Source organism: Podarcis liolepis (assembly GCF_965112155.1).
Source record: "Podarcis liolepis genome assembly, chromosome: 7".
Classification (NCBI taxonomy): Eukaryota; Metazoa; Chordata; class Lepidosauria; order Squamata; family Lacertidae; genus Podarcis; species Podarcis liolepis.
The window spans coordinates 85,373,313-85,479,986 of NC_139561.1; the positions used below are offsets into that span (position 1 = coordinate 85,373,313).

The following is a 106,674-nucleotide window of genomic DNA, read 5'->3' on the forward strand; positions in this document are numbered from 1 at the left end:
GAAACCCCTGGTGCAAAGCCCATCCAGCTAGATTTCTCTCCCCTTAAACGGCGAGCTGCACGCCTCTTGTGCAAGCCAGGCATTAAAAACCGCCCCCTGTCATTTGTCCCTGGCGTCTACTACTATGAGAGATAGACTGCCCTTGAACGTGGAGGTTCTCCTTAGGTAACGAGCGAGCTTCCATTCATCTATCCGGCCCGTTTTTTAAAAAGTCGCCTGAGTTCATGGCCATTGCTATACCCCTGTTGCTATGAATTCCTCAAGTTAATTATGTTTACGTCCCTCACCGCTGAGTAACCGCTGAGCCCATTAAAGCACTTTGAGGAGAGAAAGGGGTGGGAGAGAGACTCCCAGAAGATGCAATTTGGAGAGAGCTTCAGTGCTGGCCTATTTTCTGACAGCAAGAGCTATTCGGCAGAGTAGTGGACCCCCTCGGGAATTTGGGGACTCTCCTTCGTTGGTTTGACTATTGCTTCCGTAAGGTGCTTGGCTCACATAATCACTCTCACCAAATTATATTTCCTGGAATTTTGGGGGGAAGCCATTATAGTTATACTGCAGTAAAACCAATGCAGCCTTGGAAGTACAGTGGTACCTCGGGTTACATACGCTTCAGGTTACATACGCTTCAGGTTACAGACTTCGCTAACCCAGAAATAGTGCTTCAGGTTAAGAACTTTGCTTCAGGATAAGAACAGAAATTGGGCTCCGGCAGCGTGGCAGCAGCGGGAGGCCCCATTAGCTAAAGTGATGCTTCAGGTTAAGAACAGTTTCAGGTTAAGAATGAACCTCCGGAACGAATTAAGTACTTAACCCGAGGTACCACTGTATAGACTCAAGGCCCGGGTCATCATAACCACCTTAAACGACGAAAGGTAAACATTAAAAATTTCCAGATCACCTGCGGACGAAAAATCTACCAGCTTAAATATACCCAATCTCTTTTTTTAACCTGTTTGTTTTAAAGTCTTGTATCACCTCTGGGAAAAATCCCATGCTTTCCTCCTGCCAGAGAGGAACAAACATATCCCTATCATTTAACACCTAAGATTTGCTACGAGACCATTTTTAGCCATGTGTAATCGGGGATCTAATTACCCAGAAATCCCACAAAAAGGATTCTTCTCCTGGTGTTTCCCTGTGCAGCTGTGAGGCATGTAGATCCCCTGGTACTTACCAGCACTCTCAGCGCTGGATTTCACTCCCGATACCTATCCAAGCAGATGACTCAAATTTCCACATTTCCTGGGAATTTACCTGTGTATTCTGTTGACATATCCCTGGACCATCAATCTTCGCGTGGTGAATGCTCAATTGTTAAAATTAATAAAACCCACATTCCTCCCCAGGGCAACTGGAAAGCTGTGCTAAGAAAAGCACATTCCGGTATTTGAATTAAGCGTATTTATTTACCTATCTCCCCATGTAAAATTCGCCAGTTCCTGTCGCCACCTTCTTGCCCTGTGTCTTTAAAGGTCAGACTGCTGGTGAGCGATACTCATGCCAACAAAAGTGTGGTGTATGTGTGAGATTCCTGCACACCACACTGTTGTTAAAACAGACCGAGGGCCGAATTCCCTCCTGAACAACTTTCTGAGGGCCGCATGCCACTGGTGGGAGGGGCCAGAGGAAAAAGTGGGCGGAGCAGCCGCTGCAAATTCTGTACACTCCTGTGCCCCTCTCTATCCTCAAACCCAGAGGCATGGTCAGAGTTTGAGGGCAAATCCCAGCCAGGCAAAAACCCTCAAGACTGCAAAGAAGGGCTAGTGAGGGATGGTGTCTGGCGTGCGGCTGACAGGAGTGAGCCAGCAGTAAATCACACTGAACAAGTGGGGGCTAACTCTTTCTTAGCCAAAAATGGATCTGCACGGGAGTGTCAGGCTTACTGAGCAGAGCAAGTCATCTCTGCAGGGCTTGCCCCCATGTAGCAGTTGCCGAGACTGAAGGTTCCTGCTTCCCACAACTGTCTAAGTGCACTTCTCTCCAGGGTTTTCCCCAAGCAATCAGAGACTGCGCCTGCATGCAGCTGATCTCTCCTCTGCCCTTTTCATGCCTCCTCTGGTTCTGGCAGACCAGACGGGAGGGGAGCTTGTCGCAGCAAGAGAGGGAGACACCCCTGACTCTTCTCTGCCTCTTGGCCTCCCTCCTCTCCTGATTCAGCTTCTGCCGCTGATTCTGGACTGCTCTCTGCCACAGACTCTCCCAGCTCACTAAGCCCTGTTACTGCTCCAGCTTCCGACACCTCCTCTTCCCAGTCTTCTCCATCTTCTCCCTCTAACCCAGTGCTTTCTAAACTGTGTGTGGCGACACATTAGAGTGTCAGCTGAAGTGTAGGTGCGTCGTGCGAACGCTCCCCGCACAACTCCAGGGGGTTGGAGTTAGGGGTTAGTTTAATCTCCGGTTTGCTAGTAAAACTGAATTAACTGTGTCGTGAAATGATGGATGTAAGCATGATGCCAACATGAAAAGTTTGGAAAGCTCTGCTCTGACCGCTCATTGTCAACACACCACCAATCCCCGGGCTCTGAGCCTTCATTTTTTGGGGGTCCCTCAGCTTCATCCTTTGGGAGTCCTCCCACCATCCCTCTGTGTTCAACCGGCCCAAGACTGTGGCTTGGGGAAAATTCAGAGGGTCAGCCAGACAGGTACCTCCACAAAGGGCTACCTTAAGAAATATGGCAGCAGGTGGCGCTGTGGTCTAAAAACCACAGAGCCTAGGGCTTGCCGATCAGAAGGTCAGTGGTTCGAATCCCCGCGATGGGCTGAGCTCCCGTTGCTCGGTCCCAGTTCCTGCCCACCCAGCAGTTCAAAAGCCCGTCAAAGTGCAAGTAGATAAATAGGTACCGCTCCGGCAGGAAGGTAAACGGCAACAGCTAGACTGGTGACTGGGAGCAGCCGCTAACACCATATAACACTGGTCTTGAAAGACCTACAATGGCTCCCAGTATGTTTCTGACCACAATTCAAGGTATTGGTGCTGACCTTTAAAGCCCTAAACGGCCTCAAAGGCGCAGTATACCTGAAGGAGCGTCTCCACCTCCATCGTTCTGCCCGGACACTGAGGTCCAGCACCAAGGGCCTTCTGGCAGTTCCCTCACTGTGAGAAGCCAAGTTACAGGGAACCAGGCAGAGGGCCTTCTTGGTGGTGGCACCCGCCCTGTGGAACGCCCTCCCACCAGATGTCAAAGAGAAAAATAACTACCAAACTTTTAGAAGACATCTGAAGGCAGCCCTGTTTAGGGAAGCTTTTAATGTTTGATAGGTTATTGTATTTTAGTGTTCTGTTGGAAGCAGCCCAGAATGGCTGGGGAAACACAGCCAGATGGGTGGGGTATAAATAATAAATTTATTATTATTATTATTATTGTTGTTATTATTATTATTATTTCCATGCGCTGCTCTGGTTCACCACATGACCGGCCACATGACCCAGAAGCTGTACGCCAGCTCCCTTGGCCAGTAAAGTGAGATGAGATCCGCAACCCCAGAGTCGTCTGTGACTGGACCTAACAGTCAGGGGTCCCTTTACCTATCAAGGAAGGCTGGCCATAGGTCTGCCCCAGACAGAGGTAGATTGATCCCCTAAGCCTACCTTTGCTTATTACTAAATGCTCTGGGCGTTGGTAAGCTCTGCTACAACTTCCTGCTCTTCTTTCTTGCTAAGTTTACACGGAGGGCAAGAAACCTTTTTCTTTCATTCTTTTGCAACAGAGGGTTTTCTCCCGCCTGGACGCGGAATTTGCACTTGTCTAAGTTTACACCCACGGCACGGAATAATATGTTTGCGGCTCTTTCAGGTTATTATTTTGTTTTCTGCAGTGAGTCATCCCGGCGTTGCTACAAGGACCCACGCGAGCCTGTACCTAAGAGCCAGACACATCCAGACTTTGAAACTTATAATCCGATGCACATTTATTTTTATTCTTCAGAGGGGAGAAAGGGGGGAAGCCTAGCAAATCCGAAGAGCGGTCTTCTCCTGCGCATATTGCTCAACATCTGGATCCGATCGCAGCGCAGGCTTTGGCGGTTAAACGGGCCGCGCGGGGGAACAGTCACCCCAGACAGTGACCCCCATCTATGATTAGGTCCCAGGACTCTTCTGGGCAGAAGGCGAGAGAGATCTTATTTCTTGGCATTAAACTGGGGCATAGTTTTGAATTAGTTTGCTGGGGGTGTTAGTCACTTTCCACCCTTCGTGCACATCAAAGGAGGCCCTCCAAAGGAGCCGGTTTTGGCCAGAGGAGTGGGGGGAATTTAGGGAGAGTTGTTACACAGCAGGTGACTCAGTTTTTTATTCCCCCAGCAGAGCAGCCTGGCTGGTCCGTGGCCAAGGCTACGCAGCCAAATTGCTTTTTTAGGTTGCGAACATTGCAATGTTAAGTCTGGGTCAAATCGTAGCTACGTTTTAATCGGGTCCAATTGTTGGTCAAAAGGGACGCGGGTGGCACTGTGGGTTAAACCACAGAGCCTAGGACTTGCCGATCAGAAGGTCGGCGGTTCGAATCCCCGCAACAGGGTGAGCTCCCGTTGCTCGGTCCCTGCTCCTGCCAACTTAGCAGTTCAAAAGCACGTCAAAGTGCAAGTAGATAAATAGTAGTAGATCCAGCGGGGAGGTAAACGGCGTTTCCGTGCGCTGCTCTGGTTCGCCAGAAGCGGCTTAGTCATGCTGGCCACATGACTCAGAAGCTGTACGCCGGCTCCCTCGGCCAATAAACCGAGATGAGCGCCGCAACCCCAGAGTCGGCCATGACTGGACCTAATGGTCAGGGGTCCCTTTACCTTTACCTTTACCTTTACCCCTGATCTAGTCCAACCCCCTGAAAAACAGGAATCTCCACAAAAAGCCTTGAAGTTAGTGGCCAACACAACCCCTTGTGCATTGACAGACCCCCCCAAGTGCCCCTATTTTCCAAGGACAGCCCCAGATTTACAGACGGCGTCCTGGTTTCCAAATTGATCCTGGAATATCCTGCTTTTCCTTAGGACGTCCCCGTTTCCATGGTTGGAGGGTATGGAGTTATGCGACCCCCGAGTCAAGGAGATAAGTGACCATACAACCTTTAGAAGACACCTGAAGGCACGCCTGCATAGCAAAGTTTTTAAAAAATATTTTTATACCATATTTTTCGCTCTATAAGACGCACCAGACCACAAGACGCACCTAGTTTTTGGAGGAGGAAAACAAGAAAAAAAATATTCTGAATCTCAAAAGCCAGAACATCAAGAGGGATCGCTGCGCAGCAAAAGCAGCAATCCCTCTTGCTTTCTGGCTTCTGGGATAGCTGCGCAGCCTGCATTCGCTCCATAAGACGCACACACATTTCCCCTTACTTTTTAGGAAGGAAAAAGTGAGTCTTATAGAGCAAAAAATACGGTATATGTCGGAAGCTGCCCAGAGTGGCTGGGGTAACTCAGACAGATGGGCAGGGTATAAATATTATTATTATTATTATTATTATTATTATTATTATTATTATTGAATAGGATGTCCCTATTTTCATCAGAGAAATGTTGGAGGGAATGCATTCAATTCCATCATTTAGCTACGCACTCTGGGGCGAAAGTGCTTCCTTTTGACCACCTCAGAAGATAAAAGAGCCCCGCCAGGTCATTTATTTCATTGGAGGGCTGTAGTTGGATATTATTTTTATTCAATTATTAGGTGTATATACTTCCCTTCCTCATAGGCTCTCAGGGCGGTTCATAGAATAAAACACAGGATAAAAACAAAGTAAATAAGTAAAACAAAAGAGAAATACCACCACCCTCTTCCTACAGACACCTTTAAAAGGCTGCAGAATGATAGGACTCAGCTGCAGATATAATGTTTCAAGTGCATTCTACAAATGCAACACTAGATGGGGATGGTGAGCTAATGGCAAATTCAATGTATATTTTGAAAATTGATTTTATGTGTCTAGATACTACCTTAATCAGCTTAATGCCCGGTTGAAGAGGAAAATTTTTGCTGGCTCCTAAAGATATGTAATGAAGGCGCCCGGCAAGCCTTCCTGGGGAGAGCATTCCTCAAATGGGGAGCCACTGCAGAGAAGGCCATGGTTGTGTTGCCACCCTCCAGACCTCTCGCAAAGGAGGCACACAAAGAATCGCCTCGGAGGATGAACGCAGAGTCTGGGACAGTTCATACGGGCAGAGGCGGTCCTTGAGGAATTGCGGTCCTGAGCTGTTCAAGGCTCCAAACCAGCCCTTTGAATGGGGCCCGGAAACGAATTGGCAGCCAGTACAGTTGGACCAGGACTGGAGCAATATGCATTACAGTAGCAGGAGATAAATCTCTCCCCCTGAATCACATAATTCCCACCTCATCTTTTTTCCCCTAAACCAAATAGCCCCAAATGTTTAAACCATGGGTAGGCAAACTAAGGCCCGGGGGCCGGATCTGGCCCAATCGCCTTTTAAATCTGGCCCGCGGACGGCCCAGGAATCAGCGTGTTTTTACATGAGTAGAATGTGTGCTTTTATTTAAAATGCATCTCTGGGTTATTTGTGGGGCATAGGAATTCGTTCACCCCCCCCCCAAATATAGTCCGGCCCCCCACAAGGTCTGAGGGACAATAGACTGGCCCCCTGCTGAAAAAGTTTGCTGACCCCTGGTTTAAACCGTTCCTTGTAGGGGAGTTTATTCCCCCGCCCACTGCCTTGATCATTTTGGCTGCCTCTGAATCTTGAACGCATAAAAAGCCACTTTATGGGATGTGTATCCCATGGGTGTTTGCCGCACGATGAGTCTGTGATGCTTCAAGGCAGCAGGAAGAGAGCGGCCACCCTGTGGGAGATGTGGTCGAAAGCAATCGAGCGGGGTGGCGATGGGGCTCGCTGACCCATGGTTTATGGGGGCTGTTGCGAAAGACAGTGACACACAGTTTGGAAGACAGGGGAGAAGGCCTCTGTGTGGACGGGATCACTTGTGGGAGGGAAACAAAATTCAGAGTGCATGAGTTGAAGACTGGGCAGAGGCTGCAGATATGCTCGCTTGGGAATTGGTTGTTCACAGCCGCAGTGGTGCTGATTTGGGGCAGACGTCCAGGGCAAAGTGGACAGGAGAACACCTCCCCGAAGGCAGCTGGCCTCTCTTGCCCCATGTTGAGAGTCAGCGAGGTGATACCCACGGGCCTCAAAATGGAGCCAGGAGCAGGCAGTCCGAGGGGATCGTGTCCTTTCCTCAAGGCCAGATTCTGACAGCTGCTTGGGACTGGTATCATATCCTGCAACGTGAACCGCAGTCAGACCATACATTTGAAGCCCAGCGACCCCACTTTAAACTGCCATGGCTCCTCCTGAATAATTCTGGGAGCTGTAGTTTGTGGAGTTGTTGTTGTTGTTTAGTCGTTTAGTCGTGTCCGCCTCTTTGTGACCCCCTGGACCAGAGCACACCAGGCACTCCTGTCCTCCACTGCCTCTCGCAATTTGCTCAAACTCATGCTGGTAGCTTCGAGAACACTGTCCAACCATCTCGTCCTCTGTCGTCTCCTTCTCCTTGTGCCCTCCATCTTTCCCAGCATCAGGGTCTTTTCCAGGGAGTCTTCTCTTCTCATGAGGTGGCCAAAGTACTGGAGCCTCAGCTTCAGGATCTGTCCTTCCAGTGAGCACTCAAGGCTGATTTCCTTCAGAATGGATCGGTTTGATCTTCTTGCAGTCTATGGGACTCTCAAGAGTCTCCTCCAGCACCATAATTCAAAAGCATCAATTCTTCGGCGATCAGCCTTCTTTGTGGTCCAGCTCTCACTTCCATACATCACTACTGGGAAAGCCATAGCTTTAACTATATGGGCCTTTGTTGGCAAGGTGATCTTGTTACAAAGGCCCTATTCCCCTCACAGAGCAACGTCTTCCCTGTGAGGAGGGATTGGTTGTTAAACCACTCTGAGAATTGTAGCTCTGTGAGGGGAACAGGACAGGGGTTCTCCTAACAAATCTCAGCATCCTTAACAAACTACAGCCCCCATAATTCTTTGGGGGAAAGACATGACTGCTTAAAGCAGTATCCCAGTTGTCAGGAGCGAGCCGGCCTTAAATCACACCATCCCCAATAGGTCTGACCCCATGGATCAGTTGCCGAGACTGAAAGTCCCCACCTCCCCATAGCCGTCCCCTCCTCTGCAGAGTTTCCACCCCCAAAAGCAATCAGAGACTGTGCCTGCATGAAGCCAACCTCTCCTACGCCCTTTTCGTGCCTCTTCTGGTTCTGGGAGACAAGGGGAAAGGGGAGGGGGAGACACCTCTGCCTCTTCACCAGCCTGACTCATCTCTGCCTCTTGACATCCCTCCTCTCCTGTTTCAGCTTCTGCCTCCGTTTCTGGATTTCTCTCTCTGCCATGGTCTCTCCCAGCTCACTAAACCCTGCTTCTGTTTGTTCTGCAATGCTTCTCCAATGCCGCCTCATTGTTGCTGACCCCTCCGGCACAGCGCCATGAAAGCAGGACACAAATGTGGCACGTATTAAAAAGTTATTTCAGTGAGAGGTTATGGGATAGGCACTATTTGGACACGAAACAGTATGGAAAGGGGGGTCACATATAGCACCTTGAGCACAAATCATTACAAATGCAGAATGATGATGGTGATACAAATGCAGAATGACCTCAATGCACAGGGTGTTGTGTACTGAGTTGAATAGGATCCAAAAGTCTGATTGGTCCTAGAACACTAGGGTCCAGAATGCAGCAGTCTGATTGGTCCTAGAACAGTAGGGTCCAGAATGCAGCAGTCTGATTGGTCCTAGAACAGTAGGGTCCAGAATGCAGCAGTCTGATTGGTCCTAGAACAATAGGATTCAGAATGCAGCTGTCTGATTGGTCCTAGAACACTAGGGTCCAGAATGCAGCAGTCTGATTGGTCCTAGAACACTAGGGTCCAGAATGCAGCAGTCTGATTGGTCCTAGAACAATAGGATTCAGAATGCAGCAGTCTGATTGGTCCTAGAACAATAGGATTCAGAATGCAGCAGTCTGATTGGTCCTGGAACAATAGGATTCAGAATGCAGCAGTCTGATTGGTCCTAGAACAATAGGATTCAGAATGCAGCAGTCTGATTGGTCCTAGAACAATAGGATTCAGAATGCAGCAGTCTGGTTGGTCCTAGAACAATAGGATTCAGAATGCAGCAGTCTGATTGGTCCGCAGGAGCCACCCAATCCAACTCCAGGTGGAAGTGAATCCGCAACCTGATTAGCCTACAGGAGAATCCCGGAATGAGCCAATCACGTGGGGCCCACTGTGTAAATAATGTATATAAAGCAGACATTCTGGGGGAACTTCCATTCCTCCTCACCACTATGAGCTGAATAAAGAGCATGAAATCCACTCTCGACTCCGAGTATATTTCACAGACTTAGGGGAGGGATCCTGGTCTTTTGCTCAGGGCAGTTTTCAGACGGAGATCGCAATGAGCGGCGAAGGATGGGGTGTCTCAAAACCGCTCTGTCTTATTAAGTAAGGCCAGCTTGCTTCAAAGAGAATAAAGCACAGGGCGAGAGAAAAGTCGATAAAATGAAGAGGAAGGCATGTGGGAGATAACGGAGAGGAAACAAGCAGATGTGTCTAAAAATATGGGGTCAAATGTGGTAGATCAGAAAAGTGGGGAGAGGCGAGGGAGGGAGAGGGAGATGTTTGATAAGCAGATGTAAGATCTGGAGGAAGTGAGAGCTGGACCATAAAGAAGGCTGATCACCAAAGAACTGATGCTTTTGAATTATGGTGCTGGAGGAGACTCTGGAGAGTCCCATGGACTGCAAGAAGATCAAACCTCTCCATTCTGAAGGAAATCAGCCCTGAGTGCTCACTGGAAGGATAGATCCTGAAGCTGAGGCTCCAATACTTTGGCCACCTCATGAGAAGAGAAGACTCCCTGGAAAAGACCCTGATGTTGGGAAAGATGGAGGGCACAAGGAGAAGGGGACGACAGAGGACGAGATGGTTGGACAGTATTCTCAAAGCTACCAGCATGAGTTTGACCAAACTGCTGGAGGCAGTGGAAGACAGGAGTGCCTGGCGTGCTCTGGTCCAGGGGGTCACGAGGAGTCGGACACGACTAAACAACAACAACAAGATCTGGAAAGCAGAATGACCAAGAACGGGTGGGGAAGGGTTGACACAACAGGTCCCTGTGTAGGTCTACTCATACAGTGGTACCTCGGGTTACATACACTTCAGGTTACATATGCTTCAGGTTACAGACTCTGCTAACACAGAAATAGTGCTTCAGGTTAAGAACTTTGCTTCAGGATAAGAACAGAAACCGTGCTCCGGCAGCACGGCAGCAGCATGAGACCCCATTAGCTAAAGTGGTGCTTCAGGTTAAGAACAGTTTCAGGTTAAGTACGGACCTCCGGAACGAATTAAGTACTTAACCCGAGGTACCACTGTATTGAGTTCAGTGGGGCTTGTTCCCAGCCTGGTCCGGGTGCAAAGGGTGGCAGTTTAAGCAGAAAATCTGTGCACCAGGGGGAATTACTTCTGAACTCCCTCCCTTAACAGCAGTTTGATTTTCTGCTGCAGTGAGCTAGCAACTGGTGTTGTTCACTTGAATCCTGTGGCTGAGCCCTGCAGATCCCAGCTTTATTAAAGGCAGGAGAGTTACTCAGGCTGTTGCTGCTATTGTTTTTCTGTCCGCCTGGCCACCTGGGAAGTCCCTGCTCAGGTCATCGGACTGCTGTGATGTAATACACTTCCTAGACATAGCCTTAGGCTGCCTGCTGTAGTTGCACTCGCTCGATGCCGAATTCATTTCCTCAGTTTTCATGTTGTTTTAAAAATCAAGTTTCTAGACCTTATGGTCATGTAGGGGCAATGCCCAGAGCAGTCTCGGAAGACGTAGGTATGGATGAATAAGATGGGGAACTTTCACCACCCCTTGACTAGCAAAGCTTGATGCCACCGTAGTGAGTTATTTGAATTGTACAGAGAATACACACACACACACATTGTGTGGAGCACATATGATCCTTTAGTTAGGAATAAAGGTAAAGGTAATGGGAACCCCTGACCATTAGGTCCAGTCGTGGCCGACTCTGGGATTGCAGCGCTCATCTCGCTTTACTGGCCAAGGGAGCCGGCATACAGCTTCCGGGTCTTGTGGCCAGCATGACTAAGCCACTTCCGGCGAACCAGAGCAGTGCACGGAAATGCCGTTTACCTTCCCGCCGGAGTGGTACCTATTTATCTACTTGCACTTTGACATGCTTTCGAACTGCTAGGTGGGCAGGAGCAGGGACCCAGCAACGGGAGCTCACCCCGTCCTGGGGATTCGAACCGCCGACCTTCTGATTGGCAAGCCCTAGGCTCTGTGGTTTAACCCACAGCGCCACCCGCGTCCCTACAGGCATAGGATTTGAATAAATTCATATTGAAAGTTGAACCTACCTAAACCATGCTTTCTGAAGCAAAATTCGAAAGACAGCCAGCTTTCAGAATTTGCACTTCTCTGAATTTCGCGATGCTGTTCTCTACGTGTGTAGAAAAATGAATATCCTGGGGTAACATGTCCCTTTTAAAAAAAAAAAAAATGCATGTATTAGTGAAAACAACATGCAAAAGGGCCTGTTTTTATGGGGCATTGCTTTGCAGAGATTTGTATACTAGACATAAATTGCACGCAACATGTGTGTATTTGGAGAAATTTGACTGGAAAAATGAGAAACAGAGAAACCAGAATGGACAGATTTGCCGATGACTACCTTTGGCAAGCCAGTATTTTCTCAGCCTCTGTGTAGAATTTAAATAAATAATAATAATAATAATAATAATAATAATAATAATAATAATAATACAGGCCTACCTTCCATGGTGGTTGTAAAGATAGCTGAGGTAATAACTCACTTGGTAGAAGAGGAGACTCTTAATCTCAGGGTTGTGGGTTCGAGTCCTGCAAAAGATTCCTGTACTTCAGGGGGTTGGACTAGATGACCCTTGTGGTCCCTTTCAGTTCTACAGTTCTATGTTTCTGTGTGACAGAATGCACCTCAATTGCTCTGAACACAGTGAAGTGCTATATAAATGCTAAGGAGTCTTTCTGGTTGCCCAACACCTCCTCCCTGCCCCCATTGTATGTGGGAGCTTCCTCTCCCCCATATCTCTGTTCCCCATTGACAGCCATCCTTCTAGCAAACCGAGAGCTGTATTTGTGGCAAGGCTGGACTGGGCTTTTCTACCAACCGGCTCAGCCCCAATAGTTTGGAAGTTGGCTGATGGAGACGGCCACTTTTTTAAAAATAAGTAAAAAGCAAGAACAACTCCCTGCAATAGGAAAGCCAGGGCATCAAGTACTAATCCTGCTGTGCTAGATTTCTACCTGAAGGGAGATTTAAGCCCAGGGCAGCATTTAAAAGGAGTGATTCCCTGCCAACACACCCAAATTCTGCAACCTGGCGTGGTGAAGCATTCTTCTTCCACCACCTTCTGTCGCAGGCCCCAGTTAAACCCACACATGAATTTCAGGTCAGGTGTATCTTCTTGTTGTTGAGTCGTTTAGTCGTGTCTGACTCTTTGTGACCCCATGGACCAGAGCACGCCAGGCCCTCCTGTCTTCCACTGCCTCCCGCAGTTGGGTCAAACTCTTGCTGGTAGCTTCGAGAACACTGTCCAGCCATCTCGTCCTCTGTCATCCCCTTCTCCTTGTGCCCTCCATCTTTCCCAACATCAGGGTGTTTTCCAGGGAGTCTTCTCTTCTCATGAGGTGGCCAAAGTATTGGAGCCTCAGCTTCAGGATCTGTCCTTCCAGTGAGCACTCAGGGCTGATTTCCTTCAGAATGGATTGGTTTGATCTTCTTGCAGTCCATGGGACTCTCAAGAGTCTCCTCCAGCACCATAATTCAAAAGCATCAATTCTTCAGCGATCAGCCTTCTTTATGGTCCAGCTCTCACTTCCAGGTGTATCTTACAATGGTATATAAAGCTAGCAGTGCATACTTTGTGCCCAAAAGCCCAGACTTTGTTGCACCAGGGGGGATCTCAGATTCTGCACTCAGATTAAATTGTGCAAATCCGGACGTTTTGGGGTTATTTTACTCCAAAGCAGGCCTTTTGCCTCCGGCTCTACAGGAGATCAAGGGCCTTGTTTCCAAACCCAGCTCTTGAGATTCCACAGACATTCTCTCCCCCTGCTCACCTGAAATCTCTTCCGGGCCATCAGAAGTCAAATAAATTACGGTGTGATGGAGATGGAATAAGGAAGGGAAATGGGCTCAATCTGCATAATTGACACAAACGCTGTGGTTTTCTTTGGCGCAGCTTTCCGATTACCTTGGCAAATAATACTTTTATTCCCCCCCCTTTTTTTAGAGCAGGGTACATACACCACCCGCCGTAGCTCAGCGGATGAGTGAAGGCTTTGTGTAGAAAGGTCCCGTTTCAGACTTTTGGTGAAAGATCTGAGGCGTCAGAAATGGCCTCCGGCTGAGATCCTGCGCAGCAGCCTTCCCCAGGCTGGATCCTGTTGTGGTTCTCTCCAATGCCCCTCAAGGTGGCAGCCCTGGCTGGGGCTGATGGGAGTTGTAGTTAAATGAACAATGATAATAAAGCTGGTGCCCTCCAGATGTGCCACCAGGGGCTGATGGGAACTGTTGCTTCCAACATCTGGAGGGCACTGGCTGGGCAAAGGCCTTGCTGGACCCCTGAGCTGTGCCCTGCTGCGAGGCTGCTTCTTCTGTCTGTGAGGAGGCAGGCAGAGCTTTTGCCCAGGCGATGGCACTGCCCGGCCCTAGCTTGCTCTCCTCCCAGTGGCTTTTTTCTCTGCTTGGTGCCCGTGCCCACGCCCTGGGCCTGCCCACCTCCCCGTCACTGTTTTGCCACTTGTTATTCTTTCCCTTGACTCAGCTCTTCCTTGCGGCCACCCAGCCTCTCGTCCCGGGGACCCCGCCTTGGCTCCCTCCTCGGTCTCGCAAGAAGCGACAGAAGGAAGTTGCTAAAAATCCCAAGACTGCTGCCAGGGATCTGGGTGGAGATGCTGGAATCGGGTGATGGTTGCCACAGGGTGGGCTTGGGGATGAATTCTCGTCCCCACTAAACAGAGTGGTCTTCTCCTCTTCCTCCTCTTTGAACACCCTCAACTCAAATCCCTCACTGGCTGCGAGTCTTAAAAATGTATATGTGTAGGGGGTGCAGAGTCAAGGATTTGAACCCTGCTCTCTCCCAGGTCCTAGTCCGACTCTCTAACCACTGCACCACATTGCCTCTCTGGATGAAAGTTGCATGTGCATAGATTGTAGGGTTGCCATATTTCAAAAAGTGAAAATCCAGACACAAAAGTTGTGTGAATTCCAGATATGTCCAGGAAATCCCATGTGTATGGCAGACCTAATAATATATTGTTGGCATCTGTCTGTCTTGTGAGACAATGGAGGAGTGCAGCTTGGGGACCGATATGGGAGAGACATGTTTTGTTGCAGCTGAGGCACAGGAAGGCGTCTGGATGTGCTCCTGCAGATGCACCATGGCGTTACTTCTCTCTGAGCTCTTCCTGGCGGTCATTCCTCCTCTGGTCACTAGAGGGGATGCACAACTGAACACCTGTCCCCACACTACGAGGATGATATTGTAACGCAGAGCTGGTCTAACAGTGAGCCTGGTGCCTGAAGGGAGTTCCCCATAGGACACACCCTTGGGGATCCTGGAATGAGTTCCGGAAGTCCATTCAACTTCCAAAATGTTCAGAAACCAAAGCGCGGCTTCTGATTGGCTGCAAGAAGGTCCTGCAGCCAATCAGAAGCCGTGGAAGCCCTGTCGGACGTTCGGCTTCCAAAAATAGTTCGCAAACCAGAACACCCACTTCAGGCTTTGCGGCTTTCAGGAGCCAAAACGTTTGAGAGCTAACCTATTCAAGAACCAAGGCATGACTGTTCAGTGGTTCCCAATTAGCTAAATACTGCTGACCCCCTACTTTTGAAAAATGTTGATAGCTCTGTGGTAGTTTTTGTAATGTGAATGGTGCCACAGACACGCCTGGGTGGGTTACGTGAACCACCCATTGAAAACCACTTATATAGCTGACTATTATAAGTGTGTACAGTGGTACCTCGGGTTAAGAACTTAATTCGTTCTGGAGGTCCGTTCTTAACCGGAAACTGTTCTTAACCTGAAGCACTACTTTAGCTAATGAGGCCTCCTGCTGCTGCCACGCCGCTGGAGCACAATTTCTGTTCTCATCCTGAAGCAAAGTTCTTAACCCGAGGTACTATTTCTGGGTTAGCGGAGTCTGTAACCTGAAGCGTCTGTAACCTGAAACATATGTAACCTGAGGTACCACTGTATTAGGCAAGCAGGCCAGAAAAAGATTTTTCAGGCTAGTAACCTTTGCAGGACGCGGGTGGTGCTGTGGGTTAAACCACAGAGCCTCGGACTTGCCGATCAGAAGGTCGGTAGTTCGAATCCCCGCGACGGGGTGAGCTCCCGTTGTTCGGTCCCTGCTCCTGCCAACCTAGCAGTTCGAAAGCACGTCAAAGTGCAAGTAGATAAATAGGTACCACTCCGGCGGGAAGGTAAACGGCGTTTCCGTGCGCTGCTCTGGTTCGCCAGAAGTGGCTTAGTCATGCTGGCCACATGACCTGGAAGCTGTACGCTGGCTCCCTCGGCCAATAAAGCAAGATGAGCACCGCAACCCCAGAGTCGGTCATGATTGGACCTAATGGTCAGGGGTCCCTTTACCTTTACTTAACCTTTGCAGATTTATTTGCACTTTCATCCAACTGAGATGGTCTCTCTTCTCTCTCTTTCCCCGACACTACGCGAAATGAGAACTAGAAACATGCCCCTTTCTCTTTACCGAAAAGGGAGATTCTCTTGTGGTCAGTGGGTGCGGCTGACGCCCCCGACAAACCAAGGAGGTCCCTTTTTCTGGGGAGAAAGCTATGCCAGTGCAATATGGGAGAGACCTCTGCAAGCTCTACTCCTTGCCTTCTCAGCATGGCAAATGAACCTCTCTGCTCCCTCCAAGATAGGCAACCTGTGTGGAGAGCCAGCCAGGGCCAGCCCCTCTTCCCTCCGGCCCTTCAGGCCAAGCCTCTGGGCGCAGACAGAGATGGGCTTTTGCCTCAGGGCCTGTGACTGGAACAGCAGCAGCAGCAACCCAGCTGTGGCAAAGCCACTGGAAAAAGTCTGTCAGAGGCCGAGACTTAAGTATGGCAGCATGCTTGCTCACACACACAAACACATTTACATGTTAGCGGGCACAGCTTTAACCCATTACGGTTGTCTCTGCAGCAGAGGCAAGAGCCAGAATTTCTGTGGGAATGGAAGAGGAACCAAGATAAATGAGAATCAAAGAGTTGGAAGGGACACCAATCTAGTCCAATCCCCTGCAGTGCAGGAATCTCAGCTAAAGGCGTCCATGATAGATGGCCGTCCACCCTCTGCCTTCTCAGTTTTGGGGAGACGTGCCTCCCAGCTCCCTGCCAAGTCCCTGCTCTAACCAGTAGTCCCAGCTACCCAACGGTTCATTTTTGCTTGAGTTTCCAGCTCAGCCACGAAGCTTGTTAGAGGGCCTTGTGTTCTACCTCGCAGGGTTGTTGTTGTGAGCACAGCTGGCAGGGAAGAGGGATACTGTATTGTGCCCTGCCCTGAATTCCTCGGAGGGCAAATGGAACAAGCTCACGACAAAGCCCATTACATAATGGGGACACCTGGCTTGAGAGCAGTACATGTGAAAAGGATCTAGGAGTCTTGGTTGACCACAAACTTGACATGAGCCAACAGTGTGACGCGGCAGCTAAAAAAGCCAATGCAATTCTGGGCTGCATCAATAGGAGTATAGCATCTAGATCAAGGGAAGTAATAGTGCCACTGTATTCTGCTCTGGTCAGACCTCACCTGGAGTACTGTGTCCAGTTCTGGGCACCACAGTTCAAGAAGGACACTGGCAAACTGGAACGTGTCCAGAGGAGGGCAACCAAAATGGTCAAAGGCCTGGAAACCATGCCTTATGAGGAACGGCTAAGGGAGCTGGGCATGTTTAGCCTGGAGAAGAGGAGGTTAAGGGGTGATATGATAGCCATGTTCAAATATATAAAAGGATGTCACATAGAGGAGGGAGAAAGGTTGTTTTCTGCTGCTCCAGAGAAGCGGACACGGAGCAATGGATCCAAACTACAAGAAAGAAGATTCCACCTAAACATTAGGAAGAACTTCCTGACAGTAAGAGCTGTTCGACAGTGGAATTTGCTGCCAAGGAGTGTGGTGGAGTCTCCTACTTTGGAGGTCTTTAAGCAGAGGCTTGACAACCATATGTCAGGAGTGCTCTGATGGTGTTTCCTGCTTGGCAGGGGGTTGGACTCGATGGCCCTTGTGGTCTCTTCCAACTCTATGATTCTATGATTCTAATGCCCATATTATAACGGCAGATACATGAGGGGCTAGGATGGTTCAGTGACGCAGGGAAAGCGCTCTGCACGTGATCAGAGGAACTGGTCTCGGCAACGGCTTCCTGTCTTCTGGGGCTCAGCCTTTTCTTTTTGAACCCTGCCTCTCTTGCGATAACCACTAGTCAGCACACATCCCCCATTTCCCACAGATACAACCTTATTTGAGCATCCTTGGTTTGGCAAGGCTCTGGGAAGCTGTTCTGCCCGCCAGTCACACCCTCTTCCTTTGCAGCGGCGATGTCTAATGATCCCAGATGCGTGTCCAGCTGCTTGCGATTACTCAAACGGGCGAGAGAAAGTCACTTCATCCATGTTCAAAGACACTTTTCTCCCCTTTAATCTGCTTTGAAGAGCAAAAAATGGCCCGTCCTCGGATGAGTCATCCGTTCAGAGGGTGCCAAGGCTCACAGAGACTGAAGTGGTAACTTTGCTACATCGGGAGGGAGGGAACTGGTCGAAGGTGATCGGGAGGAAGCAAACCCCGAAACAGCAACTCAGGCAGAGACACAACAGGCACCTGCTCTATCTTTGAATGGGGAACAACGGAATGGCAGGACAACTTTCCTCCTCCTGCAGCAGCAGCAGCAGCAGCAGCAGCAGCAGGTTGGGGAGAAAGTCAGGCCAGGAGGAGGAACTCACACAGAGTTGCAACGTGCAGACTCTTCTGTGGACAAATGCTTCAGGCTCGCAGGCACTGCAAATTATTTTGTTTGGTTCTTTGCAACGTTGCAAGAGTAGAACTTCCCACCTCTGTCTTCTGCCGTTGCTTGAACCCAGTTTCACTATCCTGGTGCCCTCTGGGTGTTTCGGGGACTACAACTCCTGGTGGCTGGCGCTGATGGGAGTTGTAGTTCAAAGCACCCACAAGGCACCAGGTTGGCTAAGGCTGCTTTAACTTCAGGCTACAGTGGTACCTCGGGTTACATACGCTTCAGGTTACATACGCTTCAGGTTACAGACTCCGCTAACCCAGAAATAGTGCTTCAGGTTAAGAACTTTGCTTCAGGATAAGAACAGAAATCGTGCTCCGGCGGCGCAGCAGCAGCAGGAGGCCCCATTAGCTAAAGTGGTGCTTCAGGTTAAGAACAGTTTCAGGTTAAGAACGGACCTCCAGAACGAATTAAGTACTTAACCCGAGGTACCACTGTATTTATTTCCAACCCCAAATGGTTTTGAGGCAGAAAGAATCTGTGTGTGTGTGTTGTGTGTGTGAGAGAGGGGGGGGACGGGGGGAGAGAGGAAAGAAGGGAGTTGTAGTCCAATTTTGGGGTGTGTAATTCCCAGAGCCTTCCCCACCCTGGCCCTGGGAGGATTACGTCAGTGTTTGTTTGCAATCTTGCTCAGAGCCCAAGGAAGGATTTATAGCAGGGACAGGAACACAGGCCACAGAGGGAGGAGGGAAGACAGCCGCAAACTTTTGCAACTCGGCTGCAGGCGCCTGGCCGGACCGTGCCGGCCTCTCCCCCAACTACCTCTGGGGAACTTTTTGACGGGGTAGGAAAATGGTTAAGAGTGTTGGACTGGGACCTGGGAGACCAAGGGTTCAAATCCCTGCTTAGCCATGAAGCTCGGGCCAATCTTTCTGACTCTTAACTCTCCACCCTCTGGTCTAAATCTACCTCACACGGTTGTTGTGTGGGGAACTGAGCGAGGAAGAGGGGGGAGCCATGAACACCGAATCTATTTCCTTGGACAAGGAAAAGTGGGATAGAAATGGAGCGAATAAATTGCTGTCATTATTATTGTTATCAGTGCTTCTTTTTTCTAAAGAAAAAAAAAGTTTAGGGGTGCTCGCATTTTCCTGCTCATATTGAAATACTGCCCCTCAATGAGGCCAAACTTAGATCCACAAAATGTGTAGGGGTATGCATACTCCTGCGCCCACCCAGAAAAAAAACATTGATTATTATTAATTAAATTCACATACCGCCCTGTACCTGTATATCTCAGGGTGTTTCATGACAAATCTCGACCACGGTCATTAAGACAATACGGACGAGACAGGGTAACTGTTATGTACTGAGTTGAATAGGATCCAAACTGCAGCAGTCTGATTGGTCCTAGAACAATAGGATCCAAAAGGCAGCAGTCTGATTGGTCCTAGAACAATAGGATTCAGAATGCAGCAGTCTGATTGGTCCTAGAACAATGCAGCACTATGATTGGTTGGCAGGAACCACCCAATCATGCTCCAGATAGAAGTGAATCCACAACCTGATTGGCTTACAGTAGAATTCCGGAATTAGCCAATCATGTGCAGCCCATTGTGTAAATAATGTATATAAAGCAGATACTTTGAGGGGACATTCATTCATTCCTCCTCACCACTATGAGCTGAATAAAGAGCATGAAATCACTTTGCGACTCTGAGTATATTTCAGTAACCCTATGACTCTGGAACGTAGTCGCATGATCCCCTGCGCTTGCCAGAAGCAAAGGATGAGAAAAGGTAACGACACCAACGTAAAAAAGAACAGACTGATAAGACACACCACGCCTACTAGGTGCCAGGTCCTGAGATTTTGGAGCCCAAACATGAGTCCTACAGGACAGCCTCTGGTGATGTCCCAGGGGAAGCCGCTGGTGAAGTCACAGGCCGAGCCCTGGAGACGGAAGTTAATTGGGAGAGGGGAAGGGAGAAGAACAGACCCACCCGCCATGTGTCTATGCTATAATTTGCATCCATCTCCTGCCCGACTGAAGCTTGCAGTCTTCTCAATGATGATGATGATGTGGTGGCACTCTGGCCCACTTGGAGGTTCATCCCCTCCCCTCCTGCCCCCCCGGAGGGGGCCAAGCAAACCAGGAGACTTCAGGACTGTTATGTACTAAGTTGAATAGGATCCAAATTGCAGCAGTCTGATTGGTCCTAGAACAATGGGATCCAGAATGCAGCAGTCTGATTGGTCCGCAGGAGCCACCCAATCCAACTCCAGGTGGAAGTGAATCCGCAACCTGATTGGCCTACAGGAGAATCCCGGAATTAGCCAATCACGTGGGGCCTATTGTGTAAATAATGTATATAAAGCAGACATCTCGGGGGAACTTCCATTCCTCACTAGTATGAGCTGAATAAAAAGCATGAAATCCACACTTGACTCTGAATATATTTCAAGGACAGACCTGGAGGCCTGACAACTCTCTTCTGCACGGACTCCCCTACCCGACTCATGTGCAGAAGTCTCCAAACAGCAAATGGCGAACTGGAAGAATGACCTCATGGGTTCGTCCTAACCAGGAAGTACCCCCAGAGATTATGTGGGGAACGCACACTAGCCACCCCCCAGCACCATCCCTCCCCCAGCACAGTTCACCATGGCACAGAGTGAGAGCAGAAGGGGGCATCTCTAGTCTTGTGGGATTCTCCCCGGACAGGGGGCCCATCCTCTGTGCCCCCCAACCAAGACAGGAGCAAGGCTCCAGATTGCCATCTCCACAGTTTACCGCATTGGACGCGCCTGGAGAACATGCACGGGGAGCGTGCATGGGCAATGCTCCCACGCAGGCGTTCACCGCAGCACCCCACGCGATCCCAGTTGTTTCATCAGTTCCTCCTCTTGCAAGGGAAGAGAGGGCCGCGTGCTCAAGGAAGATCAGAAACCACAACAGGAAGCTCCCGGGGAGAGAAGCTCAGCTCCGACAGTTTTGGTGGCGGCGGGGGGCACGTTTCCTTGAAAAACAGGAAGGTGTGTGTTCGAGTCCTGCCATGAGGGAACATTGTGGTTTGTTAAGGATTGTAGTTTCCAAGTTGTCAGGACACCAGTGCCCCATTCTCCACCGCCCCGCCCCACGGAGCTACAATTTGCAGAGTTCGCTGTGAAGAGACTGTCAAACCACTCTGGAAACAGCAGCTCTCTGGGCGAATTGGGGGGTTCCTAGGTCCGTATAGTAAAAGCTATGGCTTTCCCAGTAGTGATGTATGGAAGTGAGAGCTGGACCATAAAGAAAGCTGATTGCCGAAGAATGGATGCTTTTGAATTATGGTGCTGGAGGAGACTCTTGAGAGTCCCATGGACTGCAAGAAGATCAAACCTATCCATTCTGAAGGAAATCAGCCCTGAATGCTCACTGGAAGGACAGATCCTGAAGCTGAGGCTCCAAGACTTTGGCCACCTCATGAGAAGAGAAGACTCCCTGGAAAAGACCCTGATGTTGGGAAAGATGGAGGGCGCAAGGAGAAGGGGACGACAGAGGAGGAAATGGTTGGACAGTGTTCTCGAAGATACCAACATGAGTTTGACCAAACTGTGGGAGGCAGTGGAAGACAGGAGTGCCTGGCGTGCTCTGGTCCACGGGGTCACGAAGAGTCGGACACGACTAAACGACTAAACAACGACAACAATCTCTTCAGAAAAAAGCACAGCTCCCAGAATTATTTGCAGGGAAGTCATAAGTGTTTTGGGTGGCATCGTAGTTCTGAACGTGTTTGGCGTGAACGTGGCCTAGCAGCAGTTGAAATAAAAAATATATAACATCTCTCCTCATTCCTTTCAGCCGCTCCCTCTTCTAACCCTGCTTCCCTAGACCTCTCTGCCCCCCTTGGCCAGAATTCCCATCTATTTTTTTGCTGGCTGCTTGTCCTGCACTCCATCAGCAGACATTTAACAGGTAATGCACTGGTATCTTCACACGAAGAGAAGCTTTCTCAGGCTATCTGAGGTGCAGGGTCAAGCCGGGCTGACCAATGATGCAGTCCAAGAAAAGCCCTCTGTCCGCCAGCTGCCTTTCGGCTGCCAGGATAGTTAGCAGATGTGCTCTCTCTCTCTCCGCCCCCCCTCCATCACAGCCTTACCTTAGCTGTCTTCAAAATGAGAAGAGAGTAGGGGAAAGGCTCTGCCCCAAACAGCCTGAAATTCAGAAATCGGGAAGCTACAACAAACTGGCAGCGGAGCTCCACAATTTCAGACACTGCAAGCCTTACTAGAGATGTAAGGGACCCTCTGCATGCAAAGGAAACTGTGCTGGTCCCATGGGTTATCCGAGAGGCGAGGTCCAAGTCCGGTCCGTGGTCAAAGGTGCAACGAGGAGGCAGTCTGTAGTAGCTGAAGCTGGGTGCAGGGCAGGGAGTTGGGTGAAGTCAGGAACAGGCTTGCAAGCAGGGAGCCAGGACAGGGCAGGAGCTCTGGCAGAAAAGCAGGACAGGGTTCAGGCAGGAACTAGCAAACCAACAATGTTGCTCCCGCAACCTGGGACTGAGACTGGCTGGCTTTTATCTGCCCAGAGGCACAGGGCGGCCCCGATCCTCTGGTGACTCGCCTCTCCTGGCCTGGAGGCGAGCACTCCTCCTGCGGGAACTTAGTTCCCTCCGCCTCTCTGCCCTGAGCCTCTGCAGCTCAGGAGAGGCTGGAGGGTTACCGGACCCAGAGGCAACCTCAGCTTCCCCTGACGGGGCTGAGAGTGGAGCACCTGCGGGCAATGGGTCCTCCATCACCTCAGGAGCCAGAGCAGACTCAGCTGGTGCCTGCACCTGAGGATCCAGCACAGGTGAGGACCCTTCAGGCTCAAGCCCCAGCCCCGGCTCAGCTGGTTCTGGAGGCGGGGAATCCTGTGCAGGCTGGGATCCCTCAGGGTCAGCATCCGAGTCCGAATCCCAGGCCATCACAGAAACCCTCTCCCTTTGAGTCACAGCCCTTTCTCAGGGCTGGGCTGGCAAATTAAGCAGGTGAAGCTTTCCCCCCTCACTTTAGGTCCTTGTCAGGAAAAGCTTCACCTGCCTGCTTTCCTGTTGTGTTGAGGTTCTCCGATAGGCAAAATAGCAGAGCTAGTTAAGAGAAGCAACGCTAGGGGTTATAAACGGAGTTGCTGTAATTTCTGGCAGGCCTTTTGTGTTTCTAACAGCAGCACCCGAAAACAGAACCCCACCCAAGGCTGGAGTGCAACAGGTACAGCTTTCCTCATTGCCTCATCTCCACGCCAGGGGAATCCACACTCGCTGAATTTCCACTTGCTACCGCAGAACCTTTCATCGGGAACAAAAGTGGCAAGGCTAGCTGCAAAAATGAAGCGACAGCAGTTGCAAAGGAAGTCAGCAAACTTTCTTTTCTTTCCCAACACAAAAAGAAAAAAGGACGTTTCTGCCCTAAGTCTAAGCCCGAGAGCGAGATCTCATTCCCATTTTACAGAGGGGGAAACTGAGACGCCGTGTCTCCCCCACAGGCCTTGGCAACGGAACATGTCGCTGAATGGCCGCACTCATCCCCACGCACTTGTCTGCCTTCTGTCTGCATCCCTGCAGGGTCTGTTTATGTCCCACGGCTGCACCGCATGGAAGTGTGCCGATGTGGTTTATGCAGCGAAGGCCCAGAGCTTTTTTTAGAAGCTGGTTTTTGGCTCCCACCTCCCTGTCCGGACGCTCGGCTTGGATGAGCCCGGAGAAAGGTTTTGAAATATACTCAGAGTCGCAAAGTGATTTCATGCTCTTTATTCAGCTCATAGTGGTGAGGAGGAATGAATCAAAGTCCCCTCAAAGTATCTGCTTTATATACATTATTTACACAATGGGCTGCACATGATTGGTTAATTCTGGAATTCTACTGTAAGCCAATCAGGTTGTGGATTCACTTATATCTGGAGCATGATTGGGTGGTTCCTGCCAACCAATCATACTGCTGCATTGTTCTTGGACCAATCAGACTGCTGCATTCTGAATCCTATTGTTCTAGGACCAATCAGACTGCTGCAATTTGGATCCTATTGTTCTAGGACCAATCAGACTGCTGCAGTTTGGATCCTATTCAACTCAGTACATAACAGGTTTGCACGCCAATGTGGCGAAGAAATGGCAGGGGGATTGGTAATTGGGGTGGGAGGGATGGAAGGCACAACCTACAGTAAGCCGTGGAGGGAGGGATGTTGTGGCAATGGAGGTAAAGACAAGCTGGAACCCAGACAGTTCGCATGGTGTTTTTTGTACCATCGGCTATCCGGGGATAACCAGGCCTTCCGACCACTGATGGAAAACAGGCCTTCTTGGCAGCGCCGGCTCTACCATGAGGCAAAAGGGGGCGGCTGCCTCAGGTTTCTGGTCTTGGGTGTCCTCAGGGGACGGCAAGCAGTTATTCAATTTAGTTTAACATATTTCAGCAGGGAAGGTCCAGGCATTGAAAGGTCTCGGCATTCCTGGATTTCACCAGCGTATGGTACTCTTTAGAGCCTCTGTGCCACACGCGCTCATGCACCATTGTAAATAGTTATGGCTTCCCCCAAAGAATCCTGGGAGCTGTAGTTTGTTATGGGTGCTGGGCGTTGTTAGGAGAACGCTATTCCCCTCAGAGAGCTACCGTACCCAGAGTTCCCTGGGAAGAGGGAATTGCCACTCTGCAAGGGGAATAGGGAATCTCCTGACAACTCTCAGCACCTTTTGCAAACTACAGTTCCCGGGGTTCTTTCGTAATAGTGCTTTAAATGCTCCAGGTGTTGGCCAGGTCAGGCCCAAGGCATTCTGCTTGCCTTGGACAAAATCCACCTCAATTCCAGATAAGACACTGTCCTGACTGAACTGCCGTTGAATCTTACTTTGGCACCTAGGAAAAGGAGGGGACATTTTACCATATGTGGTGGGATTGTAATGAAATCATCAAGTTTTGGGAAATGATATACAATGAACTGAAGAAAGCGTTCCATCTAACATTTGTTAAGAAACCTGAAGCATTTCTGTTAGGGATTGTAGGAAAAGACCTGCCAAGGAAGTTGAAAAATATCTTCATGTATGCGACAACGGCGGCAAGAGTCTTAATAGCTCAAGGATGGAAGAACGAGGAAATCCCGACTAAAGAACTATGGCAAGAGAAACTGATGGACTACGCAGAACTGGCAAAATTGACACATAAACGACGGGACAAGGATAACTGTGACTTTAAAGATGAATGGGAACCCTTTACAAAGTATTTAAAGATGCAACAAGGTGAACTGGACTCCTTAGCAGGCTTTGAATAAACACATATCTTTTATTGATAATAACCAGTCAGATAAATTAAGGATTTATACAATCTTGTAACATGCGGAGAATAGCATTTATAGAGAAACCAGAGATTGGAACTGAGGGAAGTCGGGGGGAGGGGTGGGTTGTTTTATGGGGGGCGGGATTAAGGATGATATGTTTTAAGATAATATGTTTTGTTTAAATTCCTAATAAATTTTTATTTTTTTTAAAAAAAAGAATCTTGAAGGGGACTGGCACGCTTAACAAACCTCTGCTCCCATAATCCTTTGGGGGAAGCCATGACGGTTTACTGTGGCATCATATTGCTTTGAAGGTCTGGTGTGAACCCTAGTCAGAGATGCTGTGGGAAACAGCTGTGACTCCGTGGCAAGGCACACGTACTGAGGTCGCAGGTTCAATTCTCGGCACGTAGGGATGGGAATGGCTTGTCTGTGAGCTGCTACTGGTCAGGTAGACTGCCCTGAGCCAGACGAACCAACGGTATGATTCAGTACACAGCAGCTTCCTGTCTTTATACCTATATTCTTCTGTGTGTGTTTTTTTAAGCTGCTTCGTGTCAGAAGGAAAGAGCAAATGCACTCTGCACGTGGCTTGCGGCACTGCGGCCATAGGCCTATTATAGCAACAACAGTGCAGAAGGTTCACAAAGGAAAGACGCACACTTTTTAGGTTGTTGGCTATTCCCACAGTGTCTACAAGTGGTTGCGAGCATGTGGCGACGGGGGTTAGGAAGGAACTCTGGACATGCACAGAGGCGCTCAGCCGGAAGTTTTCAAAAACAGCAGATTGGCAGTTCCGGGGGCCTAAATTGTTTGTGGCGCAGTGAGGGGCCTGTTTGCAGCTGCCCAAGGCCTGCGAACAGGAATCCCGGGCCTTTGTACTTTGCACAAAAAACCATTTCTGCTGGTGTCACTTCCTGCAGCAGGATGGGGGGGGGGGCGGTTGTTGTTGTTGGGGGGGATATGAAGCTGTGTCATTTCCTCTCCCCATGATACAGCTATTTCTCCTTTTTAGAATTTCTTTCCGGAAATATATATTTATCTGCCATCTGGGGGCCTTCCCCTCTTCACCCCCCCGCCCCCATTTCTGACGGGTTTCCGGTTCCATGCTCTGTTTTTATCACACCAGGGAGCCACAAGCCAAACAGTCGAGGCGGCTTTTTCCTTGTGTCCCCTGCCCTCCAACGCTCCCCCCAAAATAAGAGCTATAAAGGAAAAACTAGACATTATGGTAGCAGAATTTGAGAAGGCCACACTTCGAGGATCAGGGTTTGCACCCTCGCTGTTAACTTTCAAAACCTTTTTTGATGCTGACAGGCCTGTTCAGTTTGAATTTAGCCACTTCAGGGATTGTTTTGTATCACTTTTATGGCATTTCGTGCCTGTATATGTTGTTGCAAGCTTGAGGGGCTTAGTCTTGATGATGCCCCGTGGGCCCTGAAATATACTCGGAGTCGAGAGTGGATTTCATGCTCTTTATTCTGCTCATAGTGGCAAGGAGGAATGGAAGTTCCCCCCACAATATCTGCTTTATATACATTATTTACACAATGGGCTGCACATGATTGGCTAATTCTGGGATTCTCCTGTAAGCCAATCAGGTTGTGGATTCACTTCCACCTGGAGCTGGATTGGGTGGCTACTGCGGACCAATCATACTGCTGCATTGTTCTAGGACCAATCAGACTGCTGCATTCTAGATCCTATTCAACTCAGTACATAACAGGCCCCTTCCGCATTTGTGATCCTGAGAGGCTGTTTCTCAAACGCAGGTCTCCAGCTGTTGTTGGACTACAACTCCCATCATCCCTGGCCACTGGCCCTTCTAGCTAAGGATTATGGGATTTGTAGTCCAACAAGAGCTAGAGACCTACGTTTTGAGAAACACAAAAGGAAACCTGTCAAAACACAGCGACATTTCATCCTAGGATGGAGAACAGTCGCATACTCTTCAACATTTATCCGATGAAAATAGGGACGTCCTATTCCATAATAATAATAAAAAATAATTGTATTATTTATACCTCACCCATCTGACTGGATTGCCCCAGCCACTCTGGGCGGCTTGCAACATATATAAAGCACAATAAAACATTAAACATTAAAAAAAAAACAACTCTTCCCTATCCAGGGCTGCCTTCAGATGTCTTCTAAAGGTTTGTACAGTTCCAATATCATCAGTTATTTGAAAAATTTGAAAAAATCTGACAAACAAAAGGGGTTCTCAACAGAAATTTCCCGATTTGAATCCAATCTTCTAAATTCTAAAAGAAAAACTCTTTCCAAAACTTATCGAGGAGGTAACAGTGGCAATGGTGAGGTGGTCACAAGATTTTGGCCATTTAATAACCATGGCCCAATGGAAAAACTTATGGAAGATCAATTGGAAATTCACAAATTGTTATACAATTAGAGAGAACTTTCAAAAAATGCAACATTTCTCCGGTGAAAATAGGGACACCCAAAGGAACAGCGGGACATTCCATGATCAAATCAGAAACCAGAAACTATGGGAACGGCAGATCCCTTTTAAAGTTTTTTTAAGCTTCGGTATTCATTGCACAACAGCAGCCTATGCAAACATTATTATTTCCCTGCTGTAACAACTTGGATGTTCCTCAATTTATTTTTCAAAAAATGCCTGTATGGTATTAGTGCTCCCTGCTGCAGCGTCACAGCGTGTGCTCATGTTGCCGCTGCAAGTTATTATGACCCTTGCAAGTCGCTTATTTGGAAAAAAAAAAGATTTTCCATCTGTGGATTGGAATGCACGCAGAGTAGTGTGATTCATACATTCTGTGTATGATTTTCCTCTGTCAATGCTCCCATCCACTTACGTCTGGCAGGGTCAAAGATGTGAAGCTCCCGTCTTAGCCTCTTCTTGGCTCCAGAGGAAGAAGGAACAACATGAGGCTATTTTGGGCCCAGAAATAATTGTTGATGTTGTTTATTTTTCTGGAAATATATATATACTGTTGCTTCACAACAGCTTACAATGCGGAGCGCCACTTTCACAATAGGTGAACTGCTGGGCGTCCCGATACACCCTCCCTTCTTCCAGATGTTACTGAGAATATATCCCACTTCTAAGATCTCTGCCTACTGTTACCGGTTCCACTATCTGGCCGGGAAACTCTCCTGGAGGGAGCGAAGGAACTAGACTCTTTTTATTGAATCTGCAATTGTTGTTTTAAAAAGCTATTTAGCCCAGGCCTTCCCCCCCATCCCAGACCACCAGTACAAACTAAAGCCAAACAAGGCATTTTAGAATATTCCTTTAAACAACCTCAAATGCCAGTGACTTCCATTCTTCTCTTTCCATGCCATAAATCCCTGCATATTTTATATAAACTAAACCATTCAGTATTCCCTTATTACACCCATCAAAACTTATTTACACTGCTGAAGTTATCTTAATGCTGCCCACGTTTTCAAATATACACAATTTCCCCCCATTTACTCAATAATCTTCTTTAAACGTATTTTCTTGTTCTCTTATTCTGTATGTTAGGCCTGCAAGCTGCCCATATTCCATCAGTTTAAGTTGCCATTCTTCTTTAGTTGGGACTTCGCTGATTTTCCATTTTGGGGCTGGCAAAACACAGGCCACAGTAGAGGCAAACATAAACAACCTTTTTTGACACCTGGGAATTTCCGTCTCGATTATTCCCAACGAAAAGGACTCTGGGTTTTTTTTTGGGGGGGGGGAGTACTTTATAAACATTTTTTTCAATTCATTATGAATTATTTCCCAATACTCTTTTACCCTTTTGCAGGTCCACCACATATGATAAAACATAAAGTTAAAGGTAAAGGGACCCCTGACCATTAGGTCCAGTCGAGACCGACTCTGGGGTTGCAGCGTTCCTCTCGCTTTACTGGCCAAGGGAGCTGGCGTACAGCTTCCGGGTCATGTAGCCAGCATGACTAAGCCGCTTCTGGCAAACCAGAGCAGCGCACGGAAACACCGTTTACCTTCCCGCCGGAGCGGTACCTATTTATCTACTTGCACTTTGACATGCTTTCGAACTGCTAGGTTGGCAGGAGCTGGGACCGAACAACGGGAGCTCACCCCATCGCAGGGGTTCGAACCTCCGACCTTCTGATCGGCAACTCCTAGTCTCTGTGGTTTAACCCACAGCGCCACCCGCGTCCCATGATAGAACATACCCTTTGTCTAATTGCATCTCCAGCACTTATCTGTTGCACACAAGCATACTTTCTTTTGCTCTGGAGTGTTCCCTGCAAAAACCTGCTCTTTAAAGTAGAATCGGAGCAAAGGACAACCGACCGAAAACCTAATTTGCCATTTGTTGCACTTCAGCTATAAAGAGTAAGTTTTTGTGGGGAAAGCTCCAGGGTGGAGGGGTGGGGGTAGGGAGTGTGGCTCCTGTGCCTGAAAAGAGCAGGGCAAAAGATATGTGTGGATAAGCCCTAAGTCATCCCCCAGCAGTGGGCCAGAGAAGCGAATGAGAATAATAGAATCGTAGAGTTAGAAGGGACCCCTGTGGTTATCTAGTCCAACCCCCTGCAATGCAGAAATCTCAGCCCAAACATCCATGGCAGATGGCCATGCAACTTCTGCTTAACAATTTTCAAGGAAGGAGAGTCCACAACTGCCTGAGAGAGACCATTCCACTGCCAAACAGCTCTTACAGTCAGAAAGTTTTTCCTGATGTTTAGTCGGAATCGCCTTTCTTGTAATTTGAAGCCACTGGTTCGAGTCTTACCCTCCAGAGCGGGACAAAAGAACTTTGCTTCACCTTCCATGTGGCAGCCCTTGAGATATTTGAAGGTGGCTCTCCTATCTCCCCTCGTTCTCCTCTTTTCCAGGCTAAACATGCCCAGCTCCTTCAACATAGCTGTCAACGTTTCCCTTTTTTTAAGGGAAATCCCCTTATTCCGAATAGGATTCCTGGCAAGAAAAGGGAAAAGTTGACAGCTATGTCCTACAACAGTTCCTCATTTGGCTTAGTTTCCAGACCCTTGATCATCTCCAAAATAAAAAAATTCCTTCCAGTAGCACCTTAAAGACCAACTAAGTTAGTTCTTGGTATGAGCTTTCGTGTGCATGCACACTTCTTCAGATACACTGAAGCTCATATGCACTTCTTCAGATGCACACGAAAGCTCATACCAAGAACTAACTTAGTTGGTCTTTAAGGTGCTACTGGAAGGAATTTTTTTATTTTGACTATGGCAGACCAACACGGCTACCTATCTGTAACTTGATCATCTCCGTCGCCCTCCTCTGCCCACCTTCCAGCTTGTCAACACCCTTCTTAAACTATGGCGCCCAGAACTGGACACAGTATTCAGGTGTGGTCATATGATTCTATGAGTCTATGAAAGGTGCCAACCCTAGGAATCTGATTTGAAGCAGGAAGAAGGAGTTGCTGAACAGCAGTTAGGAATGGCCACCTCTCCTTGCAGAATGCAAGCCCAATTTAGCAGCTTAAATAGACTGCGCCTTCTTGGCACCTGCCGCAGATGTGCCTGTCGAGAAGGTCAGCAGGTGGAGGTGGGGCCACGGCCTTGAACCTGCTCCCTCGGGGTCCCAGCCAGATGCCCAGGGCTCCACTGGCAACGTGGTGATGCCACAGGCGGCAGCCTTTCAGAAATAGCCCACGTTCCCGCTCCGCTGCCTCCTTGCCTCTTCGTTTACCACGAACCTCCCCAGAACTGAAAACTAAAAATAAAATAAAATTCAAAAGCTTCTGAATTCACCCGGCTGCTCCTTGCAGCCAAGCTTCTGTTTACAGTTCAGATGCTTGAACCGAAATCCGGCCCTGGCAACGGAAGGAAACTCCCCTCGTGTGTTTACAACGAGGGATATTGGCAAGCGCTGCAGGAGCCTGGGATTTTTCAGCCAGGAGGGGGGCACATTGCGCATGAATGAAGGCGAAAAGGCTCCGAGGCTTGGAGGCTTGCACACTTGAAATGCCGAGTCCAGTTTCTGGCTGCCGCACCTCTGAAAGGATATCGCAGAAGTGAAGAAAGAAGGCTCCGGAAAGGGCCGCCAAAAAGTTCCAGGGGATGGAGCAGCTCCCCTGTCAGTCAAGGCTGCAACATTTCACAGAACCACTTGTGGGGTTGGAAGGGACCACGAGGGTCATCTAGCCCAACCCCGTGCAATGCCCAGTGTAGGACTCGAATCCACGACCCCGAGATGAAGAGTCTTCTGCTCTGCCGACGGAGCTATCCAAATACTATGCTCTCCAATTCTAAAGCTTGGGTCCATGCAGTGACACTGAGGGCTCAGCCACACTGCCACTTGTCCCATGATTTCTAGGCACAGATCTGAGAGGTTTTCCTTTCGTCTTCTAAGAGTCAGATAGTTGTTTATTTCCTTGACATCTGAAGGGAGGGTGTTCCACAGGGTGGGTGCCACCACTGAGAAGGCCCTCTGCCTGGTTCCCTGTAACCTCACTTCTCGCAATGAGGGTACCACCAGAAGGCCCTCAGCGCTGGACCTCATTCTGGGATCAGGTCAAGAACCGGGACGGCTTCTGTAAACCTGGTAAATAGGATGGTGTTCTGAAAGGACTGCCTTTGGGACTGTGCCTTTTCTGGCTTCTGCCTCGGTGTCCCATCCTCGAGGTCATGGAGGCAGCATGGAAGGGGACAGGCTTGCCGGCTACCCCCTCTGACCCACTGACCCTATCGTTCCAGCTGACCTGTTGCAGGCCTGCTGAGCCCAGCTGCCTGACTAAGCCTGGAAGGGAGCAAGATCTGCATCCAGGCGTTTGCTGCTGGCAGCAGAGGGAAGGCAGTGAACTCTCCTTGCTCTGTCTGCTGAGCATCCTGTGCGGGGGCTGGTACCACAGAGCGCTTGGAAATTGCCTCCGTGAAGGCAAACAGCCCTGGCTCCGGAGGCCGAGGAGAAGTCCGGGGAATCTGGCTCCGAACATCTCTGCTGCTCTCGGTGCCCAGCCAAACTCTGGCTGTGTGCACACCCAATATTTAAAGCGCATTTGCCCCCCACATGCACCCAAAAGAAGAATCCTGGGAACTGTAGTGTCTTGGGGGTGCTGGGAACCGTAGCTCGGCGAGGAGTAAACTGCCGTTCTCAGAATTCTTTGCAAGGGGGAGGAGATGTGCTTTGAATTTATAATGGGTGTATACAAGCAAGGAGGGGAGTTTCCTCTGCTGTGGATGACCCATAATTGCCAACTTTCATTCTTTTAAAAAGAAAGTTTCTGGCATTTGTAGAACATGAGATACGAGGCAAAAATGCACAGGCAGTGTTCTTCCCCTATCTAGCCCCTATCCATTTCTTTTCTGTAAAGTCTCCCCTTCCACCGGCACCCCTTTTATTTTAGCAAATGTCCATCCGTCGGTCCTCCCCTTGGTCTTTCTCCTTGACCACTTAGGTTTCCGTCTTTCTCTCTGGCGATCCACCTACCACAGTGGTTTGCAAACCAAGTTAAAAGGTTCCTGGAGTTCTTTGGAAGCTGGTCGGGGTTTTCCTCGAGGAGATGGCGGGCAGGCAGACCTCCCTGAAAGTCTGCTAGCTGCTGGGTGCCTTGCAGGACTTAATTCTCAGCTCACACATAGTTCTGACCAATAGTCAGCCCTGTGTAAGAACCATTTGTACGCCTTCTGCAACTGGTGGAGATTTCTCTGTAGATAAGCTGACATGGAAAGCGTGCGATTTAAGCTAACCTAATCCAATTGTGTAGTGATGTATGGAAATAAGAGCTGGACCATAAATAAGGCTGATCGCCGAAGAATTGATGCTTTTGAATTATGGTGCTGGAGGAGACTCTTGAGAGTCCCATGGACTGCAAGAAGATCAAACCGATCCATTCTTAAGGAAATCAGCTCTGAGTGCTCACTGGAAGGACAGATCCTGAAGCTGAGGCTCCAATACTTTGGCCACCTCATGAGAAGAGAAGACTCCCTGGAAAAGACCCTGATGTTGGAGGGCACAAGGAGAAGGGGACGACAGAGGACGAGATGGTTGGACAGTGTTCTTGAAGATACCAACATGAGTTTGACCAAACTGCGGAGGGCAGTGGAAGACAGGAGTGCCTGGTGTGCTCTGGTCCAGGGGGTCACGAAGAGGCGGACACGACTAAACGACTAAACAACAACAACAATAGGTTGGAAGGGAACCCAATAATCATCTAGCTCAACCCCCGGCAACGCAGGAATAAGCAGGTTGATCGATCCTGCGACCTTGACATTATCAGCACCATGCTCTAACCAAGCAAAGCAGGCTGGATGTTCAAAGGGCTTCACATATATCATTTTGTTAAGGAGACAGTTCAGTCAGTAGAGCATGAGACACTTAATCCCAGGGTCATGGGTTCGAGATGCATGTTGAGCAAAAAGATTCCTGCATCGCAGGGGGTTGCACTAGATGACCCTCACGGTCCCTTCCAACTGTACAATTCTATGGTTCTAAGGTAGATCCGCACTCCCACATTGTCCGATGCTTGTGGAGCTCCAGTGTAGAGGCAGGACACACATTCAGGGTCTTCAGAAGTTGAATGACCAAGTTATAAACATCTGGTGCCGGCGCTTCTCACCAGAGCCAGCTGCATCCCACAAGTGGCCCAGGGTCCCTGTTTTGTGCTGTTGTTGTAGTGTATAGTAACAAACAGGAAGCTTCCACAAGGTCACCACGGAGCAGCTCCGGTCTCCATGGTCTCCGGCCAAGAACGTGACACTCGTAAATATTTACGCTGCGGCATCAGGGGAATGCAACCCCGTCCATTGGGCTTGGAGCCACGGAGCCTGGGAGGCTGTAAGCTGGGAATGGTGGGTGGGATGGCGAGGCAACCGTCCAAGATGCAGAAGGCTCTGGGTCCACCTGAGAAAAGCTTTGGTGGAACCTCTACAAATGCTAAGAACTGCCCTGCTGGATCAGGCAAAAGATCTGTCCCCCAAAACTGCTTTGATCCAGAGCCATCTCCACCTCCATCGTTCTGCCCAGACACTGAGGTCCAGCCTTCTGGTGGTTCCCTCACTGCAAGAAGCCAAGTTACAGGGAACCAGGCAGAGGGCCTTCTTGGTGGTGGCACCCACCCTGTGGAAAGCCCTCCCACCAGATGTCAAGAGAACAACAACTACCAGACTTTTAGAAGACAACTGAAGGCAGCCCTGTTTAATAATAATAATAATAATAATAATAATAATAATAATAATAATAATAATAATAATTTATTATTTATACCCCGCCCATCTGGCTGGGTTTCCCCAGCCACTCTGGGTAGCTTCCAACTGAATATTAAAAACAGTACAGCATCAAACATTAAAAACTTCCCTAAAGAGGGCTGCCTTCAGATGACTTTTAAAAGTAAAATAGTTGTTTATTGCTTAGGGAAACTTTTAATGTTTAATAGACTCTTGTATTTTAATATTCTGTTGGAAGCCGCCCAGAGTGGCTGGGGAAGCCCAGCCAGATGGGCAGGGTATAAATAATAAATTATTATTATTATTATCTATCCGCCCCCGGGAACCTCGCAGGCAGGGCCCGAAAGGCAAAGCCTCCATTTCACTTGTCCCAATACCTGGTAAGAAAAGGGTCTACTGCCTCTGTATTATACAGTTTTGCACAGCTAAATAGCCTTAGAATTTGTCCAGTCCTCTTTGTTCAAAGGTGTCAAAGACAGTGGCTGTGTCCCTCTTGGGGCAACGTTCTGTAAGACTGATAGACCCACAGAATTGTAGAGTTGGAGGGTACCCCTGTGGTCATCTAGTCCAGCCCCCTGCAATGCAGGAATCTTTTGCTCGAACCCACGACCTTGAGATTAAGAGCCTCACACTCTACCAACTGAGCTATACAGTGGTACCTCGCAAGACGAAAAGAATCCGTTCTGTGATTCTCTTCGTCTAGCGGTTTTTTCGTCTTGCGAAGCAAGCCCATTGACGGATTAGCAGATTAGCGCTATTAGCGCTATTAGCGGCTTTTAGCGGCTTTTAGCGGCTTTTAGCGGCTTATCTGCTGATCGGATCAGTTGATAAGCGGCTTTGAAAAAGGGGGGGGGAGAGGGAAAAAAACCAGCAGGAACTCACAAGACATTGTCGTCTTGCGAAGCAAGCCCATAGGAGATTCGTTTTGCGAAGCACCTCCATAACGGAAAACTCTTTTGTCTAGCGAGTTTTCCGTCTTGCGAAGCATTCGTCTTGCGGGGCACCACTGTACTTGTGTGCATGTGAAAGCACCTAGTTTCCCCCGAAGCTGCCGCTGGTCTACTTTATTAGTTTATTAATCCACATTCTGGGATTTGGGGGGGGGGCAATTGATCTCAGTCCCCTCTCTTCCCCCTGACCCTAAAACCCCTTCATAACTTTAAGATACCGGGAGGAACATTCTAGCTGTTTAAAACTGAAAGAAAGGAGAAAGGAACAGCTGGGTTTTCGCTACAGCTGTAGGAAAGCAACGAACATTCCTCGCAGAACAAATCTTTGCAGTCTGGAGATCCAGGTGAGAAAAATCTTATTTAATATAACACTCAGAAATGGCAGTGACATCCAAATTCCCCCCTCTGGCCCTGCAACAGCCCCCTCCCTCCCTCCACCCCCATGGCTGACTTGGCACGGAATGAGTGCATACATACCCCCCCCAAAAAAAACCAAGAAATCCAGAAACCCCCTGAACATCCTCGTTCCTTGTGCAATCCTGAGGTGGTTATCTGGGTAGCAGTTATGTGTGATTCTTGCTTTCGGTGCTGTTTTGTGTCTGCAAATGTTTCAGGGCAGTCGCACTGCGTCGTTTTCCATCTGTGCATGTCCTGTAACTTCCTGCCGAAATCTTGTAACTTTTTAAGACCCCTTTTTCGTCCCGCTTCTGTTGCTCTAGAGACGCCTAGCAGAACAGCAAATAAAAGCGGGAGGGTTTGTGGACGGGCCAGTCTAAATACACTATTATTGTTCCAAAGGCATGTTGCAGAATACAGCGGATCACAAAAAAAAAGAAAGATCTGTCTGGAGGTGCCCGGAGACTGTGTCGCCCATTTCTGTGCCACCCCTCCTTCTTTCAGCTGGTAAGCCAGCAGTTGGCAGAGGAGCAAAGTCACCAGAAGGCAGAGACCAGCAGTTAGAGGGAGAATTCACTTGCTCCCCATCGCTTGGCTATTCCTTGCCTGCTCCCACCTGTTGCAGATGTCTTTGTGCAGAACACACGAGGAAGGAGACAGAGGTCAGAGTCACAGCTGAGCAGGGAAGAGGCCTACCAATCGGCAGCCAGCGGTCAGGTGGAGAGAGGCGGGGTCAACCGATGTGTGGGCGGGGCTCTCTGAGAGTGGGCGGAGTTCCGCTCTGCCATCTTCAGGGGCATCCTTCAGGTGAGCCGGGCGTCGTCCGGCGACCCTGGCATTGTGCACTTTCGTACCGTCTGGAGGGCAGCAGTTCTGACCGACTGAAATCTTAACCCTGGCACCCTGCGCCCTTTGCTGCTTTTGACTCATTTTGCATTCCTCAACCAGAGCTAGACATCCCCACACCCTCTTGCAGAGAGCGTTTCGGATGCCTTGCCACGCCTTTCCTTCTGCCAATGTTGGAAATTCAAGGGCCAGCTCATTTTTTCAAGACATTCTTTATGGCAGGAAAATGAGGCTCTCTTTTTTTTCTTCTTCCTCCCCCCCCCCTCGCAACTCCCATAAAATAGCAAATTATTGATTTGGGTACAGGGCGAGCCGGGTAGGGCAGCGGGGTGAGGAAGAGATAACCTCTTTAAATAATTCTCTCTTAATACACAAAGCAAAATAATTAAAAGGAATTGATAGATTCTCAATGCCTGCTCCCTCCCCCCCCCCCCCCGCAAAAACAAAAACACCCCATAAATTCACAAAATAAAATAACAAAATAATAATAAATCTCACCAAATGAGGGTTTTTATTGTTTTTGTTTTTTGGTTTTAGGAAAAGATTTTGTTAGAGGGGAAGGGGAGTCTGTGTCCCTCTCCAGTCCTGACTCCTTCCCCGCTCAGATTGATTTATTTTTTAATTCCAAGTCGCCCAGAAGAGACATCCCAAGTCCACGAGTCCTTTTCTCTCAGGTGCATTGACAGGATTTGACCACCATGTTGGAAAGCTGCTCCACCTTGGCTTCGCGGCCGACGTAGTACACAATCCCCAATGCCTCAAGATCCTGTGGGGCGCAGCAGGGCGCGGATGAGCCAAGTGGGTTGTGTTGGGTGTACAGAGACAGGATCTATCGAAAGAAAATAAGAAAATACGTCTTTGGAAAGGTAACATGGCGGATTGAGCAGCCTAGGGGGAGCGGGAGGCCAAGTTTTCACGGCCAGGAAAGCAGAGGTCACATTTATAATGGCTGCCAAATTTCACTCATGGCACTGCACGAGTACCGTGTTTTTCGCTCTATAGGACGCACCAGACCACAAGACGCACCTAGTTTTTGGAGGAGGAAAACAAGAAAGAAAAATATTCTGAATCTCAGAAGCCAGAACAGCAAGAGGGATCGCTGTGCAGTGAAAGCAGCCATCCCTCTTGCTGTTCTGGCTCCTGGGATAGCTGCGCAGCCTGCATTCGCTCCATAAGACGCACACACATTTCCCCTTACTTTTTAGGAGGGAAAAAGTGAGTCTTATAGAGCAAAAATTACGGTAATTTTTATTGCAGCAAAGCACATCACAGGACAGTTGGCATTTTCTGCCTATCAAATGCCCTTCCCAACTGCCATCCTCAAAGAATTGGCTACCAGTTGCTTCCAGATGCCTTGTAGAGAGTTATATTCCCCCCCCCCAGGCTTTCTCTGACCCAGAAGAACAGTTCATTGCCGAATTCTGTCTTTGCATCTGTTTCTACGATACCCTTCTGTTGCTTCCCTTTTGTATACCGCTTTTGAGATTCTTTCAAAGCAGTTTTTGGAATGCTTCTGAACAAACCCCAAAGGAGGAGGGTTGTGTGTGAGGAAGTGGGGTGAGATGCAAGAGTCAGAAACCTTTTCGGGGGGCTTTTTACGTCCTCACCTTGCTGTGCTGGGTGTCCACGCTCCAGAGATAGGGGCAGGCACCCATGCAGAAGTTGGCATAGTAGCCCTTGGGTTCAGAGATCCACCGCCACTTTAAGTCCTTGCGGAAGTCAATGTACAAAGGCCTCACGCAACATCTCTTCTCCTCTGGTGACCTGGAGCGAAAGAACCCAATAGGAGTTGAGAGAGCAAAACAACAACAACAACAACAACAACAACAACAACAACAACAACAACAACATATTTATACCCCGCCCATCTGGCTGGGTTTCCCCAGCCACTTTAATATTCCAACAGAATATTAAAAAACACGATAAAACATCAAACATTAAAAACCTCCCTAAACAGGACTGCCTCCAGATGTCTTCTAAAAGTCAGATAGTTGTTTATTTCCTTGACATCTGGTGGGAGGGCGTTCCACAGGTCGGGCGCCACTACTGAGAAGGCCCTCTGCCTGGTTCCCTGTAGCCTCACTTCTCGCAGAGAGGAAACCGCCAGAAGGCCCTCAGAGCTGGACCTCAGTGTCTGGGCTGAACAATGGGGGTGGAGATGTTCCTTCGGGTATACTGGGCCGAGGCCGTTTAGGTTAAGGTTACCAGACGCCCCGTTTCTAGGGGACAGTCCCCGGATTTACAAACCAGTTCCCTATCATTTCCACTATCATTCCGACTGAAGTTGAAAAGTGTCCCTGGATTCATTGAAAAAAATCTGGTAACCTTAGTTTAGGGCTTTAAAGGTCAGCACCAACACTTTGAATTGTGCTCAGAAACGTACTGGGAGCCAGTGCAGGTCTTTAAAGACTGGTGTTATATGGTCTCAGCGGCCACTCCCAGTCACCAATCTAGCTGCCGCAAAACCACAGATCCTGAAACCCAGCCAGGAGTGGAGTGGCAAATTCATCCTGCTCCGTGGCCCTTCTTCGTGTGCCTCCTCCTCCACAAGTGATCCGGAGCGTGGCAACACGAGAATGGGCCTTTTCTGTGGTGGCCCCGTTTGTGGGATGCTCTCTCCAGGTAGTCTCGCCTGGCACCTTACATATATTTAGGTGCCAGGCAAAAACATTCCTCTTCTCCCCGGCTAATTAAAGTACCCATGCCCTTTTAAACTACGGACGCATAGTTGTTTTGGATTGTTATTATGGTATTCATTTTTGTGTTTTTATATTGTTGTAATGGGTATGAGTTACTCGTGCGTAAACTGGTGCCTTTCTGGGCTAATTTGCCTTGTTAAACCTTTCTGACTGCACAGCCCTTGCTCATCGCGGCTGCCTCAATCGCTGGCAGAATCCGTCAGTGGGCGTTTCTTGAACCTCTTCCAACATAAAAGTTGTTTGACACCCAGTCTCCTCCTCCTCTCACTGCGCGGGAGTCTTCTGCGCAGGGAGGGCGTGGGTAGCGGAGGATCTGGGCTCTCCTCACTGATCTCCAGTGAAGAGCCCTGGAGCCCTCCCTCCGATTCCCCCATCTGCCCCCCTTTATCCCTGGTGTTGCGCTGATTTGCTTCCCCCTCTACTGAGCTGTTTCTCCCCCTGCTGCTGGGTCCTTCACCAGCATCATCTGGGAGCCTCCCCTTCGCCTCTCGCTCCGATGTCAGTTCCCTGACAATTGTAAACCACCCTGTAAACTTAGGATGAAGGGCGGTCTCTAAATTTAATAAATATTGCTTTTGTTTGTTATTATGGTATTCATTTTTCTTTTGTTAATATTTTAAACCACCCTGTAAACTTAGGAGGAAGGGTGGCCTATAAATTTAATAAATAATGATGACGAGGAAGATGTGTTTTTAGATTGTAAGCCTTAGGGCGGGGACCGTCTTAACGCTGATTTTTGTAAGAAGTCTTTTTGGCTAAAGAGCTGCATAGAAGTGGATTCATTCATTCATTCACAGAAGCATAGAAGTGTAGAGTTGGAAGGGACCTCAGCGGTCATCTAGTCCAACCCCCTGCCATGCAGGGATCTTTTTGCCTAACGTGGGGCTCGATCCCATGACCATCAGATTAAGAATCTCATGCTTTACTAGCTGAGCTGTCACCCCAATTTATAGCCCAAGAGGCTTTCAGCAGCGAAAGAGTCTCACACACAAAAAAACCAGAAGCCACTCACTGGCTGCAATAGTCTATGGTTGCCGCTCGCTTTTGCCGGCGGTTTTGCAGGTGGTCTGCCCGCTCAGGGGGCATCGCCATCACCAGAAGATAGGGGGGCTGCTGTTTCGCCTGGCTGATTCCTTGCTGATCACCCCTCCTTAATTTGGTGCCTGGAAACAGACAAGAATTCGTTAGCCGTGTCGCACGGGCTTTAGTTTGTTTTAAACCATCTGGATGCTGCCATATGTGAAACACCTTGCGGTGGCACCTTTAGTAAAGGGACCCCTGACCATTAGGTCCAGTCGTGGCCGACTCTGAGGTTGCAGCGCTCATTTCGCTTTATTGGCCGAGGGAGCCGGCGTACAGCTTCTGGCTCATGTGGCCAGTATGACTAAGCCGCTTCTGGCGAACCAGAGCAGCGCACGGAAACGCCGTTTACCTTCCCACCGGAGCGGTACCTATTTATCTACTTGCACTTTGACGTGCTTTTGAACTGCTAGGTGAGCAGGAGCAGGGACCGAGCAACGGGAGCTCACCCCGTAGCGGGGATTCGAACTGCCGACCTTCTGATCGGCAAGTCCAAGGCTCTGTGGTTTAACCCACAGCGCCACCCTTTAGAAGCGCACGAATAAAAAGGGTGAAGGCACTTTATAAATCAGATCGATCAACTGTTTCCCTGAGTACCAGCTTCCGACGGCCTGCACTGGGGAACGGGAACTGGGCAGGAAGGGAAAATACCCTCCAGCGGCACGGACTGGAATGCCATTTACCACACCAGACTCTTCCTAGGCCAAAGCCCTCCCTGACGCTGCTCCCATCCCCTAACCCTCCTTTTGGGAAGCGTTCTTGGTCTCTTGATCATTCCCCTTCCTTGTCTGGATGGGGGCAGAGCTCTCAATGAACCGTTAAGCAAAATAAGCATGTGCTCAGGGCATCACAGAAATTTCCCATGGCCAGATTCCCCCCACCCCCCACATTAATGGCCACAAGCGGCTCAGCCGAGAGCTGGGTTTCTCAACGGAAGTCAATTAGAAACCCCAACAGGACGACTATGCAACAAAGCAAGCTGGCTGCCTTCTCTCTACTAAGTATAGATGCAGACGTGTTGTGTAAGCTTAGCTTTGAGGATCTGACTGTGCCATTAGAAAAAGTCAGAGAGAGGAAAAATTAAAATGTAAAGGAAGTGGAAGTCCACAAAAATAAACATTGTTTTCCATCTAACTGTAGGTTTTGTTTCATCTCGGAAAATGAAATTTTACTTTGTGCTTTATTGTTGTTTATATTTCAAATGAGGTATATCTGGGGGCACTAAAATCAGGAGGGCTGCCCTACGGACTTGGCTTGTTTCTTTCTGCCAGCAACCTTATGTGGTGCCCACTGGGATCAGGAATGTGGGGGGGGGGTGACGGGTGCAATTGTGGAGGAAGAGGGTGTCCGAGACCTTCAGGGGGTCAGATGCGCTGACTTCGCCATTCTTTCCCACTCTGCTGCCCATGCTTGTATAGGTGATGGGAATTACCGTATTTTTCGCCCCATAGGACGCACCGCCCCATAGGACGCACCTAATTTTTTTTGGGGGGGGGGGAATAAAGAAAAAAAAATTTTCCCCTCCCCAGGCACGGGGCAGGCACGGAGGAAACCCGAGCTTCCCCCGACCCCAGCCCCCAGAACAGCCTGCTATCTGCAAGCCTAGGGAGCCGCGCCGGTCTCCCCAGGCTTGCGGAGAGGTGCGCGAAGCCCGGGGGCGCTCTTCAGCGCGCACCAGGCTTCCGAATGCAGGCAGCTCTGCACTACCCTCCGGAGCCCCGCGTGGCTTCGCGCCAGGATCCAGAGGGTGGTGCAGAGCTGCAGGAAGCCCTGGAGCGCAGGCAGCTCCACGCCACCCTCCAGAGCCCCGCGTGGCTTCGCGCCAGGATCTGGAGGGTGGCGCAGAGCTGCAGGAAGCCCGGGAAAGCCTGCATTCGCCCCATAGGACGCACACACATTTCCCCTTCATTTTTGGAGGGGGAAAAGTGCGTCCTATAGGGCGAAAAATACGGTAAATGCTGAGTGCTGAGGAGCAGGAAGTTTGCCTATCCCATTGGCCCACAAGTGGAAAGGCAGTCGTTCCTAAACTACGTTGGAGGCTCTTGTGAGCCAAAAAGCAGCCATTTGCCAAAGAGGCTGCCCACCGCACCCCTGTGTGAGTCATAGAATCGCAGAGTTGGAAAGGGACCCCGGGGGTCTTCTAGCCCAACCCCTTGCAGTGAAGGAGTCTCAGCTAAAGCATCCATGACAGATGGCCGCCCAACCTCTAAGGAGAGTCCACAACCTCCTGAGGGAGTCTGTTCCCCTGCTGAACAGCTCTTACTGTCAGAAAGTTTTTTCCTGATGTTTAGTTGGAATCTCCCTGCTTGTAACATGAAGCCATTGGTCCGACTCCTACCCTCCAGAGCAGGGGTCGGCAAGGCTTACCGGCCATGGGCCAGATCACTCCCACGGAGATCGTCTGTGGGCCAGACCGGCACAGCGTGACGCTGGAAATTGCGTCTGCGCATGTCCGTGGCACCGGAAATTGCTTCTGTGCGTGCCCAGACACCAAAAATTGTGCCTGCACAGATTTCCGGTACCTGTGAATGCGCAGACGCGATTTCCAGTGCCATTCGGCGAGTCCCTGTGCTGCGCTCTGCCAGTTTAGCATGGCGCGGGGGTGGGGGTGGGGACTCGCCGAACGGGCAGCTCGGTTTGGGGGCGGCTTGTGGGACGGTAAAATGGTCTCCGTGGGCTGCATCCGGCCCATGGGCCTCACGTTGCTGACCCCTGCTCCAGAGTCACCGCTGTGCTTGCCTCCCTACAGCCAGATGCGTACCCACAGCCCCAAAAACATGGGCACGGCAGGGATATGAGGCACCCTGAGAGAGGGGGAAAGGCCAACTCTTATGTTTGCTGAAAGTAAAGTGAGTCAGGTGCGCAGGTGTGAAACAACTGTGGGGAAAGGTGCCTTGAGGAAGGGAAGCGTTCTGAAATTCTGGAGCGTGCCAGCCGCCAGAAGCACGACAGAACCACCCTTTCTGCGATCCGACGGTGAAGCTGTTTGCCGTCAGCACGGCAGCCTATTTTTAGCTGACGAAACGCAGCGGGTGTGTGCTAGTTTGTGTGTGCAAGGGGTGTGTGTGTGTGTGTTGCGGGTGCTCGTGCTTCGCGCTGCCCCCTAGAGGAGGTTCCCATCGAGCTGAGTCATGTGACGAAAGTGTCGCCGGAACTGGCACGGCGCCCCCCCCTCCAACAACCCCACCCTGGGCAGAAGGTATGGCAGGTATGTGTGTCAGGAGGATGAGGAAGTTTTCTAGGCCCGATTCCCAGAAGGAGGCAAGTCTCGTCCTGAAGGCGGAATCCGCCGAGCCTGCGCTTACCAGTTGTTGACAGGCAAGTGACGAGGGAGATACCAGACAGGGACCGAAGACAGCCTTTGGCGGGGCCTGAGAGCATGAGAAAAGCCTGAAAGATCTGGCCTTGTTTCCCACCTCGTCCAGCAGCCTCCTGTTTGCACAGTGGCCGGACGCAGGATCCGACCGCAAGAGATCTCTCCCCCTCTGCGATTCACAGCGACTGGTATTCAGAAACACTGCTGCCTCAAACCGTGGAGGCAATTTATAGCCATCAGGGCTAGGAGCCATGGATCGCCTTCAAGGGTGAAGGACGGGCCATGAATTTAAATCAATAAATAAAGCGGCATTAGATGTAAACCCTACAACACAGGGACTTTTCCTATTTCACTGCGTTTCAGGGGGTTTGGCTGGATGACCCTTGGGGTACCTTCCAACTCTGCCATTCCACAATTCTCACTTCTCCCCACAACTGACCCTCCTCGACCCCTCCATTTTTTTTGTCACCCATTTTTCACTGGCAGCGCTGGCAGGGGAAATAGGGACGTTCTGGGATCAAAACAGGGATGGAGAGCCGTCCCTGGAAAACCAGGACACTGACCCCATTCCTTAGCTCTTACCTTCCACTTCCACTTTCAGTTCCTCCACGGCGCTTTCACAGGTACAGTGGGCACTGAGGCGAAATCTTCCCAGAGGCTCTGAAATACAAACAACGTGGATTTTTGGGTGCCGTGCTCATAGCCCCCAGCAGGAGCGGTGGAAGGATTTGAACCCGCAACCCCAGAGGCACACGCAACACGGGTGGAAGGATTTGAACCCGCAACCCCAGAGGCACACGCAACACGGGCCCAAAGGTGAAGACAGGTGTTTGCCACATTAAATCTTAGTACACCTTTCTCCTCCAGAGCTCAGCCCATGTGTGTACGGGAAGCGGAAGTTGGTTGCAGACAATGTCTGTTGGTTGCTCCTCCCCAACCCTCAATCTTTACACAAAGTTTTGGGTGTCTGATTAAGGAGGTTGCCTTTTAAAAAAAAGTGGCAAACACGTAGATAGGAACATTGTCATCTGCGACAGGAATACAATCTGAAATTCAGTTCTCCAGATTTCCAAATCAGTTTTTTAAAAGTCCTAATGAGACTTCATTGGCATTTTAATACAAAATTCTCCCAATAAACACAATTCCATGTGCAATTTTGTCCGACGTGCTTATTTCTGCCGAATGATTTCCACCTAATACGACACACTTCTTCCCCAAGCTGTTTTCAGCAATGTACCCATGCACTACATCACCCGAGCAGATCTATCTATTTCTGCGATTGTTACTTGGCTGGGGAAACTGCGCTGCGAAATCTGGAGGAGTGCAAAATTTAAAATGGCGGTGGCTGTGTTTTGGTCTGCGTGTTGTTTCTGAAAGCACGAGTATTTTATTATTATTTATTTGTATTCTGCCCTTCATCCCAAGAACTCAGGGTGGTAGGTTTGCCTTAAATGCGAACTCAGATGAATTCCTCCCTCATCCTCACCGGACATAAAGGCACTCACATAAAACTTCCATGTGGTACCTTTAAGAAATATAGAGAATGGCGCTTGAAGCATGGCAAGATCTGAGCCCGTCTTTGATCGGTGGGCAGCCCTGCCCAACATGGAAGCTGGGCAGTGAGGGTGGCCCTCTCTTCAATATGACACCCACCTTTCCTCCAATATTTCTCTACCCATTCCTGCAACTGACTGTCGTCACCTCTTCAACTTCTAAGGCAAAAAGGGGTTTGAGATCAGAGAGGGTGAGTTGCAGGTAGACGGCCACCCGGACGCAAGAAATTTAGTGCTTGCAACATCGCAATCCCTGCCTTCCTTTCCTCTCCTTTCAGGAGCAACCTGTGCAAAGAATGCAGCCGAGGAGTGGCGCAGGGCAAGTGTGCCTGACGCATGTGCACTTTTGATCTGGCTCCTTCCAAAACACTGTGGCAGCGTGCCCAGGGCGTGGCGTGCCGACTCAGCGGATTGCGGCATTGTTTTGTTTTTTCCCAGTCCCTTTTCTCCCCCTCTCACCTCCGGCACAAAGGCAAAGCAGGGAGAGGTTGCCCCACGATTCTAGTCCCTGGAGAAATAAGCACCTTGGCACTGCCTTGCAGGAGCAGCTAGGACTTAGAGGCAACTAAGTTTGTTCTGGGTATAAGCTTTCGTGTGCATGCACACTGCACACAAAAGCTTATACCCAGAACAAACTTAGTTGGTCTCTAAGGTGCTACTGGACAATTTTTAAATTTATTTCGACAATGTCAGACCAACACGGCTACCTACCTGAATCTGGAAGAAGATATATCTGTCAATGGACGGGCTTGCACATAACGTTCAACCCACGGTTTCCTTCAACCGTGGTTTGTTCGACAAATCACACATCATCTAACAGGCTAGTTTGTGTGAAAGCTGGCTGCTACTGCCAGACATGTGCTATGCCAGGGATAGCCAATGTGGGGCCTTCCAGATGTCGTTAGACTACAACTCCCATCAGCATTGCCAGTGGTCATGGATGATGGGACTTGTAGTCCTACAATGCTTGGCTTCTTTTTCAGTTGCTCTTGCCTATGCCTTTGGAACCCGGCAAGCGTCTGGGATCGAGGGGCCAAACAAACCACAGTTCAGCAAGGCTGTTGGGTTTGGACGTGCTAAAGGCAGCATGGTTTGCAAGTCAACAACAAACTTGGCAGAGAACTAATTGTGGTTATTCCGGCAAGCTAGGCCCTAGTTTTTAGCCCCTAGTTAACCACTGTCCTCTTTTGTCACACATCCTGTTCTGCCTACAGCGATTCTTCCTCTCCCCCAAGTGAATTACCATCAACTCTGGGACCCTGCCCCGCTCACACCTTTCGCCACTTCCTGGCTTACCTGTGCTTCCAAGCCACTGCCGGAGGACGGAGGTGACGTCAAACGAAAGCCACTCCTTCTCGTTCTTCACCTTCACCATACGCCCGTCCATGTAGTACCAAGTGCTGTTGATCGAGTGGATCTGCTCCTGGATGGAAAGGGTAAGTGTAAAAAAAGGCAGTCTCTCCATCTCCGACATAAGACCCAGAGTGGTTCATTGTTCGACAGAACGATGTGCTGAAGCACTTTGAATTCAAATGCTACGCTTAATTTCTAGTTCAAGGTTCCAGTTTTGGGGGCAGAACTGGAAAACAGGGGCAACATCTGCAGGAGAGCTAGGGGAACAATGAAGTGGGCATTCGGTCCCTCCAAATTCTATGTCAATATTAGAAGGCAAACAATCTTGTTTGGGACTTAATATGAATGAAGGATCCTTAGAAATAATCCACAGAAGCTGTCCTCTAAATCAAGGATCGTCCCTGGGTGTGAATAAGAGAATGCCTCCGAGCATATGCTGAGAGATTTTCAATAATAATAATAACAATAGTAATAATAATAATAATAATAATAATAATAATAATAATAATAATAATAATTTATTTATACCCCGCCCAGCTGGCTGGGTTTCCCCAGCCACTCTGGGTGGCTTCCAACAGAATATTAAAATACAATAACCTATTAAACATTAAAAGCTTCCCTAAACATTCCTAGATTCCAGTTCCCTCGCTACAGACACCTCTTCCCCACCATATTTTGATTTCTGCAGCTGAAATACTCCAGACTAATGCAGGCAAACAAATACATACTTTTTCTTTTCTTTTTTTTTGGCAAATGAACATAATTTGCATAAATGTGCCTTCGTTTTGATTTCAAAATCAGAAATTTCAATTTCTTCCCACCCCCCACAAAATGCAAGCAATATTGTCCTGGCTCTTGTCTGGGGTTTAATACGAATGAACGATCATTAGCAATGATCCAGGGGCCTGTCTTTGAAATCAGCTGTTGTCCCTGGGTTCAAAGGAAAGAATGCCTCTGAGCATGTGCCGAGAAATTTCCTCCTTTTGCCCACAAATAACCATGAGCATCTCCAAAAGGTCTGAAGAGTTTCCAGGCGAGAGGATACAACTTGTGGGCATCTTTGAACGCCAATAGCATTTCCCCATCGTACCTGGTAAAGCTCCAATCGCTGATCCTGAACCGTTCCAGAGATGCGCATTCTCAGTTCCGCACGGTAGAGCAGACTGGAGTCATGAAGGGTTTTCCGGATATGTGATAAGTTGAACCCAAAGAAGACAGAGTAGGGCGTCTTTGGTATGTAGCCTTCTGCATAAAGAGAATAGGAGAGGAGCCTTAAGTTGTTTTGTGTGGGTTTGTGCTGGTTCCATTTCAAACACAACCAAATTATGTATATTTTCCTTTGGAAGGTGTCAAGAGAATATAAGCTTTGCAAGAGCTTCAGGCGACGTCTGAACTCCCAGGCGACCCGATTAACGTCCCAGCAAGAGTTGAGCTGCAAATCGCTGAATGTTAGGAATTTACAAACGAAATGAAAAACAGAACTTACAATTGGAATGGAAAACAAAACTGAGCTTTGGAGGGTCATAGGGTTGCTGGATTTAGTCACCATAAACACACCTGGTCCAGTGAAGACAATAAAACTGGCTCCACAGATGATGATGATGATGATAGATAGATAGATAGATAGATAGATAGATAGATAGATAGATAGATATAGACAGACAGATAGATAGAGATAGATAGATAGATAGATGATAGATAGATAGATGATAGATAGATAGATAGATAGATAGATAGATAGATAGATAGAGATAGATAGATGATAGATAGATAGATAGATAGATAGATAGATAGATAGATAGATAGATAGATATGTGTGCACAAATATGTCCCTTTTGGTTCCTCTCAGTTTCTGTTTTATAATCTTTAGTTTTCCACATTTCCACAGGGGTTTGCAATATATATCTATATAGATATATACCGTATTTTTCCGTGTATAAGACTAGGGTGTTTTTTATCCAAAAATTTAGGTTTAAATTTGGGGCTCGTCTTATACACGGGTAGTGCTGAGGGATGTTTTCTTAATTTGGAGTCCCCCAAAAGAGTCTTATACACGGGGGTGTCTTATAGAAAGAAAAATACGGTACGTCCTCATGAAAATTCGCCAGCCTTTTCCTCCGGATATACATACATTTGTGCGCAGTTTTGCCTAACGCACACATTTTTGCAAAGTGATTTTCACTATTTTTCCCCGTCATTTTCACCAATGTAGGCATTTGATATGCAAACTCCACCTCTGTATATGCATTTTTTGTTCCGAATATTCGGCTGGAGAACTGCATTGCAAAATTCAGAGCACTGTGAATTTCAAAGGACGGCTGAATTTCGATGCAGGTATTGTTTCAGACAGTGTGGGTTAGGTAAGTTCACCTTTAAATGTAGACTGAACAGACTTCCAAATCCTGCTGCACCCCTATTTCTGTGGGAGAAAGTTTCTTTGCTTATATGTTCAACTTATATGTCTGTGCAATGTTTAAGGATACAGGCACACATCTTGCGCTAGGGTTTAAGGACTCTGACGCAAGCCATTTTCTTTTACTTTTAATGCTATATTGAGATTAAAAAGCAAACAAACAGTCATAAAAAGAATACAGTGGTACCTCGGGTTAAGTACTTAATTCGTTCTGGAGGTCCGTTCTTAACCTGAAACTGTTCTCAACCTGAAGCACCATTTTCTCAACCTGTTCTCAACCTGAAGCACCATTTTAGCTGATGGGGCTTCCTGCTGCTGCCGCGCTGCCAGAACGCTGCCAGAGCTGTTCTCATCCTGAAGCAAAGTATTTAACCCGAGGTACTATTTCTGGGTTAGCGGAGTCTGTAACCTGAAGCGTCTGTAACCCGAGGTACCACTGTAATACACCTTGCCAAAAATTACCGTATTTTTCGCCCCATAGGGCGCACCTAGTTCTTTTTTGGGGGGGCGCGACTTTGAGGGTTGCACAGAGGGTTGCTCTCGAGGGTTGCACAGAGCTTCCTGAAGCCTGGAGAGCGAGAGGGGTCGGTGCGCACCAACCCCTCTTGCTCTCCAGGCTTCAGCGAAAGCCTGCATTCGCCCCATAGGACGCATACACATTTCCCCTCCATTTTTGGAGGGGGGAAAGTGTGTCCTATAGGGCGAAAAATACGGTAACTTACTTTCTTCTTACGTAATTTCTATAAAGACGTCTATAGAAGTCTTTCTATAGAGACTATCCACAACATATTTGATATACCGCACTCTTCATTTCCAGTCATAGCATATCACAATTGTCTTATTTCCCTAAGGTTTCCTACTATTCCACAAACCATTTTCAAATGCTCCCACATTCAACAGAAACCTACCTGCCAGTAAAGCAAAGGAAGAGGAAGCTGGGATCCAGAAACATTCTAATCCAGCCCTCTGGAAATTTTCCTTTATGAAGAGGAGCAATTGAAACTAATGGCATTTTAATTAATTTATTTTTGCTGGCTGGCATTGACTTTTGATGCCTCTCATTCGGTGTGCCCTCACCCCTCGGGCTATAGGACCTTCTGCCCTTGCCTGTTCCAATGACATGCAGATATCCTAAATTATCACGTGGTTGCCAACTGACCAGAAAAACCAAGATTAGACTGCTTCTATGCCCTTATAAATCACTTGATGCATGGAAATCAGCAGGGACAAGCTTTTTTGCCTCATGCAGATAAGCACCAGCACCTGCCGACACCTGCGAAGCAAGTGGCAAGTTAAAAAGCATAGGAGCGTGGGCTGGATAAAAAAGTTGGCAACCTCATCCTCCACACCCTACCACTCTTCTTTGTAGCTATGCCAAACTCCAGCCCGGGTTCCCGGGCAAGATTCTGTTGCCTCTGGAGGGTCAAATTTCGGAAGTATGTGAGAGTGGAGTCAATTAATAGCGATGGGCAATCCGAAACGCCAGAGGGGACTGCTTGGGTGGATCCCAGGTTTCTGCTTCCAGATTTCCAGGAAGATGCCACATCCTAATGCGTACATCGATAACAGAAACAAGAGCCAAATAGGAGCTCTGGAAACCTGCTTGTAAATCCCATGCCAGCCTTTGCCAACTTTATAAATTTTGGACTACAGTGGTACCTCGGATTACATACGCTTCAGGTTACATACGCTTCAGGTTACAGACACCGCTAACCCAGAAATAGTGGTTCCAGTTACAGATAGGTAGCCGTGTTGGTCTGCCATAGTCAAAATAAAAAAATTCCTTCCAGTAGCTCATCACAACAGGCTCATCTCAGCTATCTGCCAATCTCCCATTCCCACCACCCTTCTGAGTAATACCCCTCCCCACCTTCTCACTATATAGAAGGATCTGGCAACTTCTGTTTCAGTGTATCTGAAGAAGTGTGCATGCACACGAAAGCTCATACCAAGAACTAACTTAGTTGGTCTTTAAGGTGCTACTGGAAGGAGGTTTTTTTATCCAGAAATAGTGCTTCAGGTTAAGAACTTTGTTTCAGGATGAGAACAGAAATTGTGCTCCAGTGGCGCAGCAGCAGCAGGAGGCCCCATTAGCTAAAGTGGTGCTTCAGGTTAAGAACAGTTTCAGGTTAAGTACAGACCTCTGGAATGAATTAAGTACTTAACCCGAGGTACCACTGTACAATTCTCATTCACTCAAGCCTTAGGAGTTATAGGCAAAAATATCTGCAGTGGCGAAGGCTGCCCTATGACCACTGCCTCTGTATGGGCCTCCCCATGCTTTGCCATGACTCAGGAATGGCTAACTGCATATTTCTGCGTCAAGTGCAACTTCAGAAACAATTTGAGCCTGCTACGTACATTATCCCTCTCCCCATTTCACAGATCCTGGGACTGAGGGCGAGCAAGGTTGCCACACTGCAACAAGACCTTGCTCCTTTATACATAGGAAACTGGTCCTCTGTGCGTTTAAAATGGTTAAGGGACCCCTGACCATTGGGTCCAGTCACGGACGACTCTGGGGTTGCGCGCTCATCTCGCTTTACTGGCCGAGGGAGCCGGCGTACAGCTTCCGGGTCATGTGGCCACCAAGACTAAGCCACTTCTGGCGAACCAGAGCAGCGCACGGAAACACTGTTTACCTCCCCACCAGAGCGGTACCTATTTATCTACTTGCACTTTGACGTGCTTTCGAACTGCTAGGTTGGCAGGAGCAGGGACCGAGCAATGGGAGCTCACCCTGTTGCACGGATTCGAACTGCCAACCTTCTGATCAACAAGCCCTAGGTTCTGTGGTTTAGACCACAGCGCCACCCGCATCCCTCTGTGTGTTTAGTCAGAAGTAAATTCTGCGCTAAATTGACTGGGACTTCCATTCCAGAGTTTAAAAGCAATGGGACGTAAAGTGGTGCTTTTTATTTCCTTAGGGGCTTCCTAACTTTCTTCCCATAACCTGGCCGCGGATTTCCTAGTAAGGTCGGTTAAGAGAGAGTAAAAGGATGCTTTGGCCATCCAGCGAGTTTCCATCCGAGTGGGGATTTGAACCCAGGGCTCTCTGGTTCAGCTCCAGCCCTCTGCAGGCGTTCTCTCCCTCTCTCTGAAAGCAAACTGCCACAGGCCACAGACACACCCCAAAACGAAGCCCCATATTTGCAGCCGTCTGACACTGACACAGCATCTATTTATGGTACAGGAAGAGTCTATTTTTAAGCTTCTCTTCCTCGCAGGATCAAAGAAGCTTTGACTCCAGCTCCTCATCCCATCTCGTCCCACATACATGGTCAAATCAGCTGCCCTGCAAGTTCCCTTCTCCAGGACAAAGACTGTGATGTTCAAGGGGAAAGATCCCTTTCTTCTTCATCATTCCACCCCCTTAAATATATATATATATATAGCATGCAGTGCTTGGCAAAGGAGAACAGGGTATGCTCATTTTGCATTTAAGCGAACGTGGAGTTCAGAACAAGAGTCGGGGCAAGGAGAGAGACATTTGATAGCTGCATGGCAAGCAGAAATTCTTGTTTTGGGAAAACCTTTCCCAGGCGCCCTGTCTCAAGGTTTCTCCTGGTTCTACGGCCCGCATCTCTTTCTTGCACCATTAACAGCAGGCTGGCAAGCAGAAATTTAGTTAATTTAGCAAACAGAAATGTTAAGATTTTCCTGGCCTGGAAATGCAAGTAGGGAGGGAAAGTTTCACTTGCTTAATTCCTGTCTTGCATGTTAGGATGATGCTTTCTTTAATTTTTAAAAATCTGCCGGTATGGCGGCTGTGTACGCAGCATCTTTTTAAAGCACAAAGACCATTCCTCCCCCTGCAAAATAAAAATCATGAGAACTGTAGTTTACCTTCGCACAGAGTTGCAATTCCAAGCACCCTTAGCAAACTATAATTCCCAGGATTATGTGGGGGGGAGGAATATGCTTTGAATGTGCTTTAAAGGTATGGTGTATATGCTGCTACTCATTTGATGTTTCCCATTTGAAAGGATAAGAATTAAATTTTATTATTTAAAATTTATCAGCAACAAAGGCAGAGGAGGAGGGGCCTAAACTGCCCAAGAAGAAATGAAGGTAGTCTTCTCTGTTTCTATCCTGATCAAATGAGCTCTCATAGCAGATCACAAAACATTAAACATACAACGAAGAACTTGCGATTCTCTATCACTAGCCATCATTGCTGGGTTGTCAACTGACTAGGGGGGTGGAAAAGCTTAGTGGCAGACCAGTAGCAATCTGTAGAAATCGACAGCCGAATCTTTTCACTGTTGTGGAGATAAAATAGAACTACCTGATATGGTCTGAAAATCAAGGTGCCCTGGAAAGTCCAAGAGTTTTAGGGTGGCAAAGAGAAAGGAGGCAGCTGATGATGCTATTAAGAATAAAAACCTGGTCCTAGTTCTTTCGAAAGACGTATACACACCCTAAACTTGACTCATCTCCAAGAACCAGGAATCAAACCTGGCTATTGTTGACCATAATTTTTGCATCTCCCTGCCATTTAGCTACGCACCACCTCCTCAAAGTTTTCTCTTTTCTGCCCCTGCCAGCTAAGATTTCATTTCACGCACCTGAGGAAGTGGGCTTGAGTCCACAAAACCTCGTGCCACAGTACATTGTATTATAGCCTTTAAGATGGCCCAAGACTCTTTGAGTCTAACTTGGGGTACCTCAGTGGAAAGTCCTCAGCAAACCCCCCCCCCCCCAAGTCTCAACGCTGCTCCAAAGGCAGTATTCAGAAGAAACCTGACTGTCAGACTTCCACTTCCCTTCTTCAAAGTTTGGTGCAGTCAACGCTTTTCGTTTCCACATGACTCTTGCGGAGGGAGGCTGTGGTCTCTTGTAAATTGAGGATTTATGTTTTACAGCTGCAAAGACAGAGATAAGGCTGTCTCCATTGAACAGCCCCAGCTTATCGGGCTAAGGAAATTCCCAAGCTATTTTGGGACTTTCCAGTGTGACATCTCCAGAGATAAGAGGATGAGATCGGTTTCTATCTACTGTCCTTGTGACCTTGTGAGTGGTTCATGGTGTCTGTCAGCCTCAGTTTCCCTCAGCTGTAAAATGGGGATAAGACTATAAAGCCTTGAATGGCGTTTCTAGGCAGCCTCCTCCCATAAAAACCAGCAAACTCACCAAGATAATCAATAGAGACTGGGTGGCTACCAGAAATAGCATCCTCTGTCGTCTTTTGGATTTATCCTTATTTAATCTCTGCCTGTAGGGTTTATAGCTCTGTGGCTACTGCTGTTGATCTCTTGCAGTGCATTCCTAACCATTTCTACTCCGAACGTGTACTGCTGAACTCAGTTCATTTGCACTGGCTTAGGTATGTTTGTTAAGCCACTTTGGAGGCGAAGTACTAAAAGGCTGCGTATAGGTTTCTCATGTAAGCAGGGAGGCAAGGGTTTCACATTCCATAGATCCAGATACTTCCAGTGCTTCTGTATCTGGAAGAAGGATCTGGCAGTAGGAACATAATAAGAGCTATTCTGGATCAGGCCAAAGACCGTCTGCTCCAGCATCTTGCAATGAGGGCCTACTTATGCTTTCCTGCAACTGAATGAATGAATCTACTTTATTACGTTCACAGACCAGCATAATTCCTGCAGCTGGTCGTCTTCTTCTGTCTAATCTTCTATTTAAGCCAGCCATGTTGATGCCCACTGTAACATCTCATGGGAGCAAATTCCTCGCAGCGTTTTCATTCTCGGGGCACTTTCTTAATAACTTATTTAGAATTTGGGGTTGGTGCAGGATTTCAAGCCTATTTCATCATTGCAAAGTGGCAGAGTGGGTGCAATTTTCTATCCTGCAAGCATTTTCTGCAGCCTGCACTTCCTGACCTCCATGAAGTCTTCCCCTGGGTTTTGACTGGCGCATGGGCACCCAGGAAGGGGGCAGACCATGGGACCAGCAATTTATAGAATGAAAAGACACTCATGAGCCCTTCCGTGCCACCACAGAAGGAAAAGTCCTTGCATCGAGAACCCTGCACTGCACACCTGAGAGTTTCACTGGGAGCCGTCTCTCCCCTCTGATAATTTTAAAGCGCTGTTTCTTTCCTCGTTAACTGATGCAGAATGTTTGGGGGAAATGAAGAGGTGTTTGCATTGAATTTTCAGCACAGTTCTAGCGTCAGGACCAGGAAAGAAGCAGACCACAGAAGGGAGTAAGCTGGACCGCAAGCAGAAGTTGGTTACTTAGGGGGCCATTCTTCCCGTAGGGAAAGGCCCCGGGGGAGCCAGGCTCCGGTCCGCCCACCTGCTTAAACTTTCCACGTGGATCAACTGTTAAGTCACGCTGGGGAAATGTGGGTGGCTTGACTTTTGTCGAAACAGGGAAGTCAAGCAGCGCTGCTACCTTCCCACCCACCCCCAGAGCCTTCTGCCGTTGTTTGTTTTGCCAACTGCCCCGGTCGGAAACTAGCAATTCCCCCTGTTCCAAGGGGCTGTTTGAAGGACGGATACTCTGCAGAAACTTCCAGGCGAGCTATTTTATCATCACACCAGGCTCTTTCGGGGTCGAGGGGGCAGAGGGGAGGATGCAGTTCACCAGAAATGGATCCCTAGCGTAGGAATCAGCAGCTGGCAGCCTCTGTACCAAATGAGGTCCTCTGAGCACACGGCGTGCCAACCAAATGGGCAGAGGAAGGGCACGGAATGGCCCCTGTGTCCACAGGTGGGAGGTGGGTCAGGATGGAATGGCCCCTGTGTCCACAGGTGGGAGGTGGGTCAGGATGGAATGGCCCGTGTCCACAGGTGGGAGGTGGGTCAGGATGGAATGGCCCCTGTGTCCACAGGTGGGAGGTGGGTCAGGATGGAATGGCCCCTGTGTCCACAGGTGGGAGGTGGGTCAGGATCTCAGCACTGCAGAAAAAAAATCCAGGGCATGATGATACTGGGATGGGGAATCTGCAGCATCCGAAGAAGTGTGGATGAACACAATAGCTCACACCAATAACAAACATAGTTGGTCTCTAAGGTGCTACTGGAAGGAATTTTTTTATACTGTGGTCCTCTAGTTGTTGGTGAGCTCCAGTCCCCATCAGTGCCAGCCAGCATATCTGACAGTGAAGAATGATGGGAGCTGCAGGGCAACAGATTCCTGGCCGCTTTTCTAAACCATGTTCATAGTATGATGGGTGACATGCAACAGGAGTTCAGTGGGGGGTCTTTCCCGCTTTCTGTCTACTGAAGGATGGGGTAGAAATAGATTCAAATAAATATGTCAAATAGACAAAACGCATCTGGGATAGCTCCATCAGTGGAGCACGAGACCCTTAATCTCAGGGTTGTGGGTTCAAGCCCTACGTGGGGCAAAAAGATCCCTGCATGGCAGGGGGTTGGACTAGATGACCGCTGAGGTCCCTTCCAACTCTACCATTCTATGCTTCTGTGAATGAATAAATGAATGAATGAATGGACTTCTATGCAGCTCTGTAGCAGACTCTTCCAACTCTATGATTCTCTGGTTTCCAGTGAAAAGAGGGCTGTATCCAAAGTAGTGTTAAGTTTCCTTAGCACAAGGCTTTCTGCTTGTACAGTGGAGACTGTCTCCCCTCTCCTCCCCGTGTCGTCCCCCCCAATAAATCTGCGTGGGATCCCCCCACCTTCTGAAGCTGGTTTTGGGAGGGCGTGCCTGTGTTCAGTTGCACCAGCGTAAATCCTCGTGTTAACGGAACAAGGACACTGTATACCACTCTCAGACTTGAGATGGAAAACCCACAAGTTCTCACAACCAACGCCAGCTATCCTGCGAGTGCCGCAGCCAAAAGCAGGGTCTCCCCCCCCCCCGCAAAAATGCCATATGTCCTTGGTCAGCAGCTACAAAAGAAGTTCAGAATTGGCACACCAGATCAGACCAAAGGTTCATTGAGTCTTGCACCCAGCGGTTGCATCAGCGGACAGACAGCTGTTTCTCGGAAGACTGCGGGACATGCAAGCCACAGTCCTCCCTGGCACCTGGCATTTAGAGATATACTGAATCTGAACTGGAGGTTCTATGGAGCTATCGGGGCTCATAACCACCGAGAGACCTATGTTCCATAAATCTACAGTGGTGCCTCGCAAGACGAACGCCTCGCAAGACGAAAAACTCGCTAGACGAAAGGGTTTTTCGGTTTTGCATTGCTTCGCTAGACGAATTTCCCTATGGGCTTGCTTCGCAAGACGAAAACGTCTTGCGCTTTTTTCTTAAAGCCGCTTGAAGAGGCGCAGTTGCAACGGACCGTGCTTCGCAAGACGAATAATAATAATAATAATAATAATAATAATAATAATAATAATTTATTATTTATACCCCGCCCATCTGGCTGGGTTTCCCCAGCCACTCTGGGCGGCTTCCAAAAGAATATAAAAATACTGTGATACATCAAACATTAAAAGCTTCCCTAAACAGGGCTGCCTTCAGATGTCTTCTAAAAGTCTGGTAGTTGTTGTTCTCTTTGACATCTGGTGGGAGGGTGTTCCACAGGGCGGGCGCCACTACTAAGAAGGAAAAACATCGCAAGACGAAAAGACTCGCGGAACGAATTATTTTCGTCTTGCGAGGCACCACTGTAATTCCCTTTTAAAAGTGTTCGAACCTGCAGCCATCACCACACCTTATGGATTCCATAAACAGAACTGTCCCAGATCTATTGCAAATTCAGTCACTGGGTGAACCTGAGTTCCAACATGCATAATCCCCCAAGCCTCTGTTGCTGGGGCAGGAAACCTGTAGCCCTACAGATCTTGTCAGACTACAACTCCCATCATCCCTGACCGTGACTGGCCAGAGTTTACTATGAGATGGATTCCCAAAACATCTGGAGGGCCACCCCTGGTTTAGAACACTGCAGAAGCTGAACTGAACTGGAGCTTCTACTCTTACTCCAGAAAAGGCTCCTTCACCTTTAAGATTTATGTGAAAGAAACCCCAAATAGGTTCAGCTTCTCCCATCACTGCAGAACAACAAGAAAAGCTTCTACGCAAATCTAAAACATGCAGGAGTCTTCTTACAGCCTCAGATGCTAAGCGGGTAGGCATGAACCTCCATATACTTCTGGTTAAGATACAATGGTACCTCGGGTTAAGTACTTAATTCGTTCTGGAGGTCCATTCTTAACCTGAAACTGTTCTTAACCTGAAGCACCACTTTAGCTAATGGGGCCTCCTGCTGCCGCCGCGCTGCCGGACCATGATTTCTGTTCTCATCCTGAAGCAAAGTTCTTCACCTGAAGCACTATTTCTGGGTTAGCGGAGGCTGTAACCTGAAGCGTATGTAACCTGAAGCGTATGTAACCCGAGGTACCACTGTACAAGGAATAAATAAAAGGGGAAAGGCCATAATTTCCATGCCTCAGAGCTTTTGCTTCCACCCAAATGACAGAAAGCTGGCCTGGATTTATCCAGCAACATAACGCGACCATTTGCATCGGTGGATTTTGGAATGAACTTGTTAAAACCCTTTTTTCCGACTGGCTTGTGCTTTCAACAGCAGCCCCACCTGAGCAGCTGCGCTGGGGAAGAGGCAGCAATCACCCTGGCCTAACGCGTTCCGAGGAAAGGGGATTTGGCGTGAGCAAGGCAAGGAGGACCCAAACGCCTCCTTGGCAAAAACGACTGGCACGTGCTGGCACTATCCCGGGTTGCCATCTTATCTCCCAGAGACTACACAAAACGTACAAGTTCCCGCCTCTGCCTGCAGGCCCGAGTTCCGTTTTGGCAGCGTGCCAGCCACTCCCAGGCACGTAATTACACCCCAAACAAGCTTGAGACGGCTGCTCCCTGGGTGGGTTGCAGAATCCTCTGATCCAAGGGAAAGATCCGATCTTTGCAGATTCGGGCCTCTTCAGACCTGCTGCCAACACCACCACCCCCTCCTGGGCCTGCGCATCTCCCTACATTTTTTTCTTTTCTTTTAAAGCATATATCTTTTGTCTCCTGTCTCCCCCCCAAAAAAGACCCCACCCAGCTCCTGGGTGCGTTTAGGTGGCTCGTTTTTTCCACACAAGGAGCAAACTTCTGTAAAAGGTGGGAAGGAAAGAAACGAAGAGTTCTGTTCTTCCCAGCAAGGGTTGTGGAAATCCCAGTATAGCTAAGAGTTAGGGCTTCCGGGGTGCAAATGCCCAGGTTGCCAACTTTTCCCGGCTGGTCCTGCCTCTGCGCCCTTAACAACAGCTGTTGGATGCTAAGAGCTGTTTGACAGCAAAAAGGACTCGCTCAAAAGGTGGTTTCTCCGTCCTTGGAGAAGGAAGAGTAATACTACCACTCTATTCTGCCTTGGTCAGACCACAGGCTGAGACCCTCCCTGCCCGCGGACTGTCTTGCCAGAGTGGTGCATGCTCTTGTTATCTCCCGCCTGGACTACTGCCATGCGCTCTACGTGGGGCTACCTTTGAAGGTGACCCGGAAACTACAACTAATTCAGAATGCGGCAGCTAGACTGGTGACTGGGGGTGGCTGCCGAGACCACATAACACCGGTCCTGAAAGACCTATATTGGCTCCCAGTACGTTTCGGAGCACAATTCAAGGTGTTGGTGCTGACCTTTAAAGCCCTAAACGGCCTCAGTACAGTATACCTGAAGAAGCGTCTCCACCCCCATCGTTCAGCCTGGACACTGAGATCCAGTGCTGAAGGCCTTCTGGCGGTTCCCTCCCTGCGAGAAGCTAAGCTACAGGGAACCAGGCAGAGGGCCTTCTTGGTAGTGGTGCCTGCCCTGTGGAACGCCCTCCCACCAGATGTTAAGGAAATAAACAACTACCTGACATTTAGAAGACATCTGAAGGCAGCCCTGTTCAGGGAAGTTTTTAATGTGTGACATTTTAATGTATTTTTAATCTTTGTTGGAAGCCGCCCAGAGTGGCTGGGGAAACGCAGCCAGATGGGTGGGGTACAAATAATAAATTACTATTACTATTACACTTGGGAGTACTGTGTCCAATTCTGGGCACCACACTTTAAGAGGGATGTTGACAAGCTGGAAAGTGGGCAGAGGAGGGAAACCAAGATGATCAAAGGTCTGGAAACCAGGCCTGATGAGGAATGGTTGAAGGAGCTGGGTATGTTTAGCCTGGAGAAGAGGAGACTGAGAGGAGATATGATAGCCATCGTCAAATATCTTAAGGGCTGCCACATAGAAGATGGAGCATGCTTGTTTTCTCCTGCTCTGGAGGGTAGGACTCGAACCCATGACTTCAAGCTACAAGAAAGGAGCTTCTGACTTTCTGACAGTAAGAGCTGTTCGGCAGGGGAACAGACTCCCACGAGAGGCAGTGGACTCGCCTTCCTTGGAGATATTTTTAAACAGAGGTTGGGTGGCCATCTATCATGGATGCTTTAGCTGAGATTCCCGCATTGCAGGGGGTCAGACTAGATGACCCCCGGGTCCCTTCGAACTCTTAAGATCCTACGATTCCATGAGCTGACCAGGCGAAACCTTTTCTGGCGTGGAGGCAGTGATGCGAGAAAACTGCTTCCTGCTGTATGTTTGTGTGTGTCTGGAGTCAAGCTTGCTGTGGAAGTCCCAGGAGCGGGGGTGGGGGGGGGGAATGTAGCAGCCAATCCCGAGGTGAAAGCAAAGGACCCCTGCTTGAATTTTCGGAATTTGCAAACTTTGACCTGTCCGCAGCTGTGCGGTAGCATTGCAACACGCTGACCAGCAAGGGGCCTTCAGGGAGAAGTGGCGAAGGCGACTCTGAAACCGGGGGGGGGGGGTTGCTGGGCCGTTTTTGCCGGAAATCGCAAGATCCGATCGACCAAACTCCTTTTTCACTGCCCCCTCCCCGCCAACTCCATCCCCACCTAACCCCCAGGGGGAAAGCTGATTTTTGCACACACGCATACAATTTCCTCCCATCCTCAGAGGACTTCTCACGGGTGCCTGGGTTCACAGAGTGCCTACCGACACAGCTATAACATGACAGCCCGGATCCTCGTGCAAAGAGAAAGGAAGTGGAAACTAGAGGCAATGGCTTTCTCTCTCTCTCTTTCTTTCTCTCTCTCTCTCTCTCTGGAACCAACAACAGCAGCTAAGAGGCAGGAACGATGCAACCTTAATCCGCATTAAGACCATACTGATTCTAATCACGACACTACTCACCTGCCTTAGACCTGCTCCTAAAAAACCCTAATCGGGTCCTTTTTTAAAAAAAAACACCAAGCCTCCCGTCTGGGAGAATGGCTTATTTATAACTTCCGAGTATGTACAGAGTCCACTTCTCGTGTGACCAAATCCCGGCAGCTTTCCCTACCCTCCACCCCAAATTTCTGGAATTAAAAGCATGGATGTAAACCTAGGCTGCTTAAGAATAAGTTTATAGTTTATAGAGTGGGTCTGTCCAACCCCAGTGTTGTCTGGTTGCAGACTGTAGGAGCTGCTCTTCCGGGTCTCGGTTAGAGGTCTGTTCCTGGGGTCTGGGGGGGGGCTGGGCTTCTCTGCCTCTTTCCCACTGAACTGGGCCCCCCTCTTCTGCCAGAATGCACTGCTGTCCCTGATGAAACTGTGCTCTGGCTGGCAGCCAGTACTGGCAGCTCAAAAGGCAGCAAATTCTGGAGCCTGCCTGGTCCCACTACCCCAGACTGACTGACCAAGTTCTGCCCGCCCCGGTTTCCTGAAATAATAAAATATTTTTTTAAAAAATGCCAACCCCGTATCAAGGGCCGGCCCTCATCATGGATACCTTGGCATGTGGTGGTTGCAATGATCAGATCAACTCATGCCAAATTCCAGCTGCTGCTGCTGCCACCTCCCTGGGACCAGGCAGCTGGGTGAACATCTCCTGCCATGTCCAGAACTAGTAACAGCTTCTCTGCTCTTGGTCTTATTTCCTTTTCTCTTGGTTTTATTTCCAATTTTCTTGCACCCTTTGTCACATTAGGTTTGCACCCAGCTCTGTGCCTTTAAGAGCCTCCCTGCAGAACATTTAAGAGGTAAAACTCTTCCCGGTGTTTTTCAGGAAAAGCTTCACCTTTTGAATTTCCGCCTGCCGGGATGCTGCACAGGAGCAGGGCCGGAATAAAAAGATGGCCACCTTAGGGGAAATCCCTTTGCCACAAGGTAACTCTTGAAGAGTTAAATAAGCTTCCAGGTTTTAGGGTCAAGGGTAAAATTATCCCATTAGGGGCGCTGCTTTTCCTTTTCCAGTTTGTATCAACATCTTAGGAACGTGCCAACCTCTTACCCCTCTTCCCAAACCCCTTCTTCATCTCATATTCTCTGGCGATATTTATTGCCATTTTACACACGGAATGCTTTAAAAAAAAAAAGGATCTTGCTTAAACTCTGGGTGCGAATCCTGATCCATTGCATCGCTAAACCTAAGTGCAAAGTAACAAACATTTCCTTCTTTCTCCTCTCTCGTTCTTTAAATTAACCTTTTTATTATAAATCAATATTAGGAGGCCCGAGAAACACCAGTGGGTAGCCTGGGGCAAGCCACTGCCCCAAGGCCATCCATCGGTGCCTCTCAGCCCTTTATAGCAGCTTGCAAGGTGCTCAACAACCCCTCCACCGCTATTTTCGAAGTCTCAGGCAATGAAATACTTGACAGGTGCCCCGAATTTGCCAGTGGGTCACACCTTACCCCGGCCTAACCTTTGAGTCGGTTGCTAGCTTTCTAAACTGGCCCTGCGCCTCTGCCTAACAGCTAAGAAATCAAAGGGGTGAGGACTTTCCCTTTAAATGGGGGGAGATTTCCTCCCCACTTAATTTCTGAATGTCACCCTCTTCCTAAAGGAATAGGAGCAGGGTCGGGGGGGGGGATGACACCAACCTAGCCCTGGTTCCTCGGCCTGCTCTAACCAGTAGACCTCATGGCCTGCCCTCCTAGATACAAACACCCCCTTTCTCTCCCGTGGTCTCACCGTGGTTCGGGGGAAGCATGTTGAACCTGTGAACCTCCTTGGCGTAGTACTCTTCCTGGGGGGTCTCCTTGGGGTCTTCCGCCGTCCTTTCCCGGATCATTTCCACGGTGCTGTTGTACAGAGCCACAATGTCTTCGGGCAGCACCCGCGAGTCGGGGTCTTCCACCTCCGGTGGGCTGGTCAGCTTGAGCTTGCTGAGGATCTGGCCCCGGATGGCCTCGATCCGCTTGCGCTTCATCATATCCATGTCCAGAGTTTTGCAAGTGGAGAAGGCGAGAGCCACGCGGAGGTGCTCCAGCGCCAGCAGCAGGAGGAAGAGCCAGCCGGCGGCCCGCGAACACCCAGAAAGACTCTGCCAGCCGCAGGCTCTCAAAACCAACATCTTCATAATTTCTCCACCCCCTTGTCGCTTCTGCTCTCGGTGCCAAAAAGGAGCGGTGGGGAAAGCAAGACGAGGGGGGGAAGAAGAAGAGCCGCCCTAGTTTCTTGCCGTTTTTTCTCAGTCCTTTCCCTGCATCTGACAAAGTAGGCTGTTTCCTACAGAAGCCCCACTCACCGCCGAGTCCCTCAAGTATAAAGCGACGGTTTCAGATTCGAACCGGTTTCAGACCTGCGAACCGTCTCCAAAGTCTGGGCTGCCGGTTTTCAAAAGCGGAGGAGACTCACCTTATGCTTGGCAGAGCCTCGAAGCAGCCCACGTGCCTGGCGATTCGGAGGGTGCCCACGTTCAGCCTTGGCGCCCAGCCGTGGCAGCCCAAACGCCCATCGCCAGGGAGGTCGAGGCTCTGTCTGCAACCGGTTTTGGGTTCGAGGGGTCGTGTTCTTGGCAGGGCGAGCCGCTCAGAGGTTGCCAAGAAGACCCTGGATGTGCCCGGGATGTGGCTGGCTGCAAAAGACTTGGGCCAAATCCGGTGTCACGACTGGGGCATCCCGAGGCGATGGCACTCCTCCGTCAAGATCGCGGCTGCCGCCGCTCTCCCTGGAGCCAGCTGGCCTTTCTGTCTTCCTTGCCAGGAAAGGCTGTAATTTCACCACTCCTGTTGGGACTTGCTGGCTGCAGGGCTTGGAGGTTTTTAAAGCTGTCTTTTCGCCTCTCCCCAGCGGCAGCTCCACCCAGGAAGTGAAGGAGGGGGTGTGCACTGCTGTATATATAACTCCTTCGCTGGGGAGCAAGGCAGCTGGACAGCTACCGTGGCAAAAGCCGGAGAACTTTTATTTTCTTTTATTCTGCCTGGCTCCTCCGCTTCGCCTTCCTCCTTCCCCTTGCGGCTGAGGCGACTGCCTCTCCCTGGAAAAGAGAAGAGCGGCAAAAACTTTTATTCACACACGCACAGGACTAAAGTAAAGACTAAACACACCACCCACGGTCTCACACTGTCATTTCTTATTTTATTTTTATTTTTCTTATTTTCTTATTTTATTTTTTATATAAAAATTTCCTTTTCTTTTCATTTCTTATTTTATTTCTGTATTTTATATAAATTTTATTAGTTTTTTAACATATCATTTTCAACAGTAATTAAACATACTTTTACATCTTATTCAATTTTTTTTATTTTATAAGGGTATTACAGAAGATTCGGTGCCCGCATTCGTCGCTCCTTACTTCCCTTGTCTGGAAGATATACTTTCAAAGATAGCTCAGTCAGGAGAGCACAAGACTCTTAAATTTAGAGTCGTGGGTTCGAGTCCTGTGTTGGCAAAACGATGCCTGTATTGTGGGGGGTTGGACTAGATGACCCCTGGGACCCGACTCTACAGTTTGGGGAAATGTCCTCCTCTTTATTCCTCCGGCAGGTGAGGACTAGTTGTGGCTACTCCGGTTCTGAGGGGAATGAGTCCTTTTCTTTATTGCTGGAAGCCCCTAAAAAATCCAACTCCAGTCATTTATACATTATCAAGGAGGAGCCTTTGAGGTTCTTATTTTGTTCCTGTTTCTATATCTGGGTTTAATGTTTGTTCCTGTAAGTTACTTTGAGTCATTGCCACAGAAATTTACATAGCCAAAGCTAAGCAGGTCTTGGCCTATGTGGGGCCTGATCAGGAGACTGACACCAATGCCTTACGTTTCCTGAATCAAGAATGAAATGATAATAATTGCAAAAACAAAGATTGGTCCGTGACAGGGGACGAGTCATAGAATCCTAAAATCGTAGGATTGGTACCCCAAGGGTCATCCAGTCCAACCCCCTGCAATGAAGGGATCTTTTTGCCCCACGTAGGGCTTGAACCCACGACCCTGAGATTAAGGGTCTCGTGCTCCACAGACGGAGCTATCCCAGACGTGTTTTGTCTATTTGATATATTTATTTGAATCTATTTCTACCCCATCCTTCAGTAGACAGAAAGCGGGAAAGACCCCCCCCCCCACTGAACTCCTGTTGCATGTCACCCATCACACTATGAACATGGTTTAGAAAAGTGGCCAGGAATCTGTTGCCCGGCAACTCCCATCGTTCTTCACTGTCAGATATGCTGGCTGGCACTGATGGGGACTGGAGCTCACCAACAACTAGAGGACCACAGTATAAAAAAATTCCTTCCAGTAGCACCTTAGAGACCAACTATGTTTGTTATTGGTGTGAGCTACTGTGTTCATCCACACTTCTTCGGATGCTGCAGGTTCCCCATCCCAGTATCATCATGCCCTGGATTTTTTTTCTGCAGTGCTGAGATCCTGAGCCACCTCCCACCTGTGGATACAGGGGCCATTCCATCCTGACCCACCTCCCACCTGTGGACACAGGGGCCATTCCATCCTGGCCCACCTCCTACCTGTGGACCATTCCATCCTGACCCACCTCCCACCTGGGGACACAGGGGCCATTCCATCCTGGCCCACCTCCTACCTGTGGACCATTCCATCCTGACCCACCTCCCACCTGTGGACACAGGGGCCATTCCATCCCGACCCACCTCCCACCTGTGGACACAGGGGCCGTTCTGTGCCCTTCCTCTGCCCATTTGGTTGGCACGTCGTGTGCTCAGAGGACCTCATTTGGTTCAGAGGCTGCCAGCTGCCGATTCCTACGCTAGGGATCCGTTTCTGGTGAATTGCATCCTCCCCTCTTTCCTGGTCGTGCCGCTTCCTGGCCTGCGGCAGCGGCCTAACGCTACAACTGTGCTGAAAATTCAACGCAAACACCCCTTCATTTCCCCCAACCATTCTGCATCAGTTAACGAGGAAAGAAACAGCGCTTTAAAATTATCAGAGGGGAGAGAAGGCTTCCAGTGAAACTCTCAGGTGTGCAGTGCAGGGATCTTGATGCAAGGACTTTTCCTTCTGAGGTGGCACGGAGGGGTTCATGAGTGTCTTTCATTCTATAAATTGCTGGTCCCATGGTCTGCCCCCTTCCTGGGTGCCCATGCGTCAGTCAAAACCCAGGGGAAGACTTCATGGAGGTCAGGAAGTGCAGGCTGCAGAAAATGCTTGCAGAATTGAAAATTGCACCCACTCTGCCACTTTGCAATGATGAAATAGGCTTGAAATCCTGCACCGACCCCAAATTCTAAATAAGCTATAAAGAAAGTGCCCCGAGAATGAAAACGCCGCGAGGAATTTGCTCCCGTGAGATGTTACAGTGGGCATCAACATGGCCTCTTATTCTGTTAATGACTGAGCTGCCCTGCTGTCCTAAGTGCAATAACTTTATCAGGACCAGCCAAATTGTCACAAAATAGCAGCAAAGCTTTTTCCCCATTCCCTCAGACCTCATAATCAGGCAACGTGTTACACAAAGTAGGGGATGGAGAGATGGGGAGTTTAAAAACAGCAATAACACTATCTCCGTACCCTCACCACAAAATATGGTTAACAGGAAGCTGGCTTGACAAGGCTCTTCTTGTGAGGGCTAGTATGTTAAAGTCTGCAGAGCACACCGCACTGCTTCTGATCATTATTAACAACGCTGTTTAGCACAGAACCATAGACTTGTAAACTTGGAAGGGACCCACAGGTCATCTAGTCCAACCCCTGCAATGCAGGGATCTCGAACTCGCAACCCTGAGGTTAAGAATCTCGTGCTCTGCTGACTGAGCTATCCCAGTTCCATGCATTTATACAGTGTATGAGTCCTTCACACGCACATCCTTCAACTAACCCTGTCAGGTGGGCCACTGCCACTATCTCCGTATTACCGAGAGAAAAATGGCTCACGAGTTCCTAGCTGAGGTAAAATTTCAACCTCCTGCACCCTTGGCCCACAATGCTACACCCACAGTGTACTTTTATATCACTGTTATACCATGGCTTTCCCGCAAATTAATCCTGGGAGTTGTAGTTTTGCCAGTCGGGAGTCTGCTATTCCCCTTGCAGAACTACGGTTCCCCAGAGCTCCCTGGGAAGAGGCATTGGTTGTTAAACCGCTCTGGGAATTGTAGCCCTGTGAGGGGGGGTGGCGCCTCTGGGCAACTACAGTTCCCGGGATTTCTTTGAGGGAAGCCATGGCTGCTAAAAGTGATGTCATAGTGCTTTTTCCTTCAGCTCTCTATATTGGACAAACAGGCCAAACCTTACGCCAAAGAATAAACGGACATAAATCTGACATCAAGAATCACAAAACAGAGAAACCAGTAGGAGAACACTTCAATCTCCCAGGACATTCTATACAAGATCTCAAAGTAGCTGTTTTACTACAAAGGAATTTCAGAAATAGACTGGAAAGAGAAGCTGCTGAATTGCAACTCATTACCAAACTTAAAACCATGGAGAGACCTGGTCTGAACAGAGACATTGGATTCTTATCTCATTATACATGACTAAGCCATTTCTCACCTTCTCACCCCTTGCCTTTTCCTGTAAGACCTATTACAGTCGTTAAGAGTCGTCAACAGGCTCATCTCAGCTATCTGCCAATCACCCATTCCCACCACCCTTCTGAGTAATACCCCTCCCCACCTTCTCACTATATAGAAGGATCTGGCAACTTCTGTTTCAGTGTATCTGAAGAAGTGTGCATGCACACGAAAGCTCATACCAAGAACTAACTTAGTTGGTCTTTAAGGTGCTACTGGAAGGAATTTTTTATTTTGACTATGGCAGACCAACACGGCTACCTATCTGTAACTGTTTTTTGTGTGTGCATGATGCAAACATGGCCTCGGGGTTGCAAATTATTATTATTATTATTATTATTATTATTATTATTATTACCCCGCCCTCCCCAGCCAAGACCGGGCTCAGGGCAGCTAACACCAAATATAAAACAAATTGACTGAAATACAACTTAAAAACAAGATTGAAACACAACATTAAAACATTAAAACGCAGCCTCATTTCAGCAGAAATTTAAAAAAATTCCCCGTCGGCCATGAAGCCCACCGACTCGCTGAGTCACAGGGTTGTTGTGAGGGTAAAATGGGGCGGGAGAGCCCTTCCTAAAAAATAAATAAAAATAAATAAACCAGAAGGAATAAGTTCAGGGACGGAGCTGCAGCGATAGCTCTCAGGCCTTGCCCAAGTTCCACCGTATAGCCAGGATTCCTTTTTGCGGCTTCGGCCTGTAACCAGATACCAGAGGGCTGGCTTCTCATCCTAGCCCTCCTGGGGTGGGTGGGTGGGTGTTCAGACACGCCACCCCCCCATATTTCCCAATTCAAGACGCCCCACCGCATGCCAAGCAAGCGGGCAATTCCAGCCGTGAGCTATTTCGGAGCAGCTGCGTCGGGCAGAGGGGAGTTGGCATTGTATTACGCCCAGAACGAACCCAAGCCACGTTACATGTGGCCAGATCCCATTTTGGGCTGCAGATTCACGGCGCTTTTGCGGGGCACCGGCTATAAAAGGACAGCTCCTCTCTCTCTCTCTCGCTCCTCATCCTGGGCCTGCAATCGCCTATTTCTAGCCTGGCTCCATCGCTCCTCATTCTCGTTCAGAAACAGAGGAGTCTCGGCTGCAGAATACCTTGGTTGGATTCGTGCCACGGCCTTTTGCATTTCTTCCTTGTTTGTAAAAATAAAAAATAAAAAATTGAGACGCGGCGAGGGCCTGCGTCCGGTTTGCACATTGCACTACGCTGCGGTAGTGTTGCTATCAGATCGGTCCTTTCGCCTTAAGAGTCGAGGTCCTGTCCCGTTCCTGACCTGCTGCTCCGAGAGACCCGGAGAAAAGCTCCGTAAAGTCCAAAGAGAACCTAGGAATGCATCGTTAAAAAATGAAATAAAAAAGTCCCAAGGGAGAAACAGATTGCAGAGAGGGAAGCTCAAAAAGAAAAGATTGTTTCCGGTTTGCATGTGGGGTGAGAGATGGACATCAGAGCCTGGCCTGAGTCCAGTGGGCCAAGAGGAAGATTTTGAAAGAAGAGTCAACTAAGTCTCCCTTTAAAGCACATTCAAAGCCCATTTCGCCCCTCAAAGAATTCTGGGCTTTGTCATCTGCCCCTCACAGAGCTGCAATTCCCAGTAATCCTGAAACTACAAAGCCCAGAATTCTTTGAGGGGGGGGGAATGTGCTTTGAATGTGCTTTACAGCGCGTACACAGCCTGAGTCATTATTCCTGAGGTTTGGGAGGGCAGTATGGGCTAGTGGTGAGATCACAGGATGGAGATGGAAGCTTAGTTGCTTTATTGTGGAGATGGGGGAACCTCGGGCTAAATGTGGCCCTCTGGAAGGCCATAACTCTCCCCACCACCACACACTGTTGTTCCCCAGGAGTTAGCGTTCGAAGCCATTCTTGCATTGCCAGGGGTTGGACTAAATGACTCTTAAGGGCCCTTTCCAGCCCTACAATTCTATGCCATCTCTGAAGTTAATCTATAGCCGTCACAATTAGTTGCAGCTTACAGCTTTAGTCTCCCCACCATTTTGTCTAATCCCCCTTTTAAAGTAACCCTTTGTGGAATGTAAGAAAGTAAAAAAAAAACTTCTGGGAAATGATATATAATGAGATGAAAAAGAAGTTGAAATATACATTCTTAAAAAAAAACCCAGAAGCATTTTTACTTGGTATTATAAGTGAGGATACTAATACATAGGATGTTAAATTGTTTTTATACGCAACAACAGCGGCAAGAGAATTGTTGGCCCAGAAATGGAAGCAAGAAGAAATACTGACAAAAGAAGAATGGCAGACAAAATTAATGTAATACGCAGAATTGGATAAAATGAGAGGAAGGATTCGAAACCTGCGGGACCAGAGATTTACAGAAGACTGGAAGAAGTATACGAACTATTTGAAGAGCAACTGTAATCAACAAATTACGCTAGTAGGACTACAAGAAGTTTTGTAAGGAGAAATATATGAAATATTGCAAAGAAGAGAGATATTAGTTATGATGCTTAAATTTAATAGTGAAAGCAAGAAATGTAAATTAAATGAAAAGATTGGAAAATTTTCAGATGTGATTGGTGGAAGTAAAAAAAAATTGTATAAGATATAAAAGTATGTTTAATAATTGTTGAAAATGTTATGTTAAAACACACACACACACACACATATATATAATATTTTATATATATATCTAAAGATATATATATATATATATCTAAAGTAACCCTTTGTGGTAGCAAATTCAATAGTTTCCAACAGCTACTTGCTGGGAAAGGAAAAATTCCTGGCTTTCGGACTAAGGCCTCCATTTCCCCTCCTTTTTACTCTGGAGAGGCAAGACTTCAGAAGCAAAATTAAGAAAAGGAAAGTGGCCAGTCAAATTGGGATGCAGTTAAGAGGACTGTCGGAAGAATCGTAGAATCGCAGCTGGAAGGGAGCACGAGGGTCATCTAGCCCAACCCCCTGCCAATGAAGGAATCCTTTGCCCAACATGGAACTCGAACACAGGACCCTGAGATTAAGGGTTTCATGTTCTACAGACAGAGCTAACCCAGAGAACACCGACGCTGGGATGGAAATGAATACGCCGCGGGTCCGAGCAGAAAGGTGCTGATTGCCAGGCTTTCAAGGCAGAAACCGGGACTGGCCTCTACTCCATGGGGAGTGAATTTGATGTCCCAGGGCAAAAGGGTTTGATGGCAGCGCCATGGCGAGAAAATGCCATTCAACAGCCATTAGCTTTTCCAAACCTGTGGCTTTGGTGACCCCTGCTGGGCAGAGCCAGAACGGCAACACTCTTTTAATAAAAATTTGACATTTTTACATTTTGTATATTTTAATATCGGACAGTGTTTAAAGGGGTCCCTGGGGAAAGAAAATTCTGCCTTCAAACTATTCAGGTCTCTTTACTTGCATTGTCGTGTGTGTGTGTGTGTGTGTGTGTGTATACATATACATATACTTACACGGGAAGACACCCGAAGACACCAAAACCTGCATTCCTGTACCCGTGAAAATCTACGAAAGCAAATATACATATACTGTATATATGTGTGTGTGTGTGTGTGTGTGTGTGTGTGTATGTGAATAATTTTTACAAATTGAGATCAGCTTTTTAAAAATAATTCACCGCTATTGCCTCTGTTGAAAGGATAATGTAGTTTAAGAAGTAAAGCTGAATCTATAGCAAAATATGTTAAGGCTTTCACTTCAGAGATTGTAAAACCAAATTAATACCATTGAAGGCTGCTTTTCCATATAAAACAGAGACATGGGGGGGAATATAGCCAACTTCCGAAGTTAAGCTTTGTAAATGATGTAGGGAGGCTTGAAATCCAATATACATTTCCCAGGGAGCACACTCCATTGAAATCAGTAGGGCTTACTTCTGTGCAGACATGCATAGGATCTCGTGACCCATTGTGCATTAATTTTTATTGTAGAGGAGCAACATATCACGGTCTTAAGGAAGGTTACGTTTCGGTTCTCCAAGTTTCTCATTTTCCCCATCTTAAATTCAGTAAGTTTCCCCAACAATCTGCAAAAAGAATTAAAAAATCCCCATGAAAATTCATCAGGATTTTTGTACAAATTTATCCTAATAACCATATTTTTGTATGTAGTTTTGACTAATATGAACATTTCTGCAAGCAATTTCACCCAATAGATACATTTTTGCAAGCAATTTCCCCAAATATAGCACATTTTTGTATGTTATTTTCACTAATAAATGCATTTCCAACTGCACATTTTACCCTGGCATATGTATCTTTGAACACACTACTTGGCCAGAGAACTGCACTGAAAAATTTGGAGAAGAGCAAATTTTGAAGATTGGCTGTTTTGAATTGTATTGTGAATGTGGTAGGGTTCACCAATAAATGCGAACGGAATCAAACATCTTCCCCACCCATAAATTCGTAGGTGATCGGACCCTGGAGAAGTTAGGTCTTTATGTAGATCATCAGAGATCACCCACAGAACCTAGCAGGGAACTTATATCCTCTTGTTTCATGCTTCCAACCAGCTGGGCTCTGCAATAGGCTTAAATTATGAATATGTATGAATCCACTAACCAAACACCATGAATATTTACCTATACTTTCCATCTCATAGACAAACACTGTTTTTACCCGGCGATTTATGGCCTTTGCTTTCGGAAAGCTTTGGACATTTGCAGCCCAGTTCTGTGCATGTTTACTCAGAAGTAATTCTGACTTCAAAATATGTGTGCATAGGATTATAGACCCGGGATCCCTTCCAATATCAGTAGACAGAGAGGCGCACGTAACCCTCAGACCGTAGAGTCAGAATACCCTCCCAAGATAGTGCAAAGGCTAGAGATTTTTTATTACTGCTGTGCACTGTTTGACGATTGGATCTCGCTGGAGTTTGAGTTTCCAAAAATCAGAGCGTTGTAGAACAAGCTTTGGATGACAAGTAGCTGAATGTCAAGGAGGCCGGGGCGTGGGTCTCCAACGAGGTTCTACTCAAGAGTAGGTCTACTGAACTGAATGAACCTCAGTTAGTTGTGTCCCTAAATTTCAACGAATCTACTCTGAGTAAGAACGACATTAGCTACAACCCAATATTATTGCGATAGGGACACGGGTGGCACTGTGCGTTAAACCACAGAGCCTAGGACTTGCCGATCAGAAGGTTGGCGGTTCGAATCCCCGTGACGGGGTGAGCTCCCGTTGCTCGGTCCCTGCTCCTGCCAACCTAGCAGTTCGAAAGCACGTCAAAGTGCAAGTAGATAAATAGGTACCTCTCCGGCGGGAAGGTCAACGGTGTTTCCGTGCGCTGCTCTGGTTCGCCAGAAGCGGCTTAGTCATGCTGGCCACGTTACCCGGAAGCTGTACGCTGGCTCCCTCGGCCAATAAAGCGAGATGAGCGCCGCAACCCCAGAGTCAGCCACGACTGGACGTACAGTGGTGCCTCGCAAGACGAAATTAATTCGTTCCGCGAGTTTTTTCATCTAGCGAATTTTTCGTCTTGCGAAGCACGGTGTCGGAAAAGTTTTGGAAAAGCTTCAAAAATCACCAAAAACCTCAAAAAAGGCTACCACACCGCGTTCTATGAGTTGCTCCTCGAAGTCAAGTCACAACTGTATTAACGGTGTTAAGAAAAAGGAAACAAACTTGCAAAAAACGCAAGACGTTTTCGTCTTGCGAAGGAAGCCCATAGGGAAATTCGTCTTGCGAAGCAGCTCAAAAACCGCAAAACCCTTTCGTCTAGCGAGTTTTTCGTCTTGCGAGGCATTCTTCTTGCGGGGCACCACTGTAATGGTCAGGGGTCCCTTTACCTTTAATATTATTGCCTGGTGAAATGAATTTTTAAAGTTGTGCAGTGTGATCCTATGTGAAAGCAAGTTCTTTGGCTTACCCACCAAAATAGAGTGGAAGAATCCTAGAATCGGAAGCAACACTAAGGAGCATATAGTCCATGGGTAGGCAAACTAAGGCCCGGGGGCTGGATCCAGCCCAATCACCTTCTAAATCCGGCCCGCAGATGGTCCAGGAATCAGCATGTTTTTACAGGAGTAGAAGATGCCCTTTTATTTAAAATGCATCTCTGGGGTATTTGTAGGGCATAGGAATTCCTTCATTCCCCCCACCCCAAATATAGTCCGGCCCCCCACAAGGTCTGAGGGACAGTGGACTGGCCCCCTGCTGAAAAAATTTGCTGATCTAGTCCAACTCCGAGTGATGCAGGAATCTCAACTCAAGCACCCATGACAGATGGCCGTGCAAACTCTGCTTAAAAACCTCCAATATACGTGTTTTGTAGTCTTAGTCCATTAATTAAATCTGCATCTATTTGAATATTTTTTAAAGGGAAGTTTCTCGATTTTGAAATTTGAAAATCTTAATAGCACTTAAGTTTCTCCTCTTTTCACCCCTCAACCCCTCTCCACCCAACCCTAAGGAAACATGGACATAACCGGTTGATACCAACATTTACGAAGAAAAAGGAGTGAAGGTCACCTTGGTTACAAAACAAAAACATCTCCCCACACATCCCCATAAGCTTTTGGTGGTTTACATGCACATTCCTTTTTTGGTGTGTACGTGATGAAGTCTAACCAAGTGTTGGAAAAACCATTGAGTTTATTGTGTTTTCTTCTTTCACATCCTTTGCCGGTTAGTTTTTCCATTAGAATCAAGTCCCAAACATATATAAACCGGAGTTCGAACAAATTCAAGTCCAAAGATCTCCTCGTGAATTCGAATAGGAGAATATAAATGGTTTCTTACTCGCTTTTATTTGCTTTTAAATAATGTGTGTCTGAGTCACAGCATCATCATCTTTAGAGAGTGCACCGTCCTTCCCTGCAGTTGTTACAAGAAAAACAAGGATATGTATTAAAAGTCATTTTAATGTGTAATTAGTTGGGTTGTATCTGACTAAATCATACTCCGAGTAAAATCTCTGATATGATCTCAAGTCTGTTAATTTCAGTGGGTCGACTCAGACTTAAGTTGGCTAAAAAAAAAACGCCCACCAAAATCTTCTGGACAATGAATTGTATTTTTATTGATCAAAATAATTTTTTTAAAATTTTTTTTTGCTTGATCAACACTAAACCTTGCCACGCTTAAGATCACAAGAATTGCCCTTCTAGTTTGGCATCCTTTTTCTCACAGTGGCCAACCAGATCCCTTTGGGAAAGCCACAAACAGGATCCGAGCACAGATCCAGATCCCCTCCTGCGATTCCCGTTGACTGACATTCAAAAGCCCTGCTGCCTCCAGCTCTGGCACAATTTCTGTTTGATTTAATGATCCTGAGTAACATCAGCAAAACTGGGCCACTTCATTGCTTGCCTCTAGAGAATTTATGAACAAATTAAAAAGCACAGGTCCCCATACTGAACCATGGGAGATTCCCACTTTCCCTCTCTCTCCAAGGTGGTCAGGGATCTGTTGGCAAGCATGTGTCTTGAGAGACAATGGAGTGTGCCTTCGGGGGTGAAAACAAACTGCTGTGTCAGCAGCACCAAAGAGACTTCCCTGGGGTGCAAGTCTGGGGAGTGTGTATGGGCTGCCCAGATGACACGATCCCCCCCCCCACCTCGCTGATGTGGTCCAAAAGAAAGCAGAGCAAAACATCTGGCAAGGCAGCAGAGGTTTAGGATCTGTTATGTTCTGAGCCGAATCCTAGAACAATAGGATCCAGAATGCAGCAGTCTGATTGGTCTGCAGGAGCCACCCAATCCAGCTACAGGTGGAAGTGAATCAGCGACCTGATTGGGCTGCAGGAGCAGCCAATCAGGCTCCTGGGTGAAGTGAATCAGTGACCTGATTGGGCTGCAGGAGCAGCCAATCAGGCTCCTGGATGAAGTGAATCAGCAACCTGATTGGCCTGCGGGAGCAGCCCGAAATTAGCCAATCACGCGGGGCCCATTGTGCAAATAACGCATATATAGATAGACGTTTTGGGGGAAAGATTCATTCGTTGCTACTATGAGCTGAATAAAGAGCATGAAATTCACACTCAACTCGCTGAGTATATTTCAGGATCAGAGTTTCCCTTCTCCTAAATGCGCTCCCTTCCCAAGTGAACGAGCCCCATGTGCCCCACACGTCCCTCGACAGCACGTGTGGAAACTGCCTTCTTGACTGTTCGACCCACTTTTGGTCTCGTCTGCTCAATCCACCGGAGCCTGTCTTCACACTCGGGGAAGACCCTAACACATTGAAACCCATCGGCCCCCCTCACCTGGTTTAGCCAGCCAGTCAGACCGTTCCTCGGTTGTGGCTGCTGTCACCTGCTGACAGCTTCTAGGAGCCACAGGTGAGAGCTGAATGCAGGGTGCGGACCAAAGGGGGGCAAACTACCCCAGAAAGAGCATGATGTGTCCCCCACCAGAGATCCTAAAGGGACCCCTGACACCCTCTATACTCTGGCCAGCTATCCGAACCCACAGAAGCAGCTGGTTGCTGCAGAAGGAAAGACAAAATCTGTGAAATATTGGATGGTATACCTTGAACGAACCAAGTGGCCCGCTTCTCCGCTCTGTTGAAATTTTGCCACCTCCCCCCCAAAAAAAGAGAGGTTCATCTGCCTTTAAGAACACAGCAGGCCCAAAATCTATTTGTTGTGTTTCCTTTTTTTAATTTAAATTTTATTAACATATAAAACACATCCATATACATTTACACAATACACATACACAACACACTACCTTATTTTCATAACATAAAACATACCTACATTACTCTATATAATACCTACCTATATTATACATATCAACATACCTACACACCTACCCCACACGGACACCCACCAAGTGACTTGAATTCCAGCCGTTCTTGTTACACTATTTTTCCAACTAGCTTAAACACATTTCATTATTTCTTTAATCCCTTCTTCTATCTTGACTTTACTCTCCTTTCACTCTAATCCTTTTCTGAATTCACTCAGTATCTGCCAGAAATTCTACTTTTCCCACATAAATTTTGATGTATTCCTTGAAGATAGCCCACTCCTTATTCACTTTTTGCACCATATCTCCTCTTATCCTCCCGGTTAGTTCGGCAATATGGAAGTATTCCATCGTTTTAGATAACCAGTCTGTTTTAGTTGGGACACTGCTACTTTTCCGATGTTTGGCAATCAATAACCTGTGGGTTAAACAACAGAGCCTAGGACTTGCCGATCAGAAGGTCGGTGGTTCGAATCCCTGCGACGGGGTGAGCTACCATTGCTCGGTCCCAGCTCCTGCCAACCTAGCAGTTTGAAATCTTGCCAGTGCAAGTAGATAAATAGGTACCGCTCCAGCGGGAAGGTAAATGGTGTTTCCGTGCGCTGCTCTGGTTCGCCAGAAGCGGCTTAGTCATGCTGGCCACATGACCCAGAAGCTGTACGCCGGCTCCCTCGGCCAATCAAGCGAGATGAGCGCCGCAACCCCAGAGTCGGCCACGACTGGACCTAATGGTCAGGGCCCCATTTACCTTTACCTTACCTTGCTGCTGTAGTTGCATACATAAATATTGGTCTGACTGTTCTTTTTATTTTAATTTTGTTTTTAAGTTGTAATCATTCAACTTGTTTTTATTATTGCTTGTAAGCCGCTCTGAGCCCAGCCTTGGCTGGGGAGGGCGGGGTATAAATAAAAAATAATTATTATTATTATTATTATTATTATTATTATTATTATTATTATTATTATTATTATTTCCTCTGACATGATACCTAGAAGAAAGGATTCTGGGTTTTTTTTCCAAATGAAAATAACTGGTGCATTTTCATTGCTGGCAGAAGCTGTACACATTGAGGGAATCCTACCCTCCAGGAAACTCCATCTTTGAATGTGAAACATGGCACAAGGATGCAGTTTTCAGCACCGGCTCTCTGCACCCCGCTGAACACCTGGCTCCACATGGGATGTGCACCACTTGCAAGTTGGTGATGCCACACAGCTGCGCTGCTCTCCTCTACCCAACACCTCCACCCTTTAGGGGTCGCAACCAGGTGGTCCCGTCGCTGGCATCCTTCCTGGGTCAGGAGGATGCTGGGAAACGGACATGCTTTCCGGGATCCGGAGCCGGCCGAGGAATCCGGGAAGGTTCTGCAGTTTCTGTACTTTCACCCTCGATTAGGCTGAGCGGAGGCAAGCACCCCTGGGCAGCCGGCCAGCCAGCACAGCAAAGCAAGACAGCCGCTTTGGGGAAGGAGGGCAGTGACCTGGAAAAGGCCTTCCAGGTAGGGGCCGGCTTTCAGCCAAGCCAAGATCCGAAGCAGCCAAGCCAGGAGGCAGCTGCGAAGGCCGCAGAGATGGAAAAGCTCTAGAAAACGGAAAGACACACACACACACACACACACACATGGTCAAGGGTTTGGAGAAACGTCTGCCCAAGAAAGGCTATGTGGGGTCTTCTCCCCTGAATCCAAGCTGCTAGGAATCCCAAGTGGGAAGAGTGATGACGTACTGCCCAGTGCCCTGATTTTCCTGGGACAGTTCTGGAATTGCAAAAGCCATCCATGTTTCTGAGTGGATCCCAGAACATCCCCATTTCCCCTGCCTGTGGTGCTGCCGCCAAGCTCAGGAAGGAGGAGCCAGGATTTGTCCCGAGTAGCAGTGGCAGCTATGGCTGCGAGGGAGCATCCTTTTGCCTCTCTACGGCCATTTCTGTTGGCCTCCTTCCTCAGGCAGCTCATAGCATCTGCTGGAGAGCAGGCAAGGAGGAGAGGCCCGTATTCCCTGTGTGATCAGGGGCAGGCAGAGAACAGGACTGCCCTTTGTGGGAAGAAAGGGGAGCAAAGAAGATCACAAGAAGTCTTGATTTTTTAAAAAAATAATGCTTTGTGCGTCCATGTGTAATCTTGCCCCTTTCTAAAATTTATTTATTGGTTGGTGTGTGTGTGCTTTTCTTCTTGCAAACCTAAGGTAAAGGTAAAGGGACCCCTGACCATTAGGTCCAGTCGTGGCCGACTCTGGGGTTGCGGTGCTCATCTCGCTTTATTGGCCGAGGGAGCCGGCATACAGCTTCCAGGTCATGTGGCCAGCATGACTAAGCCGCTTCTGGCAAACCAGAGCAGCGCATGGAAACGCTGTTTACCTTCCTTCCAGAGCGGTACCTATTTATCTACTTGCACTTTTGACGTGCTTTCGAACTGCTAGGTGGGCAGGAGCAGGGACCGAGCAACGGGAGCTCACCCCGTCACGGGGATTCGAACTGCCGACCTTCTGATCGGCAAGTCCTAGGCTCTGTGGTTTAACCCACAGCGCCACCCGCATCCCACCTACCAAACCTACCAAAGAATAAATTAAAATAAAATTGGGATTATGGGGTTTTCTCGAGACAGTGAAGGACGTTTGTGCTTTGTCCTACTTGTGTTGTGGTGACAGCACTCTCCCTTCTTCTGTGGCAGCAGGACCAAAAATATGGGGGCTTGAGGAGGGTCAGTTCGGGTGTGGTGCAAGAGAAATGTCCCTATTTTCATGAGGAATATTGGAGGGTATGCACCGTTGAGTTCTGATCCGGCTCACAGCCTTCCCAGAGAGGTATCTTGTTGGCCACAATGAGAACAGGATCCTGGACCAGGTGGGATTTTGGCTCGACCTATCGGGGCTGTTGTAATGTCCTTAAAACACATGTGAAGACAGGAAAAGGCTGATAAAACGATGAACAAAGCGGGAAGGGAACCAATTCCCTCTCAAAACACATGAGTAGCGGTGATGACAGGAGTTGTAGTGATGCCCAAGAACATTTGAAAAGTCCTTCTGCATGGATCACGCCTGTGGCTCTTCCAGTCTAGCGTCCCATTCTCACAGAAGAAGAAGAGTTTGGATTTGATATCCTGCTTTATCACTCCCTGAAGGAGTCTCAAAGTGGCTAACATTCTCCTTTCCCTTCCTCCCCCACAACAAACACTCTGTGAGGCGAGTGGCGCTGAGAGACTTCAGAGAAGTGTGACTGGTCCAAGGTCACCCAGCAGCTGCATGTGGAGGAGCAGGGAAGCGAACCCGGTTCACCAGATTACGAGTCTACCGCTCTTAACCACTACACCACACTGCCTCTCAGTTGCCAACCAGGTGGGAACCCCCCCAAAAAAGACCGGAATACAACATCTGGAAGGCCGCAGGTTCTCCAACCCTCATTAGAACTGAGGGTCGCCTAACGAAAGGTTAGCAATATATTCAGGGACAACGAAAAGAAGCAGGTCTTCACTCAATGTGGAGTGCAAACTTATGGGATACACTGCCCCAGATGTGTTGAAGGTCACTGGTTTTTACGGTTCCCTACCCTGACCCACCTCCCACCTGTGGACACAGGGGCCATTCCATCCTGACCCACCTCCCACCTGTGGACACAGGGGCCATTCCATCCTGACCCACCTCCCACCTGTGGACACAGGGGCCATTCCATCCTGACCCACCTCCCACCTGTGGACCATTCCATCCTGACCCACCTCCCACCTGTGGACACAGGGGCCATTCCGTGCCCTTCCTCTGCCCATTTGGTTGGCACGCCGTGTGCTCAGAGGACCTCATTTGGTACAGAGGCTGCCAGCTGCCAGCTGCCGATTCCTATGCTAGGGATCCATTTCTGGTGAATTGCATCCTCCCCTCTGCCCCCTCGCCCCCCGAAAGAGCCTGGTGTGATGATAAAATAGCACGCCTGGAAGTTTCTGCAGAGTATCCGTCCTTCAAACAGCCCCTTGGAACAGGGGGAATCCGACCAGGGCAGTTGGCAAAACAAACAACGGCAGAAGGCTCTGGGGGCGGGTGGGAAGGTAGCAGCACTGCTTGACTTCCCTGTTTCGACAGAAGTCAAGCCACCCACATTTCCCCAGCGTGACTTAACAGTTGATCCACGTGGAAAGTTTAAGCAGGTGGGCAGCCTGGCTCCCCCGGGGCCTTTCCCTACGGGAAGAATGGCCCCCTAAGTAACCAACTTCTGCTTGCGGTCCAGCTTACTCCCTTCTGTGGTCTGCTTCTTTCCTGGTCCTGCCGCTTCCTGGCCTGCGGCAGCGGCCTGACGCTAGAACTGTGCTGAAAATTCAATGCAAACACCCCTTCATTTCCCCCAACCATTCTGCATCAGTTAACGAGGAAAGAAACGGCGCTTTAAAATTATCAGAGGGGAGAGAAGGCTCCCAGTGAAACTCTCAGGTGTGCAATGCAGGGTTCTCGATGCAAGGACTTTTCCTTCTGCGGTGGCACGGAGGGGTTCATGAGTGTCTTTCATTCTATAAATTGCTGGTCCCATGGTCTGCCCCCTTCCTGGGTGCCCATGCGTCAGTCAAAACCCAGGGGAAGACTTCATGGAGGTCAGGAAGTGCAGGCTGCAGAAAATGCTTGCAGGATAGAAAATTGCACCCACTCTGCCACTTTGCAATGATGAAATAGGCTTGAAATCCTGCACCAACCCCAAATTCTAAATAAGTTATTAAGAAAGTGCCCCGAGAATGAAAACGCCATGAGGAATTTGCTCCCGTGAGATGTTACAGTAGGCATCAACATGGCTGGCTTAAATAGAAGATTAGACAGAAGCAGAAGACCAGCTGCAGGAATTATGCTGGCCTGTGACCGTAATAATGTAGATTCATTCATTCAGTTGCAGGAAAGCATAAGTAGGCCCTGATTGCAAGATGCTGGAGCAGACGGTCTTTGGCCTGATCCAGAATAGCTCTTATTATGTTCCTATTGCCAGATCCTTCTTCCGGATACAGAAGCACTGGAAGTATCTGGATCTATGGAATGTGAAACGCTTGCCTCCCTGTTTACACGAGAAACCTATACGCAGCCTTTTAGTACTTCGCCTCCAAAGTGGCTTAACAAACATACCTAAGCCAGTGCAAATGAACTGAGTTCAGCAGTACACGTTCGGAGTAGAGATGGTTAGGAATGCACTGCAAGAGATCAACAGCAGTAGCCACAGAGCTATAAACCCTACAGGCAGAGATTAAATAAGGATAAATCCAAAAGATGACAGAGGAGGCCGTTTCTGGTAGCTACCCAGTCTCTATTGATTATCTTGGCGAGTTTGCTGGTTTTTATGGGAGAAGGCTACCTAGAAACGCCGTTCAGGGCTTCATAGTCTTATCCCCATTTTACAGCTGAGGGAAACTGAGGCTGACAGACACCATGAACCACTCACAAGGTCAGAAGGACAGTAGATAGAAACCGATCTCATCCTCTTATCTCTGGAGATGTAACACTGGAAAGTCCCAAAATAGCTTGGGAATTTCCTTAGCCCGATAAGCTGGGGCTGTTCAATGGAGACAGCCTTATCTCTGTCTTTGCAGCTGTAAAACATAAATCCTCAATTTACAAGAGACCACAGCCTCCCTCCGCAAGAGTCATGTGGAAACGAAAAGCGTTGACTGCACCAAACTTTGAAGAAGGGAAGTGGAAGTCGGACAGTCAGGTTTCTTCTGAATACTGCCTTTGGAGCAGCGTTGAGACTTGTGTGTGGGGGGGGGTGCTGCTGAGGACTTTCCACTGAGGTACCCCAAGTTAGACTCAAAGAGTCTTGGGCCATCTTAAAGGCTATAATACAATGTACTGTGGCACGAGGTTTTGTGGACTCAAGCCCACTTCCTCAGGTGCGTGAAATGAAATCTTAGCTTGCAGGTGCAGAAAAGAGAAAACTTTGAGGAGGTGGTGCGTAGCTAAATGGCAGGGAGATGCAAAAATTATGGCTGACGATAGCCAGGTTTGATTCTTCATTCTTGGAGATGAGTCAAGTTTAGGGTGTGTATACGGCTTTCGAAAGAACTAGGACCAGGTTTTTATTCTTAATAGCATCATCAGCTGCCTCCTTTCTCTTTGCCACCCTAAAACTCTTGGACTTTTCAGGGCACCTTGATTTTCAGACCATAGCAGGTAGTACTATTTTATCTCCACACCAGTGAAAAGATTCGGCTGTCAATTTCTACAGATTGCTACTAGTCTGCCACTAAGCTTTTCCACCCCTCTAGTCAGTTGACAACCCAGCAATGATGGCTAGTGATAGAGAATCGCAAGTTCTTCGTTGCATGTTTAATGTTTTGTGATCTGCTATGAGAGCTTATTTGATCAGGATAGAAACAGAGAAGACTACCTTCATTTCTTCTTGGGCAGTTTAGGCCCCTCCTTCTCTGCCTTTGTTGCTGATAAATTTTAAATAATAAAATTTAATTCTTACCCTTTCAAATGGGAAACAGCAAATAAGTAGCAGCATATACACCATACATTTAAAGCACATTCAAAGCATATTCCTCCCCCCCACATAATCCTGGGAATTATAGTTTGCTAAGGGTGCTTGTAATTGCAACTCTCTGCGAAGGTAAACTACAGTTCTCATGATTTTTATTTTGCAGGGGGAGGAATGGTCTTTGTGCTTTACAAAGATGCTGCGTACACAGCCGCCATACCGGCAGATTTGATTTTTAAAAATTAAAGAAAGCATCACCCTAACATGCAGACAGGAATTAAGCAAGTGAAACTTTCCCTCCCTACTTGCATTTCCAGGCCAGGAAAATCTTAACATTTCTGTTTGCTAAATTAACTAAATTTCTGCTTGCCAGCCTGCTGTTAATGGCGCAAGAAAGAGATGCGGGCCGTAGAACCAGGAGAAACCGTGAGACAGGGCGCCTGGGAAAAGTTTTCCCAAAACAAGAATTTCTGCTTGCCATGCAGCTATCAAATGTCTCTCTCCTTCCCCCGACTCTTGTTCTGAACTCCACGTTCGCTTAAATGCAAAATGGGCATACCCTGGGCATTCTCCTTTGCCAAGCACTGCATGCTATTTTTATTATTATTAAGGGGGTGGAATGATGAAGGAGAAAGGGATCTTTCCCCTTGAACATCACAGTCTTTGTCCTGGAGAAGGGAACTTGCAGGGCAGCTGATTTGACCATGTATGTGGGACGAGATGGGATGAGGAGCTGGAGTCAAAGCTTCTTTGATCCTGCAAGGAAGAGAAGCTTAAAAATAGACTCTTCCTGTACCATAAATAGATGCTGTGTCAGTGTCAGACGGCTGCAAATATGGGGCTTCGTTTTGGGGTGTGTCTGTGGCCTGTGGCAGTTTGCTTTCAGAGAGAGGGAGAGAACGCCTGCAGAGGGCTGGAGCTGAACCAGAGAGCCCTGGGTTCAAATCCCCACTCGGATGGAAACTCGCTGGATGGCCAAAGCATCCTTTTTCTCTCTCTTAACCGACCTTACTAGGAAATCCGTGGCCAGGTTATGGGAAGAGAGTTAGGAAGCCCCTAAGGAAATAAAAAGCACCACTTTACGTCCCATTGCTTTTAAACTCTGGAATGGAAGTCCCAGTCAATTTAGCGCAGAGTTTACTTCTGACTAAACACACAGAGGGATGCGGGTGGCGCTGTGGTCTAAACCACAGAGCCTAGGGCTTGTTGATCAGAAGGTTGGCAGTTCAAATCCGCGCAACAGAGTGAGCTCCTGTTGCTCGGTCCCTGCTCCTGCCAACCTAGCAGTTCGAAAGTACGTCAAAGTGCAAGTAGATAAACAGGTACCGCTCTGGTGGGAAGGTAAATGGCGTTTCTGTGTGCTGCTCTGGTTCGGCAAAAGCGGCTTAGTAATGCTGGCCACATGACCCAGAAGCTGTCTGCGGACAAATGCTGGCTCCCTCGGCCTATAGAGCGAGATGAGCGCCGCAACCCCAGAGTCGGCCGCGACTGGACCTAACGGTCAGGGGTCCCTTTACCTTTACCCTGGGAGACTAGGCCCAATAATGGTATTAGACATGGCTGCTCTGAGTACCAGGGACTGAGGATAAAGTCTGAGGGATGTTGCCATCATGCCTTGCTTGTACCTCTCAATCTTTAGGCTGCCGCTTTTGGACGATTCTTGAAGCCCCTCTACACTGGTGTTGTTTTTGCAGGCAAATTCTGCATCATGCCATTGACCCAAGAATAGTGTGTTAGTGGTGAACATCCCCCTGGACCATATACACACAGCATTCCACTTGAATAGTTGTTCTGCAATGCTTTCCGAATGGTCTCGCTGCCCAGAGCGGCATTTTTAGGCTACGGCACAACCAATGCAACACACATGAAGAACTCGTTGCATGAAAAGTTACAGGGTTTCAGCTGGAAGCTCTGGGAACATGCATGGATTGGAAACAAAGCATGCGTCTCCATCCTGGAAAAAACTGCTGTCGCGAGCAGAACTGAAAGTGGGATTGCGTGTAACTGCCTACACACCAATAAAACGTCATGAACGCACAATAAAAAGACCGTCTACAGGCAGGGGACGCGGGTGGCGCTGTGGGTAAAACCTTAGCGCCTAGGACTTGCCGATCGCATGGTCGGCGGTTCGAATGCCCGCGGCGGGGTGCGCTCCCGTCGTTCGGTCCCAGCGCCTGCCAACCTAGCAGTTCGAAATCACCCCCGGGTGCAAGTAGATAAATAGGGACCGCTTACCAGCGGGAAGGTAAACGGCGTTCCGTGTGCTGCGCTGGCTCGCCAGATGCAGCTTGTCACGCTGGCCATGTGACCCGGAAGTGTCTGCGGACAGCGCTGGCTCCCGGCCTATAGAGTGAGATGAGCGCACAACCCTAGAGTCTGTCAAGACTGGTCCGTACGGGCAGGGGTACCTTTACCTTTACCTTTTACAGGCAGTTCTTAAACTCAGTGGTTGAAGCTGGAGTTTCTCGCTGTGAGCTCAACTCTACTCCCCCAATGTCTCTTCTACATCTCCCCATTCTGAGCACCAAGCTGACACTTGATGCCAAGGATTCTTCCAGGCAGAATCCATGGTGGATCACAGTTGTGTACCGTATTTTTCACTCTATAAGACACACCAGACCATAAGACGCACCTAGTTTTTGGAGGAGGAAAACAAGAAAAAAAATATTCTGAATCCCAGAAGACAGAACAGCAAGAGAGATCGCTGTGCAGTGAAAGCAGCAATCCCTCTTGCTGTTCTGGCTTCTGGGATAGCTGCGCAGCCTGCATTCGCTCCATAAGACGCACACACATTTCCCCTTACTTTTTAGGAGGGGAAAAGTGAGTCTTATAGAGCAAAAAATACGGTAATTTTAAGGAAAGGGACTATGGAATTGCTGGTTGCTGCAGGATGATACACATGCAAACTGGAGAGGGGTCTGGCGCATTTTGGGAAAGATTCAGCGCATTCCTCTGCCGGCCACAAGGAAGGTGAACCCTGCCCCTCTCCCCCAAAACTATTTGCAGGTGGGCTTTAATCCGAAACTTCCTTCTGACCAGGCATTCCTGCCGCCTCTTACAGCCAGCTCTCCAGCTGAGGCAGGAATGGCACTGGAGCCAGAACAAAGGCCTGCTATTTTTACATCCACAGCTTTGCAAATACCTGTCAGATGGACCAAGTGCGGGAACCACAGCCAGGGCAGCGTGGCGACTCGATTGCTCACTGGGAGAACTAGGCATTGTGGGAAATCAAAATGGCGGCTCCCAGGTCCAGCTGGCTGGTGAAGATTTAGCCCACCGGGGTGTGGTGAAAGGGCTCTTTGCTGAATGTCTTGTCAGATGTGGGGTCAGCTATCCCAATTTGAAGCATCAATTGCTTCAATTTTTCTCAGGCAGAGCATTACCCAAGAGGTACTGGAAGGAAATGATTTATCGATTAGTGATTATTATAGATAGATAAAAGAGGATTTACTTATTTTGTGGATAGGCTACAGCAATATATAAAAGTCTTAGCAGAAATTGGTGCTTGTACAGTCAATGTGAAGGAGAAAGGATGAAATATTGTAATATCATTTTAAAAAATTGAATAATTGAATATTGAAATGAAAGTTGGGAAAGCTAACGTACTTGGAGCAGCAATGGACGGAGAGAAAAAGAAGGAACATCTGGGGGGTGCGAAATCAGCTTTTACATTTGTATTAAATGTGGTGACAATTTGTTAAAAATTATGGAAAATCAATAAAAAATAATTAGCAAAAAAAGCACCTATTGCCCAGCGTACCGCCTCACTCTGCTTTGTGCCCAGACTCGGCCTACTATGATGATGTGTTTGCGCAGCTGGGATAGCCACCAAGCAACCAGGGTGCCAAGTTCTCGTTCCCACAAGCACTACGCAAAACCTTGTAGAGGAAAAAAGAAAACCATTTAATGCAAACGGGAAAAAGAATAGCCTTTATAGAAATAAAGTTGTACACTGCCAGAGATTCAGGAGCACTGGGAACAGAGGTCCTGTCTGCGACATGGGCAAACTCCTCCAGACAAAAAAATCAGACTGAGAAAGATTTTACAGCACCCCCCAAAAAAAGGGGTCACAATGGATCTTGCTTGCGAGGTGCTCCGCTTAGACGAGGACCCACAAGATCTGCCTCCTGACCCATCCGGGCTAAGCGCCAATCGCTCGTCCTCTTTCCTCTCCCCGAACTGGAGATGCTAAACTCGGGACGTTTGGCTCTTATGTTGCGCACTTTGGCTGCTGGTGGAATGGAGCTGCCCTTCTGCTCCCGACTGCAGAAGTCTTCCCTTCCCAAGTGCCGAGGGTCCCAGTCTTTGGAACGAATGGGAAGGAGCCATAACGGTGGCAAGGGGGCGGCCCTGGCCGGGGTGGGGAGGACCTCAGCACTCAACGCCGTAGCGGTCGAAGTTCCGGAGGATGACGGCCAGTTGGAGGTGGACGGTGCCCATGGCGCAGGTCTGCAGGCGGTAGCGGTCGGCCCCCGTGTAGATCAGGTCGGTGTTGAGCAGCTGGGGGCCCCCTCCCACAAAAAGCTGGGAGAGCTGTTCCTGCCACGAGCCCAGGGGGCGCCAGGTGACGCAGTCCAGCTGGTGGGAGCCGGGGGTGGAAGGCACGTGGCAGAAGCCGTACCCGTACAGCTCCGTGCGCCCAAAGGAGTCCTGGTGCCACACCTGAACGTGCAGCTTGGGCCAGCCTGGCGGGGAAAAAGAGAAAGGAAGGGTCGTTTCTCTACGCAGCCATGGCAGCCCGAATGGTATACTGTATTTGTCGCTCTATAAGACGCACCAGACCACAAGAAGCGCCTAGTTTTTGGAGGAGGAAAACAAGAAAAAAAAATTCTGAATCTCAGAAGCCAGAACAGCAAGAGGGATCACTGCGCAGTGAAAGCAGCAATCCCTCTTGCTGTTCTGGCTTCTGGGATAGCTGCGCAGCCTGCATTCGCTCCATAAGATGCACACACATTTCCCCTTACATTTTAGGAGGGAAAAAGTGAGTCTTATAGAGCAAAAAATACGGTATGTACCAGAAACGGAGGGAAGGGAGCAGGACCAACGAAGAAGGAGTGGCAGACGAAAACGGTGGAAGGTGCACAATCGCCCAGCTTAACCAGCAGAATAGGAGAGCCAGAGGAAAGGGTATTTAAGGAAGACTGGTAAATGTTTGTAGAATACTCGAAGAATCATTGCAAACAGGTTAGGGGGTTAGCAGGATGGGAGTAAATTCAGCAGTGAAAATTGCATTGAGATAAAATGAGAAAGGGGAAATATGGAGTACCGTATTTTTCTGTGTATAAGAGGCCCCCGTGTGTAAGACGACCCCAATTTTTGGGGACTCCTAATTGAGAAAATGGGACGCGGGTGGCGCTGTGGGTTAAACCACAGAGCCTAGGCCTTGCTGATCAGAAGGTCGGTGGTTTGAATCCCCGCGACGGGGTGAGCTCCCGTTGTTCAGTCCCCGCTCTTGCCAACCTAGCAGTTTGAAAGCACGTCAAAGTGCAAGTAGATAAATAGGTACCGCTCCGGCGGGAAGATGAACAGCGTTTCCGTGCGCTGCTCTGGTTTGCCAGAAGCGGCTTAGTCATGCTGGCCACATGACCCAGAAGCTGTACGCCGGCTCCCTCGGCCAATAAAGCGAGATCAGCGCCGCAACCCCAGAGTCGGCCACGACTGGACCTAATGGTCAGGGGTCCCTTTACCTTTACTAAAATGAGAAAGGGGAAATCTGGAGTGCCGTATTTTTCCGTGTATAACACGCCCCCGTGCATAAGACAACCCCGATTTTTTGGGACTCCTGATTGAGGAAATGGGGGAAGAGTGCCCAGACTTGTTGAGCTTTTTTGGGGAGGGATTGTCGACAATCGCTCACCCACCTGACCCCGCTGCCAATTGCACACATCAGCGAAGCCACCAATCGCCCGTCCCACCTCTGCGCTATCTGTGTATAAGACAATCCCCATTTTTTTTGCATTTCTATTGAATAAAAAAACCTCATCTTGTACACAGAAAAATATGGTAATTAGAATATGCAGCAGTAAGGGGGAATCAGAAGGAAGAATGGAAGGTGGGAAGGGAAGTCTTATGTTTAATTCAATATAGTCGTACCTTGGAAGTTGAACGGAATCCGTTCCGGAAGTCTTTTCGACTTCCAAAACGTTTGGAAACCAAAGCGCAGCTTCTGATTGGTTGCAGGAGGCTTCAGCTTCCAAAAATAGTTCACAAACCGGAACACTCACTTCCGGGTTTGTGGCGTTCGGGAGCCAAAACGTTTGAGAACTAAGCTGTTCAAAAACCAAGGTATGACTATATTGTGTTTGGTTTATGTGATTGTGAAAAATTATAAATAAAAGTTGTTTTGGAAAAAGGAAGGAAGAATAGCAATTTAAGTTTCCGAAGCATCCCACCATTTCATCTCGGTAGCGATGTTGGGAGGATTTAGATGGAAGCAGACACTACTGATGTTCACTACTCGTACCATATAGAGGCAGTATGGTGTAGTGGTTAGAGTGCTGCACTAAGACCTGAGACTCCGGGGTTCAAATCCCCACTCGGCCCTGAAGCTCACAGGGTGACCTTGGGCCAGTCATTCAGTCTCAGCCCAACCTACCTCGCAGGGCTGTTGTTGTGAGGATAACACGGGGAGGCGGAGAACGAGGCTCCTTGAAGGAAAGGTGGGATACATAAAAGCTAAATAAGATGAAATAAATAAATGCCCGTGCACTGAAATTGTGCAGAACAATGTAATCAATTATATGAGATTCTGCTACAGCAGACAGCAGGACCAGCGATGTAGTTTTTGTTGGAAGCTGAACTGCAGTGGCGCAGAAACAGCGCTGCGTGCGATGAAGATGGCTTGGAAGAGAAATCAATGCCTTTGTATATTTTCTCTGCCTCCTGGTGACCCTTACAACAGCTTGGAAGGGATTACACGGGTATAACATTCCTGCCCCCTCTGGTGGGGGCAGAGAGGACAGTGGCTTTTCTCAGGTTGCCCAGCAAGTTCCCAGCCAAGTCGAGATTTGAATCAGAAGCTTCCTGGATCGCGATCCCAACCACTCTGCTACACTGGGTTCGGGAACAAGGTTGCAGCATCAGCCAGAGGACATAGCTAGCACTCCTTAGAAGCAAAAAGAGCTCCGCCCCCAGAGATGGAGGTTATATTTTCTGTAATCTTAGGGTTGGAGTCTACCATTAAAACTGAAACCTAAAATTCGTCTGAGCATTACGGAAGTACCACGGAGTTAAATTGGCATCTTATCTCCCTATAAAAAAATCACAACGTAGAGGAATAGCATTTCTCAAGTTTCAACTGAACCATTTTTGAAAGGATGTTACAGAATGGTCTATCTGAATTAAGGGAATGCAGGCAGGCTGTTGTTATTTAACGCAAAGAATACAGTGGTACCTCTGGTTGTGAACGGGATCTGTTCCGGAGCCTCGTTCGCAACCTGAAAGGAACGCAACCGCGTCTGTGCGTGCGCAGGTCGCGATTCGCCGCTTCGGCGCATGCACGTCATGTCATTTTGCTCGTCTGCGCATGCGCGAGCGGTGAAACCTGGAAGTAACCCTTTCCAGTACTTCTGGGTCGCTGCGGGACGCAACCTGAAAAGACGTAACCTAAACCGAACATACAAGAGGTACGACTGTAGTTAATAATCAGGGTAAAGGCTCTGGGGTTGTGCGCTCATCTCGCTCTATAGGCAGAGGGAGCGGGCGTTTCTCCGCAGACAGCTTCCAGGTCATGTGGCCAGCATGACTAAGCCGCTTCAGGCGAACCAGAGCAGTGCATGGAAATGGCATTTACCTTCCCACCGGAGCGGTACCTATTTATCTACTTGCACTTTGACGTGCTTTCGAACTGCTAGGTGGGCAGGAGCAGGGACCGAGCAACAGGAGCTCACCCCGTCGCAGGGATTCGAACCACCGACCTTCTGATCGACAAGCCCTAGGCTTAGTGGTTTAGACCACAGCACCACCCGTGTCCCATCTAATATTCAGGGTATTTCTTTCTTAATATAATAGCATCCATGCACACAGATTGTGGAGGGAATGCCACACTATTTCTGCCACAGCAAAAACAGAATCTTTAAAGATATGCGTGTTTGAGTGTTTGTGTGTGTCTGGCATCAACATTTGAGGACCAGGGTCCCGTTAGGACAGAGGCATGAAGACTTCTCAGTTGACAGATATATAAATGGAGAAAAGGAAGTCTGGAACACTGGAGCCCCAAAGGACACAAACGGCAGGAGGCCTGTCGCATTGCTACGTGGTGTCCAAATGTATATGAGACAAGACCAGAGTTTCAAAGTCATAACCAGTGAGTGTGGCACTTTGCCGCAGAATAGAATAGCTTGATCTAAAAGGACAAGCCTCTGCCCCAAGGAGCTTGCAAACCACGACACTGAATACTTGGACATAGAAAAAAAAGATTTTGACACTCCTATTGTGGATGAGGAACTGTTAAAGAAACAGGAAGAAGAGCAGGGAAAAAATGGAGAGTTCTCATGATGGAAGGATACAGAATGAGGAGTCCTGCAAGGGTCAGTATCTGGACTTGTGCTTTCCAACGATCTAAAGTTGGGGGTGGCAGTGAGGTGGCCATTGATACTAAATCATTCACGGTAGTTTAAACAGGAGAGATGGTGAAGAGGTCCAAAACGACTTCCCCAAACTCAGGGCTTATTCACACCCACACTTTTCCTCCACTCTTTCCAGGCACGGTCCGTGATTTAAAGCTCTGAACACCGTTTTTCCCTTTTGCTTCAGAGCTTTCCCTGTGAAAATCTGCTCTTTAAAGCTCAATCAGAGCAAACGGCCATCCGTGGGGAACCCAAACTGATGTTTGCTCCGATGGAGCACTGAAGATTGGGAAACTGGTGTATCTGACTAGGCACTGTGGAGTGCAGGATGCTGGCCTGATCTGGCAGGTTCTTAATAATTCAGTGTGCGGATAACAATGCTGATTTATCATAAAGAGCTGTTTGGCGGCGTCTGTGAAGTGACATGAGCTTGCAGAAAGCACTCAACCGATGCTAAATATTATTATTATTATTAAGTCACTCGTTAGGCTCCATCCTCCTTCTCCTCTCTTTCTTTCTTTCTTTCTTTCTTTCTTTCTTTCTTTCTTTCTTTCTCTCTCTCTCTCTCTCTCTCTCTCTCTCCTGCTCCCGCCACTATCTCCCCCTGTCAATTCAGAGTTCGTATTTCAACATTAGCCAAGGTCTGGCTGGCCGGGGGTGGCGGTGGGGTTATATATATATATATATATATATATATATGTGTGTATGTATTTTTTATCTCTTCGCCTGAGCACTGTGTTCCCAGCAATAAAGGGAACCGGGGAAGCATGATTTATTAATTATGTGGAGTCTCGTCAGCCGGGAAGAAAAGGAAGCGGCGGGAGACTTTCGGCAGCTTTTCCGCATCAATCCATCCCTCCGTCCCCCCCGCTTGGTCCTTCCTTGCCCCCACCTTTCCAGTCCAGCTCAGCTCAGCTGAAGCGCAGCCTAGAAAAGCCAGCAATGAGAAGCCCACGCAAATCAAACCGGCTTTGCGGCACGCACACACAAAAAGCCGTCCGCTCCGACAATTAATCCCCTGTCATTCCGAACGGCTTCCCTTCGCTGGCTGGCTTCTGAGCTCTTTTGTCTGATGGAGCAGTTTACCGTAGCCACGGATTAATTTCCTTTCAGGAAGCCAATTATATCAAACGTACATGGGTGGCGCTGTGGGTTAAACCACAGAGCCTAGGACTTGCTGATCAGAAGGTCGGCGGTTCGAATCCCCACAACGGGGTGAGCTCCCGTTGCTCGGTCCCTGCTCCTGCCAACCTAGCAGTTCGAAAGCACCTCAAAGTGCAAGTAGATAAATAGGTACCGCTCCGGTGGGAAGGTAAACGGCGTTTCCGTGCGCTGCTCTGGTTCGCCAGAAGCGGCTTAGTCATGCTGGCCACATGACCCGGAAGCTGTACGCCGGCTCCCTCGGCCAATAAAGCAAGATGAGCACCACAACACCTGAGTCGGTCACGACTGGACCTAATGGTCAGAGGTCCCTTTACCTTTACCTCCAATTTGCTCAGTGCAATTTACTGCTGGCTCGCTCCTGTCAGGTAGGTTCATAACAAGAGACAAGACACAGTGCCTGATTTGAGCTGGATTGTGCAATTTGCTTAAACACCCCTCTGCATTTCATGGCTGGAGAGAATGGGGGCCTATGAGTCTACGCAGAGTACCCCTCCTCAACCACTGAGCAACTGCTGGGGACAAGGAACCATTTCAAGCCAAGGGCCCGCACTCTCTTCTGAGCAACTTCCAAGGGGCCAATGGTGGGTGGAGCCAGAGGCAACAGTGGGAGGAGCAACAGGTGCAAACGACGTCTTTGTGCACTAGGCTAGCTGCAACACACAGCCCTCTTCGTCCTCCATCCTGAGTTCTTGCGGGAATACAGTCAAGCTGGGATGCAGAGAATTCTCCACCATACATCCACAGCCCCACCTTTCAAGCCAGAATCCCCTGAAGAGAGAGGGCTTCTGAAGGCGACATCTCTACAATGCAATTGGCTGGGCCCCACTGGTAGGGTGGAAGGCAGGGAGGCGAACAGCAGGTGGCGCCAGAGGCAATGAAAGCCAACTATTTGCCTCTATCTTCCTCCTCCCTGCTGAGTTGTACAACAGCAAAACTAAGGAGGGGGAAGCCAACCTGCTCCTAAATCCCCCTATTTGTTGTTTTCTGAGATCCCTGGACTGGATTTATCTCAGGGGAAGGCTGGATGAGGGCAGACTGAGCTTTGTGGAGCAGGGATCCATTTGCCCTAATAGACATTGCCTCAATGCCAATTTTTGCTTGGACTTGGGCAAAAGTCCCCATGGGGAAGACAGGAGATCAGGCTGGTTGGGGGCGAGTGGGTGGGTTCAAGAGCCTCCCCAAGTGGGGCGGATTCTTGGCCAGCAATGCATGTGTTATGAAGCATCATTCACACTGATAGAGCCAAGATTTGGGGCATCGTAGCCAGCTAAATTCCCGGCGAAGGTTGGCCGGCAGCCACACTGCAGAACTGTAGCTCCAGTTATAAGATGCGGCTTAGCTGTTTAAGAGCATCGTTGTTCAGTGGGTTGCCTTTTAAATTGGTTAAATTGCCACTCAGGAAGAGTGCTCATTGCTCATACTCATTTTTCATATCTCCCAAAAGCGACTGTTCAGTTTTTGAAGATTTTGTCCTTATTATCCAAAAGCTTTCGGTTTAGAATGACATTGCTAACCACTTGGGAAGGGAGAACATCTCAGAGAAGGAAAACTGATTCCAAACCTCTGCTGCCTTGCAGAATATCTTCGGGAGAAGAAAAAGGCTACGGAGTAAACCCTACACAAATGCGGAGTGGAGTCCCTAAGGCGGTTGGAGGGCGCCTTGTACGCCTCCTTCCGGCAACTCCTGCAGCCCAGCTGGTGCCAAACGTCTTGCTCTGCTTCCCTTTGGACCACATCAACGAGGCCGAGAAAGGGGTCTTGTCCTTTGGGCTGCCCAGGATCTCCAGACCCACACGCTTGGGCCCCAGGGAGGTCACTTTGATGCTAACATAGCCAACAAGGCGAGTGTTCTGCTTTCCTTGCTCAAGCCACCAACGCCACAGCAGAAATCTGGGACCTCTACAGACTGATTTATTTATTTTTGTGCATCTATTCTGCAATATGTTATTGATGCAATTACATCTACGCTGCAGCAACCATTCTGCTTTATTAGATGGATGCGGGTGGCGCTGTGGGTTGAACCACAGAGCCTAGGACTTGCCGACCAGAAGGTCGGCGGTTCGAATCCCCGCGACGGGGTGAGCTCCCACTGCTCGGTCCCTGCTCCTGCCAACCTAGCAGTTAGAAAGCACGTCAAAGTGCAAGTAGATAAATAGGTACCACTCCGGCGGGAAGGTAAACGGCGTTTCCGTGCGCTGCTCTGGTTCGCCAGAAGCGGCTTAGTCATGCTGGCCACATGACCCGGAAGCTGAACGCCGGCTCCCTCGGCCAATAAAGCGAGATGAGCGCCACAACCCCAGAGTCGGCCACGACTGGACCTAATGGTCAGGGGTCCTTTTACCTTTTATGTGAGGCCTAGATGGGGGAGGGGGCATATGCCCTGATGGCCTAGCTAGCTTCCACTGCATTATCAGGATGCTACCAAAGAAAATGGCCCTCTGTGGATCAGTAATCTCAACCAGCTCAAAACATTAGCAAGCGGTCACTGGGTGATTTGCCTGCAATGTGTTAGGTGTTTCCCTGTCCAGCTGCAGCTGTGTATTGCAAGACACACAAAAATATTATTTAAAAGGATCTCATGTTTTTAATGTGGCAATAGCCAAGAATTGCGGAGGAAGGGAAAGGCAACTGATATCTCTTACCCTGCAAGCCTTTAGTGGCAAAGTGGACGTCAATGGGGTGGGACCAATAAGCCACATCATCCAGCTGGGGGTGGTCGACTTGGGTCTGCCCTTCCCGGAATCCCGACAGCAACTTCCAGGCGCCACCTGGGAGGAGGAGAAAACCCAGATGTCTCGGTTATGAATAGACAAAGCTCTGCCTCTTGAATCAAGTCTAAAAATGTGGGGTGGGGGGGTGGAGAGCGCCAGGGGAACTGACTTCCTCTCACCTCCCCCTTTAGTAGCGTCACTTAAATAACACAGATGGCGTTTAGCGAGAAGAGAAGCTTGATAACACTTGACGAAGCAAACTGAACAAGAACAGCGTATAAATCTGAGGAGAAATTCTTTTTCTTTTATTAAATTTTATTGTTACCGTTCACATTAACACACCATACAGAAAAAGAAAAGAAATCTCCATCGCCACCAAAGAAAAAAAGAGAATTAGCACATCAACTAGTAACCTTCAAAACATAAAAGTGGTCTTTTTCTATCTACCAGACTTCCCGTCTATTCCTTATTACAGATTCTGTATTAATTGTTCGCTGCCATTGCATAACGAGTTTTGTTCAGTTTCAATATCCCTTGATCCATTCATTGGTTTTTCCACATTTTTAACACTGCTAATGAAATTATTCGAATGCTGTGTATGACTTTAAACTACTATTATTATTATTTTTTCAAATATATTTTAAAAACTTCCCATTTTGAAATAAATACCCATTTTGATTTTTTTATCTTTTCTGACTTGCTATCTAAATCCGCGTATTTGGAGAAGAAATTCAACCGAGAGGCTTTCTGTCTTTCTTAGCTCAGGCCTTCTACACAGCAGGAAAACACTCAACTAAACATACAGAGGAAAACTCCCTCGGAACTACGCAGCCAATGAGAGCTGATGCTACCTCGGCAAAGATCCTGCTCCTCTGATTGGTCGCTAAGCAACACCTGCCGGCTGACTTTAACCGAACAAAATTAACCTATAAATCACGTGCTAAATTATCTCTGCCTTCCCCTTTCAGGTGATCTCCAGACCATTATGCTCCACCAACCTGTGTGAATCCCCCATTTGCAAAAAAGGCTGCTGCTAGGAAATCCGCTGGCTCCCACGATCTGACCAATCACGTGCACTTCAGCCATGGGCCTGCAGTGGGAAAGGTCCTTAAAGAGAAAGGAGACACCCAGTCAGGGGCCATCATCATATTCCAGACCACTTCTGAGATTTCACATGTGTTTTAAGGTTACCTTGGTGGTTGGAGGATGGATAGCGGCTAACAGACTGAGGTTGAATCCTGACAAGACAGAAGTACTGTTTTGGGGGGACAGGGGGTGAGTGGGTGTGGAAGACTCCCTGGTCCTGAATGGGGTAACTGTGCCCCTGAAGGACCAGGTGCGCAGCCTGGGAGGCATTCTGGACTCACAGCTGTCCATGGAGACGCAGGTCAATTCTGTGTCCAGGGCAGCTGTTTACCAGCTCCATCTGGTACGCAGGCTGAGACCCTACCTGCCCGCGGACTGCCTCGCCAGAGTGGTGCATGCTCTGATTATCTCCCGCTTGGACTACTGCAATGAGCTCTACGTGGGGCTACCTTTGAAGGTGACCCGGAAACTGCAACTAATCCAGAATGCGACAGCTAGACTGGTGACTGGGAGCAGCCGCCGAGACCACATAACACCAGTCTTGAAAGACCTACATTGGCTCCTAGGACGTTTCTGAGCACAATTCAAAGTGTTAGTGATGACCTTTAAAGCCCTAAACGGCCTCGGTCCAGTATATCTGAAGGAGCGTCTCCACCCCCATCATTGAGCCCAGACTCTGAGGTCCAGCTCCGAGGGCCTTCTGGCGGTTCCCTCGCTGTGAGAAGCAAAGTTACAGGGAACCAGGCAGAGGGCCTTCTCGGTAGTGGCGCCCGCCCTGTGGAACGCCCTCCTACCAGATGTCAAAGAGAAAAATAACTACCAAACTTTTAGAAGACATCCCTGTTTAGGGAAGCGTTTAATGTTTAATAGGTTATTGTATTTTAGTGTTCTGTTGGAAGCCGCCCAGAGTGGCTGAGGAAGCACAAGGAGAAGGGGACGATAGAGGACGAGATGGTTGGACAGTGTTCTCGAAGCTACCAGCATGAGTTTGACCAAACTGCAGGAGGCAGTGGAAGACAGGAGTGCCTGGGATGCTCTGGTCCAGGGGGTCACGAAGGGTCGGACACGACTAAACAACATTATTATTATTATTATTATTATTATTTAAATCCTTTGTCTCCAAACAATTCCCAAGTCACTTGCAAAGCTGGAAGTTCGATTTTTAGCATCAACCCTTGCGGTCCAAGATTGCACATACGCCACCCGCCCTCAGTTTTCACGTGTTCTGTTTGAATCAAGAGGGAGAAAGAGAGGTGGCTGATACGTCACCCGTTCACACGTGCAAAAGACACGCGACTCCTCCGTGCCCCCCCCTTCCCCCGGCGCACGCATACCGCACGCCACGCGTTCCATTACCTGCCAGCCGCGCGAATTTCTCGGAACTCCCCCCGCCCCCGCCGGCGCCTCGCTACCGTCCTGCCCTCACCGTTTCTGGGCCGTGGTTGCCGCAGCAACGGGGAAGCCACGCCCAGGGTGGGTCTCTGATTGGCTAGTTGCGGGAAAGGGGAAGAAGGGCGGTGGCGCCGCCATCTTGAGCGAGGCAACAACAACAACAAAAACCCGCCATCTTGGACATAGAGATAGGAAAACGTGAAGAGTCGCACATGGCCGCAATTTCTGCCTATAAACAGTTTTATGGACAAGGGCGGTTTCCGATTTTTTTAGCGTTTGTGCCACTGTGGTTTTGTTGAAGATTATCTTAAACAGTTGCTTTACTGGATAACTGAGGGCAAGGAAACAGCTGTGAAAGAGCCATGTTGAGTGTGTCATAGGGAAACTTCTGTAGAAAAAGGGTTGGGTTTCCGCTCCTCCCTTGTGCTGCCATCTTGTGTGGGTCTCTGAGAGGCGACGCAGTGCGGCCATCTTGGGAAGGTCTTCCTTTTCCCTGTTGCCTTGGCAACTGAATTGGTACTTGGCGAGAGCTGGGTTCAAATGCTAGTTCAGCCACAAATGAGCTCTAGTTGCCTTATGAAAAATGGAATTTCAGCTTGGTTTGCTGCTTTGGCTTTACTGCTTTGGTTTACTCTTTGGCAGATACTGTACCTTGTTTCTTTAGATGTAGGCAGAAGCTGAACTAACGCAGCTTTTCATATTAAATTTCATGGTGTACCTCTTAGACTTCTAATTCTTCTTTCTTTCGTTTTTTATTTATTTTTATTTATTTTCCAGATTATTACAAATCAAACCAAATTCCTTCAGCTTCTTTTGCAGTTACTAAAGGCAGAGGAGCTCTGCCACGTGAAAATCAAAAGGTTTAGTTTCAATAGATGAAAAGGTACGGATGCTGTTGCCATGATGTGAAATTAGGCACATTTTTTTGCACGTTGAGTGGGCTGCTCAGAGAAAAGTCAAGACAGCATGAGCAACCTACTTCCAAAGGGAATAACCTCCACTTCAAATTACATTTTACAGAGCTGGAGACAGTACATTTTTCTTTTCTTTCTTTTTTAAATAATCTTTATTAATTTCCCACATAGGCATATATACATAAATAACAAATCATACAAAGCAAAAGCAATACAAGTACTGTAAGGGGGGGGGAGGAAAAAAAAAGACAGTATATTACAATTAAATAACAGGTTAAAATATAAAACTTCCAATAATTCTCATTATACTGCTTATATTGTCTATATTTTCTTGCACAGATTTATGTTATTTCATTATATATAAATATATATAATCCGGTATAATATCTAATACATGTTTTGCTTACAAGTATCAATCTAGTTCTGCAAGTATCTTGCTGTTCGTACAATGCAATTTTAGATATTCTTTGAATATTTTCCATTCTCCATATACTTTCTGGTTTGACACTCCTCTGATTCTTCCCGTCAGTTTTGCTAGTTGCCGGTATTATATCATAAGAGTCTGCCACTCTGTAATCGTTGGTAGGATTTCATTTTTCCAGTTTCTTGGCACTATTATTCTGACTGCCGTGGTTGCATACATAAACAATGGTCTTATATTTATTTTAGACAGTATATTTTTCAGTGTATCCCATATACAAAGCTAGCTTCTCACCGCTATTGTGCCTATTTGTGGACTGCGGCTCCTGTTATCCAAAAATAAAGAATTTGCAGGAAATCATTAGGTGAGCATTCGCATATTGAGTCAACAGTTTCCATCCATGCCTGTGGGAACTTTTCTTTTCTTTTGGGGGCAGATGGAATGGAGTTTACTGGGAAAGGGCATGGCTGGCTGCAATCCTGACATAAGAACATAAGAATTGTTGTTGTTGTTGTTTAGTCGTTTAGTCATGTCCGACTCTTCGTGACCCCCTGGACCAGAGCACGCCAGGCACTCCTGTCTTCCACTGCCTCCCACAGTTTGGTCAAACTCATGCTGGTAGCTTCGAGAACACTATCCAACCATCTCGTCCTCTGTCATCCCCTTCTCCTTGTGCCCTCCATCTTTCCCAACATCAGGGTCTTTTCCAGGGAGTCTTCCTGAGGTGGCCGAAGTATTGGAGCCTCAGCTTCAGGATCTGTCCTTCCAGTGAGCACTCAGGGCTGATTTCCTTCAGAATGGAGAGGTTGGATCTTCTTGCAGTCCATGGGACTCTCCAGAGTCTCCTCCAGCACCATAATTCAAAAGCATAGGCACTGATTTTCCCCTCCATGAATTTTTCCAATCTTTTTTTGAAGCCATCCAAGAGAGAGAGAGAGAGCTAAAAGCTTTTCTTTAGCTACTTTCTACATGGCATGCTTGATTTTTACACATTTCTATAATGTCACCTCTTACTTGATTTTTCACTAACATAAAACACCCCCCCATGCTGTGACCTATCATCATAGGGATGTTGCTCCATTCCCTTGATCATTTGGGTTTTTGGGTTTTTTTTCTTCTGAACAAGAGAACTTCATACTGCAATACAGTGGTACCTCGGGTTACATACGCTTCAGGTTACAGACTCCGCTAACCCAGAAATAGTGCTTCAGGTTAAGAACTTTGCTTCAGGATGAGAACAGAAATTTTGCTTCGGCGGCGCGGCGGCAGCAAGAGGTCCCATTAGCTAAAGTGGTGCTTCAGGTTAAGAACAGTTTCAGGTTAAGAACGGACCTCTGGAACGAATTAAGTACTTAACCCGAGGTACCACTGTACTTAGCTGCCACAGATCCCACTTTCCTCAATATATATTGCTGGAACTGAAAGGGGGGGGATCACTCTGTTATATAGGAATGTTTTGGGATATATACTGCACTAACAGGGACAGCAAGAACATATATTGATAAGTTTGTGCAAACGGATACGGTACCTGTTAAAAGAGCAGAAAGCAGAAATGTCATTGGAGCGTGTGAGAAAGACTCTCTGAACTGGAGAGATAACTTGCCATTTCTCTTGTGTTCGCCTTTTCATCACAAGGTACAACACCTAAAATTAATTAATCAGAACATCCCACTAGGAGAGACTATAATGATGTTTGCAGAAGGCTTAGGAAAGGTCAAACTGTCTGCGATATAAACCTGAACCTGTCCTTAGATTAAATTGCTGATTGCAAGGCTGCCGTTCCCAATCAGAAGCGATGCCAACGCTTGGGACGGGAGTTGATTGAATCGGAAGGGGAATTTGGCCAGCTTCCCAATCCGTGTTTGTCCTGGGGATGTGATAAATGGCAGGCAAGGGGCAGGATGTCTCACCTCACGGGCAACGATTGTAAAAACAGGCCAGCAGACTCTCGACCCTTGACCAGGGGAATGTTATCTGTCGTCTTGCAGTGGTTCCTAAAACCCCACTCCTGCCGTAATGCACATTGTGGGGCTGTCAGTATCAAGTTGTGGGTGAACATATCAGACGACACAGCGATTCTTCAAACAGCTCTTGTTTATTCACAGGCCAGAACAGAACTGAACTGAAGGGTTCAGTCAGCCTGCTTATATAGAGCTCCGGTACAACATAACTGTAACAATTTTCTAAAACTATCCAATCACTGAACGTCACTTTCGATCCCTTATTTGCATAACTATCTACAGTATACCCCTGCTGGCCCAGGGTGAGAACTTCAGTACATAACAGTCAGTGTGAGGTAATATCCAGCTGGGACCTGAGAGACCAGGGCTCAAATCTCCACTGAGACATCAAGCCCACTGGGTGACAGCGGGCCAATCACGATGGCTGCTTACGCATCGTACATTTATATTACAATGGTTTGCCCCAAAGAATTCTTGGAACTGCAGTTTACCCATCAGAGAGCTACAGCTCCCAGCACCCTTAACAAACTACAAGCTGCTAGGATTCTTTGTGAGATGTCGTGTGCTTTAAACGCATGGTGTGTGTTGTTTTAAACAAATAAACTGCCCTTTTCCCCTTATGGGGTATCCAAGAGCCCTTACAGAGTCCTTTGTAGGTTCTCCATCAGTTGGAGAAAATAACAGAGGCCAACCAGAGAATATTGAGAAGCAAAGCAGCTCGTAAGCTTGATCTTTATTGATCTGTTGCAACAGGGTGCTCCCCTCACACACAGGAGGACGGAGGAGGACCCAGAACAAAGGTGTGCCCGCCCTTATATAGACATTTTAAATTGCCCGCCCTGGAGTCCAAGACCACCCCCAGATACATCATACATACATCACAGAAAGGGCGGTCTACAGCAGAAATCTGAGAGTGTTGTTTATCTCCTGTCTGGCAGGTTACCTGTTTAATGGTCACTTGATTGGATTGCCTGGGGAGTCTGACCAGTCTTTTGTAATGATAAATACGTAGTTCCTGGCCAGGTCAGAGGCTCACACCCTATTCATATATTAAATGTGCCTTTAAGACAGGATTTGTGAGGAAAGAGACAACGTGGAGGTTTCCCACTTTGACCTTGCAGAGAAATATTTGAGGTCAATTTGATCATAGAATCATAGAGTTGGAATAGACCACAAGGGCCATCGAGTCCAACCCCCTGCCAAGCAGGAAACACCATCAGAGCACACCTGACATATGGTTGTCAAGCCTCTGCTTAAAGACCTCCAAAGAAGGAGACTCCACCACACTCCTTGGCAGCAAATTCCACTGTCGAACAGCTCTTACTGTCAGGAAGTTCTTCCTAATGATCAGGACTTTTTTCTGTGGGGTTTCAGACATGTGGTTTATATATTTATGTACATGTTTGCTTGGTGCATTTATGAACATTTATTACATATCTAAGACCTTAAAATTCTTATCACAGTATGCAGTTTTTTCTCAACCAAACCTGCCTCGTAAGGTTGTTGTGAGGATAAAATAGGGAGTGGAGAAGCCTCCACACCCCACTTTGAACGCCTTGGTGGAAAGGTGGGATAGAAAAAATATAAAAATAAAGTCTGAGGACTCACCCAGCAGGAGGGCACCACCAATGCAATGGGGCTGATATACCATGTTTTGAAGTAAGTGAAGTGATTTCTATTATCATCTAAATAGCGGAGCATGTGATTTTGTCTGTCCGAAGTCTAAAAGTACCCAACTGCTTCGTGGGCTGACCATGTCCACCTGCTGACATGTTCAACATTTTGCATACAACCCCCAAAGAGGAGCACTGAGCATCTTCCACAGTTTCCTCCATACACGGAAGATTCACCTCTTCGCCCTTGCCTTGGACAGCTGCAAGTATTTTTGAGGGACCCACGTCTTCTGTTTACTGAGTTGCTCTCGCTTGGAATTGTTTTATTTACCTTTCATAATTGCACAGAAAACGTGTTACTCTCCGTCTTGCTTTTAATTGCATCATTACATTGCTGTAATCTGCCCTGGGACTTTACGGTCTAAGAGGCAAGTAGGAAATCTTATAAATAACTAAGCAATGTACTGGAGCTCTTTTCCATCTTTCTCCTTTTTAACAAATGCATTGCGGCATAAGCTTCCACCCACTACAGTCCACTTAATCAAATGCCATGGAGTGTTATCTTGAGTTACAGTTATACAGTGGTACCTCAGGTTACATACGCTTCATGTTACATACGCTTCAGGTTACAGACTCCGCTAACCCAGAAATAGTGCTTCAGGTTAAGAACTTTGCTTCAGGATGAGAACAGAAATCGTGCAGCGGCAGCCGGAGGCCCCATTAGCTAAAGTGGTGCTTCAGGTTAAGAACAGTATCAGGTTAAGTACGGACCTCTGGAACGAATTAAGTACTTAACCCGAGGTACCACTGTATTATAAATGGGGGGGGGGTGGAGAAGGTAGCCCATGCTCAGAAAAACCACAGCCACAGGAAGTAATTCAGAGATCCTGCGCATACATCGGAGCAGGGGTCAGCAAACTTTTTCAGCAGGGGGCCGGTCCACTGTGCCTCAGACCTTGTGGGTGGCCATACTATTTTTTGGGGGGGGGGATGAATGAATTCCTATGCCCCACAAATAACCCAGAGATGCATTTTAAATAAAAGGACACGTTCTACTCATGTAAAAACACTCTGCTTCCCGGACTGTCCGCTGGCCGGATTGAGAAGGCGATTGGGCCAGATCCGGCCCCCGGACCTTGCTTTGCCTACCTATGTATTAGATAATCAAAGAGTGTTAATGATAGAAGGGCCCATGAAGGTCAAACAGTCCAACCCCCTGCAATGCCCAGGATGGGGCTCAAACCTGTTTGTTGGCATCCATCTGTCTCGAGAGACAATGGAGAGACATCTGTCTCGAGAGGCAACAGAGTGTACCTCCAGGGGTGAAGCCCCAAAATGATGCCCCCACCCCGGGGTGCAAGTCTGGGCAGTGTGTCTAGAGGTAACAAGAACAACAACTTATTATTTATACCCCGCCCAACTGGCTGGGCTTCCCCTGTACAGTAATGCATCAAACTTTAAAAGCTTCCTTACACAGGGCTGTCTTCAGATGTCTTCTAAAAGTCTGGTGGTTGTTTTTCTTTGACATCTGATGGGAGGGTGTTCCACAGGGCGGGCGCCACTACCAAGAAGGCCCTCTGCCTGGTTCCCTGTAACTTGGCTTCTCACAGGGAGGGAACCGCCAGAAGGCCTTCAGAACTGAACGATGGAGGTGGAGACGCTCCTTCAGGTATACTGGGCCTTTGAGGCCGTTTAGGGCTTTCAAGGTCAGCACCAACACTTTGAATTGTGCTCGGAAACGTACTGGGAACCAATATAGGTCTTTCAAGACCGGTGTTATGTGGTCTATTCCCCCCTTGTCCATGATCTTCACTGGCCCCTTTCTTCCTTGGCGAGGAAAGAGGGCACCATTTTGTGGTTCGCTTCAGGGGGCAAAAGACATTGGGGGAACCTGTGGCCCTGCAGATGTTGGGACTCCAACTCCCATCATTCCTGTGTGTTGGCTATGCCAGCTGGGGGCTGGGGGGAGTTGGAGTTCAGCATCCACATCAGTCGGGCCACAGGCTCTCCAATTTTGGCTTGGTGCCTGGGCTCCTCTTTATACAGTGGTGCCTCGCAAGACGAAAAGAATCCGTTCTGTGATTCTCTTCGTCTAGCAGTTTTTTTGTCTTGCGAAGCAAGCCCATTGACGGATTAGCGGATTAGCGCTATTAGCGGGTTTTAGCGGCTTTTAGTGGCTTATCGGCTTATCGGATCAGCTGATAAGCGGCTTAGCGGCTTAGAAAAAGGGGGGGAGGGAAAAAAACCCGCAGGAACTCGCAAGACATTTTCGTCTTGCGAAGCAAGCCCATAGGAGATTCGTTTTGCGAAGCACCTCCAAAACGGAAAACTCTTTCGTCTAGCGAGTTTTCCGTCTTGGGAGGCATTCGTCTTGCGGGGCACCACTGTAAAGGTAAAGGGACCCCTGACCATTAGGTCCAGTCGTGGCCGACTCTGAGGTTGCGGCGCTCATCTCGCTTTATTGGCTGAGGGAGCCGGCGTACAGCTTCTGGGTCATGCAGCCAACATGACTAAGTCGCTTCTGGCGAACCAGAGCAGCGCACGGAAACGCCGTTTACCTTCCCGCCGGAGTGGTACCTATTTATCTACTTGCACTTTTGACGTGCTTTCGAACTGCTAGGTTGGCAGGAGAAGGGACCGAGCAACAGCCGTCTTTGGGATTCGAACTGCCGACCTTCTGATCGGCAAGTCCTAGGCTCTGTGGTTTAACCCACAGCGCCACCCGCGTCCATCTTTATACGCAGCATGTAATGCTGCTCTCTCACGGAAAATCGTGCATGTCAGTTGTCTCTCCTGGATGAAACGAAGAAGAAGGAAAAACACCCAAAGCAGCCCTAAGGAACAGATCATTAAATATTATTGAGGCAGAGTCAGGAAAACAACAACAGAGGACAGCCTTAATGAAACTGCAGAATGCAAAGGAACTGTTAACAAGCATCATCAGTTTTAGATGTCTCCCTTCACTCCTCACAGGAAAGCACAAAGCCCACCAGCCATGTCTTTTCTGTGAGAGAAATCACGTCGGCATCCTTCCGAAAGCAGGGCAGATCATCGTGTCTCAAATAGATGATGTAGTGTGGCATAGCAGTTAGAACCTGGGGGGGGGCAGTGTTCAAATACCCCTTTTTTCCACCAGAAAGCACGCTGGGTGACTTTAGTCCAGTCACAGTCCCTGAGCCTTACCTCCCATGAGGATGGAATGGAAATGGGTGTGTGAGGAACCATATGTATGTCATCTTAAGCTTCTTGGCAGAAAGGTGGGGTACACAACAAAGAAAGAAAGAAAGAAAGAAAGAAAGAAAGAAAGAAAGAAAGAAAGAAAGAAAGAAAGAGGGATAATGGAGAGGTTTTGAATCTCTACAGCACTGTCAAGTCAAGTCAAATCAGTTTACAGTGGTACCTCTGTACAGATGCTTCAGGTTACAGACACTTCAGGTTACAGACTCCACTAACCCAGAAATAGTACCTCGGATTAAGAACAGAAATCACGCGGCAGCAGCAGGAGGCCCCATTAGCTAAAGTGGTACCTCAGGTTAAGAACAGCTTCAGGTTAAGAATGGACCTCCAGAACCAATTAAGTTCTTAACCTGAGGTACCACTGTATTGCATTTTAGCAGACAGCCATTATACACATGAAAATGAGAACAGAAATAATAATAGAGATTTACATTTCCACTCCTTAACCTTAATCCCCCTTGAAGTTTAATAGCACGGATTTGTAGTGCCTTAGACGGAAATTTAGATATTCTGAAAGATTTTGCAGACCCAGTAGACCTGAATATCACGTTTCTGTGATGAAAATAGGGGTGCCCTATTCCATAATATTAATAATAATAATTTATGCCACACCCTTCTGACTGGGTTGCCCCAGCCACTCCGTGCCGCTTCCAACATATATAAAAACATAATAAAACATTAAAAAAAACCTTCCCTATACAGGGCTGCCTTCAGATGTCTTCTAAAGGTTCTATAGTGACTTATCTCCTTGGCTCAGGGGTTGCTTAACTCCATACCCTCCAAGA

The 106,674-nt window shown here is 48.2% G+C and overlaps 2 protein-coding genes across 3 annotated transcripts; both read right to left on the reverse strand.

Moving 5' to 3' along the window:
* Positions 1-37,138: 37,138 nt before the first annotated feature.
* On the reverse strand, positions 37,139-64,025 carry LOC310712659 (transforming growth factor beta-1 proprotein-like). Its single transcript, XM_083515940.1, has 7 exons — positions 62,909-64,025; positions 47,738-47,892; positions 46,591-46,717; positions 44,324-44,401; positions 40,358-40,508; positions 38,254-38,410; positions 37,139-37,475 (listed from the first exon to the last, which is right to left on the reverse strand). Exons 1-7 carry the CDS (start codon positions 63,294-63,296, stop codon positions 37,317-37,319), a joined length of 1,215 nt encoding a protein of 404 aa, XP_083372066.1. The 5' UTR covers positions 63,297-64,025; the 3' UTR covers positions 37,139-37,316.
* B9D2 (B9 domain containing 2) lies at positions 63,720-97,797 on the reverse strand. Of its 2 annotated transcripts, none has more exons than XM_083516043.1 (4): positions 97,708-97,797; positions 96,264-96,372; positions 95,197-95,322; positions 63,720-64,196 (listed from the first exon to the last, which is right to left on the reverse strand). In XM_083516043.1, exons 2-4 carry the CDS (start codon positions 96,349-96,351, stop codon positions 63,982-63,984), a joined length of 429 nt encoding a protein of 142 aa, XP_083372169.1. In that variant the 5' UTR covers positions 96,352-96,372; positions 97,708-97,797; the 3' UTR covers positions 63,720-63,981. The 2 variants fall into 2 exon arrangements, with proteins under 2 accessions (XP_083372169.1, XP_083372168.1); XM_083516042.1 differs by lacking the exon at positions 63,720-64,196 and adding an exon at positions 86,711-87,508.
* Between the last annotated feature and the right edge of the window lie 8,877 nt (positions 97,798-106,674).

Bases quoted from the DNA above. Each gene is read 5' to 3' on its own strand.
- B9D2 (XM_083516042.1), bottom strand. From the start codon at position 96,351: ATGGCTGAAGTGCACGTGATTGGTCAGATCGTGGGAGCCAGCGGATTT. The intron at 95,323-96,263 runs GTTGGTGGAGCA...TCCTCCTCCCAG, and splicing joins CAAATGGGGGATTCACACAG to GTGGCGCCTGGAAGTTGCTG. The intron at 87,509-95,196 runs GTAAGAGATATC...TTTCCCCGCCAG, and splicing joins TGCCACTAAAGGCTTGCAGG to GCTGGCCCAAGCTGCACGTT.
- LOC310712659 (XM_083515940.1), bottom strand. From the start codon at position 63,296: ATGAAGATGTTGGTTTTGAGAGCCTGCGGCTGGCAGAGTCTTTCTGGG. The intron at 47,893-62,908 runs GTGAGACCACGG...CTCTTTATGCAG, and splicing joins CATGCTTCCCCCGAACCACG to AAGGCTACATACCAAAGACG. The intron at 46,718-47,737 runs GTACGATGGGGA...CTTTCCATCCAG, and splicing joins AGCGATTGGAGCTTTACCAG to GAGCAGATCCACTCGATCAA.